Source organism: Gavia stellata, chromosome 7 (genome assembly GCF_030936135.1).
Source record: "Gavia stellata isolate bGavSte3 chromosome 7, bGavSte3.hap2, whole genome shotgun sequence".
NCBI lineage: Eukaryota > Metazoa > Chordata > Aves > Gaviiformes > Gaviidae > Gavia > Gavia stellata.
Genome location: NC_082600.1, coordinates 25611847 through 25724794, shown reverse-complemented (window position 1 = coordinate 25724794; position 112948 = coordinate 25611847). Strand labels below are relative to the sequence as shown.

The 112948-nt window shown below is 44.1% G+C and overlaps 2 protein-coding genes across 2 annotated transcripts; both read right to left on the bottom strand.

Moving 5' to 3' along the window:
• Window positions 1–1736: 1736 nt before the first annotated feature.
• On the bottom strand, window positions 1737–20041 carry ISM2 (isthmin 2). The gene is made up of 6 exons (XM_059819901.1): window positions 19904–20041; window positions 5224–5484; window positions 4361–4721; window positions 3376–3516; window positions 2777–2854; window positions 1737–2254 (listed from the first exon to the last, which is right to left on the bottom strand). Exons 1-6 carry the CDS (start codon window positions 20039–20041, stop codon window positions 1737–1739), a joined length of 1497 nt encoding a protein of 498 aa, XP_059675884.1.
• A 7938-nt stretch (window positions 20042–27979) lies between these two features.
• Window positions 27980–101124, bottom strand: SPTLC2 (serine palmitoyltransferase long chain base subunit 2). The gene is made up of 12 exons (XM_059819724.1): window positions 100999–101124; window positions 88386–88580; window positions 79945–80099; window positions 78753–78901; window positions 78295–78419; window positions 73443–73536; window positions 70699–70804; window positions 69638–69857; window positions 67669–67795; window positions 35377–35512; window positions 33183–33312; window positions 27980–28579 (listed from the first exon to the last, which is right to left on the bottom strand). Exons 1-12 carry the CDS (start codon window positions 101122–101124, stop codon window positions 28460–28462), a joined length of 1683 nt encoding a protein of 560 aa, XP_059675707.1. The 3' UTR covers window positions 27980–28459.
• Window positions 101125–112948: the final 11824 nt, after the last annotated feature.

The following is a 112948-nucleotide window of genomic DNA, read 5'->3' as shown; positions in this document are numbered from 1 at the left end:
TGCATGCCTGTTGGGAAATGGACAGTGTCTGCCTGTGTTTTGACAGCACCCATAACTGGAGTCTGGGGATATGAGTGTGGAATAGTTAAATAAGAATAATTCAGTGATAACTTCATTAATACTTTTGTTTTACCAGCAATGAAGTCTTAGGTACTGATGACCAAGAATGCAATATTCTATCAGTAACCAAGACAAAAGGATCAATATACACTCAACATATATAAGACCTTCCCGAAAGACTCCCCAAAGAGCTATCAGATTGTTGATACTCATTGGCCCTGGAAAAAGCTACTGCAAAAAGGACAGACCTAGCACAGGACAGTCAACCAAGGACCTCTGCACCCAGACAGATGTTTTTTTGTCCAACAGTGTCCTGCAGAAAAACATGGAGTAGCCAACAGCCTTGGGTGAAACCTCTAGTCTAGAAATTACTCCATTCTTCTTTACGTATGCTTGACTAGCTCTTATTTCCTCTGATGCATAAAATTTGCTAAATAAAATCTATGAACAGCTTCTGTCAGGTTTAGTGACTGAATGTCCAGGGATAAAGGTGCTCAGCCTAGTTTCGCTGCTAGAAACTTGGGAGCGAGCCTGGGGAGCACAGGGTATGCCCACAACTTGCTTTCTCTGGGCTGCCTCTCGCTGGGGACCTGGGCAGACTCAGCATGGAGCAGGGCCTGAGGCCAGCAGCAGACCAGAGAGGGGCAACGTTAGGTGCTCCCAGCAGCACCTGACTTGTTCCCATCCCCATGGAGAACTTGGCTCGCTGCTTTTTGCTCCTCTCCAGCAATGGCACAAGAGGCGGCCGAGCTGACTCCTGCCCCTGGCAGGGCTGTGGGTGGGAAACGCAGGACTTTCTGCTGGGCTGTGTCATGTGTGGTCCCGAGCACTGAAACCCGCTGCAGGGCTGGTGGGGAGCTGAGATGCGGAGGCGGGCTGGCGGTGGGACTTCCATGGGTGCTGCCACCCTGCTCCCCCAAGCATTGAGGCAGAGGGGCCGAAATGCACACAGGTGGTGCACGTCCCCGTGCTGACCTCCTCTCAGGTCCACCTGTGTCTGGCTTTGGCACCCAGCGTTCCCTTTTGCAGCCAAAACCGTGGTGGCAAGGCAATCTTGCCAAGGGAGCCCAGGCGGCCAGTCTCCTCCGGCTCCACACCCCCCCGACCCATGAAACTCGGCTAAGCCTCTCCCTGCTCCTTCCCAACCACACATGCAAAAGTCCAAGAGGGGAGGCCCCGCTCTGTACGCATGGCTGGGACAGCCCTGCCCCTCCCTAGGAGGACCCACCCCAGTTTCAGAAGTAGACCAGCGTGAGCCAGGGAAGGTGTACAGGCCAGAGCAGGCAGCTCTGCCTGCAGCAGGCCAGCTCCTCAGATGCAGCATGAAGCCAGCAGGAGCTGAGGCCATTTCACCCTGCAGAGGCTCATAGCGAATAAAAGCAGAAAGGAGCAGCCCCCTGTTCCCTTTACACCTCTCATCCCCTGCGGCTCCCTGCATGCCAGCCCAGGCACCCTGGGGTGCGGGACTGCCCTGGGTGGCAGGGCAGGGATCACGCCGCAATAACCTCTGGCGCCCTCAGAAATCCAAGGGGGGCCAAGGCACCCGTCTGCGGGGACGAGACGAACGGCACATCCCCCCCACTCTGCTCGGAGCCCATGAGTAGGGCCGGGGCTTCACCAGGCTGGGCCGGGGTGGGAGCTGGCGGTGGCCATGGCTCCTCTGAGCGTGGCTGCGGCTAGTACTCCTTGGCCTCCTGCAGCTGGGAGAGGTACTCCTCCTCGGCGGGGTTGTCAGCACACCGTCGCCCATTGTTGGGGGGCCGGACGGCATGGTAGCGGCTCCAGTCACCCTTGCAGAGGATCCAGGGCAGCATGTCCACCTTGTAGTGGAGCTCCGGGGAGAACTCGGTGCTGATGAGGTTGGGGACGCCGGCCCCCTTGCCGCGGGTGATGAGGCGGGTATGCTCGTCGTAGCAGCAGTGCTGGGCAGCCAGGGTGGTGCTGTCGAGGGAGAGCATGGAGCGCAGGCAGAAGCGCGCCGTCGGCTTGTAGATGTCCAGGCGCTCCTTGGGGCCGCTGGCGTCCCGCCATCGGAAGCTCTTGCCCTGCCGCTCATCCCGCAGATTGACGGCACTGTAGACGGCCTCCAGCGGGTAGGAGCAGGGGCAGCTGGGCAGGTCCGTCAGCACCTTGCCCAGGTACTTGGTGAGGAAGTCGCTCTTGCAGTTCAGCCACTTCTCACAGCTGTCCACCTCTGGGGGGGAGGACACCAAAAGAGTGAGGGCACACGTAGCCTGCACCGCACTTTAACCAGCTGCCATTTGCCCATGGCCTTGCCAGCACCACCAGTGGAGCCTGCAACTGCCGGGCAGGAGCAGCCAGGCCCCTGGGACGAGTTGGAACCAGGCTCCATCTCCAAGGCAGTGACAGAGGGAAGGGGTTTTCTCCTGGGGTAGAGCTGCCCCTCACGGGGGCTCTGCCCAGGGCATCCACTGCTATAGGGGCTGGGCTGACAGTGTCCCCCCATGGGAGAGGGCATGTGTCAGGCTGGCCTCAGCCACTGCACTGTAAAGCAGGACCGTGTTGTACCAGGGCTGTGGGAGGAACTGGGTTTCCCAGCATGACTGCCGAAGCCTGCATGTGGCAGGGGTTTGGGTGACTTGGATCTGGACACCAGATGCAGAAGCCCTTGGCAAAGCCTTCCCCACCAGCCAGCTACACCCCTGTGGGGTCTGGCAGCTGAAGCCCCCAGTGCAAGTCAGAGGCAGAGGCTGACCTGAGTTGAACAGCTCTGTGGTGTTGTCACTTTTGAAAGGCGTCTCCTCTGTGGGGAATACCATTTCTCCCTCTGCTCCTTGAGGAGGGAAAAAAAACACAACAAAGAGCCAGGTTGAACAGGAGGAGGAGTGGTGGGTTTTTTTCACTCTGTAAGGGCACCAGACACCATCCACCTTCCACCCCTCTCCTGCCACTGATTCGGCAACACGGCCCTGTGCCTGGAAGGAAGGGCCAGCAGCAAGACATGCAGGACAGACCTGCGCAAGGGCTGTGGGTTATGCAAATCCCAGCAGATGGAGCCAGCTCTCAGTATGCCTCAGGAGAGGATTTCAAGCCCCCAGTGTGAGAGAGGTGCAAGGAGTCGCACACCGAGCTGGATGCCAGCTCTGTCACCCTTGGGCAGCGCATAACTGCCTGGGGAGCCATGAAGCCCCATCAGAACTTCTTCGTGGAAACAAACCTCTGTGGTCATTAGCCCAGATCACGTTAAACATAACTAGTTCTTGAAGCATAAGCAATGCCCAGCCTGCAGCAGCGGGGGACCAGCCCAGATCGGGGTCACAGAGTGCCCAAGCACTGGTATAGCTGAGGGCTCACCAGGGCAGCGTGGCAGGTCACAGGTCCTCGACTCCGTTGCTGTGCAGGCGTAGCCACAAGACCGGGTCCTCTTCTGGTTGCCACTGCCACAGGTGATGCTGCAAGGGGACCACGGGCTCCACTCCTCCTCATCTTCATAGTCTGTGTACGGCAGGGGAGAGGCAGAGAGTGGTGGACCTCAGCAAAGCCTCAGCAGGAGGGGAGCCAGAAGCCACCTGGGACCTGCCTCAGCTCTGCCCTGTCCCTGGGATGCCCTTTACAGGGACTCAGGGCCAGTGCTGCCTGGGGCACACGGAGGTGCCCGGCCATGTGATGCAAAGGGCCAACCCTGTCCTTGCTGGCAACCCCGGGGAAGCAGCCCTCGAGCAAAGGTTCTCATTCTCACAGCTTTGCTCATGGTCGTACTGACCCAGACAAGCATCACTGCCCATCCCCACCCTCACCGAACCTGCCCGATGCGCTGGTCGTGATGCTGAAGCAACATGTTGCTAAAGCAAAGGTTGACTGGTTTTGGGCTCGTGGCCAGAAAGCTGCAGGAGGGAGCTGCTGTGGTGCCCTGGCCTGTCTGCCCACTGGCACCTGCCATCTAGTCCTCTGCAGCTCCTCTCCTGGAGGCTGCCCAGGTCTATGGCAAAGGCTTCTGGCACTGGTGTCACCGCAGGGACCGGAGTTGATGGCAGCAGCACTCGCCATTAAACATCTACACTGTATTTCTCACCTGAGCATGCCTTCACTAGAGTCCACGCTCCAGTCTGATTACGTGCAAGGGCAATTCCCACTGGGACGCTGGCGTATCTGACCACTGGCAGCCCCAGCTGGGTGCTGGCTTTGCTCCTCGGCATGCTTGCTTATTTTTTACGTAGGATCCGAGCATCAGCGTGCTGCGATCCCCAGTGCAGGGCTGCTCCCCCTGCAGCAGGTCAGGCAGGGCAGGGGAGGGCAGTGCCAGTCTGCGGGGCAGCTGTGCACGCCCAGGAGGACTCACCGTAATTATATTTTTCCTTAAAGATCCAGTTCTTCTGCCTGGGCCACTGCTGGTCCCAGTCACCTCCCACTCCACTGAGCATGGACTCCTCCTCATACTCTGCTGTGTAATCTTCCTCCTCCTCCTCCTCCTCTTCTTCCTCTCTGTCCCCTACATCCAGGTTGTCATCCTCTGCCTCCTCCTCCTCTTTCTCCTCGTCCTCCTCCTCCTCAGTGGGGTCGGTGTATTCCCAGAAGAGGGGCCAGAAGAGGTCTTTGTGTGACAGCCACTCAGAGGATGTCAGGGACCAGTCATTGCTTGTCTCCTTCAACAAGTCCATCTCCATCTCGGCTTGAGGGTCATCCACCACTTCGATGGTCACCTGGAGGCCAGATATGAGGCAGGGCAGTGAGCCCAGGCACAGCCCTGGGACAGACCTACCAGCCCATGCGCTGGCTCCCAGCCTGAGAGGCCAGAGATGCTTTGGGCTACGGACCACATGATGAGCGCAAGAGGTCTTGCCTCATCCAGAGGGACTGAGCAGGGGCAGAGCGAGAGGTGCAGGGGGGCTGGTGGTCACCCACAGGGACCAACACCACCCTCAGAAATTGAGAGGTCATCCCCACAGGAGTGTTTACTCCTGCTCTACGGAGAGGGTCTGGGGCAGGGAGGGGTGGGGCAAGAAAAGACTATAAGCAAATTCCTCTGGCAAGGATCTTGTCTGTACCAGCTATTTGCATCTGGTAGTAACCAAGCAGACAGACAGCAGCGGCCACACGGACCCTGCTCATGAGATCTTTCCTCTTAGAGCACCAAATGAGGTTGGGAAGCCCATGAGGAGCTCGCCCGCATCCCCCTGCAGCCCGCTCAGACCTATTCCCCACCTGGATGTTGGGGTTCTGGGCGCTCAGGTCCACGTTGGCCAGCCCTGGCAAGCTCTGCAGGTCCAGCACGAAGGGCAGGCTCTCCTCCCGGCCAGAGCTGCCGGGCTGGGGCACCGCTGGGCTCCTGGCAGCTTGCTGAGCCACCCCGCGGCGTCTGTGCCGCCGTGGGCCAGCCTGCCCGCTCTGCCTCAGCCCCCGTGCCTTGCTCCACAGCGGCAGCTCCTCGTCCCCCACCAAACGGGGGTTGGATGAGGCAGAGACCTGGAGAGGGAAGAGGCAGTGAGGACATCTCCCGAGGGTGGCTGTGCAGGGAGCAAACAGCTGCCCAGCAAAAGGGGGTCTGGTCTCCTGCGCCAAAGGGTACCTCCACCCCATCTTATTGCAGTATCAGGGCAGCAATTAACATATTAATTAATCAAGTTAATACCCAGTGGCCTGTGCTGTGCCAGGGCTTGGCCCCACTGCATCTGAACAACCTATAGGTCTACTCAGGCTGGTGCTTCCCATCCCCGCGACCACCCTCTCTGCACTCCCCTGCTGTCCCATTGCCCATCTTGCTTGGCTTTCCGCTTCTCGCTCTCCCTTTTTGGCCATCGCTTGGTCCCTGGAGATGGGTAATGGCAAGGGCTGCTTCTGGTCACAGAGTTACCAGAGCTCACATTTAATAATTTTATATGTTTATATAAAAAGCTTATAACAAGGGCTTTATGACAAGGGGGAAAACCTCACCCAAACGAATTGTTCTGTGATGTCGGTATTAGAGCAGATGACTTCAAGTAACACAGGTATAATTGAGATTTCAGAAGCTGCCCAAAGGTTACCATAAGGAGGGAAAGAAACTGCTGGCAGATATAACCCAGCCACCTTTACCTCCTTGGGAAAGGGAAGATGCCCAGCCCAACAGGACAAGAAAATTTACTTGCCCGTGCTTCCAATGGCTCTAACTGCTGCTGCCGCTGTGGTGGCATGTGGTGCTTTGCAGCCAGCGCTGCCCAGGAGGTGCAGGCGGAGTGGGCAGGGAGCGGGCAGGGAGCCTCGCCAGGGTGGCAGTGTCACCCGGCCGGCGGCGCGGGGAGGTGGCCAATGAACCCTGCCAAGCGGCCGGGCTCGCACCGAGTTCCCGTGTTCCTCGTCCCCGCGCTCGCGCGTGCCAGCATCAAAAAGCGTGAATCAAAGGGCCAGCAGGCTCCAGTGCACCCAAGAAACCGGAGATGGGAACAACTGGCAAAGCCCCCCCGTGGCATGGGCCGTCCCCGGGAAGGTCTGCGGGGCCCCGCAGCTCAAGGCTGGGAGCGGAGGTGCCCAAAACCGCAGCAGCATCTCCACCAGCGGCTGCCTATTTCTGGCTGCCCGTCTGAAACCTGCTTTTGTTCCCAAGCTCTCGCCCTTCGCGCCAGCCCAGCCGAGAGTCAAGAGTCGCAGGATTAACGAAGAGAGCGGCGTGCCCCCTCCCCACGGGGGGATGAAGAGAGGCATTTCTACCTGCAATTAGAGCCAGATGGTTTGGGGAAGGACTCCCCTCCCTTTCATCCTGATCACTGGAGCACTTCAAAGGAAGCTGGAGCCTGGCCAGGCTCTCATGAGCACACACAGCCTGTCCCCAGCCCTGTGCCCGCACATCAAAGCCTGCCAGCCCCCTCCCCGTCCCCGGGGGAGGGAAAAGAGCAGCAGGGATGCTGCTGGTCCCTTGGCTGCTGCCCAGAGCGGGCTGCTGGATGTGGGGAAGGGCCGCTGACAGACTTTACCAGATGGGCCTGGAGGAGAGAGGGCTGCGGGAGGAGGGAGCCTGTGCTGCCCGATGAGAGCATTTGGGGCTCACCTCTCTCCCTGGCCGGGACGGCTCCTGTGGCACTGCTGGTAGCAAACATGGGCACAGACAGACCCCTCTGCCTGCAGCTTCCTCTCCCAGCTCCCTCTGTCCCCGTCCAAAACCACAATGGTTTTGGGAAGGACCCATGCGAAGGATGCCCTGCTCTGCCCCAGCCTGTCTCCCTGTGCCTCAGCCCCTCGTCTTGTGCCCAGAGACTCCCTGGCAGGGAGCAAGGAGGAGCCCAGGGGGAGCAGAAACAGCAAGGGGGGGTGAGCAGGCAAACCTGGCTGTGTCCCGGTGCTGGCCACAAGACACCGGCCACCGGTGCTGGGTTTGCTGCCAGCTGCACGTGCCCAGTGCAACTCCTGCACAAAGGGCTGCCAACAGCCCTGTGAGGCTGGCCCTCCTGCCTAATTTGCAATGAGCTTATTGGGGCTGGGTAAGCTCATTTCACAGACAACCCAAATTTAATAGACACGGAAAGCGAGGTCTCCTCTAGCAACAAGATCCGAGCTCACCCAAGGACATCTGAGCAAGTGAGCCAGGAACAGACTCCAAGTCTCCAAACTTACACTCAGTGCCTAATTCAGATTTTACGCCCAAACAAGCTCAAGAAATTCAGAGAACTGTTCCCATAGGGAAAATATAAAATTGCGCCAGGGGAACTGGCTGCGAGCGTGTCGCAGTGCGAACAGAGCTCCCTTGGCTCCCAAATCCTCCGGAAGCACGAAGACCCCAGGGCTGTCCGCCCTGGATAGCCCAGAGTCCTTCAGCGATGGTCACTGCACTGTACCACCAAACCCTTCCCTTCTGCTAATGTCTGCATTGCTCTGAGGCTTTGCTGGCTTAAAATTTGACCCTGCATCAGAAGATGTCTGTCCTGAGCAAGGTCCTGCTCAGTGCCCTGCCCCAGCTATCAAGCCATGGATTTTGGCAAGGTCCTATGCAGCCCAGTGCTCCCTCTGGGTCACATCATGCATGGCACCACAATCCTGAAGGGTAGATGTGTCTTCTCCATGTCACCAAGGGGCTCCTGCCAGCCATGCAGGCAGTTGCCCTCAAGGGTTGCATTCCTGCCATGCGACACGCAGCCTCTCCTCTGCCCTGCCTAGGGAACAGCTGGATAAAGCCGTCAAGCCTGGAGCTAAGTTACTCAGCTAAGGGAAGAGAAGAGCTGGCCGGTCCAGAGCGAAAACTCTACTCCCCCACTCTCCACGGAGTGCAGAAGAAAGGCTGCAAACCGTTGAGGAGCTGGTTGTCAGCAGCTCCCTTCTCCTTCTGCTGCCAGGGAAGGACACTTGCCATCACACCACAGAAGCAGAGAGCGCAGTGCCGGGAAGCCATCAATATCTCACAGCTCAGCTCCAGCCTTCTCCTGAGACCAGCCAGCACCAAGCAAAGGAAAAAGCCAAAGGGGGAATTGCTGCAGCTCATCCTGCATACACTTGGGATATCCTGCCTGGCTGGGAATACGGGTTTCCAGGGCAGGGGAAGGAGCTCATCAGCAATTCACCCCAGTGTTGTGCCTACTTTGTACATAACATGGGTGACAGGGTGTATGGAAAAGGAGTGGGGAAAGGCCACACATCATTTCTCTAGAGACTAAAGGCTGATATTTTCCCATTTCTAGTCCATACACCTCTATTAAAATTGCTCGTAAATCTGAAGATGGCCAAGAGAGCAGCTGCAAAACCACTCAAGGGATGGAAAGACTTTTCCAGTGAAAGACTTGTACAATTCAATTTGTTTGTCATGTTAAAAAGAGAAAGCAATGACTTGATTTCCCAGTTCTTTAAGGCAATAATCCATCAGGCAGCAGAGACTCTAATCCAGAACAGAAACACATAATAGGAACCAACGTGACCAAGTCAAAGCCAGACAAATTCAACTGAGGAATAAGAATGATGCCATAGGTGACTAACCACAGGAACAAACTAACCAGGAAAGTGGCAATATCTCTTGTGGAGACAGTCAAACCCATATCACTGGGCTCAACACATATATACCATATCTGCGCTAGGGAAGAAATTCAAGGTTCTAATGATTTCTTCTGGTTTTAAAATCTGTGATTTTGCTATGAACTTCTCTAAGACTCTGAACTAAACCTGGGTTAAGAAAGCAAACAACAGACATTCATGTGCTGCATCTCTTACATAAAAATTATTAGAGACATGAATCTCAGATCCTAGAGCAGTTTAAGGCCTGAAAACACCAACAGACTAGTTGTCTTTGTGCTGTACTGCCCTTTGGCAAATAGGGGCACCACTATGCTGCCACCACAACTACAGGTACTTACTTGTCCCTCCAGCACATTCCTCAGCATCTCTGTACGCACTGCAAGTTGCCAGTGAACCCACCAGCAGCGCTCTTTGTAACTACATACATTGCTGAGCAGAGCTGCTCTTCATCATGGGGTTAAACTCAAGCCAAGTACACTTGAGATAATTCCCCAGGGAACGAAGGGGCTTCTTGAGCCTGTGCATCAGCACAGTGGAGCAAGTCCCCAGCACAGGACAAGCTCTGAGGATGCAGCTTCCACCCACAGCTATCCCAAGCCAATTAGCAAGCGCATAAACTCGTTCAGCTTGAAGGAAAGAAACCTGTGCACATAAGAATCAGATCAGAGGCAACATTCAGGCTGTGCTTTGGGCTTGTTAACACTGCAGTGAAGAAAACGAGGTATCTGCTAGAGGCCGGTACTGAACTGGGCTATAATTACAAGGAATGGGGGGTTTTGTTGCTTAATCATTATCGCTTGTGTTAGTTTCCTTTGAACAGTTTTACCATGCTGTACTGAAACAAGAACCCACCAGAAGAACTATTGATCTTTTCCTGAATAGAGCTGAGTCTACACAAGCGTCTTCCTACTCTTTCCTCCAAGCTCTCTCCAACATTATTTTAAAATCTGTCCTGCATTTTGTTGCAAACTTGCCCACTTATGAATTAGCCAAGTACAAAATAGAAATCAGAACTTTTTTTTCTTTTTTTTTTTTTACCAAAAAACTTTTCCTTCCATATTCACTTAAATAAGCTGCAAAGATCTGGAGAAAGTTTTCCAAAAAATTTATCTTTGGACTGAAACTGGACAGGAACAACTACAGAGCAGGGTTTTATTATAAAGCTATGGAAGCAGAGGGACACTGGTTGGTTGCTTCAGAAGGAAGCCCAGCCTGTCTGGGGGCAGCTCTGGGGCTGTAGTTTGCAGAAAGGCTCAGGACAGTTTTTGCTGGTGGGAATGGAAGAAAGGGGAGGTTTTTCCAGTGCTAACAAGTAACACCGTTAAGTCTCTTTAAAATAAAGGAAGGTTGAACAGCAGGGTAATCAACAGGAACAAATGCAGCGTGCCACGCTGCCTCCCTCCCATAGTGCTGGGCATGCTCTCTCCTTGATGACCCCACCACAGACACTGCTCAAAAAAGGGCTTTTTTAGCCCAGCCGGCTGAGACTGCCTTAGCCTCCTGAGGGCTGTAGTTTGATCCTCCTGGCTCACAACCCATCCACTGGCACATAACCCATCCACCGGCAGAGTCTTTTAGCCAGATGGAAAATCCACTGGACGCACATCAGGCAAGTGACCTCTGCTACCCATCAGCTCATCACCTGCTTAACAGATTTCCCAGAACAGTGCCAAAGCACAGCATGCTTCTAGAGGTGTCAAGAGCTGGGTGGGTACCTACGAGAAAACGGGGTCTGTGAAGATGCCACCCAGTCCCTGTTACTGTCTGTAAGGCCTCCGGAGCCACAATCCCAACGATCAGACACAACACCTTTAGATTTACAGGCAGGTGGTTCAGCAGGAGCCATCACTCAGGGTTTTGACAGGTGAGCTCTGGAAGATTGGCCACAGGTAATTTAGGGCAGTGGACACCTCCAGCTGCCTCCCTCTTCTTCTGCCCCGGGTTACACTCCTGCCCCCAAAGGGGCTGTGGCATGAGTAAAGAGCAGGACCATGATCTCTCAACTGCTCTACTCACTGGTCCACCTCAAGATCAACTTGCACTTGAGTTCCATTTTTGGGTTTTTTGTTTTTTTTTTTTTTTAAATAAACAAGCATCTCCCTTTAGGTTTTGGGAGAGCTCTGCAAGTGCTCGTAGACCAGACAAAGCACTTGGTTATCGTGCTTGGTGGGCAGATTCTGTTTATGACGGACCAGCAGGAGCCGGCAGCAAACTGTGGGCTGTGCAGATAATTCTAACACCCTCATGATTATAATTTTCACACAGTTATCAAAATACTTTAGATCATATGGAATCACTCTCTTTTATAACTAGCTTCATCCCACTGTCTTGAGTAGGGAACTGCAGGAGGCAGCATCAAAGGCTTCCTCCTCTCTCATTTATTTTCATGTTTCACATTTATTTTCATGTCTCACAATTGCAACAACTGTAATCTCAAAACTCTTTCCAAGGTCGGTGACGTGGTTGCCCCAGAGGCAGAGCCAGCCCTGGAGCAGAAGACACTACAGCATGGAGAAGCAGCAGCACGCAACACCGTGAGCAGCAAGGACACGGCATAGTTTGTGCAAGACCGAAAACGGGGTGGTTGGCCAGGCTGCTGTCAGTGCTCCTCACCATGCGACTCCGTCGGCACAGCTCGGCCCCTCTCACCGCAGCCAGCTCTCCTGCGGGCACACCAATGAGTAACTTGCCAGTGGCATCTTCAGCCAACTCCCCAGGTCCTTTGTGACACAAGGAGGACAAATAGGAGCCCGGTGGCTTTTCACCTCTTGCCATGCTTGGCTGTTGCCCTCCTCAGTGTCACACGCAGGTGCTTCTCTACCATAAATACCTTCTCCCTCTTTAACATTGAGACAAATGCTGTAAACCTCCCATTTTGCAAACAAAGAAAATGACCTGCCCCAGGTCTCCCAGGTAGCCTGCGGCAAGGCCAGGAATAGTTGCAGGTCTCCCATGTTGTACTTGGAGAAGGCTCTCAGGAAGGTCCACCGCAGCTCAGTTTCTCCTCCCCACCTGCCCCCCAGGAGGGACTGCCCTGCCTCCCACATGGATGAACCACACAGGACTTGCAGTGGAGAAGCTGAGGCGTCTGGCTAGCACCACTGACATGTCCCAGCACAGCAGCCGGGGCTGTCCTCTCACTGGAGACTCTCCTCAAGTGCACAGGTCCAAGGGCCGACCCTTGACAGGTGGTGCTTGCTGCAAGGAGCCCAGGCGGTGGCAAGGCACCCATACCCGAGTAGGAAGGTACCCCTGAGACCTCTGCTGCAGCCAGGCCAGCTGGGAGCTGCTCAGATAGAGCACAGCAGTGGGTACAGGAGCAGGGCCCCTGCAGGGACTGCATGGAGAGGTGCCCCGGCGAGGTGAACAGGCACACATCCATACCCTCTGGTGCTCTCTGGCAAATGCTCCTGCTAGGGCACATGTTTTCTGTTAACATAGTTGAGCTGTAATACTCATAAGCTCTTAATGCATCGGACTGAGTTGCTGTTAACTTGTTCCAGCTCTAAACCCCATGTGCTTCAGTAACCATTAACTTGTTCCAGCTAATGATCCACATTTGTTAGCCTGCACACCGTAACCCGCAACTGCTCCAGCTGCTGCTTCCTTCCCTGCCGCAACCCAGGCAAAACTGCAAAAGGGAAAAAAAACCAAACATAGCAAAGCAAGTGCAGAAACAGGAGGGATCAGACCAACGCCAGCCTCCCCGTGCCCCCTCAGCCTGCTAGAAGAGGTTGCAGTGTAGGGGGACACAGGGCAGGTGGGAGCACAGGGGACACTCGCTCCCCTTATCCCACGTAGGGTGCACAGGCTGCCCCCTCCATGCAGGCAGCGGGGCAGGGAAGGCAGCTGACCAAACAGATGCAAACCCATCGGGGATCCCTTCAACAACAGACAAAATGGGCACATGAGCATCTCCATGCCCTGCACAGGAAGGGATCCAGACAGGGGTGCTGCATCTCGGCTTCCCGAAGGGGCAAAGCTGGGGTGACTCACAGCCAGCAGCCCCTGCCGCAGGTGCTTGGCTGCAGCTCCCCATCCTGGGGGTGGCACGGTTCCCCTCCCCAGCCCATGGCAGGATTTAATGACTCCTGCACATCAGGGTGGGTTGGAGAATGGGTCTTGGGGTAGGGAAACCTTCCTCTCCGGCTCCAGTCTGGGTCATTCATAACTCACTCATTCAAAGGCTACTGCTAAGTGCCTTACCAAAAAATAATTACTTTTTTCCCCCACCAGATGGGAGCCTGAGGCTTTCAGGGCTGCAGAGGCAAGTCCAAAGTCAGAGGAAAGCTAGGTCACATCCAAGTGGGGAGCCCCACTTCCCCAGCATCTTAGCCCCTAGTTGACCACTCCTCTTCCCTTTGGCCAGTCACTTCCCAGTGGGACCTCAGCTGTAAGCCCAGGAGCAGTCCCCAGGGTGGGCACAGATGCGCAATAGCCAAGCCGTAATCCTGGGTCGAGGGGAAGCCAAGCCGACCCTGAGACACACACAGCACCTCTGGGCAGCCCCACATCTCCTACACTGGAGGCACGAAGGGGGTCACCCTGCAGATGGTCCCCGGGAGAGAACTAGATGCTCCTCTAAGGGGGATCTTCGATTTTTAAGGAGCAGCCAGCTTAACCATGTAATACAACCACAGTGTCCCCGGAAGGGAAGGGGTGGGGGGGAACAGCGGACATGAAGACATCTGTACAACACCTTGTCTCGCTGGAGGTGTTGCATGGCACGGCACAGCTGGCCTCCCCTGGCATTTTGGCTGCTGTGGGAGTGGTTGCAGGTGAAGGGGAGGGCAGGGAGGGCAGCGGGAGGGAGCCCCGAAGTGGTGGGGAAGAGAGGACATCCCAGGGAAGCAAAGAGGTTCTGACCCCTCACTGGTGGGGCAACTCTGCAGCACCTCCGAGTCATCCCGCAAATACTATCCCCTTGCCTGGCGAGCACCTCAGGGCTCAGCTGCTGGGAAAGAGCCAGGGCTGGCTTGCTCACCCCCAGGCTCAGGCTGCAGGGGCTGGGATGGAGAACGGCTTGCCTGAAGGGCACCGTACCCATGCCATGCATCAACCTCCCTCTGCGCCCTATGTGATGGAGGCTTCCTTGGCTGGGGATGTGTTCCCAGCCCTGCCTCGCACCCCAAGCCCTGCACGCTAGATAAGGCCCTGCAGATCAGGCCAACTAACAGCTCCTAATCCAAGATAAACCCATGCCTCACCACCTCTTCCCTGCATGCACAGGCACTTCCAGGCCATCTGCAGCCGGGTCCCCGCTTCGTGCCCGTCCAGCGGCGCCAGGCATCAGCAGAAGGCAGCAATTTACTGCATTTTGTTCCCTTTGAAGCTGTATCCTTCCCCTGGAGACTAAACCAACCTGCAACCCAGGAGGCATCGGTGCCCTTCACGCCAAGAGCCACCTGGGACCGAGAGGCAGGTAGGTCACCATCTTTTTGGTGTCTTCATCTCGTAAGTATTGAGATGAAGCATATGTCTGGAACAGAAATATTTTCACACTGAAACACAGCTGCAATCTCTTCTTTGCTTCTTGTCTGCAAGCTCCGGTATTTTATACAAAACCTGAGCCTCTAGCTGACAACATTTGCTTTGGAGGAGCTGGACAGCATGGCCCACCTTGCTGTCATGACTGTTGCTCAGACTGTCCTCAGGCTTCCCTATGGGAAGCGTCTGGGCATCTTGTTTTGGGGATTATTCTGAGTGGAAGAATATTTATGGAAAACAGAAGATCCCTGGTTTGCACTCCCTACCCCTAAGACACTGACAAGAGGAAAGCAGGAATTAGTCCCCAGCACACTCCCTCTTATCACCTCGCTGGTCTTGGAGGAACCACAAGTGGAGGCAGGATGAGTCCCCCCGCCTGGCTGTCTTTAAAGAGAAGGTCTGCAAGAGCCGGACACTTTGGGAACCCAGAGAGAGGGCTGTGCAATGCCCTGTGGAGTGATTTATGCCTAATCTCTTCCCCTTACATGTGCCTTTTACAGGAATCCCTTTGATTGTGACAATGGGAATGCAGCAGACCTATTTGTGCAGTGAAAAGGGAAGAAGCCCCCTTGTTGGGCAGCTTCCCTACACCCGGCTCCCCTTTGTTTCTGCTCCTGCCTCAGCCCCAGGGTGGGAGGGTTTTCAACTCTGTTGACTAAGATAATTTGGCACTTCTCAAAAGGAAATTTGCTACAAAGGGCGAAGTACCTCCCTGCACACAAAGAGCCCCTTTCAGAGCGGAAGGATGCTTCAGTGCACGTTTTGTACCCACAAATCCGACCTCCGCCAAGGACAAAGCCAGGGACAAGAACGCTTAATTGCTGAAGAAATGAAAAGGTAAAAAGCACATCCGCAGGCAAAATGACTCTGCTACTGACACACCCCACAGTGGCCGCAGGGATCTGGCTGTGCAGGCAGCCAGCACCAACTCAGTTGCCCACTCGCACCCCAGCTGAGCCCTCCCAATGGGGCAGCAGCGGGGCGAGGTGCCCCCACGCAGGGCAGACATGGGTGACAACACCAGCTGGATATCCTCAGCAGGGCGAGATGGCTCTGGGGAAAGCGAGATCCTCTTCTCGGCCAGACAGCCTTGGGGGAGTCAAGAGGGACCAAGAGCTGGGGGTAGGCAGACAGGAGGCTCCCACAGAGCTCTGTGCCTGCACAGCCAGGAGCCACCGCTGGGCTCATGCCAGCCCATCACCCCAGTGGTGTCCCCAGGCAGTGTGTCGAGGCTATGTAAGGCCTCTCAAATGACAGGGCTACCCTGACTTACAGTCTCCTGACAAACTCCACTCAAGCCCAGCTGATGTTTCCCTTTAACGCTTTTTATCTAGTACAGCCACACCACGTTGCCTTGGAGCTCCTTTACTCTCCACTTGCTGGTATCTCCAGCCAGGCATCACGTCACTGCTACACATTTAATTCTCAAGCACTCCTCTGCACTCAGACTCCCTAAGCACAGGGCAGGTTGATTTAAATCAAGACTGCTACTGATGATTTTTAATCAGCAAGCAAAACATCTCGGTGTAGACCTTCAGTTTTAAACATCGTTTCCCATTGCTACTCTCTCTGCCTGATGTAACCAGTAAATAATACGTACTGTTGTTATTCGTTTCCTTATTTCTCAGGGGCCAGGAGCCAGTCATACCAGGTGCTGTACAAACCCACTGATTTGCAGCCAACTACAGCCCTTATGCTATGCTTGGTATTTCTTTTGCTGCCCTCCATTATCTCTTATTGCACATGATAGATTTTCTTTGCTCATAGCCTCAGAGCAGGGGAACTCCAACAGCAAGCTCCAGCCTGGATTCTCATCCTGCCCCTGTCCCAGCCCTGCAGTAACACCCTTCGGTGCCTCACGGACTTTACTGCCACTGCTCTTGGGCCCCTCTTGCAGAGTGGTTCCCTCCTGTGAAGGAGCACTCACCAAGCCCACCGGAGCTGGGCTGAGCGGCTTGGACTCTCCATAAAACACTACTGGCTTGCTCTGCCACACCCTGTCACCGCTGGGATGCTCACTACGAACACCCCCATCACCGTTACCACTGGTACTATTATTTCTATGCACAGTTATTGAAGTGGTTGTATCAGTTCACACAGATCTAATCACTTCTAACATTTACATTTTTAGCGTGTTAGAACATCAGCTATTTTCTATTTACTAGAAGAGCACTGGAACCGATTGGTATCAGTCGGAAAGAATCCAAACATCTCTTAACAATGCTCCAAGTCAATATTTTGAAAGCCAGTGAGTTTATCAAAATATATTTTGCATTTAAACCCCCTGACTTCATAAATAAACAATGCATTAAGCAATGTGATGAGCTGTCCCTTGTCTCCACAAGGGACACAAGCTTTTCCAAGTATTCAGTTACCCAAATTTGAAGAGCCACTGGCATGGGTCAGTGCTTGGACCTACCACATTTCTGCCCACGTCAGAGTGTGATGCATCCAACCTGCAAAAGCGCTTCTAAAAACCCTGCTGTACCCCTGCCTGTTCCTTCAGAGCCTATCTACCTTCCCAGACATCGCCAAAAAGCCTGTGAATGAGCAGGTATCTTCTCTCATTGGGTTTAAGTCACAGTTTGAAAAGAAAGTATTCTGCCTTTTCAACTTCCAGTCAAATAGACTGAAGAAATAGAAAATACTCTTGCTACATCTGTTGCTTATGCTGTGCTCAGTGTAACTCAGGCAAAGCTTTTCTGCACAGTATCACAGCTGACAAAATGTAAATGCAAGTGCTTGCTCCTTTGGTAATGGCTGGAAGTAACGGATCCTGACTGAGGTACAGGACTTTGGGACATACCGATAAGGCTATCGCCCGAAGACAAAGCATGTGTTCCCTCCATCCTTCCTGCAATTGCAAGACTTTCTAACTCAAGAATTTACTGAAAACCTTAACGTTTTTTTCTAAATTATTTTAGTATAGAAGTGCAACTCTGAGGCTCAGCACAGATTATAAAAATTCTCATTCAATTCTAAACTGAGGAAAAATGTTTGCTTTAAATAAAGATGTTAAAATAAAATAAGTCCATGTTATGTAATTTTTTAATGGTTTTGATTGTCTATCTGCTCTGCTCTGTCATTTCTATTTTTCTCCTCCCGGCCCCCTTCATTCTACCCACATCTGTAGGGCATTACCCATAGTGTAACGAATACTCCAGCTGTGGCTGCCCTGCTGCCATAGAGACAGGACCTATCAGTGCTGCAACAGGAACCATCTGTGCGTATAACCCAAAATCACTCTGGATATTTTTTTTTTTTTTAACCACCATACTGCTGCGCTTGTGCTCTCCGCTTTAGTTCAAACACACAGGCATGACTGCTCCAAATTCTCCCCCGCATGCACCAGAAACAGAGGATTTCCTCCCAAAATGCAGCTAGAAGACACATGCCAATACCTACCGCTTTCTCCCTGCCGCGTGAACTGTGCACCCAGTACCCCGAGGGATGCAGGGTGTGCACAGGAGCACCAACAGACCCCCAGAGGAATCCATTCTTCATCTTCCTCCTAACCTCCATCTGCAAACCTTTGCCTATAAACTTCTTGTATGTTTGTATTCCTGCAAGAAGCAAAGGTCCCAAGGACAGAGGCTGTGCTGTGTAAGTGCCGTATGTGATCTTTGGCTGGCTGCACAACGCTCACCATTCACAACCATTCACAAACTGGGACTGATAGCAGCTCACCCCGCTTCCTGATATATTTTAGATGTCAGATAAAAAGGAGCCAGAGATTGTGCCGCAGGGTCCCATGTTGGGGACCTGCACAAGCTTCCTAACATGCAGTTTGTCCCTATCCTATGCCCTCTGCCACAGGGCTGCAATACTTTCCTGGGTTTCAAGCATAAATCCCTACTCCCTCTGCAGCCGGAGCCTGAGCACACTCTGCCTGGCATTTTTCTGGTGAGTGAACTGGCATCTACGTCTATGCTTGAAGTTTCACTATCAAAGTACAGCACCATCATGGTATTACCAGTACTACAGCATGTGACATCCCCAGCAGTCCTGTTTGCATCTGCTCGGTCCACACTCCAGTCAAAGCCATTACCAGGCTCGACTGGTGGCACTTGGCTGGATGCAGCCCATGCCCTCTCTTGCCCGCTGGCCAGGCTTTCCGTGCGGCAGATTACTTCTTCACACTTGTTCCCTGGACTTCATGCTGGAATGGAGTTTAGTGCATCCGACAGGAGCTGCCAGCATGACTCCTCCACAGCGCTGTGTTTCGGCAGTAACTAGCAGTAAGGTATATTCCCATCACTTGGCACCTCCTCTGCCAGTCTGACGGACACTGCAGAGCAAACCTGCTGCTTCCCACACTGCCGTGTATCACCAGCAAGGGCTGAGCTGCTCTTCCCCTGTCCTGCCCAACCTCCTCCTATCGCCTTTTCCCACTTAATGCTCTCACCCACTTTTAGCAGTGGCATTCTTCAAAAGGGTGTTTTTTAAACACAGCTCTGCTGCCTGAACCACTTCTTCTCCAGAGAACAGCTTCAAGATGGAAACAGCTTGTTTTAACCGTTCAGTTGTCTGTATTTCTTATTCAAACCCTTCGCCCTGCCCTCCTGGTAGTTTGTTTCTTCCCCGTTCCCTTCCTGTCATCCCCATCAGGTCCCAGCAGTTGGTTCCCAGTCTGACCAGTCCCTCACTGCCTGGCTGAAATTTCCCCTTCCACGACCCGCAGTCCGGACCAGCGCTGCCCAGGACCCGGCTCTCAGAGGAGCGAGAGGCGCAGCCCCGGGGGTGCCGCAGCCGGTGGGGGCTCCCGAGGCCGCCTGGACGGGGGACGCTGGACGGGGCGGCGGCTGCCGGTGTGAGAGCAGAGCGTGACCACTCTGGAATCTGCCCCAGCGTCCTCCCAGCGGGAAGGAGAGATGGTGGCTGAAATCCGTCACCTCTTATTTTTGTAGTAGCGGAGTTCCGGAGTTCCTGGCAAGCCACCAACCACGCTAACTGCACTGCGGGTCGGGCTGTGGCCGGACTTCTCCCTCCCAGCAGGGATGTTGCCCCCTGGAGGCAACGGATCTTCCCGGGCACTGGGTCACGGCACTCGGCCCCGATCTCAAAGCACCTAAACCAGCCCCTTTCCTGCAGCATCTGCGCAATGCAAAGACCTGTGGCTACCCGAAAGTCCCGGAGGCCGGGAAAGGGCTCTGCCACTCGGCGAGTGAAGAAAGAGCCCAGAAGAAGGGGAGGCACGAAGCCCTGCTTCCCCCCGCCGTTGCTTTTCCACCCGGGGCCGCGGGGACACGTTTTGGATGCTGCTCCCTTCGGAGATGCACAACCGCCCCCGAGGGAGCCCCGACGACCGCCCAGGTGGCCGGCTGCCCTCCTCAGCCTTCCCGGGCACGGGAGAGGGTGCGGGGGCTGCGGAGGGCTCGCCTCAGCACCCTCCCGGCTCTCCATCCTTCCCCACAGGCTGCCTTACCTCCGCCAGCTTAGAGCTCCTCTCCTTCGGGCTGTTGCTGCGCTGTCTCCTCACGGGCAGCCCTCTGACGGCAGCCAGGAAAGTTGTCAGGAAGACGAAGCCGAGGACGAGCACGACTTGCCCTCTAATCAGAGGCATCTCTCCCTCCCTCTCGCCCCACCTCGCACGCCCAGGGCAGGCGGCCCGGCAGCACGCCCGCCCGCAATGCTACAAACCCTCTCCTTCCTCGAGAAAGCGAGAGGAGCAGGGAAAATTTTAAAAAAGAATAATCTATAAAGTATCGCAGGCGGGAAGTGCAGGCCCCCGCGGGTGCGGGCAGGGGCCGGTGCAGGGTCCGCCGGCCCGGGCCGCTCCGCTCCCTCTGATCTCTCTTGCAGTTTGCCGCGCACGTTTCGGTGTCGCTGCTCCCCCGGGCTCGGCTGCCGGTGCCACTGATGCTGAAGGGTAACTCTGAAAAGCTTCACAAGTGTGTGCGGGGGGGGAAGAGGGCTTCGCCTCCCCACCCCCCTTCCTAATCCTTTCGGCAATCTGATTTCTTTTCCTCCTCCCCCCGCCGACTCCCTCCCTGGTGCTGCCGCGGCTCTTCTTCAGGCCGGGCACCGCAGGGCGGGCGGCCGCTCCCCGCCGCTCGCCGGGGAGAGGGTCCTTCTCGCATGAAGCGCGGTCAAGCCCCTCCCGGGCGAGCGGCGCGGCAGCCGGTCCCGGGCACGGCCCCGCCGCGCCCCTGCCCCGCTCGGGGGCTGCCGGCGCTGCCAGACCTCCCCCCCGCTCCGCCCGGGCGCTGCCCCCTCCGGGGCGCCGCCGGCCGCTCCTCCCCTCCCGGCAGCTGCATGGCCTGGGCGGCCGCGACCCCCTCTAGCCGGAGGTGCCCCGCGGGGCGCTGCCCCTCCGGCCCGGCCCGGCCGGGCGCTCTTTGTTCCGCTCCCGGGCGGCAGCTCGCCTCGGCGGCGCCGGCGTTGCACAAGCCCCGCGGCACCGGGCACTTCCCTCCGGCGAAGCCGCGCCGCAGCGCCGGGGCAGCGCCCTCCCGGCGGGGCGGGGCGGCCGCGGGCGCCGGCGGCTCCGGCCCGGCCGCATGAGGCGGGGTGGATGGAGGCGCCCTGGATGGAGGGGCGGGAGCGGGGCCGCGGCCGGCGGGGCTGGGGCGGGGGGCTCAGCCGCATCGCTTCAAAACCTCCGGCCTCGCCCCCGGGGAGAAATGCTTTCGTACGCGGCGCGGGATTCCGCTTGCGAAGGCCGCCCCCCTCCCCTTTTCCGAGCGGGGGCCGCGGGCTGCAGCGCCGGGGCTGGGGCCGCTGCGCTGGAGAGCGGGGATGGGGCCACCGCCCCGCCCGGGCCAGCCCGTGGCGGGCAGAGGCAGGGCTCTGTGCTCCCCGCTGAAAGCTCTGGCTGTTCCTGAGCTGCGGGAGGAAGTTTCCATCACTCAAAAGTAAGTCTTTATTCTTTGATCTGCTCTCTCCTGCACCAGCAGCATCTTTCCTAGCCCCGAAAGCCCGTTGGAAATACCGTGTGGCTGTTTACTTGGGGTCTAGAGAGCGTCTTTTTCAGGATCTCCACAGGCATTCATCAGCCCATGAAGGAAATTATTATGAAGGCATTATTAGGGAAAGACAGTGAAAGGCAGTTGCCTTTCCTACTTGAGGAAAAGTGCCACTGCTGGAACAGACCCCAGGAAGGGACACCCATCAGGGAAAAAATGAAGTCCAACATTTCTACAGCAGCCTCAGCACAACCCCGCAAATCACCTGGGCCCATCTGTGCACCCACAGTTGAAAACAAGACCTGCACCTCCTTTTCAAATACTGACATCTGGTTTATGCAAACTTAGGGCTGAGATGAATGGAAGGAAATGTTTAAAACAAGGCACAGACTGCAAGACAGATGTGAGGTCAAGAATCCCATGCGAGATGGCTCAAGAAGCCCTTTCAAACGTCTCATTAGCAGCATGACAGCTGATAGCAGCCTGACACTCTAATAGCACCCAAGGGTAGCAGCCTGACTTCTGAGCAGAGCCAGCTTCACATGGCTAGCACAGAGCTATGGCGGGCACTTGCAGGAGTGCTGCACGTCAGGAACAGCAGTAACCTCTGCAGACCTGTCTCTCCACAACATAAGAAACTTCTCTAGGCTGTGCATCAGGGTTGTTGCTGTACGACAGACCCGAGACTGATAAGAAACAGCTAAGCATCCATCTCACATGCAAGATTTTCTGGCTCTGGAGTCCAAGGCTACAAGGGGACATTGATCGATCTGAGCGCTCAAAGAGGCTATGGTTTCACCCAGCCATGCCAGTATGAAACTCGTGTGGTGTTGTTTTGTTTGTTTGTTTTTTTTTTTTTTTTCTTTTTTTGGGGGGTGGGAGAGGGATTCGGAAGGAAGGGGAAGAGGGTTTGGTATCCCTAACAGTGGAAAAGCCTCATTAGCATTAAGAAAAAAACCCACAATATAGCATTTTTTTAAAGTCTTTATTATGCAGAACATAGAATATATTTGAATGTTTTTTTTTCCCAAGCAGTTTTTGCTCCAATGTTTTTTGTTTTTTTTTTTTAAACATGCATTGTTACCTTTTTAAAGCCAATGTACCATCCATTTATCTTTTCCCTGCCCACAGAGCATCCAACTTCATGTTAATCCCCAGTGTAAAAAAAATTAGACATCTGGCATAAAATATTTTGGGGGAGCCCATTTAAAAATTTTATCTAAAATGTCTTATCTACAAAAAAATCCAATATATATGTACATTATAGCAACACAGAGGCATAAGAATACAGTGCAATTTAAGACGAAGTGCTGTGACTTGGTAATTCTGCCCAGGGCTTGTGGAAATGTGGGCCACCATTGGCTTTGGGGCTGCTAGCCCAAAGCCTCAGGCTCCAACGTTCCTCTGATCTCTCTCAAACTGGTCTAAAGTTAATAACATTGGAAGGCTGGAGATGCATTTAGCTTAATATACCGTTAGGGGGTAGCAGAAATACTGTCCGAACAGGATGAGATTTGGCAAAAAAAAAAAAAAAAAAAAAAAAAAAAAGAAGAAAAAAGAATGCTTTACAGCAGTCAGATGGTTTGGTGCATGTTTCACTTCACTATGGGTATTTTTGGAATGGCACCAACCCTTGGCATATTCAAGTGAGACCTGTTCACCTACTGTTGAGGAAATGAATTTGTTAGCTGCCACTGCTTCTGAAGTCCCTGACCCTCTCAGTAATTCTCCCACTTTCAGCAGCCCAGGAACAAGTTACTGATGCTTGCTACATAGGACCATCGGTGCAGCAAACTGCACTATTTTTGGCCTTCACATACAGACACCTTTTCTGCTCCTCAAAGAGCTGCTAGCCAGGGTCAAACACGAATTGAGTTGAACCTCTCCCTCCCAAGAAAACAGCAGTACATATTGCTTAACTAAGAGCACAGAGTATTCTTCCATGGGTTCAAAATCCACTGCATTCTTCAAGGTCAGATTTAGTTTCAATTCTTCATACCAAGAGTCACAGTTTAAGGCCTTCAACACACACCACAGTCTCCTTCACTCAGCCCCTTTTGGGGATGTAAACACAACAGCTCTAATGTCTACACCAAATGCTTCTCTTTTTAGTAAAAGATAAAGCACAATACTTCACACAAACACTTCAGGGTTGTACTCTAGCTTCATGTCCAAATCCTTGAACAGGTGAACAACTGCAAGGCTGGGGATGTTTACAGGAATACAAGCCATCACAATGGCATCTGAGTTGTTTTTTTTTTTCTTTTTCTTTCTTTTAAAACCATGTTCAAGTTACACAGGTCAAATGACTGGTGCTTTTCCCAAATAGTGGTCCAATGCCACTTGGGTGCCAGGTCCAGCACTGAAGCCAGCGATGCACCTGCTGAGGAATCATACTAGGCACTCCCAGACAGCTCAGTGCTTCACTAGTGTTAAAACAGAACAGACGGCAGGTACCGCAGATCTCCGTGCAGAAGGTGCCACCCACACAGATCCCAGCATGCCTGACACTTTCACAGGCCGAGTATAAACTGTAAAAATAATATAAATAAACTGTACAAATTTTGACTGAGCATTGTATATTGGGATAAATCTCAAATTTCCTTCTCAGCAAGGGAGCTCATGCATAGCGCTCCAGATCCAATGCTGCAAGGTGTTCTCTCAGATGAAATGGAGAGCTCATGCTCACAGCTTTCCTCCAACCTCTCCTATGATCTGCCTGAATGGATAGCATGGCTTCTGGATGAGCAAACAGCTGTAAGGCAAATACTTTTCAGAGGTAAAGAAATTAAAATTTGCACAGAAGGAGAGGAAGTATTTCTTGGTGTGGAAAAGTTTTAGAGGAGTGTCCTTTTGGGCACTTATTCCTGTCTTAGGGATGCTTGTTCAAGTACACATTAAAGATCCCTGTACAGCTGAGGATAAGTGATGATTGACTGCCCCTTTTCTCCATCTCTGCTGTACTGGTCCTTCATCCACACAGCGCAGGGCTGGGTCACTGATTTCACAGGTACACTTCCCTTTCTTGCTCTGTGTGAAGGTATAGCTCTGACAGTGGGCACCACTTCTGCACTCTTAGAGGAAACAGCAAGAGGAGGATGGATGATGCAATTCCTTCACTGAACGACTTCATCACGGTAAGATGTTCGGTCTATTCACTCCCGAGTCTTTGCCTAAAGCAGAAGTATGCTACACCAGTTTCCCAAGAACCAGAACAGCTCTTTAAGGATGCTACTTAAAAGGGAAAAAATATAGAAACTAAACAAAGAGTTAAATACATATATATATCCTATACACATATACAAATGTTTGTGTCATGTGTCAAAAAAAAAAAAAAGGAAAAGAAAGCCCCAAATATTTTGACACAAAACACCTTGGTTTCTTCTCTGCCAAAGAACTGAAGAAAAATTATGAATCAGGCTCCTTAAGACAAAGGTCTACTTGGGAAGGCCAGTTTCTAATAAGAAGCAGATCTCTCACTCTTCGCTGATGCTCAGTAATAGAAGCTTCTCAATTTTCTTAAGAGTAGAAGAACATGGCCATCAGCCTTGAAAACTATAATGGTTCTAAACTCTTCACTCTGCTCAGCAGAGGCAAAATCTTGCTTGCGAAGTTCTTCAGAGAGGTACTGGGAAGGTAACTATTGTATATTTATGAGTATGTTTAGCCAATGTACAGTACAGGGCAAAATCCTTTGTTCAAAAGCAGCCTTCATTTTCTTTTGAATTTTGCATCTCTTAAGAAATACCAGGAGTCATTTTCAACTAGAATGTCTCAGAAAAGTTGGCAGGGACTGAAGTCTATTTCTTAAGCAGCTTTTGTTCCTTTATGATCTCTCAAGATTGGTTCTTTCATTCACTTCTACTGCCAGGACAAAAAGGAGACATTTCTGGTCAGTACATAAATATCAAAGCAGCAGTCCATCCTACACATACCATGACAGCATACATGCTGTAGGTTTGCCTAGTACAAACCAGTAGTGGTCTGCTCCTTCAGTTGTGGGAGTGGAGTTTTTCAGTAAATGTGAAAAGATTTTCCCGGCTTTCATGCTCAGTGAATTACTGACTTAAAAGTGTGAAATCTTGGACTCGTAACTTCTTACTTTTTCAGAAGTAGTTTCAACAGGTACCAGACTTTAGCAAAACAGGTGCCCTTGAATAAAAGGCCTCCTGGGGCGGGGACAGGGGGAGAGTTGTTTCCCAAAAAGGATATGGCAGGGCTGAAATGCAACCAAGCAGTTTGCAAATGCTACTAACTGCCTGAATGAATTCTGAAATGTCTTTGCAACCCAGAATTCAAAGCCATATGCAGACAGCGTGACATAGCAGAAAGATACTAAATGGCAGAAGTTGAGCATGAACACAATTACCCCAACAAGTGCAACTGGAACCCCAATGGTGACCAGTAATTGGAAAACACTGACAATTTCAGATGTGTTATACAGGAGTTACCTGAACTACTGAGATTTATTCAGATGTTTTTCTCCCTTCTAAAGACAAGCTGCCCTAAAACTGAATCCCAGAAACAAGACTAAGACTTGAGACTTGTAGAATCTACGATAACCCACTTCTAACTTGATACATCACAATTTTCAAACTGACTTGACTACACAGCAGACACAAGCACGCTGTACATCTGGGAATGCTCAAAACAGCTCCCTATGACCCATGCCTGTGCCTTCAAGTTGGTTGGTTTTGTCCGATCTTAAACCATTCCATAATCAAGTCAACAGGACCAGGACTGGAGTTAGAGCTTCCCGCACTAAGCTCCTCTTGTTCCCTACTATAATCCAGAAAGAAAGAAAAGCAGTAATTCTTTCAGGTAAAGCTTCTTGCAGTCAGAAAGCAGGTCATCTGCTGGAATGTTAGAGCTAGTCCTGGGCAGAACACAGGCGAGAAAGTAAGCTCATGCAGCTTACTCGCTCCGTGGCTGAACAAATGAGACTACTCCATAGCTATCAAAGTTGCACATACAGGTTATAGACTGCTTGGACTGTGCACACACTTTGCTCCAGAAGATGAGCAAATCAACATTTGTGGACAAAGACAGAAACAGTTATTTGGACCTATTTTGAAACAGTCAACTTTAGTTCTTCTCACCTAATTAAATTTCTGCAATGCAATGGTAAAAAACTGATTCAGCGTTTTGAAGTTCTGTTACATTAAAATGGAACAAGATCTATAAACGCATGAAGATAGATATTCTATAAAATAGATGCCAATTCTGCTTTAAATCACCAGATGTATTTGCAGAACTGCTTGGTTCTAGTGACCAAAGTGCTCCTTCCCTGTTAGTTGCAGAGTGAACATAGAAGAACTTAAAAATTACTAATTTTTTTGCAGCACCAGGCAAATAGCTTTGAGCTGCACTCTACTTTAGCATTACAATGAAGAATCTGTTTAAAAAACTCCAGTCACCTGCAAAAAGCATCATGCTAACCCAGACTGAAGAGCTGGCCCAACCCAAATGACATGATGTTAAAGCTTTACTATCTTTGCAGAAACCCTACATGTCCAAGGTATAAAATACAGAACCAAACCATACTGCAGTTGACTCCTGTTATAAAATTTTTGGTACCTCTTCAATGATCCATTCTGTTCACTGAAAGAATTCAAGGTGCAATGACTAAGTAGCAGACCACCTCCAAGGTGTGCTAGAGCAAAAGGTGTCTATTTCAAACTTTGATCAGAGTAAGACAGTATGGAACTTGCAAATAAAGATTCCAAACAGCAACTGGCTCAGTGAACATTAATTTGATCTCACAGTAAAAGAAATGCAAAAGAATAAAGATTTCAAACTAAATGCAACTGTGAAGACATTCTCTCCTTAGGGAAGGCCTACACAGATATGCAGCTGCCAACCGAGACCTTGTTGGCTAGCCGAAATGTAACACATAATACAAGATCCATGCTGTCTATACTCTGCATAAAAGCCTTGTGCAACACGGCCAATGAAGAACATTTCATATATGACAAGAAACAGTGAATTAGCATGGCAAAGGGTAACAATCAGTCTTTCACAGATGTGCATGAAATAAGTGGTTCTCCTAATAGTCATCCATTGTATAGGCCTGCTTATTGAGGGGTTCTGGTCTTAACAAGAAGCACAAGGCTTGCTATGGTTTACTTAATCCCAAAAGCACCCTTCTAGAACTTAGCAGTGACTTGTTCATGGTTTTATGATAATTCTAAAGCAAAAGAAATTAACCTGAAGATGAGAAAGCAACACACACTAAAACCACCTTTCTCTTTTTTTAAACAGAAGTATTTCAGAAGGAAGACAAAATACAGCCCATTTAAAAAAAAATTAACAAAAACCCTCACCATCACTTAACCTATATCAAGAGGATCATTAGTGTCAAACCCAGGAGACAATCTGGTATCCATACTGGGAAGGAAAAGAGGCTAGAGTCCCAGAAGTCCTTCTGCCTGTTGCTTATGAAACTAAATAATGTTTGGGAACAATGGTCCTGTGAGTAACATGTCAACAACACATTTATTTTAAAAAGGCTAAATTCAAGTTTTAAACACAAGTAACTGCAAAAGAAAAAAAAAAACAACTTTGGCTGATTATCCATCTTGTTAAATACATCAAAGTTAGCAATCAACAGTTTCTCTAGGAAGTCTCCAAGAACAGACAGGTCAGCTTAGTCCCTACTGGGAAGGTCAAAAACCTAGCAGTGACACTGGAAATGCTGCCGTGACAGCATCACGCATGCTCACAACGTCTCAGCCAGCACTTGAGAGGCTAATGGTGCATACAAAATCTAAGCTGATCCGCCACAGCCAACTCAGGTTGCCGCGAACTCATCGAGACAAATAAATAAAAAAAGCAACAAGAAAAAATAAAGCCAAGCACCTCTAGGGCCAGACCCCAAAGACACAGGAATCAAAGCTTTTTTTCTCCTCTCCCTATTTACAAAATGCCATTTAGAGCTGATGTGGCCACTTCAGTATTGTGAGGAAATGTCTTTTATGCTAAGCAGTCACAAGTGTGTTGTTCATGGACGCTGTGGCCTGCGTGCCACGGAGTGTCCCACGGGGTGTGTCCCTTCCACCAAGGCACACAGAGGGAGTTCAGTCTTCTGTTTCTTCATATGTTGTCTCGTCAAAGGGCCGGTCTAAGAGAGGTACCAAACGGTGACGGGAATATTTCAGTTGCAAAAGGTCCCCAACTTCATTGATTTCTTTTAAAGCCTGAGAAAGAGACCACAGTAGATCAGCAGAGGAGACAGATGCAAGCAAGTTATCACCACATCTTCCTTTTTGCATGCCTGCAGACTACTCTGACAGCCACTTTACTTAAGTGAGATTTTACTGTGCTAGAAGCTAGAAGCCTGTAGCTTCATAGGTGCATAGGATTTGGTTTGGATTTTAGCATTCAGAAGTCTCGAGACCAAGTAAGCAGCACTGGTCACTTAGCCGAGAGTGACTCTACACCCACCTGACCACTCCACATCCAAGGCAGGATCATAATATCCAGCAATACTAACTCAAATTTCATAGTCATCCCCAAAAAAGCCATGACTATTCAAAGACAGAAAAACAGAGAACAATGTTCCTCCCTTCCTGGAGGTAACAAAGCAGAAGCAGAAAAAAACCGTACATGAAGGTTTGACTCCTCTATGTATCATTCAGTATGAAAACAACATGTGTATTAGTATACCATCTCTGACCTCCTGTATTTTTTGAATTGCAAGATAGCGAAAGGCAAACTGCAATATTGTGTTAACAAGTTCTATCGATGTATTTGTTCTATCTACATTTGGTTAATTTGCCTTGCCCATATACAACTAGAGATGCAAGCTCTGTATCATAGACAACATTGCATGGGAGATTTTTGGCAGCCAATCCAAGGAAAGAAAAAAAAGTTATTCTGGGTAGGATCCGAAGCATTTTCTCCCTGGAAAGCAAGTCCCACTGACTGAGGTTGCCACAAAGGCAACACTCGGGCAACTGATGGCCCAGAAAACTGCTAGTGAGCTAACAAAACCTTTCACCATTTTGACCTGAATGCAAATGTTATGAAGTTTACCAGAGATCAAACATCTGCTAGTGTAAGAAATGAGGAAAGTCCCAGCTCAGTTAATCATAACTTTCTTTATGTTGCAATCTCTTTGCTAAGACACTGGTGCACAATAGGGTTTGTTAAAAGCCAAACCCTAAACTTAATTTCTCTACAGAACACTCCTGGAGCAAGGTACAAAATAAATCGGTTGCTGCAGACAAATCTGCAACAGTACATGATGCTAATTATCTTATATAGGCAAAGGTTGGCATTCTGCACTCCCTTGAATTGTAAATTTATTCAGATAGGTACATTCAACATTCCTTCAGAATGCCTCTAATTCAACATCAATGCTCCAATTTTAACATGTTCTGGGTCAAATGCTTGTCTCTTGAGAATAGTTGGCAGACGGGAGTTAATATCCCTACATGCTTTTCCTTCCTGGATGGATAGTTCAAGTTTTTGTTTCTTTAAATAATGGCCCCTCATGCTTGTTATATCTGGCAGCAAGAACCTCTCCACTCTAAAATCTGGGGGAATGACACACCCAGAAGTTGGACCTTGGTAAAAACAAAATAAAACAAAAGCATGGGCACAGTTTGCCAGAGCTTTAGGTAAAGATCCCATACAGAAACAATTTAAGGTTGAATTTCTGTTGAAAGAGTCTGTTAACTGTTATTCTTGATCACAGATTTAGGATTTTATTAATTTAAAACAAAAAGGACCATGTGACCAGCAAAGACTACAAAGAAAATGGCACTGGTGAACTCCGACTTCAGGAGAGTGCAATATATTTTTCATCACTGAAAAGAAAGCACCAGTCCACAGGGATGCAGGTTATGAGGGACTTCACTCTGATCCTGAGCCAAATATTTTTAGGCAAGGAAGTTTTATTTACATAAAACGGTTAAAATTTTAACTGAGAACTGTTCCCCATCATATGGGTTTATTTAATAAGAACAAGGAAGCATTACAAATATCAGCATTTACAAGATAAGCTTCTCTTGCCTGTGCTCCAAATCTGGATAAATTTTGTTTAGAAAAAATGCCATAACAGCCCTAGTTAGCATCCATGCACACACGGATGGGTGACCAAGTTCTCTGTCACTGACTTGAAGAAGCTCTCTGCCAGCTCTCTCCAAGTCCATTCATTTCAGTTCTTCTTCCTCCTGGATATTGTTGCCACAGTTCTGCAGAGGGATCAGATCTGAGGGCTGCCTTAATGATTAGCTGCCTGAAATCAATCCCCTTTCACTGCATCACAAGAAAACACAGTCACTGACACAAAGACTTGCTCCTTATTAACTCCTCTTGCCAATGTTCTGGGTTCAGAGCATGCAGCTGTTTTGAACCTTAAAGTGGATTACACTCACTTGGAACAAAGCCTCCACATACTGAGCTAAATCAGGATTTCTTCATTCACTTCAAAATTCACACTTCATTTTGACCTGGATGAATTTTCTTAGGCAGACAAGCCCTAATATATTAAGCAATAATTTCCTTGATTTAGAGCATTTAGCACATACAGAGGTACCCTAGAAATGACTTTTTAAAGTTAAATGCACAAAACTTGAAACATGTTCTGGAAAGCAGAAAGACTTGTAAGTGAATTGACAGGAAAAGAGCTTTTTTAAGCACAGGAATAAAAGTTACAGATTGGTTTTGGAAGAGAGCAAGTATAGCACTTACATAGACCCTGCAAAAGCAGCTTGTTATGGTAAAGACTCCAGCTAGTCACTAAGAGAGAAGACCAAGAATCTAACCCACAGCAGGATTGCATGATTGCTCAGGTAGTACCAGCACATCAAGTTAGCACAGCTTTAGTTATAGCTCAGTTTGCAGCAATGTGATTTCAGAGACTTCAGTTTACTTTCTTTTTCTTCCTCCTCCCACCTCCTTCCCATTCATCCCCCCATGTCCACCTGGCCAGAAGTTACTGTTCCCTCATTTGTGTCAACACACTCAGTTCTGTTACCATGCTCTGAGCCAAGTCTGTGATACTATTTGTTTAGCGGGGGATCAAGCTGCCCAGGGAAGTGGTGGAGTCACCATCACTGGAAGTGTTCAAGGAACGTGTGGACGTCGCATTGTGGGACATGGTTTAATGGGCATGGTGGTGTTAGTTGATGGTTGGACTTAATGATCTTACAGGTCTTTTCCAACGATTCTGTGAAAGGAAGGGAAGGAGAGGGCCTTCTCCAAACATACTGTTTCAGAATTTTTATTTGGAACAGAAACAACTGAATTGGGATAATTACGGGAGGAGTAGCAGGACAAGCAGCTGGGAAGCAACTCCTTAGGCAATCTGCTGTTGCAAAGTCAGGGCAGAATCTCTCAGGTCTTACAAGGCAAAAACAACTCAGAAGCAGGAAATACAGCACCACAGTTACATGGCAGGTTGTTTAACTGATACAGAATGACACTAAGTACACATTACTAAACTGTACACACACCACTGCCTTACTATTTTTCCTAACAAAACTGAAGTAAAAAAGAGCCATTTTCAGCTGTTGATTTGAAAGTTCTGCGGCAGTGAAGTGTGAAAAGTTTCAATCTTTTTTTTTTTTTTTTGACACAACATTAGTAAATATCTGTTTGTATGTCCCATTTGCCATTCATGTATAAGTGTTAGCACCTGATCATATCTGGATACTGGGCATGATTTTCCCTTCATAACTCCATGATGACTACTCCCTATCACCTTGTCGACAAAAGGTTTGAAAATAGTTTCAAGGATTTTTTTCTCCATCATCTTCCCAAGATTAAGATGAGGCTTCTCAACCTGCAGTTCCTCAGATCACAATTCTTGCCCTACTTGAAGTCAGTGGTGACATTTGCTTTCTTCCAATCCTCAGGTACCTCCCCCAGTCACCATGACCTTCCAAAGATGATAATCAAGAGTGGCCTTCCAATGACAGCCAGCTCCCTCAACACTTGTGTGTGCACCCCATCAGGTCCCATGGACTTGTGTATGTTCAGTTTGTTTAAATGTTCCCTTATTTGATCCTCCTTCACACCAAGGGTAAGCCTTCATTGCTTCGTATTTTTCCACTGACCTCATGGGCCCAGGATTCCTGAAGGCAAGTCTCATCAGTAAAGACTGAGGAAACAAAGGCACTGAGTACCCTGGCCTCTTGCGTGTCATTTGTCACCCAATCCCTATGCCATTCAGCAGCAGCCCCACATTTTCTCTACTCTTCTCTTTTGCTACTAATATCCTTGTAAAAGCCCTGCCTGCTGCATATCATGTCCTTTGAGAGACTAATGGTCCAGGTGGGCTTTGGCTTTCCTGACCCCATCGCTGCATGCTCAGGACTGTGTCTCTATTCCTCCTTTGGAATAAAAATTCTCACTGGTAATCATGTGCTGAGTTTTGCACTTGCTTTTGAGAAGAATATAGATGTTTTGGAGGTTCTCAGGCTTTTTTTTTTTTTTCTTACCTTCTGCATCTAGGGTCAGAAGAAGCAGAATTTTCTCCTTCTAAAAGATTCAGTGGAAGGTAGAGCCTCTTAAGAGGGGAAAGAGCATTGTCTCAAAGGAATGAGACTGTCCCTCTTGCATCATTTAAAATATGAAAAGAAAGTCCCTGAGATTTACTGTAGGCAGCCATTCTACATTGTTGAAGCAAGGAAAGAGAGATGGAGTTATTGCCAGCTCTACTACACAAGGCTTTGAACATTAGGTTCCACTAGTTCATGTACCAAACATTGAACCAGTCTACAAAAAAATAGACAACTATTGTATCTGTTTAGAGAAGGCATAAGCAAAAGGAAGACAAGATGAGACGCTTACCGTATCAAGCATCTCTTTGGTATGAGCTGCAGACAAACAGAATCTGGCTCTGGACTCGATGATGGGGGTGGCAGGGAAGCCCACAACCACAACACCGATGTTCCGCTTCAGCATCTCACGCCCAAACGCACTGCCAGAGAGAACAGGAAAGATTGTCAGAATGATACCAGCAGCAGCAACATGAGGGTCTCAGTATGTTAACCCATACAGGCCTTTGTTGAAGCAAGCCTGTAAGACCACAATTTGGAGCTTCCAGTGCTTTCTTTTAGAGGCAGAATGCCTGTTCACAAAAGCCTTTTTAAATTAAGTCCCAAGGTGGTCCTCCTCAAAAGGTTTCACTGTATTAAGTTCTAACAAAGCTGAAAGATTATATGTGGCAGAGGCTGGTCTTTTAGCAGGCTGTTTCTAAATGGATTTGTAACTTAAGCTTGGAGATCTTTCCAACAGGAAACGGGGATTTTGGCTCAGAAGTTTGACTATACAAGGAATCCCCCATGCTGCAATCCCCCAAAGCAGATGCTTCTGCAGTTTCAAGATGGTTTGTTTTCACCAATTTAATTCAATTAAAGTACATTGTGGTGTCACAGAATGTACCACTTTTTAAGTGCTTATCATGGGAACCACTGAATTGCCACAGTAAATAGAGATCATCTAATCTGATATAAAATATTTTTAAGGAAGGTGCAAAAACCTCATACAACTGTCACACAGTATCTTCAACAAAACAAATTCTTACGGGGATTAAAGAAGTCACAGGGGCTGTGACTTATATGATGAGAGGCACGAAGATCTAATTCCTTTCCATAATGGCAATGCAATCGTGGGTGTTTCTACAGGCCACAGGAAATGGTTAATCCTTTTTGAATTGACCTTGTCTTGAGAAGTAGCAATGAACTTAAGAGGCTTATAAGGATGGATGAAAATAACATACTTTTACTAGGTTTTTAAATTTTCTGCCTTTTACTTCTGCTACAACTATTTTTCCGTATAAATAGGTGCATCCTGATACAAAATGAAGTGTATCCATTTAGTACATTCAAACTATTTTAAAAATGGACTACAAGAGACAAAGAAAGGATGAAGTAGACCCAATGTACATCCTACGAGCCAACGCTCATCACAGCTCTGTGTTCTTGCTTGTTTTTAAGTAAGTTACTGGCTGAACTGCTCAGCTAATAAACATTTCCATGAAAAAGATTGTTCTGACTGATAGGGCAGCTGGACAGTAGAAACAGTATGCCTCTGTGTGCTGGATGGCACACACTGCAGATTCCACAGCACCCATAAAGGTTACAGGCCTTTTATATTTGGTTATACTGAGAAGGGTGGAGGAAGACTGTAACTAGCTTCATGCAGAGTGCTAGATGTTTGTTTCCTCACAGAACCACAGTGCTTAGCCAGACTAAAGCCTAACTGAGCTAGAAGAGCACTAGAGATGTTCAGTACAGCTTAAAATGAAGCTATGCTTTCCAAATTTGAAAGTGTTAGTTGAGGACTGCATTATATACACTGACAAGCAGCTATCAAAGCCAAGTTGTCCTTGAAATCAGGCTTTTGTTTTGTTGCAAAATTTTTTAATATAGACATTATAACTTGCTTGCAGAATTTTAGCCTTAATTATCCACACAGCAGCCCACCAGTCCATAAGCATTTATAAAGCTATGTGTTACAGTTCTATTAGTATTTACGATAACAATACCTGAGCTATTAAACCCAGACCTCTTAAAAAACTTGGGATTCATCAAATACAGGTTGTTGTGTCCCATCATGTCCCACCTCCCTGCTTTTTCTTTTTTTAATTTTCAGAGTTCATCTGTGGAAATGTGTGCTGCTTCTGATCCAGGAGCTGGCTGAAAAGACTCGTGCAGTGAGTTTTAATTTCCATTCAACTTCAGCTTCTCTTTAGCACATATATATATATACACTTTACAGATAAATAAAATGAAAAAAACACCCAACTTTTAAAACGTGGCACGTAGTGGTAAAATTGCTTCCCTGAAGTGCGTTCTTGCTGCCCCAAGCTACAAGCCTTGATTTTCTCAAAATCACTTATAGGAAGTTTCCATGTTTTGTAAGACTCAGTCATGAACATAAAAGCAAAAATCAAACCAGTCTTTTCTTATATTTAGAAAAGCCTTAATATTCTTGTACCATCCTAGCTTTAAAGGATGAGAAGTTATCCTGTTAAACCTACCCAATTTTTGCTGGCATGTACAGCATCAGAGGCACAACAGGGGAATCTTCATTTCCATAGATGATAAAGCCCATCTCTTTCAGTCGTCTCCTGAAATATCTCGTGTTCTCTGCTAGCTGTTGCACACGCGCTTTCCCTAGAAAAGAAATTAAAATAAGGCCATGAACACAATAGTCAGAAGTCACATGTGTAACTGCAACACAAGACCTCTAAGTACAAACTATGAATGTACCGCTTGTGCTTAAGGAAGTGTTAAAATTAAATGCAAACTAGAATTGGCAGTTTCTTCTACCTCATGTAGTCAAGACTAATCACTCATTTTCTGACAAGGCTGTAGCTGAATGGACTAAGACAGGCACAACCATCAAGTCCAAGCACTCCCTAGTTTTTTCGTATCAAGTTTTTAATCAAGAAGTACCTGGCAAAACAAGGCAGTTACCTGCTTTCAAACAAGATTCAAAATTTGCTCAAAATTCACTGGTAACTGCATCTTGAAGAAGACTTTGCTTACACTTTGAATAATTAATGGAAACCTATTGAATCAGCTGGGGCTGTTTGCTATGTTTTATCCTGCTTGTCTATATTAATGCAAATTACTACTTTCCTCCTTAGATCTGCTTGCTGAACTGATAATGTGGCTACTCGCTAACCTTTTTCAGTTAAAATGAGCTGGGTTTAAATTCAGCTGATTACTTCTTATAATCCAGCTCACTTCACATAAGCAGCAGCAGCCAATTTATCATGTATTCAAGCCAATTCTGTATGGATTTTTTTTGACATTTGTCAAAATTAGTACACAGGACATTGGACAGCTAGTATAATTTAAATATTCCAGCTATTCATATATGCATAGGACAACCTATTTATCAATTAAATTCTAGCCTAGCACAGTGTGCTACATTTCTGTACTGCCCAGAAAAAGATCCACATCATCTCACCTAAGCAGATGATAATGCATTTCTGATCAACTAATACTCTAATGTGCTTAAGAGATTAAGCCATAATAAGTATAAATATATTTAAGTATAATGTATACAAGTATAAATATATGTAAGTATATGAGACTATGATAAGTAACATCTATAATTACTTGTCTCTGGATAATTGATTATCCAAACACTGCCTTCACCAGATGGGTGATTCATATACTGAAGCATTAAATCTGCAGCAGTGCGGATCTATGCCACATAGTGAAGTTGCCTGCTAGATATTAATCATCTTCCTTTAAAGTTGTAGATAACATAAGGTGATTAATCAAAAGGAACACCAGGTCTCAAAGAAACACCCAACACCCACATAGCTCTGCTCTAGGCCAGAACACATGTAATTTTAAGAACCTATATAGTTTTTGTAGCCAAGAGTATCAGACATTCCACCCACAACCATGCAATCAAAGGCAAAATCCCATCAAAGGCAAAGCATGACAAAAAAGGATGAAACCTGTTAAATTTGCAAAACTTGGCCTATCATTAGTGGGTAGGAGCTGGTATTTTTAACGGCATTCACTGCCATTTAAGACATCTCTTCTCCTCCATTAACAACATTATTTCTTAATCTTTTCTCCCCCAGAGCTTCTGCAGAAGCTTAATTCCTCTTCCCCAAAAAGCAGTAAGATTTCAGTAAAACAAAGGCATCTTGTGCTTATGAAACTTATTTTTTAATTGGCTCACATCAGATCAGATCCTCTAGTGGAGACCCAGCTTTCTCTTATGTCTTCAGACCAATTATTTGGTTATTTTAAATACCCCAGACTGCAAAGTGAAGTTGAAAAAAATAAAAAACCCAACAAAATAAAAAGAAACAGGCCTACTACAAGATACTAAAGATAGTGGGCCAAAAGCCACTACTTGCATTTCTAAGACTGAGACAATCAATAAAAACACAAGTGTCCAGATCAATCTGTATGCAGAAGAAAAGCTACTATGGTACCTTCTGAGAAAGCTGCATCCACATGTCTCCTATACAGAAATGCACAACTTCTCACAACATTTTGAGTCAGTGATGTACAATCCCATCAAAATACATATGAGATTTCACCACTATGAGAGTAGTAAGGTAATGTACACAGCTGGATACAATTGCTGTGGTCAGCCCCTCTCCCACAATCGGGAATGCAGCTTCCCCCATACATACATTCTCTCCATGCTCCCACAAAGCACGGAGTTTACAGTGCTTCGACCAGAAGGAACTTCAGCACCTTTATAGTTTTCTCCTTTACACATTCTCACCCTTTTCCAAGTTGTTGGGAGCCTTCCAGGCTAAAGATTAAAGAGCAACCTTAATTTGTAGTTGGCAACCGCTTCACAGTCTTCCTTAAACTCCTTCCCAATAAAGAGTTTATGATTCTAGATTTGTCCTTATAGATTGAAGAGTGCTTTCAGATGTAAAAAAGTTTCATGCGCAAGCCTTTCAGTTCTCTACAGAGATGTAATCACCTACTACAGCACCTGACAGCTTTGGAAGACACTTGCCTTCTTCAGGTTTGTGGGTCTCAAGAGCCTGTCAGCTTTCACTTCGCTCCGGAACCATCAGTCAATTTAATGAAATTATTACCTCTCTAAAAACTTGTCACCATGGCTACAACAATATTACCAAGAACTTGAAAACAGACTCAGCGGTGTCTTCTCACTGCCCACCGTGTGTCATTACCGTCTTCTGAAGAGAACTGTAGTAGTCATGGTGAAGCAAAACACCAGGAATCGAACAAGCTCTGGGTGCAGGCTCCCTGTCATCTGCTTTCCTTTCTCCCTGCATCCTGTGCAACTACCCTCCTCTGCACTTCAACATATTTAGTCTCCTATTCCACTACAAAATCCTGCACTTAGAGTGATGCCACACGCTAATTGAATAGGGTTTGCAATATCATGCAACAAGCATACATCCAGTGTTTAGCTCTGTTAACATTTGCTGGTTCAGCCCCACTGGTACACACTAGTGTAGCAGCCTGTCAACTGCTACTACAGTTTTACCATGTTTTCTGGGACCACAAAGACAAACCAAGCAGTGCCTGGATACAGCAGTGACTAGGTACCACTGCTAATCCCACTTGTACCCAAACAGTGCTTGAGAATTCAAGACAGGATCTCAAAATCCCTTCCCAGCCCAAACATCTTCTGAAGCTCAGAGCTCTGTCCACATCTGCTCAGCTGTAGGCCTAGAAAAAGACTGCCAGGACTGCAGCAATCCTCCAGCAGCTGGCTTTCTTGGCAGTATGCAGCTTCATTTTTAAGACCATGTAAAAAAGGCCGACTCAGACACCACGCTGCCAATTGTTCTCACATAGGAGTTGTGCAACTATTCTGGTAATATCTTCTCATCTAGGAAACTGGAATGAGATGACCTTCAGGGAGGGAAGGAAAGGGGGAAGAAAGGGAGGATTACTGGAACTGAGTTCTTCAAAAGGCTAGAAAACTAGAACCCCTTATGATAGCAACTGATCTGAAGTCTCTTATGGGTCCTGTAAATGCCTTGAACTAGCTACTGACAGACCTACACTGGAATTAGATGATTAACTAATAACTTCTCCTTTGCTTTTATACCCTTTTGCAAGTTTTCTCCAGTCATACCAAGATTGCTCTCGCAATTTAGTATAACACTTCCTTGCTTGTAGCAGCCTGGGCATCACTTAGTCTGAAGCCCACATGTATCCCCTAAAGAACATGCTACCACTGCATCAGAAGTAAAGGTGGCATGCCACCTAAAGGGGAGAAACACTCTCCCTTTACCACCCTCAACTCAGAGCTGTAGCTGTGTGGACTCGGCAGAGAAAGAAAAAAGAACAGAGAAGACAAATGCAACAATTGCCTCTGCTTGGATAGCTAAGATGGGCTGAATATTTACAGCTGACAGTTTGATAAGAGGAACATGCTTTTACTTGACATAACCTTACACCTGTCCAAGATAACACTTTAAATTGGCATTGCTAATTTTCATACTGACATTTGTTTTACTGTACGCCTTAAGTGCAGAATATGCAGTACAGAGTTGCAGTCCTCCTACCCCAAGTGCTAATAACCAAGTGTGAAGTCCCAGATCAGCGGCAGCTTTGCTGAGGAAGTCACTCAGAGCTCCTCTCAAACCTTTGCTCTAAGGCATTGCCCATAACATCATGGTTGTTATCTACTCTATGAGGCCAAGAATGCCAGATACATGCTTTTGCATTCATAAACCCTAAGCAACTTAACAGAACAGCCAAGTCAGGCTTTAGAGTTTCTGCAGCAGAAGGGTTCAGTACCACCAGCTGAACCAATACAGTAAGTAATGGCTGATTGACTGTAGTATTTTTACCATTCTTCCAATACTTAGCACGTACCTTCTAATATGAACAGCAAACTTTTGCCAACTTCTAAACAAGCTTCAAAAGATGGTGTTTCTATACTTGTGCTGAGGGACAGTATTTATCTTTTCCGACATTTTACTATCTGGCATATCAAGTCTTACAAATATATAAGGCAAGCAATATTCTTTAAAAAAATGCAGCTAGCATCTACCTGAAAAAAAAGGAAAAAAAATTCCAGCACCCTGGAGAAAGCACTGCATTATGAATCTAAAGGCACGAGATGCATATTCCCCACAGCCCTAGTGGAAAGTAAATTAGTATCTCTGCCAGAACAGATTCCCACAGGCTAAAAGAATGATACTTTGTCACTTGTGAAGGCCTCTGCTTTAGAGGTCATATTGCTCAGAAAGACAGAAGTTGTAGTGGAAACATTATCTAGGAGGTATTTAAGCAAATTTCTTCTTGAAGCAGAAATTAAGTTGATACTCAGTTGCAGGATAAAAAGGGGGCTGCACATTCCACCACACCAAATCTAAACTCCTCTTGCAATGGGTTTATGAACCTATATATTTAGCCTCACTGCTCTTTACATCGTAGAAGTTCATGCTTAAACTAACCATCCAAATACTGCAAGAATTCTCAGAAAACCCTTATTTGCAAAAGGCAGTTTAATAAATACACAGTAATTGCTCAGCAATTAAAAATTTTTGCAAGGCCAGGATGAACTTAGGTCTTTGAAAAAAGAATAATAGAAAACCAGACACTTCTTAGAGTCGAGATCTGTGTAACTTCTCTATTCCATGTTAAAAAAACCATCTCTACAAAGAACAAAGCAGCCCTAGAATTTGTGGAAGTTACTCTGCCACAAAGATCTAATGTTTGTAATGTTTCTGTCATCTATTAAGGCTGATGAATAAGCTATCATAGATGGTATTGGACTCAAAAGAAAATTTAGTTCGACCAGGATGTATTTGTTTTTCCCCCTTCTTGTGATCTCTAGGCAGTAATCGGTGAGCAATCACAAATCTGTCCTTCTAAACAATGCAACACTTCATCAGCAAGGCTTCTTGAGAAATAAAAGGCATGTTGCATTGTACACAAACAAACTACTGACTGACATTGAACTCCAGAGGGGCAAACCAACTTCAGATGGGCAAAAAAACAGAAGCAGGATTTTATCTGCTTGTCACATTAGGGATCACTGTCATCGTGATCTAAACCAGAGATACTTGATGCAATACAAAGGAAGCTATATGTTTACATTTTTAATTAATTCTTATAAAGACTTCAAAGCAACATTGTAGGACATGTCTTTAAAATAGTTCCTGAGCAGTGAAACTGTTAACTGTATGCACAAGCTGCAATACAGCTTTTGTTGGTCAACAAATACCAGTTCACAGTAGACAGCTATGATGAAGTTACTATATATTCTTTCATTAATTAATCTTGTAGCTGTTTGACACATTACAGTTTTAATCTTGCAGTCTTAACCTTTTTTTTTTGTTGACAACATGGACAACAAGGCTAAACTGAGCAATTCCATGCCTTTATCTTACATACTAGTTGAAGGCCAACATGTTTGGTTTTAATGATCAAAGGAAGAATTTAGAATAGAAGAAAACTCTTGATATGAGTAGATTGCTATTCAGTACATGCAAAATCATTCCACTTGTGATACATATATATTGCCCCAATTACTCAGTCCCTCAATAACAGCTCACGCTGTAACATAATGGAACGCCCTCAGTTCCAGTTTTCAATATGTGATCAATGAAATGAAAACATTTACTAGCAGAGATTTGTAAGAATTCTGTGAGAATGTGTGAAGATGTATTCTGATAGTAGTACACTGCCTCTGATAAGACTCGGTAGGTATCTAACAAGAAGTAGGTTTTGTTAAGAAGGTCGGCTGGAGCATATTAAAGACATCTTTTAAATCACTGCAAGAAGTAAAGAAGATTAGGGCAAGTTAATCTTAATATCAGATCCATAAGGCATCTTTGAGATGAAAACACTCCATTAATTCTTTGCACAAGAGTTACTTTCAGTTTCTAATGTAATTTGTTTCACATTGTTTCACATTGTTTTTCAAGCTTGTCCCATCTTACAAACTCTTGCCAGTGCAGAGGTGTTGGAGGTTAGAAGCATTATATCACCTGCTGACAGATGTGCCATCCTTAATTTTGGCAGAATAATTTCTCTTGGTATAGCTTATTTCAGTCAAGGAAGGGATTTATCTGGCAATAAGTTTACCCTGACAAATACCACAGTTTTACTGATGTTAGCATGACTTCAGCAGGCATACTTTGCTAGGAGGGCTATCATTTTTGCAGGACTGCTTAGCTGGGAAGGTTTCTTGTCCTCTCCTCTCCTGACAGCCACAATCTAGGGAATCTAGTAAACCTTTTCCCTCCCTTGTACAAATGCTTTTCCAAGACTAAACCAGTTAATTTTTTGGTCTTTCTTGGAAGAAAAAGAAAAATAAAAATCAAGCTAATTAAAATAATATACTTGGTCAACTAAGTGCTCGTGTGGATTATGGTAGCTCTGCGTGCGTGTATAAGTGCACGCATACCTGCGAAAGGACATCAAAGCAGCAGATCTCAACCTACTTTTTCAGGAAACAATGCTGAAAGGCATTTTATAACCTGAGCAGTAATGTTTACTGACTGTTGCTCGCTACTTAAGTAACAACTGAGCCTCCATATTCTTGTGTGGAATAAAAAGAGCTTGTGGAAAGGGTATGTTCTGTAGCATTCGCCACCGTTTCCAAATGATACAACCAACCTACAACCCAATTTTATGGAAATCCTTGACCACGCAATCTTACTAAGATTTTTACCAGACATGTATGTAAATAAAAACCAACCATCACTGAAAACAGGAAAAAAAAAAAAAAGAGAAAGAAATCAAAATCCATTATGAAGGCACAGAGAACAAACCAATGCCATCATGTCCTGCTCCCCAAGCAGAAGATAAGGTGGCTAAATACATCCTACATGGAAAAGATATGGACCAGGCTGCAACATTTCATGGTTGCTTTTCTGAGAGCACCAGCATCAATGACAGTGAAGATAAAGCACTATTTCATTAGCGTGGACAGATCTTTTTCTCCATATACATTGCTATCAATGGGGCAAACAGAAGAAAACAAGTGATCATTTCTATTTCAAAAAGCCTGTATTTTCAGTCATTTGGAAGTGTTTAAATCAAAGTAAACTGGTGATGAAAGCTTGGTTACATATATCACCCTTTAGAAGTTTGTTTCTTCAAGTCAGAGTGATGCTGTATTATATTCAAGCTTGTAAATTTTTCCACATTAAACCCGCCTTGTTTTTGCAAAGGCTTATACTTCCACTCTGTTTATTATTCCTACATTTCTGTCTTTTGGTTGGCTGTTTAAGTGGAAGACATAATTCAGCATACTCTGTTTTGGAAACAAGCATTTTTCAAATCTCAGCCAGGAATTCAATATTCTTCTGCTGATTTAACAGATTCTCCACTAAGCTTTCAGAAGCTAAGTTGCCTCCTCAGGGCTTATGAAGATCTTCTGCAATGTTAACGTAATAAGTCAAGTTGTTTTCTGGACACTATACTTGTAAATACCTCATCATTTAAAAAAAAAAAATCACAAGAGCTGATTCCTTTTTTGAGATGGCATAAAAGCACTACTACTCTTTTACTGCCATGAACATGTTTTTCCTGTAAGATATAGAAAACTCCCTTTTTAAGGCTTCTCCTGAAAAGCACAAGTCAAGCATGACTTCTAACATTTGCACAATGAAAAAAAAAATAGCAAAATGTTTTTAGATTTGCCAAGTAACTGAAAGGACAAGCATGATTTAAGAATATCTGACTGGAAGCAAGGGTCAGATTCAAAACAAAGTAGTACCTATTTAAGGGCTATAGTAAGTAAACTGAAAACTAGAGAAAGAGTGAGATTTTAAACTAAAAAACGCTAGAACACCGAACGAAATTCCAGTTCAACATTGATTAAATGCCAACACTTTTACCTTTTAAGGAAAAGTTGCACTAAGAGAGACAGGAAGAGCACAATGTTTTTAAAAATGCTGTAATAGATGTTTAAGGACCTGGGATGGTAGTATCTGCCAGAGCTGATTTTAAGAGGCTTGTAACATCATCTGTTAGAAAAAAGACTCGTAACATGAACTCACATCCCAAGGCAGAAAGGGGGATCAAGACCGATTCCCATGCACAATCCTGCCAAAGGCAGCACTCACCTACACAATAATGGAAAGGTCACCTCCTGCACCAATCTATTCTTTCAGCCTCAAAAAAAAAAAAAGAGTGATTTACAACAGCTCAAAAACGAGAGGTAGGTTTAAAGCGAAGTTTTCACTGGTTTCTTCTGAGAGATCATACTAGAAAAGCTAATAAAGAAAATTTCATTACACATTACATAAAGATTTCTTATCTTTCAGAATACTTTCCCTATCTCATTGTTTAAGTTCCAGGGACAAGGTGGCTCCACAGGTACCAATCTGCTTCCTCTAAGTTTGCATGTGTGAGCACTGCAGCGCTGCCAATATTTGCAGTAAGAATTTTACATTCTTCCCTTCAGATGCCGTCTGCAGATTTTCACTACATGTCTTCAGAGAAGTGTTATATGCCATTATACAATGTAAGCTGAGACTGCACAGAGACATATTAAAACGTATGGGTCAGAATACTGTATTCCCCCAGTTTTACATTATAAAGCACCAGCTCACACAGGCAAATGCCAAGAGAACCTGCCAAAACAATTAGAAACTTAAAAAAAGTAATTACAATAATTCCTGAACTCAGTGCTATTGTATTACTGTTTAATAGCTCAAACTCTAGTATTTAGCAAACCAGCCAGAAGAGAGAAGTGACTCATTGGGTTTTTCCACAGCACTGCTGGGGGGATCCAGGTTTAAAACAAGCTTGGAAATAGGAAGAGCCATTGTGGGAAGAGTCTTTAGGCTTTATGTCTAGAGTCTGGGGTCACCAGAAGGACCAAGCATCTTCCACTAGGGGCCACTGCTGCACAGAGGGAACCCGCAGCCGCCCTCTGCGGTACCCGAGGGCGCTGCGGACTCCCTCTGCCCGGCAGCGACCTGCTGCCAGGATGTGCTCCCCCCGGCAAAAAAGCCTATACCACATCACGGTAGAGCCATGCTTAATTCATCCAGGAGACGCGAAGGAACCGCTAACTGGACAGCTAAGTCAAGTTATTTACTCTTCTCACACACTTGTGTGCTTCCCGAGTTCACCGCTTGGGAGATAAACTACAAATAATGTGGGAAGAGAAGCTTGGTTTAAGAGCCAGCGCACTTGAAAGCATGAACGAGGAAATCAAAAGACCGCTGAGAGCTCATGTTCCTTGGCCATATGGCAGCAGCATTAGCAACGATTTATTTTAGGAGAAGTGGTGAAGGGCTTGGCTCACGACCATTCTGAGTTAACCACATGCCTATGGCTTTTTAACAAGACTGTATGCAGGGGATTTGCCTGGATTACATGGGTACTGAGTATGGAGCCACTGCAGAGGTGATGGTAAAAATGCTTAGTGCTTTAAAAGAGAGAGGAAAACAGTTAAATTTGAGTTAAAAAAAATTGGCAATGGTAAATCCAAGGAGATTCAGAAATGGAAAAAGGAGAAAAGAAAAATTATGGCTGATGTTCTTGGCATTGAAAGGTCTCTGAGAAACAACATTTATGCTAATATTAAGTCTCTGTCATTGCATTTCCTATCAAGCTAAACAGTTCCAATGGAGTCTAAAGGCATGCCAGAAAACAGCTGGGTGCATGTACTGTGTACTCATTGAGTTTATATATACTGGTGAGATTGAAGCCTTTGGCATATTCCAAAGCCCAGAGGAGTATTTTTATATTTGCACTTTCTGATTTTGTTTGCAACTACCAGCTTCGTTTAGAGAACTCCAAGGCAGCCTGCTCACACCATGAACTTCTTCATAAAGAGATGCAGCTCTCGCCATGAAGAGATCATGTCTCTTGATGTGACTGGAAAGATATGATCTGTTAAAGAACTACCATTTAAAATATACTGACTTAAAAAGGTTTTAAAAGAACTTTGGTCAAGTGTGTAATCATAGAACCATATTATAGAAAGGTTTGGGTTGGAAGGGACCTTTAAAGGTCATCTAGTCCAACCCCCATTGCAACAAGCAGGGACATCTTCAACTAGATCAGGATGCTCAGAGCCCTGTCCAACCTGACCTTGAACGTTTCCAGGGATGGGGCATCTACCACCTCTCTGGTGGTGGTTCCAGTGTTTCACCACCCTTATTGTAAAAAATTTCTTCCTTATATCTAGTCTAAATCTACCCTCTTTTAGTTTAAAACCATTACCCCTCGTCGTATTGCAATAGGCCGCCTACTTTGGTGACCACAAGAGAACTTGACTGATCAGGCTGCACATGCACTCCAAACATCACAGTGGTAGTATTGCCCAACCTTGTTGTAGCCAATAAAATAGTATTTGTATTAACAGGGTAAGTCTGTGGAAGGTGCGCCCAGGTAGAGCAGCTCCTCTGCTTAGTGGCAGAGCTCCCAGAGGAGGTGAGTACGTTGAGGAGTATCAAGGAGTGCGAGAGGGAGACAGTCCAGTGGAATTGCACTCTACCTTCCCTGGGACAGACCCAACAGGCAGACAGAGCACGGGATATGGAAAACTCGCCTTTCCTCTCTCCACCCAGCGGAACAAGGTGACTTAAGGGATAGGGGGCAATGGCAACAAGTTCTTGCCTGGCACAGCAGGCGAACCCCCTCTGTTACTACCCCACCTTCTCAGGTCCTCTTGCATAATAGGTATGAGGCTCTGCAAGTGGAACCAAACAATAACAAGGATGAGGGTTCACCTAGCTTGGGGGTGTCACCAAGGTTAAGCCAGCCTACGCCCTGCGTAAAAACGGCTTCTGTAAAGAAAAAAAGACAGGTCATTGTCGTAGAGGACTCTCACCTGAGGGGAACAGAAGGCCCGATATGCAGACTGGACCCACTTCTTAGGGAAGTCTGCTGCCTCAGAGCCCGTGTTAAAGACGTAACAAGAAAACTTCCTACCCTGGTATGGCCCTCAGATTATTATCCATTATTGATTATTCAGGTAGGCAGCAATGAAGTTGTGACAAGAAGCTCGAGGGCGATCAAGAGAGACTTCAGGGCCTTGGGAGGACTGGTCAGGGGATCGGGAGCACAAGTGGTGTTCTCCTTCATCCTTCCATTGGCAGGCAATGACAAGGGAAGAAACAGGAAGAGCCAGCTGATCCATTCCTGGCAACGAGACTGGTGTCACCAGCAGAATTTTGGATTCTTTGATCATGGGTCACTCTATATGGCACCAGGCCTGCTGGTGACAGGCAGGGAACGCCTGTCTCTGAGGGGGAGAAGGATCCTGGCACAGGAGCTAGCAGGGATCATTGAAAAAGCTTTAAACTAGAATTGAAGGGGGAAAGGGATAAAACCAGGCTTGCTAAAGATAAGCCTGGGGGTGGAACACCAGTGTTTGAGGGGTGGTGTGCAAGCGAGGACCTTTGGACTGCCGTCTCAGCGGAGGTAGGGGATGGGGACCCATGCGGCAGCAAAGATGTAGGGGTTGTTGATGTGCTAGAAACCAGGGAAGTGCCTGGGATCAGTCACATAGGAATTAGGGCTTCTTCCCCCAAAAAGGTGTCAGGATCAATAGCCCAACTAAAGTGCATCTATACAAATGGACACAGCATGGGCAACAAACACGAGGAGCTGGAAGCCATTGTCCAGCAGGAAAACTATGATATAGTGGCCATCATGGAAACATGGTGGGACAACCCACACAACTGGAGTGCTCCACAGGATGGCTACAGGCTTTTATTATTTAAACTGTAAATTCTCTAGAGCAGTCACAATCTCTGTACAGCAGTGAGCACAACAGTCTTGGCTCATGTCAAAGGTTTTCTGCGATATGGTGACACAAAGATGTTACAAAATGACACAGTAATAAAATCAGCTAAAATGGCTGCTCACTTGTGCACAGCCATGACAGTATTATAATTATTTGATTAGTCGTCTTTTGCTTCAAACAGCAGGCTTCATTAAGTGAGCAGAGAGACTTTGAAATAAGATACATGTGTAAAGACAACCAGCACGAATAAACATTTTAAGGAAAAGCAGTGTTAAAACCAATTGACTTAAACTAAGCCAATGTTTATCAAACTACAGGAGACAGCTTTTCTACAGCAAAATCCCTTTTATACGATCCTGAAGACTCAAGCTTTAAAGAGATAGAGACTAAACCAGTACAACACTACTGACGCCACAGCCACAGAAAAGACAGGTTAACAGACCATCCTGCCTCAAATCTGGCCAATGTTGGCTCCTAAAACCAGTGTAACACAAACATTTAGTAATAGTTATAAATACATAAAATGAGTAAACTCCATTAGAGATGTTTATAAATGCTGAAACTTAGAAATTATTAATCTTTAGTCATTAAAGTGAGATTGCATATGTTATCATTTTGCCTAGACTCAGTGCCATTTTTGTACAAACGAACAGCTAACACAAAGCAGCAATGGCTAACAGCAGAGCTCAGAGTAGAAAGGTAACACACTGGCATACCTCCAGCTATGAATTTTTACTGAGCTATCAGGATTCACATACATACCAGCCAGGCAATTCAGAACTTAAGGGCTGTCTACGATCACCACTTACTCATTTCTGCATACAGTTGAACTAGATATCCCAGTGATTAAAAGCATATACAAACTACCCTACAGCTCCTATCCATGGAGGCGGCAGTGGGAAGTATCTAATATGCCAGTCCAGAGCGAGAGTGACTGAAAAGGTTTTCCATCATGAAACTTGTTACAAGAAGGAAAATGACTTCTTAATAACTCAATTCTTTAATTGTTTTGTCCATTGTCCACATGTACGTTTAATCTTCTGGGTGCACATACATCATCAGTAACCAACTTTCATACTTTCTGCCTTTGTAGTTGGCACAATTGTATAGCAACCTGCATCTTCCCCAGTGTGACTGAAACAAGGCTAATGTTCAGCCTTACATATGTCCTTTACAGTCTCTCAACTACAGAATTTGGTAACCTACTAAGGACTCAGAGGGACGTTACTATGTATGAGAATAATACATGAAGTATTTACATTCCTTAAGAAGGGTACATCTACAAATCCACAGGATAGAAGACTCCAAGTACTCCCTGTCATTACAGTTAGCCAACAGTGGGTCCAAGTCTTTAAAACATATGTGAATGAAGGGCTGCTTTATCAAATGTAGCATCACTACCAGATACTGTACTAGTGGCAGAGATTTTGATGAAGCTGTGACTGAAACATGAGATGATTGACCTGCAGATGTCTGAAAGATGCCTAACATAGCTCAGGCTATGTTAGAATATTTTTGCAGGGTATGCTTCCACTACTGGAGAAGAATCTTCTGTAACCAATCCCAATAGTCCGTGGAGGCACTGCAGCCACTGATAAACTGAAGTCTTGGACAAGATTTGATTGCTCTCCATAGTGGGAAGTAAAGTTTCAGCCCTGAAGTACAAAGCTTAAACCAAAAATGCAAGAAGATAATATCCTGACTTGGGTGAAAGTCAGACATCATCAGGAAGAAAGAAACTACTACTAAAAGCTGTCAGTCATTCCTCTGTAGGAAGATCACCAGAAAAGTAATCCTCATAGAAGGGAGGAGAAACTAACTGTTGCTCTGATGAGGCATGTAAGTATAGTAGGAATGAAAATTGGAACTTGCCTTAGAGAACAAGCTTTTTCACTAGGGGAAACATCTTTCTTGAACTGCTTTGATACTTCAGGGCTACAGGGTGACTGAATGTAGAGAATGGCATCCTGAAGAATAAGTGTCAAGGCAGATGCAAGAAACCTATCTAGCCAGTGGGTAGATTTGAAAGACAGTAACCACAACTGCTGAGCTAGGGACATGCAACAGCTTGTACATGGCACAAGACAGCCTATTTGGCAAGATAAGAATGTCCCCTTGATTCTTACCTGCCTACCAATTAGCACATCCTTTATAAGGGTAACAGAGGTGTTCTAGACATGAGTGTCATTCAACTCCAGGCAGAGGTTCCCAATGCTTTGATGAACAGCTCCTGAGTTCTGCACAATCAGATCTGGGAGTACCAAATATACCTACAGTCTGTCCAAGGCGCCAGAATCATCCTTGCCAGCCCAGGTCTAGTAGGATGGCTACTGCCACAGTGTATCGGCTTGTCAAAGACCATCAGAAGAAATCTTGTCAGAGGACAAGTCAGCCTCCCTGACCACAGGCTGGAAATGTGCACAAGCAAACAGACATAAACCAGCTATGAAGCAGCAGGAATTGGTACCATTAAGAAGTATCAATGCAATGAGGTCATTCTAGGATGCATCTTCCGCAGACAATGACTCTGGAAACATCCACTTTGCACCTTTCCCTATGGTCCAACAGCACTGGAAAAGGCATTTGTGAAATGTAAAAGCAGCTCTACAGGTTTATTATTCTCTGTGTAAAAATAGAAAATGCCCCAAGATGCTGAAAATACGACGTTACTGCTGTGGGAGGTACCATTTCCACTTTTCACAAAATCCTCTAGGTTGGAAAAGATGTCTTGAAATCAGCCAGTCCAATTTGCCTGCTCATCACGGTCAGCTAGATCAGGTTGTCCAGAACTGTGTCCAGTTGGGTTCTGACTGTCTCCACAGATGGAGACTCCACAACCTCTATGGGCAGCCTGTTCCAATGTTTGACCACCCTCTCAGTTTTCAGGAACTCCTTCCCTCTTTGACAAATCCTAAAATTATCAAAAGTTATCATTTACTAGATGCAGAAAACAGTTAAAGTTACCCACATTAATTCAGTTCTACCTTGTACTTTTAGCTGCCTCCCACAATAGAGTATGAAATTTGAAGTCTATCAGTTTGAGAGACTAATAAGAATGAGCACTGTGCAACTTCTGCTCATCAACATGCTGCACATAATAGATATGAGGCATCTAGCCTAAATGGCTTGAACCTACTGGGGCATTTTGCCCACAAAAGGTGAAGGCCCAAGCTGCCAAACCCCAGAATAATACACATCCGATTCTTATGTACCCTGGCAGCCAAAGAGTGCATCAAACTTGCGAGGGCACTTTGCTCATTATATATAAAACGCTTGACTGAATTTTAGTAACAACTCAACATGGCTTTAGAGTTATTTTAACCTGTGGCCAATCCCCACATGAATGTCCAAACTGTCTAGCCACAGAAATAACAAGCATAGCAAAGCCAGGTTCAAAGTGTTTTGTCTTTACATCTAAATCTAAGATAAATGTTATTCATGCCGCACTGTGCAAATATAACTACAAGGACTCCAGCTCTAAAAATAGAAGTGGTAGGAAAGTAAGAAGCAGTAAGTGAGTGGTATTACTGCTACGTCTGCCCAAGTAAGAAAGACTAAAATGCTTTGCAGAGTTAGTTGATGACACTTCCCTCTGCAGCAACTAGCCTCACAAAAAGGCATCAAAAGAACTTGGCAAGAATAAGCTTCATTGTGGTGTTGCTTTTTTTTTTTGCTGTGATTTTTTTTTTAAAAGCAAACAAAAACAACAAATAGAGGACATTTCTAAAGCAAAAGCAGTAATGTGTGGCAAAAGAATTTAGAAACATGTTCCGAAATAAGAGAAAATCTGGAAGCAGAGACCAGACAACATTCTCAACACATCAGACACTACAGTAAATCACATTCAGTATGTTCTACTCGCAAGCATTTAAACCTGTCTTAGAGTGGAGTTATAATTTAGACATTATGAGAACCAAAGCTGCCTCTCCCCTCCAAGACTCTTGCAGACATTTCTGTTTAACAATCATCATTGGCTCAGATGTGGGTTTGTTTTTTTTTTTTTTTGTCAGAGCACAGAACTGAGCCTGAATGTATCATATAATTAGGGAGGTTAGAAGAAGTAATAATATATTGGCTGGGACACCAAGAAAAAGAAGTAGTTGCCAGGAGGACCAATTAGCTAGCAAACTACCTAACACCACTCTGAACTTTTACGTATAGATGTAAACTGACTACTTGGCAAGTTTTCAGAAAAGGAACCTACCTCCCTGAAGCTAGAGCAACCAACAAGTACAACCACTCCTTGAGAAAAAACCTTTAATAATCTGCACTGTTCTTACTGCTAGGTATGAACTACAGAAACAGTGCTTGGATGGTAAAGTACAATAAATGGTGCCAATTACACCTGAAATATTTGAGATTTCTATCGTCACTTTTTCAAGCGCTCCCTCAACGGATTAGTGGAATTGAACTTGCAGCAAGAATTAGCTCCTGAAAAATCCCATGCACTATCTCACTTCCTGAAATTTTCCTTTAGAGGTACATCTAACAGACATAAAAAGAAGCAAAAGCTTTGCGACCAATGACAGGTCAGTATGTAATTTCCATAAACAAAATATATTTCTTATTTTCTACCAATCTGGACATGAAGCCTCTAAGTCATCCATCGCTACCAAAAAGCTGCAGCCTTGCCAGGGCCATGTAATTTATCACAACCAGATGGTGTGCTGTCAATAAAGGAAGGGCTGCTATCATTCCAGGGCAGAATAATTACCTTCCCTTTGAACCAAGGACAATGTTTTCAATAAAAACCCAAAGCTGTTTAATGCAACTTCCAGTCTGTCAGACTCCCACTGTGCAGCTCCAAGATTCATTAGACTCACAGAAGAGGAGGAGACCATTTGTTAAAAACATAGCACAACTCTCTCAGCAAGGACATTGATGACATACAATTTAAAGAAAATAAAGAGGCATTTTGAATCTTTTTAAAAAGCTTTTTATATAGACTTTTTCTATCACAAGTTTTATAGCTAAAGTAGCTGTACTGCATTAAAATGCCCCCTATGTCCTAAGCCTTAAGTAAACTATGGTAGATCTTCACTGCCCTGGTATGCACCTCTTCTGGCTCTGCATTTTTGCACCTCAAAAGCAGGAGTAGCAACATTTATTCTGGGAGGAAGACTAATAGGTAAGGGTTGTGTAGCACAGAGAATTAAAGGTTAGCTAGTAAATGAAGCTAAAGAACTGAAAGCCGTCTCTTCCAGACCAAAACACCACGAGGCTGACATTACTCTGACATCTGGAAACACATCCCAATTATACTGGAGTAATCCAGAGAACTGGACATTGCAGTGTAATTAAACTAGTTACAGTTCAACCAAATGGCACCTTCACTTTGAGCAGTGCAAGAGACTGGATGAATTTCACTACATACTAAATTTCCCCTAGAGCTTCAAACTCTGCCAAATAAAAAGCAGTAATTATTGGAACACTCAAAGCATTTTCTGAGTCTGCTTCCAAGCCAAATTTTGACTTTCAGCTTCCCCTTCTTTCAACAGTACATATTTAATGAAGTGGTTAAGAAACACATCCTCTTTTCACAACAGCGGAACATTTTGTTCGTCTTGAAAAGCTAGAATAACTATCAAGCCTGGGAAATTAAAGGTAGGCTGCAAGCCCAAGTGTGACCATTTCCAGGAACTACATGTGACAGAATAGAATGGAAATGTTCATGTAGTTTTAGTTTCAGGATGGTAACAAACATTATTAAAAGATGGCTTAGTCCAGTTTACTCTTGATTGACCCTCTATCTAAGATCAAATCAGTACATTCTTCATGCAGCAGTTGCCTAAAGGATGCTTCTCAGATTCTGTTGTATTTTACATTGTGATTTACAACCTTAGTAGAAAGAGAGATACGGGCAAAGCATGATAGAAGAGAAAAAACCCCACAACAATTGAATAGCATTTAAGATTTTGCACAAATCTCAAATGACGTACATTTTTGCTCATCACCTCCAGGAGCTGCAGTCAGTAACTGATGGCTTACCACCCAGAAGACCGCTACTAATAAAAAAAGGGTAAAAGATAAAGCACAAGATCTCTCGGTCCTTGTAAGAAGCAGTTATGTACATGAACAAAAAGCTTCACAGGGAAAGAGTAAGTTGTATCCTCTGTATGAACAAGCAAGGGTGGCTCTTGCCATAGGATACTGGGGTCCATCCCCACCAGAACTTCATAAACATCACTGGAAATTCTCTCTTTGTTGTTCTTTCTTAGTAAGTACATGCAGTGGGGACATAACACAATGGAGACAGCAAGTAACAAACTTCTATAGAGACAGAGATACAGATCTACTTTTACTAACACTTAAAACTCTCAGAGTTTGAGCATTTCTTGCACCTATGCAGTAGCCTTCAATGGAGATTTTGCAGGCTTTTCCGAAGCCCACGGACACAGGTGTGCAGCAACTCACACTGAAGGTGCAAAGGTGTATGCAAGAGAAAGTTCAATGTCCTTTACAAGGTAGAGACCTTTGTTTTCCAACACATGCCAATTAGTCTCATCTTGATAATGAACCATTTCTACTGTTCTTGTTTTGTACAATACTGTTCTCTCCGACTCTGCTGTATTATACGCAGTGTATACTACAAAAATAATCTTTTTTGAGATCCCCGCCAGCTATAAAGCATTAGTGTTGCCATTGCTATTAAAGCTACTTTAATGAGAAAGTAGTGAAAATTGAGTACATATTGCATTGTCAGAAACCAGCCAATCCAATCAATCAAGTTGAAGACCACTGAATCCATTTGTCCTTCCACGAAGAAAATACATTCAGAACTACCAATATTAACTTATGCACAGTACTTGGAAAAATGAAGCCAACGAACATAGGCTACACCACAGCCCAGATGATCAGCTGCTAATTATGTCAGCACTTACACCAGGGCAGAACAAGATGTAGCATGTTCAGAACATTCCTCTTGATCAATCTCTTTCTCCAGTAAGTGACTGAAGAATTGATATCAGTTTCTAATTAACTAATCATGTAATACAACTCTAAGGACAAACAAGTCTGAACACTTTTGCTGTAGGTTTTGCTATGACTCTTCCTTCTAGTTTGCATTTTAGATTTCCTAATTAATCTGAATTTTCTGAATCCAGCAACTGAATTAACATATTTTATTAACTGAAACACCTTAGTCCCTCTTAACATACAGATGGATTAGTATCTGCATTGAGATATAATTAAATTAAAGAAGGGGAGGGGGGCAACTACAAAAACCACACAAAGAACCAACAGTCAATTTCGCTTAACTTTGTAAAGTGAACTTCAGTAGAGTTCCGGGGAATATAGATTTTTAAAGGCTCCATGGGTATGCAACATCATGAGTACACTAACTAGCATTTTTAAAAATACCAGGTATTTTCAGCATTGTGATAAAAATACAGCCAATAGCTCATCGTTGGAAACAGTCGACGTATTCTTTCAAGTATCTCTTGTTTAAAATATTGCTCTGCAATAGGAACAACACGCAACTCTTCGGTACATCTGAAAGAGAGGATTATTTGTAATTTAATATAGAAACATTTCAGCTGTTTTAATACCAGGATAATTCCTATGTAAGTCTGGCATTTGAGACATGCCACATATTTGTCACTGAAGTGTGTGCATTTTTGTGCCCTTATGTGCAGTCCATCAGTTGATGCATTACCCATACAGTACCCCCTCCCACACATTCGCTCTCAGGTTGCTGAAGAGATTATTGGCTCTCTGAACCAAGAGATTTTTCATCGGACCATTTCTTTGTTCTGTAAGGCACAATACAGTCCTCAGGAGTTCACAGCTAAAGAGATACCAACAGCCTAATCGGGCTGTGAGCAATTCAGCAAAATGCATGTGTTAACATTTGTCAGCCTTTAAAAGAGATCTTAAGAACCACTGGGTTTGTGGTGGTTTAACACCTTCAGAAAGTTTAACACTTGAGCTGCAGTGCTCCCTCCCAATTTTAAAAGCTGCCCTTTCCCTCTGTATAGATAAGAAAGTGACACACAAGAGGGATATGGAGCCATTAGCATCTCAGACTCCCTGTGTGATAATTAGAGGAAATTATTTGCTGACCTCAAGCAGTCTTTGAAGTCTGCACAAGCAGTACGTAGAGAAGAGGGAAGGATTATTCAGCAGGACATATATCCCGTTAGACCTGCCTCTGCAAAAAGTTCTGCTGGACTGCTTCTTCACTCAAAACCTGGAAACACCTGGGCTGCCAAAAAACTTGTCGTTATAGACATTGTTCAAAGACTGCTGTGAAACAGACTTTGCATAGCAGTGTTTTATTTAAGCCTAACGTACAAAAATTGCATTGCTTTGCAGAAGTCTGAGTTACTAATCAGTTAGCATTGGGGAAAAAACCAAAAAACACAACCCCAAAACCTATATAGCTCTTCTATTTAGAAAGCTAACCACAATTCCCATTCGTATTTACACAGGCTTTTATCTTATGTAAGGCAGCATACAAACTAAAATTAATTGCTCACATTGTTTGTCAGCAGCCCTGATTTTAAAGATACAGAAATTACCAAATAGTAGATCCATATTGCATAAATAATCTATTTGAGTTAACCATGTAAAAGAGAACCACATCCTCAAACATAATGCCAAAAACTTGTAATTTATTCCAAGCACTCAGTTTCAAGAGATAGGAAAGCATAATACAGCCTCTTGCCATTTCTCTGCATACTCAAAATGCACTGTGTATTACAGAAACCTGCTTTTTTAAGACTCAGGAAAGCCTTAGAAGAGCCTGCTGGTTGCTGATACCATCAGATTCCTTAATGACTACTAGAATTACATTTAGCTTTTAATTTTTTTTTTTTCCAGCATTAACTATAGTGGTATACCAGATCCAAGTCAGACACGCAGAAATAGCAACTGTCTCTACTTTAAAGTTCACACAACAGAGAACAGAAGATCCTATGCTCTCCATTTGTGTTCAGTGTGACTCTTCACAGGAAATCCACCTAGACAGAAGTAGGAGGATTTGATGTCTTTGGTGAAGAATGGATCTTGTCCAAGGCAAAAACCAACCCCAACAACAAAAACCAAACCAAAACATTGCCTCCTGTGAATGGCTGTCAGAAACACACAAGCCCTTTCCACTTAAAAGTAGAATTCAAGATAATGCCTGGTCTGGTAGAGCTGATAAAAAATTATCCAAAAACTTTATTTTACCATTAAAAAAGAACAAGAAAGTGAGAGCATGTGTCTGTGTATCTAGAAGTCAGTAAGACTGACTGAACACAAAATTATTTTATATGCAAAGGACTGCATAGGAACAACTCCATTTCATGGTCGCATTACACTTATCTCCTCTGATACGTTCGAAGCCCTGTATAACAATGCTGCAGCAAGATACTAGGCTCATGAAGAGATCCAGAAGGGCACCCTAACTCCAACCCCACAAGCCACCACAGTTTTTTTCCACACAGAACTCTTACAAAGGCTGAATGTCTACTGAAAGCAACTTAAGTTCTCTCTAGAGCATCATAGCTAAATAGAATAGTTATACAGACAGGACCAAGTAACTGTCCTATGAGAGAAAGTGAGAACAAAAGCACACTACCAGCTCAACTTCACTCTGACACTAGCTGAAGGATCTGCTGAGGAACAGCACTATTGCTTGCAAGAAGTAATTCCGCACCCCCCAGGGGAATCCAGAAAGCAATTTCTGAAATATAAGTCACAAGAGCAATACTTCATGATTGTTTAGTTTTTATGTTTAGCTGTTCCTGTTTGTTTATACCTTGTTCACTGTATCTGGTTACACTGCTGTCACATGGCTGAAATTCATTGCATCCTAACAATTATGATTTACAGACATCTTCATTTTGAAGTCGAATGTAGAAAGCATTAGAAATCAGTAATTTTAAAGAATGAGATTAGGGCTATCCCTCCAGAACAAAGAAATTAAGTTTGAGTTGCCTGGGTACATGTATTATCTAACACTGCATATTAATTACTGGGAGGATTTGTGGGATTGGTATTAATACTACTTACACATTAGCTCATACAAATTGCTTATTATCACAAATGCACAGTCATGATAGTAACACTCATAATCATTGCAAAGACAGCTGTACATATCCTGTTTGACAGCTATTCTTGTGCCTTGCTGAGAAGAAAGGGAAAAGAAATGTGTGCTGGTCAGACTATTCTTCTGAACTAGTTATGGTGCCTCCACCATGAAGAAGTCAAAAATATGAACAAAAAAAGTATACAGTTTCAGTAAAACTTAACTTGCCAAGTTAATGGAATTTTAAAGAAAAGCAAGCATTTTAAAACTTCTATTTTCTTTTTATTATGATATCTTGGACATTGGAACTTAAAAAGCACATTCTTGAGATTTTGAGAGCAAAGATAAGATAAAGCATCAGTGAAGAAGAGACAGAAGGAAACAGACTCAAACCTTTGTAGAACACAAATAGGTTGGCAGGCCTTTATGGCAGATTGAAGCCACAGAGAAAAAAAACCATCAGGAACACATACAAACACCGCATTTCTTTACAAGCTAAGGAATGTGCAAGCTTTGACAAAGCATATTATATAAAGGATGTTTATAATCTACTTCCATGGAGACAGTTCAGTAGCTTTACAACATAGCAACAAAGAGTGTGAACTATATTTTCCATCTGTTTTGTGCAGACTGTTTTTCTACAATGGAAGCCAGCATCAAAGCTAACTGTTCTTTGGGATTTTAAACAGCAACACAAGAAGGTAGAGAAATGCTCTTTGTCTTTGTAGTACAAGAGAAGATGATCAAGGATATGGCCTCTTCATATGTTTCAATCAGGAAGTGTTACAAATAACTTAGTAGTCACCTAGTTTCAGCTAGCATTACTAACTGCCTTTACTAATTGTAAAATATCACACAGATATACAATACCTTACAGAACCAGATAGATTATCACCTCCAGCTGAACATATGCAATAAGAACAGCAAATCAGCCCACTTTCACATTTTAAGACAGCTACAGCCAAAAAGGAAGGATATGGTCAGAATAAAACATGACTTCAGCTTCAGCTTAAGCATGAGAAGAACAAAAATGCCAGCATTTTAAGAACTCCTTCCATCTCCAAATTTCATTTACAGTGGTAGCATAAAATCTCTTCTGAAGCCGTCCACCTCAAAAGAGATAAAACAAGTAACAAATAGCATCTATTGTACTGTTACATATCATTAGCACAAGTTCTGCCATGCTATTGCTGTTAGGCTGGAGTTCACCCTATGTTATCACCATCACGAGTTCACCCGTGATCCAGGAGGAAGCACTTAACGACCTACTATGCCACGTGGACACCCACAAGTCTATGGGGCCTGATGGCATCCACCCAAGGGTGCTGAGGGAGCTGGCAGAAGAGCTTGCCAAGCCACTCTCCATCATTTATCAACAGTCCTGGTTAACAGGGGAGGTCCCAGATGACTGGAGGCTTGCCAATGTGACACCCATCTACAAGAAGGGCCGGAAGGAGGATCCGGGGAACTACAGGCCTGTCAGCCTGACCTCGGTGCCGGGGAAGATTATGGAGAGGTTCATCTTGAGGGCGCTCACAGGGCACGTGCAGGACAACCAAGGGATCAGGCCCAGCCAGCACGGGTTCATGAAAGGCAGGTCCTGCTTGACCAACCTGATCTCCTTCTATGACCAGGTGACCCGCCCAGTGGGTGAGGGGAAGGCTGTGGATGTTGTCTACCTGGACTTTAGCAAAGCCTTCGACATTGTTTCCCACAGTATTCTCCTGGAGAAGCTGGCGACTCGTGGCTTAGACAGGTACACTCTTTGCTGCGTAAAAAACTGGCTGGACGGCCGAGCCCAGAGAGTTGTGGTGAATGTAGTCAAATCCAGTTGGTGGCCGGTCACAAGTGGAGTCCCGCAGGGCTCTGTTTTGGGGCCGGTCTTGTTTAATATATTTATCGATGATCTGGATGAGGGGATTGAGTGCTCCCTCAGCAAGTTTGCAGACAACACCAAAAGTTGGGCAGGACCATTGATCTGCTCGAGGGTAGGAAGGCTCTGCAGAGGGATCTGGACAGGCTGGATCGATGGGCCAAGGCCAATTGTATGAGGGTCAACAAGGCCAAGTGCCGGGTCCTGCACTTGGGTCACAACAACCCCATGCAACGCTACAGGCTTGGGGACGAGTGGCTGGAAAGCTGCCCCACAGAAAAGGACCTGGGGGTGTTGATCGACAGCCGGCTGAATATGAGCCAGCAGTGTGCCCAGGTGGCCAAGAAGGCCAACAGCATCGTGGCCTGTATCAGAAATGGTGTGGCCAGCAGGAGTAGGGAGGTGATTGTGCCCCTGTACTTGGCGCTGGTGAGGCCACACCTCGAATCCTGTGTTTAGTTTTGGGCCCCTCACTACAAGAAGGACACTGAGGTGCTGGAGTGTGTCCAGAAGGGCGACGAAGCTGGTGAGGGGTCTGGAGCACAAGTCTTATGAGGAGCGGCTGAGGGAACTGGGGTTGTTCAGTCTGGAGAAGAGGAGGCTGAGGGGAGACCTTATCACTCTCTACAATTACCTGAAAGGGGGTTGCAGAGAGGTGGGTGTTGGTCTCTTCTCCCAAGTGACTAGCGATCAGACAAGAGGAAATGGCCTCAAGTTGTGCCAGGGGAGGTTCAGGCTGGATATTAGGAAAAATTTCTTTACTGAGAGAGTGGTGAAGCATTGGAACAGGCTGCCCAGGGAAGTGGTGGAGTCACCCTCCCTGGAGGTGTTCAAGGAACGTGTGGACGTGGCATTGTGGGACATGGTTTAATGGGCATGGTGATGTTAGTTGATGGTTGGACTCTATGATCTTGCAGGTCTTTTCCAGCCTTTGTGATTCTTAAGACGCTTCAGAATTATTTTACTGGCACTTTTTTTTTTTTTTTTTTTTTTTTTTTTTTAAATCCCAGTGTCCATAGACAAACAGTTAAGAAATCTCAGGAGCAGCTAGCCAACACAAATGTGAGAAGCATGCATACTCTGTAATACATTTTCCCCCACACAGACAGCCTTGTAACCACACCTTTTGCACTATGCAACAATTAGGCAATAACCTGAGCATTAACAGAAACTTACCCATGGCAGCAAGAAGCTCTACAGGTTGATTTATCCTGTTCTTGACAAGGCAATTTGTCTTGAGCTAAACCCCACTGCTGAAGCTAGACTGCAACAGAACCTGCACAAGCTCGTTTAAAGTCATCTCAAATCTCTCCACTGGCCATGCTCTCAAAACACGTTAACTGGCATGCAGGTTTTTCAGACAGCTTCTTCTTTCAAAGTTTAAATCTGTACTATCTAAGGAAGTTTATTAATTTTTGGGACATTAGCAAGCATCTGCACACCAGCAGGACTAAAGTACACATTGTAGATTGTCAAGATTGTCCACATTTGGGAATTTGTGGTAGATCAACCGCACTGATGTGAAATGGCATGAGTTGACCTGGTACCAAGCACATTTTACATCAGAACCTGCTAAAGTAGGCAAGGACAGTATTTCAACTGGTCTGTGAGCCCCACATAGCCTAATGCACCTGCACACAGTCCACAGAAAGGGCTTCAGTTACAGAATGCTGCTTGTTTCCAAAGAAGCTAGAAATATTTACGTTATATGCACTTCATAGAATGAAATTTTGTCATGTGTCTGTACACTGCAGACACTATTGTAATACTAGTATTAATTTTCCTATATAGAAAATTGCTGCAGTTGCCAGGGCTGATAATAGGAAGTGGTGCTTATGTCGGTCATTCAGGTATTTTCAAAAAACTCTATTCTAGTAAATCATGTATCATGCCAGGAACCATGAACTCTACTTCACACTAACCCAAAGACAGAGTTCACATCACCTCATTTGTGATTACTGCTGTTCAAATGCTTTACCTTAACATTCATACTGACTTACAAGCATTTTAGTCACACTGTTGCTAATATATGCTAGTGAGCTGCTACCCAGTATTTCCTCCTTTCCCTGTATGAGCAGGACACCAGCATTCTGTAGAAATGTGGTACCTCAAGTGCTTTTGAGAGCAAAAAGCAAGCCACACATTTTAAATCAAATGTAGTGTAAGAAATGAAGAGAAATGAAATTACTTCAACAAAACACCATTCCTAGTTGTATTTCTGCTATGACAGATCACACCTGAACAGAAATAGCAAGAACCAGAATGTCAGGAGAACAAAGCAGGTGTACAGTTACAAAAGTTTATGAGCTTTTGCACAAACAGCACAATGTTGATTGAAGTCCAAAAGAAGAGGCACTGAAGGATTCTCACATTCCAATGCACAACACAAAGGGTACAGCTCTGCTAATGTCTGTAAACACTCTTCAAAGCACCAAAGGCTGAAAGATTTCTCCTGCCCAGCCCAGGTTAAAGCAATTTTTCTGGAGGCTTGCCATGCTCTGTGGGAGGGAGGTAGGGGTGCAGCAACAAGCTGGATTTAAAAAGATCCCCAGCTGGAACCACAAATACAGACAGTGATGTTTAAAACTGTTAGTCCCCTGGAGAGAATCAGGAAACTCTCTTTATGACCCCCAGAGTATTTGTTTTTCCAACAGTTTCCCAGCTCAGCATGAGATTCTCAAGGGCAGCAACAAAGAAGTTTTCACTTTGCTCAAATTAGTTTTGACTGGTCCCCCGGTTCCCAAGGTGATAATTTAACACCTCATTAACAAGTGCATTATTGGAGGAAATTCAAATGAACCTATTTTAATATGTTAATTGAATGTTTTCAACCACAGCCTGCACAAGGAGTATTTATTTCCCCTTTCGAGTACAACAGCAGCCACTGCTTCCATTTGTTGATCTACTTCTAACAATAACAAGGTACAAACCTTATTTATAAATATACTATAAGCTACTTAAAATTCAATTCCAAGTGATGTAACATGGGCTATTCCTTCATTACTGCTTACACTTTATACTGGCATATACTTCTGGCTTGTCTTTGGAAAGAAAAGGGGAATTTTACAAAACGTCCAACTTAAAGAAACCTATTGATTAGGCAGCTGATTGAACTTCTAAGGTCATATCTTCACTTGAGGGCCTGATTAACCACACAGAGGTTAAAATACTAATTGCAGTCTTTTCTCCCCTAGAATTTAAGCAGATCAGGCTTGGTTCTGTTTCCAGCATGCTTCTCCCTGTGCATATTAACAGCATAGCAATGGTCCTGTCTTCTCAACAGCTCAGTTCTCTGCCAACACAGCTGTACATTCTTATTCGTTTTGGCTATAATTGGATTAACTACCTTTTCTGATTTAACTCACTCAAGTTTATTGTACATAGCAATAGCAAGACTAGATATCTGTTTTGTTTTTTTTTTTTTTAAGGTTTCCTCTGACTAGATGTAATCAACTACTAGCTCTTCACAACTGAGGTGCTCAGATGAGACAAATACCAATCAAACTATGTGCAGCTAACTGACTAGCCTTCAAAGGTTAGTCATTTATTTCTGATAGTTTAGCAGCTGGGATGGCCTATGCAACTGCTACCTCCATTGCATGCAACATTAGAGCTAGGTAGGATAATAATCCTTGGTTTCTACAGTGCTGAAGAGAATGTTCATTCAAAATTTAAGTGCCATCTTGGACAAGGTCCATCCACAACTTATTCTATGCTATGTAGGGCGCTGTGATTGGGTGTGGAATATTTGCCTCCCGAAACTGAGATGGAATACAGTAAACTTGTTATAAACATCAACACATGTAATTACTTATTGAGTAAATGTCCATGGAAGGAAGTAGTTCACCTCTTTTACAAGCCATTAACACTGTCAGCTTTAGGTCAAACTTAAAACACTCCTGGATTTAAGGCTCACCTTCAGTTTTTAATACACAGGAGAAGAAATTATGTTTCATCTCTGAAGGAGGTTAACCAGTTCCTAGACTGGTTTCACCTTGCATGTTTTGATTTGCCCACATCTCAGTCGGGTTACTTTATGATTTTCTTCCACTTGCCCACAGCGATGTTATCAGGGCAACAAACAGGCTGGGTCCTGAACACCAACAGTGCTAACAGAACTCCAGTTGCACAGGATATATCACTGGCTCTTATGTAAATCACAGAAAGGAGCCGACTGGATTCCCAGTCCTGGTGAGACTGTTACGGTGAAAAATCCAGCTTTCAACTCAAACCAAACCACTGATGCTGAAAAATTCACTCAGACAGGTTAAGTACTTAATATCATAAATCCCAACAATGTATCATTCATCAGGACAAGCACCAAGCGGTCTCATTTTCCCTACAGTCAATTTAAATAACCCAAACACCACATGAACAGCAAGAATCAAGTGGCTCTACACTGCAAGTTTCCAGAACTCCATTCTAGGAATCAATTTGTCATCTTTGTGTATATTATGACCCCAAAAAGTCTGCTTATTGTGTCTTTTTATTATTACTGTTTAAAAAAGCCCCTTTATCTACAAAACTATCTAAAGTTCATTCATCTTTGTGGCTGAACAGAGAGAAAGAGCAGCATCCACTGAACTGCTGACAAGCATCTGCAACACTGGCTCATTAACAATTCCAACTATAGTGACTCTGAATTGGTAAACCAGCTCCAAAAATCTGCTTTTGCGGAAAGAAGCCTTCTCCATCTCTCCTACTCACCTTGCTCTACTATATATCAAATCCAAATGTGATGACATGCGAGATACCCATGTACATTGTCACTGGAGTTCTCTGAAGACATGCTATGTGTTCAAGATGTTCAACACTCTTGAGGACAACTGTTCCATTGAAGAAATTCTCAAAGTGATCACAAATCAAGTATGTTTTCTTTAAGACTACATGATGGTCTTCTAGCCAATTACATGCAAGACAAGTAATGCAAAGTAAAATAGGACAGACAAACAGCATTGAGCTAATAATGTAGAGGAGTTTCAGAAGCGGTACTGGAAGCACCATTACTAAGAACCCATAACATGGCTCTGCCATCGCTTTGGCTGTTGGAGTGCTTTTTGCAGTCTGGATGAAGGAGCAAGTAATATACTTGAATTCATATATAATTATATTCCCATAACTGTCTTCAGAGAGATTGAGGCTTGCTAGTCACTTACATGCATTAACAGTACAGAGAATTAACAGATTAGTTTGAACAGAAATCAAGATACAAAAAACTACTGTCCCAATTCAGGCAGCACATTTACATGCCATCCATCTTATGTTCTCTACAATTCAGCTTTTCATAGCATCTGTATTTTGTCTGTGCTGCCTCCTTTTTAGTCACTGGCAGCTTGCTAGAAAGATCTGAAAGGAGATACTTACTTTTTTTAGTTACGTAAAGTTTTAGTAACTACAATGCTTTATATTGTAAGTTTAGAGCTTCCAGATGTTTCATTAGATTTAGAAATAATCTGAAGTATAAGAGGAGAAAATTAACTTGCACAATAATACACAAAAACCCCCTTTCATCCTCAAAAACTAATTGCTTCCTACTACTTATTCCTCAACCACAGGCCATCTCAATCTGACCTCACAATTTCCACAAAGGTTTGATGCCATGGAGGACAGCAGCTTTTACAAATAGTGTGTGGTGAACAGAAGCAGGCAGACAAAGAAGCCGCAAAGGCTCTTTTCAAGAAAGCATTCTTGAAGCCATTAAAAAGATTTAGCTGTGGCCCCAAAAAAGTGGGGTTGGGAGCTAGCCGTCTACTGTTCTGATTTCAGCTCCAACTCCTGTGCCCTTGTAAAACCATTGCCCTATCTCAGTTTTCCTTCATCCGTTAGTTCAGCTTGGTTAATTTAAAAGCAGTGAAATTTTCATAACACACAGTTGATTCAGAGGTGCTTACCAGTGACCCAGTTAACACTATTTCTCTACTTGTCTTCCACAGTCAACGACTCTTACCAGCATCACTCTACTCCACATTTATAGTCAAACCATCTGCAGGCAGTGGTCCTCCAGAGCCCCACCCGTAATTCCACAGAATCCAAACGAAGTTTTTCAGCCAAAGCCCTTAAACTAGGAAAAAAAACTTTGTCATGCTATCACTAAGCAGCTGCTCAATTCATCCAATTGAACTTTTGCCAACTTCATCCACAGAAAATGCCTACAAAGTAATACTCTCTCTAAAGCCTTAAGGCAATTAAAAAGTGCATGACTGAGAAACAGCACTGTGCAGAAAATGAACAGAGAAGCACTTTCATGCAGTGATCATCTTGTGAGGTGCTTATCCTAGCTGAAGGCTGAGTTAGATGCTTAGAAAGCCAGTAACACTTTCAGGAGACCTTTAGCTGAGAAATCCTTTCTGAATATGAGCAGACAGGACTTTGGCTATCCAGCTGTTATATCCAGCACTTCAGAAAAGCGCTACAGTTTATATAGAAATCAGATGTAGAGAGGCTTCTTTGAAGTGACACAGCTTTCAAACACCAAACCCACTTCTCTTCTCAACAGAAAGAGTGGCTAGGAATTCTGGTACTCCTTAGCACCAAATCAACAGGATGTAGCCTGACATGCATTTTAAGCAACAGGACAACAAAAAAGGCTGTTTGAGTTATTTTTTTGCCACATTGGTTCCTGATCTGGGTGCCCTTCCAGCTCTGATGGATCTAGCGGGCATAACAGCAGGAGAACAGTCTGGAGTGGAAGTTGCTTCCATTCTTCTGGCTTGAACGACTATCACACTGTAGCCTCAGAAAGGGGCAAAAATGCCTTAGTTTGAACACTGCAAACAGCAATCAGTTACACATTCCTTGCTTCCCACTTCATTAAGCAAAACAGATACTGGAAGAAACCCAAAACAAGCAACGCCTGAGCAGACCACAGACTGTTGGCAAGTCATCAGCTAGAAAGAGCTCAAACAGTCACTTTTAAGACGACAGCAAGACCCAGCCCTTTTGCACAAATTTTCATGTAGTTTGAAGCTTGGTTAATATCCGTTCTTGAGAGCAGCACTGGGAACAACTCTTGGCTGGTACAGGTATCTCACATGGACCACTCAGAAGCACTCAATACTAGCACAGATACAGGCTGCTGCCTGGCTGTACTTGCCTCAGTGATGACTTCTCTATTGAGCAACCAGCAACATCAATTGCTGGCACTTAACTCTGTTCTCAATGTAAGCAAACCGAATGAAACCTGTTATAACAGAAAAATTCTTAAAGTCATTTCTCCAGCGAGCTTTTTCACTGTAGAAGTTATCTGTCATGTTAGTTGGTCAGATGACCAGTGTTCAAAAACAAATACAATTCTTCAGTATACACCACCACCTCGTGGCCAGATGCCTGAAACTCCCATAACTGAATATATTCTGCAGTTTGAATTCTAAAAGCCTCTGAACTGAACGCCACTGCCAGATCCTCAGCAAACTACACTGTCTTCCTATGGGAGCTCCTCACAACTTTTTAATTACCTGTGAAGAGGGAAAAGTATCCTACGTGCAAAGTGCTGTACCATTTCAGTTTGAAGGCAGCTTACACATCGTAAGTGCAAGCTATTTACTTCATGCTATAACCGAAGGAAGCTGCTACCTACTAGGCAAACGAGACACAAGATTTGTAGTTTTGACTTTGAATGCATCGAGACTAGTACAGATTTCCCCTTTGATACTTTCATAATGAAAAAGGAAAACTAAGACAATAAAGACGAATATGCTGAATTTCTTCTCCTGGTGCATTAAGTCTACTGATCTTGAAAACTGCCTCTAGCTCAAGTAAAAAAGGATTTCAGAAGCATTCCCGTATTTACTTTAACTGAGGTACAAACTCTAAATTATACTAGAGATGAAAATCAAAAGCATTGTCCCCTGCAGTAACCAGCACACAAGACTGTAAAAGATACACAGCAAAATACTCTGACAGCAATCTAAAAAGTGAGGCAAATAACAAATGACAATGGGGAAGAGAAAGAAGGAGGCTAGAAAAGCTAGACACAGAATTAAAAAAAAAAAATAAAATCAATACAAGACAATACTGTGTCTTAGACAAGACTAAGATGACTTACCCCTAGCTGGAAATTCCTTATGCTGTTATTAGGCTGATCTGTCAAGCAGGATAGTAAGTTGGTTTATTGCTCCAGAAATTCCAAGTCTACATGTACTAACAGATAATTATGAATGTGTCTACTGAATGAGTTATCTGTCAAAGTGATAAAGAGCCTCTGTTTGGCTTTCCCCTTCCACATGCTTACTATTATAAAGACTCACCAACAGTTGTACCATCTTCACCCATAATGCACTTCATGGAGGTGATGATTTGCTCCACAACAGGAGGTGACAGTGATGTTGCATACACAGCACTGTGAGAGTATGTCCTGAGGTAATCAATCAGTTCCTAGCAAAACATAAGAGGCATCAGACGTTGCCTTCCCAGCACTCAGAGAAATGCTTTGTTGTGTCTTAATCACACAATAAAACGGGCCACAAGAAACCTCTTTCAGAATGTCCTGGAAGAGAACAGGTCTCTCAAGGATTGATTTTACGGTACAAGTAATAAACAGTTGAAAAGCAAACAGCAGGGACATGACAACCCACAATTATGTCACAGGGCAAGAATCAAAGACAAATGCCCATGACAGATTTCTTTAGCTAACACCACCAGCATGGGATTGCAACACGGTGTTTGCATTACTCAAGCTGTGCACAGGCTGTGTTTCAGAAGTGTTTATTGTAACAGTGGGAGTATAAAACAAATAAAATAGTGGGGAGCAGGATCCATAGGTACTTATGTATCATACTCAATATAATTGTTTCCCCACAAAAGTCACCAAACAAGGGAATAGGTCACAAAATATTTTCTCCCATTTATCAGCACAATATAAATAAAGCAGCAGGTGTAATTTAAGAGTGCAAGAACCTCAGCCTACTCCTCCTGCATTTTCCAGTTAAAACACACCTGCTACACTTATTAGAGGGTAAAAGCAGGTCATATAGGAACAAAGGACCAATACCCCATAGATCTAGGCTGCTTGTTGTTAACTGTAACAAAACCACTCTAAAATACCCAGAAAAATATCATAAAGCAAAATATTATAAAGACCAGTACGAATTCCAGGACAGATCCTGTCTTCTGCTACCATAAAAGTAATAATGATGGCCCTGTACATAGCACAAGCTGGGAACATATTATAGAAATATGTGGAATTATTCAATTTTATGTTGCTGCCTGCCTGGAGTAAGAGTTAAATGAAAGGAAGTTGTAAAGGGACTTCGAAATAAACTAGGTAAGAAGATTTAAGGCCTTTTACCTCTGAAACAATCCCTCAAATAGTAGCTAAAACACAGTTGCGAAGGACTTTTAGCTGCTTCACCTTATGCCAAGGGAGTTAATCCCCACTAGCACACTACCTTTGGAAAAAGATTAATACGGTGCTTTCTTCTGGGGAAGATGTCAGAGTAATTTTAATACAACCGTGTAAACTCCCAAAGAGGAACATCTGCAAGTCCCATCTCCATTTGGATGGGCTAAAGTAACTGTCAGTATTAGTATTTAAAAATTATTGTCCTGGTAGGGAAATGGTAGAATTTTACTCTCAAACAAATCTTAGAAGCCTGATCTGTGAGATACATTTGAGGATATGAGAAAGGGAACACATGCAGTTGTCTACACCATCTGTCCCAAAAGGAGGGGTTGGGCAAGGGCAACACTTTTTAGCAGTATTTTCCAATAGAAGAGAGTCAGCAGCCAAAAAAAAACCCAACAACCACCAACCCACAAACAAACAAAAACCCCCAAAAGGGAAGAATTGTCTTTTTAGAAAGCAAACTGTTTGAGTTCAGAGGAAGTCAATTCTACCAGACTAACCCAAGAAGGGGATTCTCCTCCAAACAGGCTGAAAAACTTCAGCTTTTGGCATTTTTCCTGCAAGTCTCATTAAAAGTAACATTAAGAAATCCCTGCTTCCTGGCTCCAAGCAGTTCCTAAAAAAATATTACACCACTACTGTAGACTCTGCGAACTGAGATCATCGCTGACCATGTGAGCACTATACAGTTATGAGGTATTTTACTAGACTAGACTCTTCTGCATTGCACAGAATTTCACTATACTAGACAGTATGTAAAATTATGAAACAAATGGACAATCAGGGTACTTGAGAAACAGATCAACTTTGAAATGCATAGTGAAGGACTCCACCACCAGCCTGAAACAGCCATGAGATTCCCAGCTTTTTACCTTCTTGCCCCCAATGTATCCTCCAGCAGCTCCAAAGCTTTTGGTGAATGTTCCCATCATAATATCCACATCTTCAGGACTGAGTCCAAAATACTCCACCACACCTCGGCCACTGGGACCCAGGGCACCTATACTATGAGCCTCATCAAGGTACAGATAGGATTTATACTTCTTCTTAAGGGCAATCACTTCAGGCAAACGGACTATGGATCCCTCCATACTGTTGAGAAACAGAAATTCAGTGTAAGCTGATTTAATGGTTGGGGCCTCCTTATAGAGCCTAAAGTCGCTAAGTTTTCTTTTCTTCACTCTGTCAGTAATTATGAACACATGACATTTGCTAGACACATCATGCTCTGCAGAGAGATGAAAGATAACTCCTCCTTGCACCTGGGGCCCAGATCTCTACTTTCTACCTGTTTAACATCTCTGGGATGCTGACATATGGATTAAATAGTAGCAGCAACAGTAAGTTAAGGCAAAGGAATGTGTTCAGTGACAATTTTATAAATGAATTATCTCTTTTTTACTTCCACCCTAATGTCAGTATTCTGATCTGACATCTACTTACCTGTTAAGTTTAAGAACTGACTAGGCTCTCATTAGTAGCACTCCAAAACACCCCATTTTGTGCTGAAAGTCACTATGATTTAAATGCCTAACACAGCTAAGCCTATTACATGCTCCTACTCACTCTCAGCAAAAACATTCAATTTGGGCAATTCCATTCACACTAGCATGATCTAGTGAGCACAGAAAGAATGGAATGGACAAGCAATTTAAGACCTCAGCTCTGATGTAAATAATCAGTTTAGATTAATTAAATTTCTACAGTCTTATCAGGATGTGGGAAGCATTGTGATAACACCAGGTACAGCTACAGTACTACCAACAGAAAGTCCAGGATGTGAGACATACATAGCTCCATTTAATTTGCAGATGAGATTAATGAAGTAACTATGAAGTGACAATATTTGTAGTTTGATTTGGTAAAGGAACCCAACTACTACGCAGCTAGATCTCATGTGGAGTGTCTTAGGAATATAAAGAATAGTTTGTACCTGTATATTCCTTCCACCAAGATAAGAATTTTTTTCCAGGGCCTCCGTGTACGAGGTTGCCCATGCACAATAGCATCTTTGAGCAGCTTCTCCAGGCTTTGCATATCTGCACCAGAAATTATTGTTAAATGGTACCAAAACAGCTACTAGCTTGAGCTTTGACATGACTAAGACAGCAATACTCCAGAAACGCACAAATTGCTCCATTGTGGAGGACAGACCATACATAAGTCAATAAGCATGGTCTTCATCTAGCTGTGGGCCCACAGATGAGATTAAAGGGAATGGGTGACTGTATGAACTCCAAGGAAGAATTTCATCATCCTAAGCTAAAAGCAGAAGTTAGAGCATTAGGCACAAACAGCAAACAAGGAAGGTAGAAGGGGAAAAAAAAAAAAAAAACCCAAAAAAAGGAAGGTATCTCATTGTGAGGAAAAGAGAAAGCAATTTAGGTAGTAAGTGTGTCCTTGTGGATAGAAACAACTCAAAAAAGAACAAGCAAATTTAAGGATAACCAACTAAAGGTAAGTAGAAGAAAGACCAAAGTGCAGGACAAGAAGGGGAGCAAGCGTACTTTTTTTATTACTTTGTTTAAAATTGAAGGGACTGGAGACGTGGAACAGGAAGCTACTAAACCAAAAACAGAAAAGGAAGAAAAAAGAACCACCAGTGTAGGAAAGATGACAGTGCTTAGCATACCAGAAACTAGACAGATAAAGTTGTTAGTAGCAGCGTATTCTGAAACCTTACTAGCTTTGGCTACGAACACTTGACAAGATCCTAGGAGACCAGACTAATGTAAGCAAATAAATACACATGAAATCAACCCTGAAAAACAACCTGAGGAAAGGAGTGGAGATGGGAGTAATCAAACCATAAAAGCTAAAGTGCTGAGGAGGAGACAGATATAAACACTAAGGCATGAAAAATAGTGCAATCATGAAAAGAGGACTGGTAGACTAGGGCAGTTGTAGCAGCGAGAGGAACTTGAGAACTAGACTAGAAATTATACAGCAAAATAGGTCAGTTAACAGACTGTTAAAAGACAGCTAATGCTCAGAAAAAGACAAAGATGAAGAAGTCAGAAGTGGAGTCTCTGCCTCCAACAAATCTCTGAAGGAAGAAAGTACAAGTTTAGTGCAGTTAGGGAGAACAATGGAATATAAACTTCTGCTCTGATCTCTCAAGGAAGAGGAAAAGACCAGGAACTAGGTCTGACCTTAATAAAGAGAACAAACTGCAGAATGAAGTAGGGGAAAAAAAGAAAACATTGAACAGGGATTTTAAGGGGGATTTTTCGTTTTTTTCCATAATTTCTAAAAAGCAGAATATGAAGGAAGCCATTAACATCTCAGCAAAATGAAGTTAACTAAGGCAGCATAGAGCGTAACAAGAGTAGGACTGAGAACACATACATAACTATGAATTGAACATCATTTTGACAGGCTAAGATCATTGCCTGTATTTTGCCTTCTGATTCCAGCCTGTTACTCCATTGTCTTTCACAGATCCCCACCATCTATAAGGTTTCTAGAATATCCCCCAATCCCACCATTGCTAGTTTGTACCCCATTCCCACAGATCACCTATTCTTCCTCATCACACCAGAGCTTTTAAGTCCTTCTCCTTATACCCAGAACTATATTTGTCACCAGTGTTCTCTGAAATTCTGGAACTGGATGCAATGTTCGAAGTATGTCTATACAAATGCAAAAGTTGAATACAAAGCTTTTGTGATCTTGCCCAGCAATCAAGATTTATGAAGAATTAAAAAAAAAAAAAAAATCACTTGATGTTACAGTAAGCTCTACACTTCTGTAAAAAAAATTATTCAAATTATAGAGAACAAGAGAGAACACAAAAAGAAACAATAAGCACAGCAGAGGATCCACTATCAAGTAAGACAGAGAGGAAAATAATTGCAGCTACCCAAGCTTTGCTGTCATCACCACACACTTCAAAGAGAGCAAGAGTCATCATGATCTCAGAGATTGATACTATAAAGAGCATTAGGAGCAGCTGAAGAATGAAGGTAATGGCTTTACTAGTCAAGGACAACCAGGTACCTCTTTCACTGAGAATAACAGCAGGAAACCCTAAGTATTTTTAATCTGAAAGTTATTCTAAGTATCTCCTTTGGAGGAAGCTGAAACTAGCAAAGTGAAAATTCTGTGTATTTTGGAAACAAGTACTTAAAGCAAGTAACTCAGTGAAATTACTCTATGCTTCACATCCCAAAAATTCCTTTTGTACTACGTTGTACCAATGCATGGCCGTCTAGTTTAGCTAGGAGACTGCATTCGTAAGCTTTCGTACTTGTAGGATCATGTTCATTCACTTTCTTATCCCCCAAATTGTAACCTAGACCACTACAAGATTGCATTACTATGTGACACGGACTGTTAGAATAGTCTAATCATGCTGAGCTATCCAAGTGACCAGAAGCCATGTTAAAAAACTAGTGGCCCTAGACTTGCCAAAGGGCAGCATGTTCCTCTTCATATGCAGAAGATGTAAGCCAGAACAGCTTCAGGGTAAAAGTGTTATTAGTTGAGACTGAACATGTCAAATAATATCCAATTCAGGATGATTAAATTCTCAGCAGCAGCCATCTTCTGACCTTTCAGGTAACCAGCAATTGACTTCCTTGCATGAAATTGGATTTCCAACTACCAGAAGATAGAAGAGATTGTATCTGATCTATAGCATCTGCAGAAAGCCAGACTCCACCATCTGATACTTACTGTTGTGCTTAAAGATTCGAATAGTCGCTCCTGACAGTCTTGCTCCGAGCACTAGTGATGCATGATTCAGTTCATCACTCAAAATCAGACAGCCCTGAATTAGAAGGGAAAAGAGGAACATATTGAAAAGGTTATGTTTCACAGCCAAGTATAACACCTTTCAGCTCTGAACTGCTTAGAGATCATTTAAGGAAAAAAATAAAAACGTATTTCCAACATAAATGCAGCTAGTCCAGGCAAGACTAGCTAAGAAACAATTTGCAGCCTCAGTATAGCAAATAAAAATGCACAACTACTGTCAACTGAAAGAACCACTTAAGTTTCACTTTTTCCAGAAGTCCTGCAGCTGAATCTGCCTGAATATCTCATGTTGATGATTAGTACTCATCCTCATGTGCAGCCAGGTAAAACAGAGAGGAGAGCAGCTCTCCACAGTTCACGCAGCAAGTCTACAGTGGTGATAGGAAACACTGGAGTCTTAGATTGAAGACCTTATCAAAGTTGCACTATTTCTTATATTAGGAGGTAACCAGTGACTAAACCCATGTGTGCTCAGTGGTACCAAAGAGACTAATTTTCTTTAACGAACAGAACTATTAAGTACTTTGTAGATGGAGGTAACATACAAGATACAGGAAGTGAAATTGGAAAGTTTTCTGAAGCCATTAAACATTACATTGGATTTGTTTGCTTTTTCAAAAAAGGGTAGGTCTATCCTTGGACAAATATCAAAACAGGATATGTCCGTTTTGAGAGCAGCAATGATAACACGTCAACAGCTGATATGCTGAACATTTAGTCACAGTGTTATCGCTGAGGTCTACAAGGAATGCATATTGGGGGATTAGTTTGTAAGAGAGCAATAATATTTCTAAATAACCTTGGGCCACTCCAATTACTATGCAAATCTGCTGCAACTCTAGAAGTGCCTCTGTTAACTTAAAAATCCAGAAAGCATGTCAAGATGCCGAAGATTTGACACTAAACACATGCTCATTCTATGTTTCACTATTAACAACTAGTGGAGGGAAGAGTCAAGAACATTTCTTCTCTGCAATGAGTTACCAGAAGGGACTGTGAAAAGCATTGCCTACAGTTACACAAGGAGGTGTCACAGACAATAGGAGTATTTTCTCCACAATAAAGGAAATTTTGCACTAGAATTGCAACGTACCTAGAAATATTCTACATCCCGGGAAAGCTTGAGACAGGTTTTCCCCAGGAACTGCACTAAATCTCAGGTCTTCAAACTGCTGTTAAAAGGATTCACACTGCATATTTCGGGGAGTTTGGCATAAGAAGCATAGAAATCTCCAACTAGCGTTTGCTCTTTGGAACTACTATACCAGACAAGGAGTATGTATACTATGTCACAGGGCATTGCTGTTAAACACTACTGTATCAAAAACTGAACATAATAATCCAGTACTAGTATGGTTCTTAAATGGTAGGAAGTAGGAAAAGTGATAGATTAAAAAAAGAAGAGATTAATAGTCTAGAAGGAGCTTCTCCATAAAAACAAGTACGAGCTTTTGGTAGAGAAAGAAGATTTAACAAATCAATGAGCAGCCTCTTTTCACCCCCCTGTAGCAGAAGAGGACATTCAAGTAGGCAAAATAAACTAATTTAAAACTGAAGAGGAAGTAAAGAGTCTAGTATTGTCTGCCAGTAGGGAGAGAGCAAAGGATCAAAGAAGCCACTGGTACAGTACAGCAATAACTGAAGATTATACATAAAACTGAGTGCTGCTACTACAATAATAAGACTTCAGTTGCATTTATCAGCAAACTTACATTTAGAGAGAGTACAGAAGACTAACACTAATTGGAGATCACACTACTGGTATCCAGAAAAACATATGCCAGGGAAGATCAGACTTACCAATGCATCCTACAAGGCAGACGCAGAAACTGAAGTGAATGCCACATTTTACCTCAAAGTGCTGCATACATGAATTGCGTAATTCAGTTCCGAGCACTTAATTTCAGAAACTAACTATACATGGAAATTAATTTGTTTTCTTACAACCAAAAAAAGATCCTTCAAGCACTGTTGCTCTAACTTCATTATCTAGCCTCTGTCAGCCCAGAGCTTTGGTGAAAAGCTCTGCACTAAAGGCAGTACAGAATGCTGTTATTAGCTAGTTACAGTAACTACATTAATGACACTTATTCCAAACCAGGCAAGTTTCAGCATCTAGCTTAGCCTCAAATGGTCTAACAACTTCTGACAATGTAATCCTCAAATCTCACATTATCTGTGGTCTAGACTCAGCATACTTGGCAGTGACTGTACTAGGCAGCTGACAACCTGGCTGTCAACAGCGGGTCTCTCCTGTTGAAAACTGCCAGGTGCAGAAAGACCAGTTTCTAGTGATGCTTTAACAGTGCTGAAATATAACTTTCAGTGTACACCAACTATACCTGTTTTAAGCATCTGCTTAGTAGAAGCTGCTGTTAACAAGGCACAGTGAATAAAGATCAACTAGGTAATGCTGATGAAGCTTTTGAGTTCTTTTTGCTGAACAGCGCTAATCAGATTATGGGGTAGAGTTGGCTCCTAGGATAGGGAAGTCATATTTGTTGCTATTAAAAGATAATTTAGTACCAACATAAACCAAGCGTTTAAGAATTCCACAGAGCAAAAACAGACCAGGTGGTCCAGTATTATATATATGTGAGTAACTTTACTGCAGTGGTTTGTGTTTTAAGCTAATTAAGTTGCAATATAGGTGCCCAGATACAATGTAAATAATTATTAGCTTCAAATCTTATCAGTGACTGTCAAAGAAACTCCTTCTGGCCAAATGCAGATGCCATTACTGATTAAGCTTGCCAAACCTTCAAAAATTTGTGTTCCAAGCAGCTTTGCACCTGAAAATGTATGTAGGACATGCAAAGACACAAACCGTAGTAACATAAATGGGAGCCCAAGAATTTAATCAAGCATGGGATTCTCTGGGCTTTTCTGAGGACTCTATCAAAGCATGGTGAAACACGCTGTAAACACACAGCCAATTGTGTACTGGGTGGTGCCAGAATTCAGGATTTATGTGAGTCCTTATTTGCAGACAATGAAGAAATCAAAGGTGCAGTGAGAAACAACTTCAGGCAGCCAAAAAAAAGCATTTAGTGAACATTCTGAACTGCGAAATGGTTCATTCGACAAGAACTCTTTTCTTCAGAAGAGAGCATTTTCTGTTTGGAGTATTCACCTGAGTATAAGGGCACTTGTAGTGTTATGAGGCAGAAGCTTCTTACTACTTTAAATAAAATACACAAAAACTAAGTACGCTCGTTACTAACACAGTACAGACTGCTGTATCCATTTATGAAAAGAGTTGGTTAAGTAAACATGCAAGTTATGTGCATGAAAACAGGTACATTACGTGCCTTGGAATTTACTGTTCAGATTCTCCCAATGGTTTTAAAAACTGTTGAAGTTCAAATGTGAAAAGTAAGGAGCTGAATAAGGTGTCTCAAGAGTATTCTCATAAGGTATTAAAGATATACAGTAGAATCCACATACATAGAAAAAAAGATTGAGTAACTTTGCAGTAATGGGCAATTTGTACTGACTTACAACAGACAGAAGTCTACTTAAATGTATCTGACCATGTGTGTTCTGAATCCAAAAGGTCTCACAGAAATCATGAATCATTTTTCTGTTGAGGATGAAAAAACGGTGAGATGTGGGAAGACAAAAGAGCAGAAAAATGCAAGTAAAAGATACGTCAGGAGTAACATAAGTTGTTCAAAATCATAACACTGCAGAGGTATTTGACCCCAGAAAGACCAGATTTGAAGCACTGAATTTCTCTCTGGCATTGGACTCAAAATCATCTTTCATCATGGAAAGCATCTGATGTTTAAAACTTAACAGATCAAAAGAAAAGAGGCATTATGTAGACAGCGCAAATAAAATAGCATGCAGGAAGACACTACAGCTAGTCAAGAAGAGATTCACCAGGAGGAAAAGTTGCCGGGAAGAACAAGGCAGCAATTTTATAACCTGTAGATATCACATGTGGAAGAATTTACAAAGTGATCTCAGGAAGTGGAAAAAATAAGTAAATGGAATAAAGGGAAAATAATTCACTACACAGGGATAAAGAATTCCAATAGGCTAGTAGTATTAGGCTAACAGTGAATCATTTTCAAAAAGAGGACACAGTTCCAGTACTTGCACTATTTTAGTCTAAGTAGGAGCTAAGAGAACATATATTTTGCATCAGAAGATGCAAACAAAGAACTCTCTTCCATTTCATTTTCCAACAACTGAAAAAAACCATACTTTGAGATTCAGGACACTCAGGCTGCATTGTGTACCGTTCTATGGGGCACAGAGTAGACATCAGTCTTTACATTTGACCTTGTTTCTCTGAAACAGCTTTTCTACTAGGATTTTGCTACTTCAAAAGGAAGGATTTTTCAGCTGTCACTCAAAGATAATAAATTCTGTATGTACCAACATGCAATTCAGCTTATCTGTGTGTCTCATTGACACAGTCACTTTTTAGTGTCTCAAGAGCATCAAAATACCTTCAGCCAATCAGCCTGTTAATCAGCCACCATTTCATACACTAATGAGTAGCCTGGGGAAGCAAGCCTTAACATGCTAGGCTCTCTCCCAGAAAGAAGGCAAGATCTAGGCTGCTACTTGTCCCACGGATGCTGTTTCCCCTAAAAGATTTTTGCAAAGGTTAGAGATGCATACTGTGACCTATAGTTTCAATAGAGAATATCTGCAGGGGTTGCCACTGAAGAGAACCAAAACCAAACAAGTAGCTTTTAGAAAACCCAACCAGCAGAATCTTTGTTAGATGAGCTTTTGCCAGTGACTTAAGCCATACCTTGCCAACTAAAGCAGGAATGTTCATAGAGTTGGTTGCAAACCCCATTCCGTATGCCATTGCAGATTCCACACCTAGGAACCTGGCAACTAGCTTTTCCAGCTCCTCATGTTTGTCCAAGTTTCCTGCACATAAAACAAATGAGAAATTCAGAGTGAGAAGAAGCTTTCACTACTGCTATATTCTATGAGAAGAATTTCCACCAACCAGGCTGCTCTTTATTTAAAGGCCCATAAGGGAACAGTGGAAAAAAAATATATATGAAAACAGAAGTGAGCCAACTGCTGTGCCATGTAAACTAAACCCAGCAAGTCAGTTTGTCTTCACTAAAGTAAAAGCTTCTTTATTGATTAGTCTGAAGTCCAAAAGCTGGAACAAGTAATGTTTCAAAGACGTACGATCAGATTAAAGACTTTGCAACATACATTCAGGGAACATCCTATCTTGCTCCAACTCACCCATCTCCTGCCTAGTGCTGCACACCCCAGCTCCATACTGGGACAGAACTTTAGCTGCTGCTTCTTGGCAAGTCCCAGCCTTCTGTGCAAATCCAAGGTAGTTGTAGGAACCCATATTAATAATGTCCTTTATCACTCTCCCTGTGTACCTGTATTTTAAAAACATCGCAAGTTAGGATACCAACAATTAAAAAAATTAACTACACCAGAAGATTCTTATTTCAGTTTCCTAGAATATACGCTGAAATGTTAAAAATCGGTAGAACCAACCATTAAGTTATTTCAGTACTGCCCCTCAAACTGAAACTATTAGTGAAAAAAGATGCTTTCCTTATCCTACAGTCTTAAACTAGTTCCCAGAAGAGTTTACATTAAAAGGTGAGTTTGCTATCATATCTAAAATTGCTTGAGGCTTCTCAATCTGTTTGTTGTTTCTCTGACATGTTCCCCCCTCCATCCCAGAAACATACAACTTTCTTTTCAATTACAAAATAAGATCTCTAGATCAATTACCTTGGCAGCCCCTCAAGCAGGATATCCTCTAACCACAGAAAGGAAACACATCTGGCACTGCTGTGCTAACAATACGTGACAAGGAGATTAAGGAAGAAGTTTAGCAGAAAAAAAGTTTTAATTATTTTGCCCTTGAAAGCCAAGGAAAGACACGAGTAGTTTCACCAAGTACTGTGCTGCAAACCTCTTCACACCAAACTTGTGATATGTCGTTTCCAATTGTAAAAATCCTTGTTCTTGCATTTCTGATTTTGTTTCTACAGACTACTTCATTTCTGACTCAAAACAATTGTGTTAAATTCAGTTTCAGGCAGCAACATTTACTTCAAGTGTCAGGACTGATTCTAAATCAACACAAAGTCACAAGTAGCAGTGCAATCCAAAGTATCTACTCCAGGTTCTGGTCATCACACACAAAAGTATTAATTTTATTATAGGTGTATGCCCATGAAATCTTAACACAGTCAGGAGCCTTAGTAGGTAGCCAAAAGTTTATACACAAATAATCACCTTGGTGGCCAGATGTGTTTCAAAAGAGCAAAATTCATTGATTCAAGCCATGGAAAGCTTAAAACAAACACGATTCACTGCTCCTTTAACCTCACAGCCTGCAACTTGCTCATATAGATCCTCTACTTAAAGATAGCTGTTGGAAGTCTTTTCTTCAAGTTTGACTCACGTGAACGTCCAGTTATAGTCATGGGAAACTCTCTCCATCATGTCCACTTTGGCCCCTGGCACACTGCAGATTGGACGGTTCCAGCTGTCCCTAATGCGCATGTAGAGGTTTCTGTTGTAGAAATTTTCAAAGTCCTGGTACAATGGGACAAAGTCCTGAAACACATCAAAAGCACTCAAAGTAAAAGGAAAATATATATTACAGCAAACTAGGAATAAGAGGATAAGTTGTTTCTGTCATTTGGGTGTAATTTATAAATGAAAAAAAAATCAAGAAAACTCAAGAAAAAGTTAAAGAGTTCTTCATCACAAGCCCTGAAACCAATTCCACCCAAAGTGTTTTTAGTTCTGGAAATCCATGCCAGTGCAAAATTATGTGAAGGTGAGATAGCAGCAAAACTGAAGAGATTCATCTGCTAGTGCAAAGTCCATCTGCTAGATGTGATTTCCACATTTTTTAAACCTGCAAATCTACTATGCCCCCCAGATTTCCTCAACAGTAGGTGCTTATTTGTATATAATTTAAGTAGCTCTGAATCTAAAAGCCATCAACCACAACTAGAAAAAAAACAATCATGGCATTAGGTCATGCTTCAAGTTAGAAAGCCTCAAAGAATTCTAACATATAAGAGAGGGAGTGCTGAAAGTAACACAGAAACGGAACTGGGAGCTCCTAATGACCCAGTGAGGTCTTGTTCTCTGAACTCAAATTGGACTTGAAATACTTTGGCTCTCTTTCCAGATCTTGCTAGGCAGTTGAGGAGAGCATTTCTCTCAAAACATACAATAACCCCCTTCGCAAAATGCATGGGCCTATAACCTTTGCAAGAGATTTCTATTCAACCTTCAGAGTAAGCAGAGCAAGGGAACATACAATTGCTTTTTGGCACCAAACAGTATGCATTGCTCTACTGAATACACAATGAATTTGAAAACTGAGGTACTCTGCCGTTTTGTTCTGTACATAAGAAATGCATTTAATGTAGCAGCACTAGCATTATTATAGAGGTTACCATTAGAACTTTCCATAATTTTTTGTTCTGAATCCAAGCTAGTAAGCTACATCATGGCACCTCTCTTCTGCACAGCTTATCAGCACTTAAGTCCCACAGGATTTCTTTGCATGAGCATTTCCTGAATTCTAGCTTCCCTTCCAACATTTTTCAGGAAAACTAAGTGACTGTCTTGAATGGATAACACACAAGAATGTCAAACTAACTGTGACAGCAAGGACATATGAGTACTCAAGAACATTTTTTTCTGGCCTACTCAAAACGCTCCGAAGTCATGAGATTTCCTTATTACTATTCAATTAAAAGGAAGTTTGATACTCAGTAGCGATAAGAATGCATAATTCATTTGCCACTGTTGAAAAAAAACCTAACAAAACAAAAAAAACTTTTTAATAAGCTACAAAAGGAAAAAGTAGAATTTATGACAAAGGTAAGAGCTAGCATAGCATTTCTTCCTGTTTTTCACAGGAAAAATACAAACATGGTGAGGGGCATTTTATTTTTGGTGACAGGATAAGCAAGACAATATCTGTCTGACCAAATGCTACAGTGACTGACATTTGCACCACTGAAGCAAAAGTGGGAGTATTTATGCCAGCTTTTTAATAACAACTCAAACAAATGGGCACTGACAAACTTTTACTTACAATGCTCAACTGCAGGAAGAGTACTTTTTTCTTTACCTTCCTATTTTAATGATTTAACAACTTTGTCCTTTCAGTTTGGAGTAAAGGAACCATCTAGGTCCACCCCTTTGCATCCTCCTACCAGCAGCTGCACAGGGAAGATGCAGCCCAAAAGTGCCAGCTTCTAAGCAGACATAGTTGCACCTAAGCCCCCTTCTGATTTGCCTGTGCATAATGACATGCCAAAAAGGCACAAAGATATTAATTTTCATCATTTCAACTATGGAAAAACAACCCAAATTTAGCCAGTGATCACTCCTCCAGGGAATCCCAAGTATGCCCTTTCTCAGCAAAGACAGACAGTGGGAACAACATTTCTATGAGCTAACACACATGGAAGGGCAATTATTTCTTCCGTGTTCCTCTACTTAAGTATCGTTTTGCATTATTTCACATGTGCCAGGTCTTCTCTGAAGGCTCCCTCTCAAGAGAGGTTAACAGGGGTAGTAGGTCAGCTAACACAAAGCTGTAGTCCCCTAGATAATCATTAGTTTTCTGAAGCAGCTACACAGCTCTATCCTTCCTCGACTTCAGTGTCTCATGTTGTTCCAGGCAGAAAGTGGGTTTCAAGGCTGAATCACTAACAAACTGATCACTTCTACAATGGAGAAAAACATCTTGGTATTGACAAATGCATTCGGGAACTTCCTTCATATATGAAAAGTTACGTAGCTACTGTACTCTATTACAAAGTGTTGATATGTATGGAAGTTCTTGTAGCAATATACTAAGAAGATCCTGATTCATGACACAAAATCAAAATAATTATCTACAAGTGTCTCAAACCCTCTCCTGTATCACTTGCAGAGGGGTGGGGGAAGTGACAAGATCAAGAAGAAACTCTGGCACATTAGCAGATCAATACTTGAGGGACTTATACTTGTATCTAAATATAATCTGCTGAGATCCTTCTAAGCATTTTCAACTCCCCTTAACCATCTTTGCATGAGAATTCAGCTTTGCAATAGTTACTCAAGCACACTAACTATGTGACCCAGGAAACAACTGAGATTTTAACCAAGGTTCTTGGCTAGAAGCGAGGCTGGAAATGAGTCATTATATCAACTCAAGCAGGTATGTCTGGGCTGATACAGTCCAATCTCACCTCAGATTACAGATCAGATGGAGCATGTTTTATTTTGAAACCCAAGGTGACAAAGCAGGAAGAGTAACAAGCTCAACTGGTGAGATAAAGACAATCACCCACAACAGGTTGACACCACCAAGATACATAACGCAAGTACGCTCTTACAAGCCAACAGAATAACTAAGTTTAAAGTGATTTAACTGTAAGTAGAGAAGTTCTCTGAACCTAATGGATTATGATAACAAAAAAGGTGTTTTAAAAGTCAACAAGAATTCAAGGAACAAATTATGAGTAAGGTCTAATATGGGACACTGGCCTTGCTTTTTGGGGGTACCAAGCTGTAAGATTATAGCAAAGGGCTCTAAGTGAGGCATCAGCTTAAGGCCAGCCCCTTTGTTGTCCATCCCGCCCCTCCACAATAAACCACCCTCAGCTAGCTCTCATGAGAAAGTTCCTTGGAATAGGACAGGCAGGAAATGTTATTTTGGCACAAATCAAAACTGGATTGGCTATTTCCTCAGTAATCCTAAACCCACCAAGAGGTTCTCATAACACATGCATCTGAACGCAAAAACATAAATGGTAGGGATATCATGCCTTTATAAACTGGTACTGACTTTTGGAGTTTGAGAGCCCTCTTTGGAGCTGGCATACAGGACCAGATGGTTTGCCTGGTTGCTTTGGAGGTTGGGTTTTTTTTGTTTTTTTTTTTTTTATTCTCCGCTCCCCAATCTTTCTAGAGTGTGGCATTTCAGATGGAGAGTAGAGAGGACAGTACACCAAAAAAAGACCACTTAAATTCCTCATAGAAATTAAATGTTTTCAATCTTTGAACCAAGAAAAAACATTTGGGGAGGGAAGGGGGACAAAAATCTATCAATCCATACTATTTCAGATTTTTTGCATGTACAGCCACAGTGCTGTGCTGCAACAGTGTCCTACTGCTGGAAGCAATCACTGTCACCTTTAAATGGCCTTCAGAGCTTATTGTTATTTTTCCATCAAGTTCTCATCCTACTTCAGATCCAACGCTCTTTCTAGCCATAACAGACCCTAAGAATATCAGCCTGAGATGGAACAACTTCATTTGGAGCAAAAATATTCTAGGAGTGAGTTGATTCTTCGAGCAGTCTTCACAGAAAGCACAGTCAAACAACTGCAAAGGTGATACTGTTTCCAAAGGAGGAGCAAAAGCAGCATGTTCTTTCATTTGAATTCATATGAACACGGAGCTAAGTCATCCTAAACAGCTCCATTCCTGTTGATTTAAGTCTAGAACACATGGCCTATTAGTAAGGTGATGCCTGATGAAGAAACCCAAGTACTAGTGGTCTCCCAGAAACCTGAAAGGCATAGCAATTTCAAGAAAGAGTGAAACAAGGGAAGAATACAATTCTCCCTTGGGGTGCAGCACCTTAGCACAGGTAATTTGGGAATCCAAGATTTCCTCATACTCTAAATTAATGCTACAACAAGTGAAGGTCATGAGAGCTTTGTAACCATGAGCTTGGGGCACAGTGACATGCAAATGTAGTGATTATGCTGCTTTTACAGCAATGTTTTCACAGCCTTTCACCTAAACTAACAAATGGTGCCACAAGCACAAGCCAGGCTTATCTGCAATTCACATAATGCGTTCCCTGATAACACAAAACTCACTCTGAATGGAAATCAAGTAGACAATTGCAACAAATTTAAGGCTTCTAAAAGGAAACAGAAAGACTAGTTCCATCTCGCTGCTACATGAGTCAAGAAAAAGTGGAGCAATAACTGTGGGTAGCCTTTATACCATCAGGAGACCTCTGATGAGCTATATAGATGTTAACGCAACACTGAGCAAAAGGCTCCAGTTTACTGCCCCAAGATATTTCTACAGCTGGATTCCTGTGAACAAGTGTTTGAAAACCCCACATGCTAGAAACATATTCTAACTGGGCAAGCTACTGAGCATGAAGAGGTATGTTAGAGAGTTACTGGCCCCATTTCCACAGTTGCTCCCATATACAAAACGTACAAGGTAATCAACAGGCAAATCAGACCGGAAGAAGGGTAGAAGTGATTTTCATCCTGTCTATAAAATCCTACAAGCATTTTGCAGATTTAGCTACTTCGTATGACCAGACATTACATTAAATTGGGTATGCATAAATTGATTCCAGGGTAACTGAGAATTGTTAATCTTGCTGCTTACCCATGCCTAAAACAGACTGATAATGCTTCAGAGAGGATGTGCTACACAACACCGGCTTCCAGGAAAAGTCCAGCTGGATATATTTTAAACAAAGCCAAAACCCATCAGACTATTTCCTGGAAATCAGTACTAGCAAAGCCTGCCCCTTTTCACCCTTTTGTGTTCTGACGGTAAGCGAGTATTAGGTTCTCCTGGAACCACTTATTTCAATGCAAGGCTCTAATAAATTCCCAGGAATTTACCCACCATCAGAAACAGTCAAACAGTCCCAATATAGACCTGTTGGAAAGCCTGCTCTTTAAATTAGTTTGGTCACTTTCGGTTTCTAGTTCTGATGCACAGACTAAGATTACAATATTAAGCGACAATTTAAGGAAGGATTTGCTCTACTGAAATAGATTGCCTTCCAAAACACACAAAAACTGAAGGTGGCTTTTTTTTGTGTTTGTTTTTAGTACTACATTTTGGACCTAAGTTTACGTTACGCTTTTAACTGTGATCATCTTCAGAAACAGACCACAGAAAATCCACATACTTCAATTCCACGACTTTCAGGACAAGTTCATTCACCCCTCCATGAAATACTTCCTCACACTATGCAATTTTGTTTTGCTCACAAAACAGGTCGTCACACACTGTTCAGCTACACAGCTACTCCCACTGCAGTTGCTTTGAGCTTTTCACCTAAGCAATTATGAACTATTTCAAAAAGCTAAAGCTAACCCTTTTGCTTGAGACTTAAGAAAATCATAATCATCTAGTTGGCTCTTTAGAATTTAAATAATAAAAATGTTACTTTCCACACAAGGTCACAAATCTGCCAGAGACTACCCCAGGGTAACCACAGGGCTCCTCCAATTTGCATGTATTAATAAAAAAAAGCATGAGTTTCAAGCCTTTTCTGTGCACTAATATCTGCATTCCTGTACCAAAAGATGATTGGGCTGTCAGCCAGCAGCTTGAGATTCAAATATTTGAAAATCAAGAGCAACTGTTTCAAAATAAGTCATGGTGAACCCCACCTGCACCAAAATAAAACCTGGCTCCCACACTAGATAACGCTGCAGCATGCTCTCGTCAATTCATTTGCAGGCAAACAAAGCTTAAAGCAGCGAAGTGTGAGGATAAGTACTGTATGTTCTAGACCTCACATGATCACTTTTCTATTTGTCTGATACAGAAACAGCTATTCCAACCTAAGAACTAGAAATGTGATTTGGGGAAGTACACTAGGCTGAGATTTCTTCAACACCAAAAATTTTTGAAACAGGATTTCCTATTTCTTATGCAATATTCACTGGCACTTCTTACTAGCACCATCCACAGACATCCTATATACAAAACAGAAACAGAATACATGCATCTCTTTCTTGCAAACAATGACCAATACACAAACTCAAAGGGTTTCAATTCATCTGTCCAGAAGGTATACTTGTTAAGCAAATGTCTTTCAGGGTAAGATGCAATGCTAAGTTATTTTGTAAAAAATTTCAAGGCTAAATTTCTTTTAGAACTAGGATAATCAGTTGCCAACAAACGCTGTGCTTCAGCGTCCTCTGTGACAATCTTTACCAAGAGCCAATATTAATAATGTATTCCTAAATCAGACCTACTGCCTGAGGTCCTCCTTTTGTACACTCTCATGTATGAGTCATGACTGCTCCCACAGAAAAGGACTACTGTAAGCAGTCTTGCACCTTACATACTGGTAACAGAACAAGCGTTTCACAAAAACTGTGCAACATAAATATAACAACTACAGTATAGAGTAAATGCACCAACACTTCAGTTACTCCTTTATAATCCTCAAGTACCATGAATACAGTCTAATATTTAAACATTTATTCTAATGTCTTGGTAGATTTCTGCAACTGTTTGAGTGTTCTCTTCTATATCAACTTCTAGTTTATACACAGAAAAATACAAGGCTGTCATGTTCTCAGGTAACATAAACTCGGGTAGGTCAAATGACATTAATGAACACATCAAGTTTCAAGTCGAGATTTAACCAGCAATCCTTATTCGAATATTGTAACTGTTAAACAGGATACAAGATTTTTACTTCCAGGTTCCAGAAGTCAGTTTTGGAAATAGCGTAAATTTAAACTCCTGTACTTTTAACCAATATGAAATACCTATTACTCAAACTCCTATGAGAATGCTTCTATTTTGGAATTAAGTGCCTTACTATGAATCAGCTTAACTGTACCTCACGATGCTCACATGAAGAAGCTACTGTAAAGTAATTTTAGGCATTGGTTAGTTTACTGCATCTTAGCTAATCTACCATAAGATAACACACTCTACTCCAGTGCTGCCTCCAAGAAAAGCCTCCAAAGAAGCCTTCTTTTTTTCTTCCTCCCTTTCCCCCTTGATTATTTGTTTGTATTAGTGAGATGTCCTTCCCACGCCCTCTATTTTCTACCAGCCAACTACTTGGGTGGCTGCACAGAGAACCAGAAACCAGCAATAGGAAGACAAACTGCCTTAACATTTTATAAGCCAGATTTTCTCAACTGCTTTGGGGAGCCAAACAGAACCCCTATTAGAAAAAGAAAGCCAATTCACTCCACCTTTGGAGCAAAGCTCACTGGTATTCACACTGTTCCAAGAGAGCTCACATTAAGAGTTAGCAGGAAATAGCTTGCGAACCGCAAGTTTAAACAGTAGCTTTCTTAACAGTAATTAATTCCTGTGGGGAATAAAGGCCTCTAAAAATATTTTACAGCTCCTCAAAATTAGGAATATCTACTCCAGACTAACTCCTGAAGCAGGCAACACTTTTCACCTGGTAACAGAAGCTTTTATGAATAGGTCTTATTATGAATTAATTCTTTTAATTGCTGTCAGTGAGTCAGGAGTCAGTACCTCAGATTACTCACCAGCTAACCTGCTAATATTCTGGACTCCAGATGAATTTAAAGTCATCCACCCTGTGCTCTCATTCTCATCCACAGGCTTTTCTTTGCAACTGCTTAGACTAAAGAGAATTAATAGCATGCTTCCAAATCAAAACACAGCCACCAGAGCAGCATCAGAAAGCCTCCCACTGCTGTCAGACTCAAACCAGATCCTTTGATAAGCATTTATTTAGCTGCTGATGCTGGCATATGCAGTCTCTCTCCCCCAAACCCTTGTTTCTGCACCTGGGGCATCTCTCAGCATGTTTATATAACTGTTTATGCAGTTTTGCAGTGAACCAGATGAGGGAACTGCTCTGCTAAAAAATAACCCAACTAAAAGAAACATTATTGGTTGGACTTGATGATCTTACAGGTCTTTTCCAACCTTAGTGATTCTGTGATTATTTTGCTTAATGACACAGCAGCACTACCATAATATTTGGGGCATTCAGAAGACAAGGAAAACAGGAGAAAACTTTGAACACTACTACTCCCTAAAGAAATGCTCAAGCTATAGCTCAGTCACATTGTTTCCCACTGACCATTATTTCCCAGTGGTTACCTTTTGTTCTTCTCTTTCTGTTGCATTTTGACACTTCTCAATCTTCCACTGCCGCATGAAATCTCGCAGATATCCAAAGAGAGTGAGAACACCATAGCCTACATAGGTCAGCACAGCAACCAGCATTGGTGTTTCTTCAAAAGCTTCATTGAAAGGCCTTTTGTATAATCCTCCATTGTGCACAATATGATTTATCTATAGTAAAAATTTAAAGAGAGGCAGTTGTGAGACACTCATTCAAGAAATGACAGATAGGCATTTCATAGTAGTCCTTGACCCTCTGATCAGCTATAAGCTCTGCATCCTCCCCGCCCAGCTAAAAGTACTTCCAGCTAGGTTCAGCCATTACTGATAAATACTGTCAGTCTCCATGTACAAGGTTGCTAAGTTGTTGATATAACCAAAGTCACAGTTACCAACTTAGTGCAGTTTAATCTAACATCACATTAAAGTTCTTTACCTTGCAAAGCTACATAGAGAGCATTGCTTACATCCAGGCCAACCAAAATGAAAAAAACTGCCTTCCCCCTTCACCAAGAACTAGGTAGACACAAAAAACAGAACAGTGAGGCTTCCCAGGCTCACTATAGGGAAAAACAAAATAGAAATGAATAGTTTTATTAATCTAAACAGTATATTCTCAGGATTATGCGAACTGAAAAAAGTAACTGGAAAATATCAAAATAGACTCAACTTTGGAAGCCTATATTACTGGAACAAAACAAGCACAATCTATGTGTCTCCATAGCCATCAGCCTAAAGATGCTGACGTAAACACTGTGCTTATCCATGTTGTGGACATGACACCACAGACAAAAAAGTCATTGTATACACAGTCTCAACATTGCATATATGTTAGCACACAGAACAAAGCAAGGCTTTCTGCATAAAATCCACAATAAAAGTAATCTTGCAACTTACATACCATCTCCTGAAGGTAAGAGCTTGACTAGTTGCATAATACATGTGCATGTCCATCTCAAGTATGATTACTATAATACATAATATTTGTGACTATTACAGAAAAACTTCGAAACTACAAGGCAAGGGCTCCCTCAGCATAACACTGGGGGGGAAAAAACATCATGGTTTTAACTAGATTACTTGTTCAAAGAATTAAGTTAAAGATCAGATCTCAAAAGTCAATGTATCAAAATATTGAAACCCAGCCATTAGATGCAAATTGCTATCTGTATTCCTAAAAGTTATAGAATAGCTATGCTATAATAGAAAAGCTATATGTGAAAGAACACTCTCCAAGACATAAATCCCCTATCCGTAGCATCAAAGTTGACCAGTCTTACTCCTTGCAGAATAGATTTATTCTTGCCAGTACCCCTAGGCTTAGGAAAATTACAACCTATTAGGTAATCTAAACAGATTAAGATTGGCATACAATTCTGTAACTCTCTAGTATCCAAATGTATTATGAAGGATGTTGCCTGATGTGCACAGGAACAGCTAGAAGACAAGGAAACCAAGCTAATACATTTCAATAAATGCCTGTATTAGTAACGCCACCACACTGAAAATAGGGCTTGGACAAGGATGTATCAGGGTGTTGCTCAAATTTTTTCTGGACTGTACTCAAATTGCAGCTTACAGCAAGATATAATAAATGTATTTTTAAAAATATTCCAATCAAGGAAACATCAACACTAAGGAAAGAATAAATACATCCTAAATACATCAGAAAAGAACAACATCAAATCATTAATAAGGGGTGGGGGCCAGCAGACAGAATAAAACCAGTTATTCACCTATGGCACTCATGCTATCGTATGGGAAAGGAAACCAGAGTTGTACTAACCTCTGTAACAGCTGATGAATCAATAAAGGCACACATACTTGCTGGCCTCACCAGACACTGCATTATTTGGAAAGTGACACCTGCTCATCTCAGGTGCTGGAGCAAGTCTGTTATTTCAAGCCTGGCATTAATATCTTGAAAGTAATTTTTCAGAAGCAAGGGTCTGCTCTTAGGATACAAATATGCTATAGGTATGCAGTCACTGAGTATAAACTGCACCAGCACCTTCCTCCTGATACTTGTTTCTACCTCTTCCCTTTTGCCAACATGGACATCCAGAACAAAGTTTTAACCAGAGCAAATCCTCAATTCGGACACAGTAGTTGCAGGGACTTTCGAAGGACTTTAGAACTGGTGCAAGTGTGGAAACAAAACAGCAAAGACATAGTAGGAACTTCTCTTTTAGCAGCAGCAGCACCTACCCCAGATGCAGATAACTAACTTGCAGCACTTTGAGGCCAGGTTTAATACTGAAGCAGTTTTAAAAACATACTGCATACAGTGGTGGCTTAAGTTAGAAAATTACCATGCTTTCGAACAGGTGTAGGAACACTTGCTTACCACACTGCAGCTCGGATGGCAATTTAAAGCTTTAAAGCAGGCCACAGGTTCATACACTGTTTTGTTCGGTAACAGTGCCAGCCAAAGGAACTGCCCCTGCCCCACTCACTTCAACTTTGAGCCACCTGCATCACCCTCTGGCTTGCACAACTAAAGCTAATCTGATTTTCAGCATAGCATCCCTCCAACACTGAACTGATCCAGTTTGGAAATATAATGGTTTGCAGAAGGTTATTTATTAGACCCTAATAGTCTTTACAGCACTGCTCCACAAACTCATTCACTGTATCTCAGCAAACAAGAACCAGCAGCTGTTGGGGACGGAGGAGGGGCAGCAGCACCATGACAATCAACAGACTTGGTGAGCCAATGCTGCAGAGGAAAAACCATGAAAGCTTCCTCTTCTCTTATTAACTCTCGAGATTGCTTAACTGTATCACTATGCCTCCAATCCATGAAACCAGAGTTTTATTGCGTCCAGATCTGAGAAAGATGACGCACCAAAGCTCCAATTACTACAATTTCACAGCTTGATGAATTAAAGTTGAACTTTGTGTCCTCACGCTGACAGACCAGACTGTGAACAGCAGCCATTCAGGAGCAGGCACACAACATACCTGCTACCTGTGGCTGTCTACTAGTAGTTGATTTCTGGATAAGCAGACAGAAGACTGGTATCGACTACTTTGCAAATTACCTAGCATCTAATGTCTTTTCTAGGTAAATGGAAGTTCATCTGGAAGATTAAAGGCTACGTCCTAAGGGTATGGATCTGAGGTTACCCAAGACCAAAAAATAGCTACTAAAAAAACCAACAAACCCAAACCTATACACAATTTTAATCAGAATAAAAGCATACAAATTTTTTCCAGGTCTTTATAGGTGCCTCTGCTTGTGACAAATGCTAAAACTAACCAAGTTATTCCACATGGTCAAAAACAACATTTCAGTGAGAAAGGCCCTTTTGGGAATACCTGTATTGATTCAACACATACTCCAATCAATTTCATCTCCCAGTGTTCTTCTACCAATGTGCTCATACATCCTCACATGTATACTCTCATGTCAGCTACCACGTAAGCTGAGAAGCTTCTATGCTATCCTATCTGAATTAAACATTAAAGAAATACTGAATGCAATTCCACAGACTTTTCATGAAGCATACAATGACTATAAACACAGTCTAGAATTGGCTATAGAAGAGGCATTCATAGCCACATTTTAGATACGAGCCCGTCATTTGTCCAAGAATGCCTTATGAATCCGCATATTACCCTTCAAATGAAGGCTTACATGCCACAAGCTCCAAGCCTGCTGCCAAAGAGCAGCAAGTTCAGTTCCAGAGCCCAAGAAAGAAGGTGGCTACAACTTAGTGATTCATTTCATTTTCTGGGGGGAAAAAAAAAAAGTGTGCAAGATTAACACTTTTATGGTTTCAACAAGTCTTAAGATAACAAAGTGAGCCATGACCTTTGAACTAGAATATACTGCCTATTTAAGTGGAGCCTACAAAGAAAAGTCAGCATTGACCTAAGTATGTGGTTCAGTAAAGCAGGTGTATGCTCACCTACATCTCTCTTTCCTATACTGCCCAGACCACGTGTACACAGAAAAGCACCATCACATTAAGAAACTCAACTGCAGGAGAAAAATCAGAGTGCGCCACCCAGCCGGTTACAGAAGGCAGAAAAGAGATGGCATTCTGAATCGGCCACCGGTAATGCCTGTGTTGGGCCAAGCTCTTGGGGAAACAAATCACATATAACACTATTGTAACAGTTACTGAGCAGCAGCATCATACAGCTACAGCTAGAAAGGACTGGTCTAAGCAGAACACACCAGGGAGTCCAATTATAATCATCTCCCCAACCTGTACAAACGGTTTCATTTCACAAGACATTACATTACAAAATCGACTTCAGATTAAGTTCATCCTACAAATTAGAAGCATTATAAGTAGTGTGATTGCATGTCTAGTACAGGGAGAGGATGGGATCGTGGATGTATGCACGTGCAGCACAAGCACACCCAACCTGACGTTCTCAGCCAGCTACTGCACAAAATTATGCTTTGAAGACCATGTTGGCCTCCGGGTAGCACCAGATCTTGGAGCAACCATCAGGACGAGACTCCAGCTCCACAGACAGAAACGTATTTCTGCCTATCCCGAGTTATTCAAATTCTTTAATGATGCATATGGACAACATTTCACATAACATCCCTTTTGCAGTTACCTTAGCATGATTACAGGTCATCCGGCACTAGGGTCAGAATAGTGTAATCTACACAAAAAAAGTTCTCATTTAAGCCACCTCACTGAGCATAAATTCACACTAGAACGTATCCAATTGCATGCTTTACTGATTACAACCTCCAGTATCCTACTAGATGTGAAGATAACTCCTTTTTCAGAGCACTAAAAAAAATTGCAACTCAAACAGCAGTTAGCAGTAAACTTGCTTTTACTAGTACCCTTCACCATTTTCCCCTTTCAAAATTTGGACAGTAGGATCTTCAGAGAAGGATCACCATACCTCACCCTGTCATGGATTTAAAAAGAAGGTAAAATGAAACCAGCAAACAGATACAGATTTTAGTGTTAATTATGCTTTCACTGCCAGCACCCAAAACAGGTCATGTATGAGACTGGCATTATTCTGAACCTGACTTTCTTTTCATTAAAAGCTTATTTCTCAAAACCAATAGGAAAAAGGGTTTTCAGTATATCTGCTTTACCTGTGTCAGCAGACAACCTGGATCATCCTAAACAAAGTCAGCATGGTAGAAATCAGTACATGCAAAGGAGCACACAAGAAGCCAAACACTCTCAGACTGAAGGGTACCATGCTTAACTTTCAAAAGCATTAGAGAAGGAGAAGTTTTGTGGGAAGACAAAAGCCATGCTTAAACACAGGAACATTTGCAGACACTACTGTAGACAATACACAGGATTTATCACAGGAATCTGAATACATACCTTGCATGGCAAGCATATACTTTAAGGACAGAAGATGCTACAAGTGCAACACAGACAGCACACAGTAAGAGAGAAGTACACGGTAACTGGTTATGCTGCTACCCCAGGAAAACCCTAACACTCTGTATTGAAAAGTCTGTTTTATTTCATGCTGCCAGGAAGAACAGTCAGATGAACCTGGCAGACTTTATGTAAACACCTTAAAAGGATTATTTATGCTGGAACACAACTTTGCTAAATTCTTACTGAGATTTAGTAGCTTCTTGTTGCCACATACCACACATACTGCAGAAATTTTACTAGCAGCTCTGCAGCTACTTTATTTTCTTTTAGAAACATAATGTGGAATACCACTTCCATGAGTTGCTTGCTTTTTTGTCAAAGATTCCTGCCAACTATAGGGAATAAAATGGAAAGATATGCGATGCACCTCCACCCTAGGATGTGCCTCCAATCTCAAAAGCAGTCATGTTTATTGTAAAGGATCAAGGGCATCAGCACTACAGAAGCTACAGCAGTGAGAACTCCACACAGGCAGCTCCTCTAAGCTGTTAGGGTATTCTGTGGTAATTTTTACTGCCGCTTCCAGCCCTTTTCCTTGCACAGCTTTGTTCTTAGACTTGAAATCTCAAACTGTTGCATGGGTGAAAAGACCAAGTATCTACTACCAAAATTAGAATGAACTGATTTGAATCACATTTTGAGCTTTTTATTAAAAAAAAAAAAAAAAAATCACAGGAGGAAAACTTGTTTTACAAAACAACCTTTAATACTGGAGTGTATTCCTAATTAAATATTTGTTCCTGTTGGCAGATACCAAATATTTTGATTTGCACCTAGTTACTCCCAACAAACTTGGCATTCCTTTGTTAAGATGCACTTGCCACGTCTACACAAACAGTATAAATCTTCATAATGTTTAAGTGTTGTTTGAGGTTTTCTTTTTTTTTTTTTTTTGCTTTTAGCAAGTGAATGATGCAATTAAGGTTGGGTTTTTTTGCTTGCTACATACATGGCTGACAATTTGAATCCTACTGAGAATATACTTTTTTCTGACAGTTTACCTTAATTTACCTTATACCTAGTATGTTACTTTATCTAGTATGTTCAGTAGTTTTTAGGTGTACAGCATTTTGACAGTGAATTCCTTAACTGCACACTTAATTACCAAATGTGTTTTACAATACAGATTCCAAAGACAGCACAAGTCTGTAGTGGTTCACTAACAAGTCAATCTCTAGGCTCTCAGATACCTCTGAAAGCGTTCCTAACTTACTTTAGAATTCACTCTCGCTTATTTTTACAGACATTAAACCCCATTACTTCATACACTTTCCAACTCCTGCTTTCTCAACTGTAAGTATTCTTCAAGACTATACTTTTTATTTTAAAATGGTTCTTTTTCTAGGAGCGATTTCTTAATGAAGGCAACAAAAATTCGGAAACCTCACTGAAGCTGGGCCAATGTTTTATGTTCCTTCTAGAGAAACTGAAGTCAATAGATAATTAAGATAAAGCTTTTTTCCCAACAAACTGAAAGCATGACATTTAGGAAAACGACATTTTTGCTGTACGATTAAGATAGGAAAATACAACATGACGTATCACTCAAGTAGTTAGTTATAATAACAAAAAATGAACTTGCATACATTTATAACAATTTATTGTAGCATTTAAGGCTTACCACCAGCTAAATTTGAAATGGCAGTCCCAATATAATTGAAATATTTTAACACCTTATCCAAACTGTCTTCTCAGTAGCACATATTCAAATCTAAGAGAAGCCAGTCACATCAAAAGCTACCATGGGTGTTTGTTTCAATACCAGTACAGATACACAATTTCTCAAATACAACACTGGCACTACATCTACTAATTTAATGTGATGGCCTCAAATACTCATGTAGCCAGATAAAATGTTGTGTAGCTATTCCTTCCACAAAGGCTTATAGTCTTCTATAATTTAATTTGGTATTAGAAAAGTATCCTCATGCACAGGTACGCTTTTTCAGAAATAGAGTTTTGTCAACTAAAACATCTGAAGGAGATCGCAGTCTTTTTTAGGTCAGCCAATTTTCTACTCATTTCAGTTTTACATTACTGACACAATAACTGCAGTCAATCAAAAAGCCAAGCAAGAGGAAGAAAGCAATAATTTCTTTCCTCAGGTGTGATGCAAGCCTCAGACTACACGCTACAAGCCCTAAGGTGCACATTTTTACAGGGGTTCAAGGATTAAATGCTTATGCCTAAACCTGGGCAAACTCTCCTGCAATCCATGAGTTTATCTCTAACCATGGAATAACCAAGGTTGGAAGGGACCTCCAGCGGTCATCATGTCCAGCCACCAGCTCAAAGTAGGTCTAATTACAACAGGTTGCTGAGGGCCACATCCAATCTAGTCTTGAACACCTCCAAGGATGGAGGTTCCACAACCTCTCTGGGCAACTTCTTCCAGTATTTTACCACTCTCATGGAAAAACTATTTTCCTTATCTGTAATAAAAATTTCCTATTCTTCCAAATTACATCCATTGCCTCTCATCCTATTGCCACACACTTCCAAGAGTCTGGCTCCACCTTCTCTACATCCTCCAGCCAGCTAGTTGAGCCTTCTCTTCCTAAGATTGAGCAAACCCAGCGCTCTCAGCCTCTTCTCACACCTCATGTGCTCCAGCCTCTTCTGCTTCTTGGGTGCCCTCCACTGGATTCACAGATTCACATGGCTATGTCAGCATCTTTCTTGAGAGCTCAAAACTGGACACAGTACTCAAGATGTAGTCTCACAATGCTAGGTAAGGGGGAACAATCACTTCTTTGTGAGTAAGTTCATGAGATTTAGTTCTTTAGGATCATTTTTTTTTCATCAGAAATATTTGTGGTTTAAATTTGCACGCAGATGTGAAAAAAACCCCCACATTCTGTACTCAAATTCCTTTTTACACCAGTGGACAGGGCAGTTATTTAACATCTTTATCTTATCCTAATCTTCATCTGAAACAAGAGCTTATTCACATTGCTGCTATCACTAACTCACCGTAACAAGAAAAACTTCCAGTATTTCTTGCACTCATCTTCATAAGTGTGCTCTCCCAAAGAAGTTACACTAACCTGAATTCCAGCAAAAGCATCTATAAACTTAAGATGAAGCCATCATTCCCCTGCATCCTGAAGCATCTCATGAGATGAGCCTACAAGCAGTACGATCACACTCTTTCTAAAAAACACCAAACACAAATCACAGGACCACACAAACTGTTTTTAGCACGTACACACCAAAGCTTTCAGGAAAAAAAAAAAATCTACATTGCCCATTTTAACAGCTGTAAGAATTCAGGACTTGTGACAGTTTTAAGGAATGCAAATTCCACAGTCCTCCCACTCTCTTCAACCAAAGTATTCCTTGTCTTCCTAAAGAAGTAGTATGAGACCTTCTTTACAAAAGCATGTATGCAATAAGCTATCTGGACATTGCTATAGTATGGCATTTGTGACCTTCTTCAGCTTCTAGAAGCATAATAGAACTGTTCTAAGGTGAGAACCTCAATTAAAGAGTCCAAAAAAACACATTACTAAAAATCTGTTCACAATAACTGAATAATAAGTTATCATGGAAAATAAGGTCGCCTTGTCCCATTCAATATGTCCCAATCTCCCTATTTTAAGCAAGAATTTTTTTTTTCAGATTCAGTATTAGAAAATCATTAGCCGCCTGCTTCAGAGCAAAACACTCCAATGAAGAAATACATCGCAGTTTAAAATTGCATTGCAGAAAGAAAAAGCAATTTTCCCTGCACTCTTTATTATTCCCACAAGTGTCTTCATAGATCCTAAATACCATTTTTCTATTGAACTCACTTAACACTCTCTCCATCAGACCAGAAGGACATAAAAAGCAGAATCATGCACAACTTGAAGAGGTAACATCACTGTTCTTTTATTTAGATTTGCTTTCTTTCTCCTGGCTGTGTTCATTTCCTCACATCATAACAATACCCTTTGAGATGTCAGGTTTTCTTCTTGCATATTGCAGTATTACACTGAAGCATTAAATCAGTTTTGAACCCATCCATAATTACTATTCTTCCTAACCATGCACTCCCTTAACTGTACACAGTCAGAAAGTTATTTACTTTTCTCCAATATCCCACAATTTTTAATTGCTAGATGGTTCTTCAACCATCTACCTTAATTAAGGTGCCTATAGTGACATTCTTGCATTCACTGAATTTGAATCTCTAAACAGATTAACTGTTAGCAGAATCAAAGTAATTTGAACACAGGACTTCCCAGGAAAGCAAAAAAAAGAGCTCTTATTTATCTTAGTGCTTCAACAGCATGTTTTTTTTAATATGCTGAAACCCTAACTTCAAATGATTACTTTCCTAGCCACTGATGTTATTTCATTAATCTCCAAGGTAGCCAAAGTCAGTTACTGCACAGTCTTAGCAGGCAGCAAGTTCCCCTTCTCCTCTTACCAAGGGAAACGATTAGCAGTTCAGATCCCAGCAGGAGACAAAGTAACACAATCTATTTAAAAATTAAGGTGAACAATTTCACCCTCTTCTGCTCATGCTGGAATAACAGTAAAGAGCCCACGCTATGCTAAATACCAGTCTCTCTCTCTGGAGGGAGTAGTAAGGAAAGCCTGAAATCTGTGTCATAAGGATAAGACACTTGAACCTAAACTTTTTTTTTTAGGGTAAAAAAACCCCAGCAAAACCAAACAAACTAAAAAAACCCCAAAACTTACTCAGGTAACCACAGCAGAGATGTCCTAGGTAGGGGCAGACCCCTTTTTTCACACCGTTAAAAAATGGGTAAAGCTTTCCCACACTATCAAGCCCTACAGGAGGGCACAGTGATGTACTACCCTGTCTCTAAGCTCTCCTCTCACAAGCTCCAGGCTTTTCCAGATAAATCACCAGTGACTGCAATACTTCTTTATACCAATGGCTCTCCTTCCCCCTCCTCTTCCCATCAATAGATTCATTTTATCTAGATCTCTTCTTGCCTCTTACTTCTCTCAAGAACCCCATCATAGGCTTTCTTGTAAAAGCACGTGTTTTTTCCCTTATCCTTACTTTTCTGGTTTTTTTCTACTAAGTAGGAAATGCACTCTCATGTGTAAGCTGCCCCCTTTTTGGTATTTGATTTCTTTTCATTCCACAGATCTCTTCACTTGCAGATTCTCAAGTGTTGTATGTGGTACGTATGTAGTATAGATATATACATACACAGACAAATATAGTCAACACACGGTAAGCATTAACATGTTTCCCTTCTGTGTAAAGGCCCAACAACCAAAATTCAAAAGCCAAAGAGCCAATCAAGTAGCCAAATCTGTGATACATCAGTGACCATACCTTTGGCAGCTCTAAGCTCCCATAACTACTGCTATTTGAGAAAGCTATACATTGCTAGTACCCCTAAAGAGTCACTTCTTCCAGTCAGGTTCTAACATTTAGACCCTCATTTTGAAAGTCGGCCATTTGTCCCACATAAAATTATGGAGAAAAGAATGCAAGACTCCTAATTATAAATCTCTGCTTGACCAGCAAGCAGCTGCCAGCAAGATATAAAAGTTTCTTATACTCTTCTTACATCCTCTGACAATGCTGCTACACTTTGGCTTTTTGCTAAGATTTTCCATGACCACCTCTCCAATGAGCCTTTCCCCCCTTTAGAATGTTATCTCAAACGCCTTAAGCTTCCAAGACATACTTGAGCATACTATCACACACAAACTACTAACTGAACACAGAGTCTCATAAAACAGCAAAGTTTTTAAGCTGCATCTCCCATGTTTTCCAGATACACAGCTGAACAAAATCCTTGAGGAAAAAGCTTCCTTACCCCACTTTTCTGAAGCAGAAGAATGTAACTGTATTCAGACCTTCTTCTTTAAAAAGCAGAGAGGGGAAAAAAACCACTCACAGAAGAACACTCACCACCACCATGCTTGGTCTTAGTGCAACGATTTACACCTATGGTTTTATAGTCGGCAGTGCTTGGTATTTGCAAGGCAAGACTACCAGTGCCATAGCTCCCCGAACCAGCACAAGCTGACACTGCTGCCAAACAAAGGTACTGTACCCTCCTCCTCCGTTTGTTCACTCCCAATACCGTGCTATCACCTCCCAAGTGGCAGGGCAAGACTATGAGCGTCCACCCACTGGAAGAAATACAGTAAGTGTCCTGGGTTAAAGTTAACTTGGGGGAAAAAAAAAGTTTAGTTTTATCCTGCATCAGTTCTCAACCTGGGTCATGCAGTGACTGCATAAGCCTACACTGGAAAAACAGAAGGGGCAGCACAGGAGTGAAAAGAAGGAGCAACAGGAAGAATGACAATGGAGGAAGGCTTTTCTCAAGCAGCTTTAGGTGTCCAAGGAAACACGACCTATTCCATACTGCTGGGACTGCCTTCATGAGAACCATCAAGTACCTTACACTATAACACAAAAGTTTAGCGTTTTGCAGAGAAACAACTGGAAGTCTGAAAGCACAAATACACACTTGCATCACAGGGTGTTAATACAGCCAGATGGGAAGCGCTGCATCAACCTTTAACTCTGCTGTAGAGGGAAGTCCCTACTCAAGGTTACTTGTACCCGTAGCCCTGTGCATCACACCTGTGGTGAAGAACAGTAAAACTGTGGTGAAGAACTGCTAAAATCTTTTCTTCTAAAGCACAGACCTATAATATTACAGCGAGGTGTAAGTTTAAAGCTCTGCTGCCAAGAAAAGCCTTGCAGTAAAGGTACAGCAATGACTCGAAGGCCAGCCGTTTCACACAGCGTGAGCAGCCTGGCCAACAAACACCCACCAGGCGCAGCCTTCCGAGGCAGGCCCGTGACCGAAGCGCTGCCCCCCTCCATCGCCAGGCGAGGGCCGGGGGGGCACAACCCCGACCCCCACCCGGCAACGAAGTTTTACCGAACTCCCTAACGGCCACACCTCGGCGGCTTCCCGCAGCCCGCCTGCCGCCGCTCCGCTACGGGGGGCGGCTGCAACCTCCCCCCGCTCCCCAGCCCACCCGGGGGGGCACTGGCGCCTCGCGCAGAGGGACGAGGCTGCGGGGTGGCAGCGCCCCGAAGCACCGAGGCGGCGATCGCTTGGAAAAGAGCACAGGGGACAGCCCCCGGCTGCGCCGCGGGCGGCCCCACAAGCCCTACCCGCCACCGGAGCCCCCGAGCCGGGAGACCACCACCCCCCCGCCCCGGTGCCGACCCCACCCGGGCGGCGGAGGGCGCCCGCCGCGCACACCTGGGTGTCGGGCGCGGGCAGGCCGCGCACGTAGCCGTTGCGAAGCGCGCCGTGGGCCGCGCCGCTGCAGCCGTTGGCGCGGGGCTGGGCACCCAGCTCCGCCGCAGCCCGCTCGGGCCGCTCCATCCCGCCGGCTCGGCTCGGCTCCGCTGCGCCCGCTCCGCCGCCCCCACCCGGCCGCGCCGCACCGCACCGGAAGCGTGACCCGCCGCTTCCCCCAATCGCCGGCTGAGACGTCACGCTTGAGGACGGGCTCCGCAACGACGCATCAGCGCGCGTGCGAGGCAGGCAGCAGAGGCTAGGGAGAGGAGGCGGGGCGCAGAGAACGGGGCCCAATGAGAGCTCAGCATGCCAATCGGCTGGGAGGGGAGCGAGTCGAAGGAAGGGGCTTGCCCAATCGCAAAGCAGAACGTTCGGAGGGAGGTGGAGCCAGAAGGTGAAGGTTGTCCAATCACTTGGCAGAAATGGAACCGGGAACGAAGAGGAGGAGATGAGCTAGCCAATCACAGCGCGAGGTGGAGGGAGGGGCACGAGCGAACAGCGGAGTCCATCCAACGACAGGCGGGAGGAGCAGGGCGGTGGCTGAGGTGGCAGCCAATGGGTGGGCGCTGGGCCGGGCTCGCGGGGCAGGGTGGGAGGAGGCGGTGTCGCGTGAGGCGGCGCGGGGCGGGCCTGGTCCCGGGGCTGGCTGCGCCAGGCGGGGGTGGGTGCGCCCGCCCGGGCCCCGGCTGAGGTCGGGCCGGGCAGGGCTTGGGGTGGGGGCGCCGGCCGTGTGAGGCTGCCCTGCCCTCTTGGCGGGACCCGGTGCGTTCGTAAACGCTTTCCCTGACGCGAAGGGGCGATCCCCGCGGGGCGCGCAGGCTGGTGCTGCTTCCGTTACCGGCGACGGCCCTTCCCTCGGGGCACCCCAGTGGCTGGAGCCGGAAGAGAGCTGGGGTGGGATGAGGCAGCCGGGGAGCCCCTTGCCAGCCCTCGCTGCTCCGAATGGAGAGAGCTGAGGAGTGAAGCGGTTCCTTCACGATGCGGAGGGTTGCTCCAGGACACGCAGGCCTCGGGCTGTGTTGTGATGGGCTGTGCCAAAGATAACCCATCTCAAGTCTGACGGGAGAACCCCTGGGTGAAACTCTGAATGGCTTTTTAGGAGGTCGGACTTAATTACTGTAATGCCCTTTCCTGCCTAGGATCGACTTGGGAGAGGTGTATCTTGGCTCAGGCCCACCTGGGTAACGAAGGACCTGATAGGAAACCCTGCAGACAAGCTCCAGGCAGAGTTTAAGTCAATAGGATTTAAATTTGGGGTTAAAGACAGACATATGCTTGGCTGTCTTGCTGAGCTGGTATCCCTGACAGCTGAAGTTGCCAGTCTGTTAACTCTGCCTGTGGCTGTGTTTAAAAATCATCATATATTTGGTTATGAATCTGAGTATTTTCTGACGGGGTTTGGAAATACATACTGCATTCAAAGACTGGGTAAACTAAACACTGTGTTTAGTTCAGGGGTAGGTATTACCAACCTTAGTAAAGTTTGGATTACCAAATATCACACAGACAATACCAGTGGAAAGGTGCTCTGCAAACCACAAAGCATCTGTATTTGTGCACTATTATACAACTTGTATACACGTTGGTAAGGGAGCAGGAAGGGGAAGGCATCCAGAGGTTTCTGAGTTGCAGGAGTGTTAATTGGTAGAAAGGAAACAGCCTAACATGTTTAATCACCCTCTGAAGAGTGGAAGAGTATAACCTTTGATTTCTCCAGCGTAATTGAGAGGGAAGGGCTGTGGTGTTTCTTAGAATGTAACTTGAAACAATCGGAACAAATCTCAGTTAACACAATGGAAAGATAACAGGTTTAAGCACGTTAATGTGAGAGAATGGTCTCATCCTTTTCTTTCTGATTTGCTACTATTGATAGTTATTTTTCTGTATTATAGTCACATCTTAGAGACTCTGTCGTGGATCTCATTGCAAATTCAATATGAACATGGAGTTCCTAACAAAAGTGAATTAGCTTCTGTGAAAGACAGTAATTTTTCTTCCCTGAAGAAGACTTCAGAGAGCTTCACTGCCTGGTTTCAGCCTATTTGTAGGCAGCAGTATGTGTCCAGTATGCTTCATATCTCTGGGTCACCTTTGGACAAGAGGACTTTTTGTAATGAGGGGTACAAACACAGGCTCAGGGGTAACATGCGCAGGCTGGGTGTGAGACCTTGTGCCTTTTTCTTGCTGTTTGCAGATGCTTCTATATCTTGACTGCCACTAAAGCAGGTATGGACTTGCCTGAGAAGCATTCTTTCTCTACCTGGTTTCGGTATGCAGTGAGACAGAGCCGTCAGCTAAGATGGGATGGGCTGTGTCCCCTCTCTTGTGTTGTGGGATGGGAGCGTGGGGGAGACTGGAAGGATCACTGGGAAGGACCAAGTGATCAAAGCAGCAAACACCTCTGTTCAGCATTTGGGTGCTTGTGCAAGTGGACTTGCTTCAGTGTAGGTGCAGTTAGGAGTGCTGGTGCGGAAGAGCCGCAGGGACCCCTCTTGCTGCTGAGCTTTTTCTGGATAAGGAGGGGAGGGCTTTTGCAGAGTTGAAGTGATCTAGGAGGAAATGAACAAATATTATAATGAAAAAAGAAAATGAGTGAGCAAGTGAGAGAGAAGTGTACTAGGGGACCATATACTGTAGAACCCTCTTGCTGCTGAGCTTTTTCTGGATAAGGAGGGGAGGGCTTTTGCAGAGTTGAAGTGATCTAGGAGGAAATGAACAAATATTATAATGAAAAAAGAAAATGAGTGAGCAAGTGAGAGAGAAGTGTACTAGGGGACCATATACTGTCGAACTTTCTTTGTAGGCTTTTTTCCCGTTGACATAGCTGGCTGTTGGCATTTTCCTCCTGTCTCCTCTCCCTTTGAACAGAACAGATTGAATTATGCTGACCAGTTTGTGGCATGGGGTGCAGGTGGTCCATCAGCCTGCACTCCCAGGGCATGTGTGGGGCAGCACCCTCCACTCCCTGCCCACCTGCGTACGGAGGAATTTCATCTGCTAATGCCTTACTTCTGGAGAGGATAAGCTGCTTCACCTGCCAGGCACTGGATCTCACTGCCGTGTTATCTGTTCAATTAGAGTCCAAACCCCTTCCACATGTAGGTACCTGCAGACTGGTTACTTCATCTGTCCTTAAACCCAGCTAGCACAAACCCTTACAATGCAATGGTTTCAATTCTGGTTTAGGAAACACAGAAAGAAAAAACATTAAGGGACCCAACGGTTAACTCGTACAGGACCGGGCAGTCTCACACAGCGGCTGCAGTGCTCCCCTGCACGTGGGACCTCATTGTGTTGTCAGGACCCACCCTGCCCTTAGCGTGGGGCCAGCCTAACCTGGTGTTTGAGGGGCATCTGGCCCTTTCTGGCACAGTGCAGGGGACAGGTAAGGCCATGCTCACCCTCGGGCTGCAGTGACAGAAGAGTCCAGGATATCCATGAAGACAAGTCCCAGCATGGGAGGGGGGAGCATCCCAGGGCACAGCTGCTGCTACAGGCAGCACCAAGCACATCTCACAGAGCTCCTGGAGTCACACCTGCGGGCAGCTCTGATATGGCTCTGTGTGACCCACAAGATGCCTGTGTACACAAGTGGCTGCAGCTTGTGCCTCTGGACGACACAGTTGCAAAACAGAGGAGCCAAATAAAATCAGAACAGCAAATTTCAGTCTAAGTTCCCTTTAAGGTCTCAAGGATACTATTCCTGTGAGCTGACAGAGCAAACAGCCTTACTCAGCCAACTGAATGAAGCAAAGGACTGTATAAAACAATTTAATGAGTCAGGAGGAAGAGTGGACCATAAGTAACAAGTCAGATGGGCAGGGATTGCTGTGCAGCAGGCTCGTATCAAGAGAGGGCTTACATCACTGACATGAGTCAATAGGTACTGTTTGTAACCGTCTGTAGATTTGGGGATCACAGAGCAGAGTTGTGAAGTTTGCAGTAGGGCAAATTCAGGAAGGAACAACTGGGTAACCACTGGGACAGAGAAGTGTAGCAGAAAAATTTTCTGCTCCAACATCCCAAACAGAGAGAACAAGGGCCTTCTGCACTGATAACAGATAATCAGAACTCGTTACTGAGATGTGACTGTGGGAAAGAATTTCCTTCAAGAAAGGAAAGCGTTGATAACTGAGACAAAATTGGGTATGTGAATGATGTCAGCTATGCGAAGAGTCTTGATGGAAGGTCTCAAGGCAGCTGTAGTCAGAAATAAACCTAAGCCTGTGACTTTTATATTTGCAATGCAGAGACAGAATAAGCAGTGGCTCAGCCATTGCATTCAAGGCAGTTAATAGCAGACAGGCTGCTCTGAGAGGAAACAGTCTGCATTCTTCAGGTGCCTTTCCTCTTCTTCATCTTTGGTTTCCAGGTGCAGGCTGAAGTAAACATGAAATGAGTGCTGAAGGTGCAATTGAAAAGGCTGCAGTTTGGGCAGTCCAATGCAGTGCTGTGAGGTGATGAGTATTGTTTCTGTTTCCTGTTTTTCTTTCACAGTTACAGCAAGCTAGCACTGAAACTGCAGGGACTGTGCTGGGAAATGACTCCAGGGGAGCAGTGAACCTTGTTTTTTAGCTTCGGTCTGAATGGCAGAATGCCTGCCTGAAGCATAGGAGGAGAACTAATGGAAGTGTGGAAAGCTCTTTGGGGACCTCATAGCCCTTGAAGAAAGCAGATAGTTATGAGGGTGCCCCAGGAGAATTTGTCAAGCCCCTCGCTAAACTTCATGGAAAGCTGGAGAGGCCTTGGTGTAGCTCATAAGAGAGGCAATGCTTGGAGGGTTGGCTAGCCTCGTGTAGGAATGACCATCATTTGTCCTCAGCATATCTTGATAAGTAGGTAAACTGTGAATGCCCACAGCAGATTGCTTCTGTCTGGTGGAGGCAAGGGGAGGCAGGTACATGTTTCTAAACAATGGAGTTGGATGTTTTAAATTTAGCTAAGCTGAGAATTGTGTTTCTGCTCCAGGAGAGACCCTCCCTGTCCTTAACACTTTCTGCTGTGAATGCTACAGTTCGAGGCTCACCACAGCTTCTGTTTCACTGGCTCAGACAATAATATTATTCTGGAAATAACCTCTAAAGCTATACAATGCTAAAAAGACTCTGTTCAGACTATTTTCCCCTCTCTTTTGCAATGAAGCCTTGACTGAACCTATCTCTGGGCACTGACTTGGACCAGAATTTGTAAACGTGATGAATTGTTTGCTCTTCAGTGTATTTGCCTGGACAAACCAGCCAGGGTTGCATAACGTTTTTGTGGTGAAATGGGAAAGGAGTCAGGACGGGAGGATTGTGATCAGAGATGCAAGAGGCCTGAGAGGATATACCCAGGGACTGAAAGATGTGTATTAATATGGGTCTGATGAGCCACAAAGAAAACACAGATGTAAGAGGGGGTGGGATGATATGTGTAGGATCAGGGTGTTGGCCAGCAGAACAGGGCATGGGAGGGAATCCGGTGTGGCAGAGGGGATTAACGACAGACTGACTTAACCCCGTGCCGTTGTTACTCCTTTTGATACATATAGCTATACACTATTTCCTTGCTCATGGCTCCAGCTTTCTTTCAGCCAGTACCGAAGAGCTGTTTTTTCTCTAGGTTTCAGTCAGGGCTGACTACCAAGATTGTCCTAGCTTTGTTTGGAGCCACCTTCTCTATGCTTTATCTGCTTTTCCTCATGTCCCCTGTCCCCAAGACTCCTGTGCAAAACAGTACTCAGAAAGTCATGTCCCTGTCCGTCCCATCCCCTCCCCCCACAGTTCAAATTTCTGGATGTTTGCCTCTCCTTTGGGCAGTGACTTGTGCAGTGTTTTGGAATGGAGATTGCTGTTTCTGTGCAATGGAGCTGGAGCGTATTTTACAGCTAACTTAAGGCTGGCAGTAACATCCACCCACTTTCACTGCGTTTCACCCAACCCATGGCAACACCTGCTTTTTCTGAAGCCTGAGTTTTGGATCTTTCTTAAAGCCATCACAGTGGAACTGTGCGGTGATGCGTCTTCTCAGGTCACTTACTGGCACTGTGGGACCAACAAAGGCTGTAGTTCCAGGAACCCTTGTACTTGCCATTGAGAGAAGCTGATACTCGTTAAAACTTTCCTAGCAAAAATTATGAGTTTGGTCCTACCGTGCAGTTTACCTTGTATCTGTGTCAGAGATGTGGTTTAGTAGAGCAGGAGAGGCAGGTTTGGGAATGAATGGCTGAGGTGGGATCAGTTATTTTATCATTCTGGGCTTATGTTGGCTTTTGTAAATGGAAATATGGCCTGGCAGAGTCTGTGGTCAAGATACAGGAGTATTGGCAGAACAGAGGTGCATTCAGTGCATATTTACTTGGACAGCAGTGGTTGGAAGCAAGGTAATCTCAGTAGCTTCTGATCTCATATTTGGATCCTGTGATATGTTGTTAATCACCTGTACTGCTTCAGCTTTCATGTCCATCCTCCATGGACATTCATTGTCAGTCATGCCTATTGCCACTCAGGTTGGTGAGTGGTGAGGCAGCGCAGTAGAAACTAGTCTCAGATTCAGTTACTTTATGACAGTGCTTCATACCTCTAAACAGACCTCAGACCCCTAGGTTTAGGGCTCCCTAGTGCATTCATTACTAGTCCCTCCATCTCAAACACATCAGGGATTTGACCTTGCATACTTTATGTGGTGGGGCTCCTATTTAATGACTCACTCATTTGTTTCCCTGTCTCTAGCGGTGAAGAAAGTCCTGTGGCTGTAACCTATCGCCAGGGTCTCTGCCTTTTCTGCCACCCATGTTGGGCAATACTGAGCCAATGAATTCATTTTGTTTGTGCCTTGCTTTCTCAGTCCATAAAATGAGAGTAGTGAGACCATTACCCTCCCTCTCCCCTCCCCATCCAGGATGAAGTGAAAGGCTGCATCTGTGCGGTATAAACAAAGCCCTAATTTACATGTAAATGCGTGTGATATCGCTGTAGCAGCAGAGTTGTACCAGTGAAGCCCTCCTTGTGTGCAGGCAGCTTATGTCAGCAGAATAGGGCTCTTTTTTGAGCAGAACTTTTCCAAGCACTATCAGCTATATCAGCAAAAACATTGAATACCAATATAACTGCATCCTCATTAGGACCCAGAGCCCCATGATATTTTAATTCCTAACTTCTTTTTAAGTGCTTAAATACTTTTGTGGATCTGGGCCTATGACTTGTGGCACTGTGGAAGTGACCCCAAACCCTCCTCCCATCAGTACCCTGGCGAACAGGTTCAGCCCAGATGTGGTCTCACTTTATCAATGGCTGCAGAGCACTCTGAGAAACTGGTATGGGGCACTGAGCTCAGCAGAGTGTGATCAGGCTGCTATGGCTAACTTCAAGGAGGACCGCAACTGCTTCTGCTGCTGCTGCTTCTGACAACGTTGTTGGTACTGCAGGAGACTGGACAGGTTCCTCCTTATTCACCTGGTCCTGTGTGAAGAACAAAACTAAAAACAGTGTTCACTTGAAAATGTGTCTCTGTTGATAGTTTTCATTTCATCCCTTACTGATGCTATTACAAAGGTGGCATATGAGAAGACAGCACACTGTAGAGAAGAGGAGAAATGGTGAGGACAGTACTTTAGCTCCTGAGCAGTGACCAAACCTTAGCTTGGCGAGTGAAGGAAGGAGCAGTTTGTCCCCTTTCAGGTACCAAGCACAGTTTTACAGGTTCTCATTCTCCTGCCTCTCCCCTTTAGAAAAAATGGATGAAGGGAGATAGACAAGTTGACAAAAGGCATGGCTAATGGAGCTTTTTTTTTAATGCTCAGCTTTCTACCTGCAGAGTGAGTCAGTTCAACTCACTGATCCAATAGAAAACTATCCCATGGAAAATGGACTAGTTTTCCTTCAGGTTGGTGAACTGAACTGACTTGGTGGCTGGGGGAAGGTGGCCATAGATTAGATGTAAGGGTAAACTACCCCTTCTGTGCAGCGAATTGCTCTTGAATTACAAATCTGGTATTAGGGGTGATGGGAGCACAGAAAGGACGAACTACCTGAAGCTCAGTCCAGAGAAAAAGGTCAGTACAGAAAAAGACAAGGCTGCTGCCTCTCCTTTGGGCAAGGATATTATTATTTGGATAGAAGAGAGAAAGGCTTTGCCATACAGTGCAATGGGGTGAGGGAGAAATTGAACAGAATCCGTAACTACCCATAACTAGGTAGTTAAAAACTTTCCCTTCAAAATCAAAGTAAGTAAAAGCCATGCTTAACTTGAGGAAAGGAGGGATGTTAAAGGCTGTGCCCTACCATAGGGGAAATCTGCCCCAGGACCAGGGATGGATATTTGGGCTTCCATCAGAGAGACAGTATGACGCCGCAGGCAGGACACGCACCGAGCGCTCGAGTTGACTTTCCCGCTCGTGCTGCTCACAGTGTGTGTGTTGATCAGCATCAGCCAAGCAGGGCAGCAAGGCTGGCTCTGTGCTTGCCCTGCAAGTGCAGGGGAGACTCATCTGTGCCTGACAAGTGTAAGAGGCAACTAAGGGAAATGTCAATATTCACAGGAAAATCACATCTCCAGTGAAGATGCTGCAGGCCTGAGTGGCTGCTGTATCGGGCATGGCCATAAGAGGGAAGTGTGTGCTCAGGCATCAGGTGTCTTTTTCCAGGCTGGAGCAACCCCAGCTGGGTTGGTTGGGGGCTCTGCAAGCAGCATGGACTCTGCCTGGGTGCCATCTCCTGTTCAGGGCTAAAAGCGGGGCCTGTGCCTCCGGAGGCACCTGAGCTCAGCCACATCCAGGCATGCAGGTAGGAATGATGGGGATGGGGAGAGAGGGGAGCAGGGGTGGGAAGGTGAATTGCCGTGTGCAGGTGCCTGTCAGTTCCTGGAGATGCGGGAGGATGAGATGTGCAACCCTGACCAGTCCTGGGAGAACTGGGACTGCCTTGTCCAGGGATGCCAGGCAGCCAGGTGGGGAAATCTCATTTCAGTTGTATCCTCACACATGTACATCAGATCACGGGTTATATTAGCTGGATCATACTCAGATTAGGGCATTCAGGCTTGAGGATGGTGATGTTGAGGTGCTTTTAGGAGGGGTAGGAGACCTCAAGAGAAGGAGAGCTGAAGTCAGCAAGGTGAGCTTGAAAGGTTTACAAAGAGGAGGCCGAGTCCAAAAGGATATGGGCAGCCATCCCTGCCAGCTCTCTAAAGGAGACATTTTGCCTGAAGCACTTCTCAGAGCATTTTGTAGGCCACATGTATACAGCACGCAAGCTATATAGCAGTTACAAGTGGGACTTGGTTGCTAGCAACCCTGTCAGACTTGGGTGACTGTCACCTTCCTGATATGGGCCGTCCCTGACTGACTGCCTTTGCTGTGTGCTTGTTAAAACTCACCACAGCACAAGGCAGAAAGGGACACTTGCACCATACAATATGGGAACTTGAGGCTCCACCAAGTCTATGCCTGCTGGTTTCTGTGGGCCCTGTTAGCTGGAGCTGTCACGTACGTATGGCTGAGGAGTTTCTACTTGCCACCTGGCCTGGCTGAGGGCAGGGCTGTGCCCACCCTAGTAACACCGCCCAAGCTCTAATCACACCAGCACCTTCTAGAAGAGCTGAGGGAGCCTGATGTGACAGTGGTAGCTTGGGAGAGGTCCTCATGCTGTGTCTGGTGGTGTAAGTGGGAGCTGAGTTTCATCTTTTGATATGAGGTGATACCTAGCTGTTGTGTAGCAGAGTTAGGGACTCAGCTCATGGCTCCTATGTACCATGTTTCTGCTATGCTATAAAATCAGTCACTGCTGTTCTGGACTTCTGTTTCCCTGTTCTCAGCAGGGAACTGAGCCCTCCTGCAGGGACTCACAGGGTGCTTTGAGGAGAAATGGAATTGAGATTGATTTCCTATAGTTAACTGTCAAGAAATGTGATCAGCACGGTCCAGTCAGGAGCACCAAATGACCTGACCACCAGCTTCCCAGGAGCTGGCACTGCAGAGAGGCACACAGTCTTCTCTTTACAGATCTGCTTCTCAGGGACATTTTTTCCTCAGAGGCAGAAACAGAGGAAAGTGAATGAGACAGGGCTGAATTTATTCCTTGTTCATGCCACAGCACGAAAACAAAATGCATCCAAGAATAAACTGTACAGGAGCTGTAGGCAGGCGTTGTGGCAAGGCTGGGGGAGACAAGGCGGGTGCGTCTTTTGGTGGCTGGCTGAGCATGCATTGATGTTGTGCTTCTAAAGAACCTTATGCCTGTGCAGCAGAGAGACCTATAGCTGTGGGAGCGGGGACTGTAAGCCTGGCTGGTTATCTAGAGGCATAGGTGATAGGAGTGGAAGAGAGCTGAGGGAATGTGTATTGCTCAGTGCATACATGTTGTGTATCATATATGGGCAAGGGTGTTGCACAGCAGGAGATGTGTGTGTGTAGGGGGGTTGCTGTATGTGTGGATACGCGGGCAGCATGCTGCCTGTGCTGTGTGCAGGGCAGGTGTGCTGGGAACGGCTGCATGTAATGACACAAGAGGTTACTTCGCAGTTAAATGGGGTGAAGAATTGCCATGGCGACTGCACTCTCCTCTCTCTGCCAGATGCCAGGCTCCCAGGCAATAATGTTTGTGTGTTGTTCTAAAAACCCCAAACTCACTAGCCCTCTTTTGAGAATGGGTAAGGACCATGCTGCCCCCTTCCAGACTGGGAGAGTGGTAGACACTGAGATATGGGGGTGGTTTCTGGACACTTCATTTTTCAGCAGAAGGGGCCACTGTCTGGGTACCTCCTGCACTGGTGGCTGCTGCAGGGCAAAGACAGAAGGGCTGTGGTTTGAGTTACTATGTTACATTACGGTTCTTCCGCTGTACCTCCACAGAGTGTCCTCAGGAGCAGTGAAGTCTGAGCCAGTTGCCAGTTCTTAGGCACCTACTGTGCACGTGCGGAGAGCTGTCTGTTGGAAAACCTTGCACCCATGCTGCGAGAGAGGTGCTCTAGGGAGCATCACAGTGAACAACTTCAACCCTAGCACCACCAGGAGCTTGGAGCTCACCAGTGATAGCTACTGCAAGGCTCCAAGGGTAGACGTAAGGCAAATGTGCACCAGAACATAAAGCCTCTTTGCACCTAGTGTATTCACCCTTGCTGTTAGTGCCCACACGGAGTATGTTTTCTGTTCTTACTCAGTTGGATCAGATCATGTCCTGTGCTGTAGCCCCTGGCAAAGAAAGTACAGCTGCATCTTTCAGGTACCACAAGAGCTAAGGTGTGTTCCTCAGAGACCTTATTCCTTTCATCTTCAGAGGCCTTATTTCTTTCATCAGCCCTCTAGGTTCAGTGCTCAGTGGTCTGTGAGGCCATATAAATCATATCTCTCCTGTGCTCTCAGTTAAAGATTTGGGGAGATGGTTGCTTTGTGGTCTGTGGAGAAAACTTGGAGAAGGAAAGGCTTTGTGGCCTAAAATATTTGGAAATGCTTGGTTTGGGGAGGCACGCTGATGCGTCCTGCACATTCCCATATGCAAAAGCTAGAAGGAACAAACCAAGTAGATGGTCAGGCTGGTCCTGTAGGCTGAAGTGTCACAGGAGACCAGAGATGTGCTGTAGACCAGCAGGTAGGTCATCATGTCACTTCTGCTACACTGGAACATTGCAGACATGCAGAACATAGCTCAAGGCAAAGGTCTGGTGCTCCTACTCACTGTTGTGCCCATTGCACCATCTTCCCTTGAGTAGTCATCTTTTCCCTTTAACGTTTTTTGTTTAAAGCACAGAAAAGCATGCTAGACACTGACAAACAGATATTGTCATGTTGCAGAGGGCTGGCAAAAGAACAAATAGCTGCACTTCAGTGGAGGTGAAGCAATCTCTCCACACAGCAGAGATTTGCTAATCTGCATGGTCATGAGGTCTCCTTGGAAAGATGTTTTTAAATGAAAAAGCAAGAAAATTATGCAAA

Coding starts and splice junctions, on each gene's coding strand:
- ISM2 (XM_059819901.1), bottom strand. CDS start 20,041: ATGCCTCTGATTAGAGGGCAAGTCGTGCTCGTCCTCGGCTTCGTCTTC. Junction 3,517..4,360: donor TAAGGAAAAATATAATTACG/GTGAGTCCTCCT, acceptor TGCCGTACACAG/ACTATGAAGATGAGGAGGAG. Junction 2,855..3,375: donor TGACCTGCCACGCTGCCCTG/GTGAGCCCTCAG, acceptor TCCCTCCTCAAG/GAGCAGAGGGAGAAATGGTA.
- SPTLC2 (XM_059819724.1), bottom strand. CDS start 101,124: ATGGAGCGGCCCGAGCGGGCTGCGGCGGAGCTGGGTGCCCAGCCCCGC. Junction 78,902..79,944: donor GACTATAACTGGACGTTCAC/GTGAGTCAAACT, acceptor TTTAAAATACAG/GTACACAGGGAGAGTGATAA. Junction 33,313..35,376: donor TACATGCCAGCAAAAATTGG/GTAGGTTTAACA, acceptor TCTCTCTGGCAG/TGCGTTTGGGCGTGAGATGC.